Here is a 144,179-nt window from a genome sequence, read left to right on the forward strand (position 1 = left end):
TCTTACAGCCAAGTAGTATTCCATTGTGTGTATATACATGTAGGAAGGGAGGTACTGAATAAGCATCACGCTGCATCCCTCTAATTCAATAAAGGAGGAATTCATAAGATCATACATGCAAGAATGAGCAAGATATTAAGAGACAGGTGTTTACAGCTGGACTGTTCAGAATGGGTTATTGTCTAATATTAATGCAGGAAATATGATGCTTTCTTTTAGTGTCAGGTAGACAGTAGTAATTATTTCCTTTTTCAGGATCTCTTTTAAAATGGTGTCATTTTCAGAATTAATAGTGGTCAGAAGAAATTTTCAGGTTGGACTTTATTGACTCTGAAGAATTGATGGTCAGAGGTTCTTTTGATGTGGACAAATGAAATAAAAATACTGCTGTAATAATCCTAAATTTATCTTTAGTATTTAAATATTTCAAGTCTGTAGGCCTGGAACTTAACTTGATAATCCATTAGAAATATTAAAATTTCTGATTTTATATTCCTATTTTATTATTTGTTCCAGAAAATATTCTAAAGACATTTTAACATCACTTTAAAGGAAAATTGAGGAAGCAATTAACTGATGTACTTAAAGGAGTCACTTGAATAATAGGATGTTACACCACAAATCAATCACATAATCATCAGAAAATATTTTCAAGTACCTTTTCTATACCTGTCAATGTGCTTGATCCTGCAATTGATCAGGGAAATTTTTTCAAAAAAAGTCAGCCACAGATTTCAATAGAGGAGGTAGTGCTAATATTAATGAGAGAATTACTCAGGGTGCTCAAGTCAGTTATTCTGACAATAACTGAAAAAGAAAAATAGGTGGCCAAAGCAAACAAGGAATGTAAAATAAATTTGGATTGAAGAAACTTCATTGGAGCTAGGTTTTGCAAGATAATGAGATTTGAGTACTAAAACTCAGAAAGGGAAGACCAATTGATAACGTTGCAATAATTCCTGATGCAGGAGGAGAATAATTCTAGAGATTCTACACATTTTCCTTCGATCTCGAGTACCTAGTTTACTGACTGCATGAATATTAAATTATACTGAAAGTTGACTAAATAGTAGAGGATTGAATATAATCAAAGGTCAAGATTTTCAAACTAGAATTTTTCACAAAACAATTGCCACTTAAAATTTTTATTTTAATTTTAAATATAAGGTCACAGTACTTCCTTATTGTAACAAAGCAATAGAAATATGTAAGAGAAAAACAAATAAGCTCCTCCTGTTTAAAAAAAGCCCACTAACCTGCAGTTGACCATGTTAAAAATTAAAATGGAGCCCTCCATGTAGCCCTGAGATCACACAAAGATATAGAAATTTTCATACATTAACATATATATTTTTTGGTTCTGTTTCTATTATACAAGAATGCAATTATGTCATACACATTACAGAATAATGTTTATCTTTTGATAACATAATGGATATCACTAGAAGTTATAAAAATATCTCATTCTTTTTTCACTTACTTGGATGGTGAAATGCCATTTTTAATTACCATAACTATTCAATTGTCTTATTGATGAACAGCAGTCTTTTTCAGTTTTTGTTATTCTGCTGTAAAAAACAACCAATAAGCATAATGTCCATGAGTTAGAATGGGATTGGAGAGAAGATGTATCTGTTTTCTTTTTCTTACTTTAATTATTACATAACATTTCCAGAAAGTTTACAAAATTTACACTCCAAATAGCCCATTTCCCCACATATTTGCAATCATGAATGTTATAAAAAATAATTGAATTTATTAATGCCAATATGACAATGAAACATGCCATAAGTCTATTAATGAGGTCCAATTTTAGTTTTATACGTTTTTTGAAACATGAAAAAAGCCTTTATTTCAACTTCAAAAAATAATATAGCAGACAAAAGATAGCTTGACAAATTATGGAAGTATCAGTTTAAAAAATGTTGTATTTCCTTTTTTATTAATTGCTTATGAGTGGTTTCTGGGTTTTTTTTTCTATTTTCATTGATTTATTCTAACTATTTGAAAAGTTAATGATATATTAATGATATCACCCCTATGTCATTTTACTGTGATTTTTTTCTATCATAAGAAAATTTTATATAGACCTTTACCCTTTTATTCCCCTGACAGTTTAATGTTTTTCTGTCCTGCTCTTGCTTACACTTCCTATCCTACTAAAGAAAATCTCCTCCACCCTAAGTATCTACAAATACTTTTTCTATATTTCATAGGATTTATATAGTTTTGTGGCTTTATATTTGATTTTGTAATCTAACATACATACTTTTGCAGGTGGTGTCATCTAGTATGTAAATATTTTTCTGAATGAAAAACCAGTTTGCAAGCATCATTTATTTATAAAAGAATATTCACTGAATTTTAAAAATGCCATCTTTCATTTACATTGTTTGATATGTTTATTAGAACAACATTGATCTGCTTCTCCAGTCTTGTTAACTTTTGACAAGAAAACTCTCTAAAGCTTAAACGGCAAGTCCTCTTCAACAACATTTTTGAAAATTCCCATAAATTTATTCCCAAATCAAAATTCTGATTAGCATCGAATTCTATTTATATATTAATTTGGCAAATTATTGATATTTCATAATACTAAATGTTTCTATCCACTTGAATGTCATGTCTTATTATGTGTTTGTGTTTTATAATCTGCTGTTACATTTTATAGTGTCTACATATAGGTTGGCTATATTTCTTGTTTATTCCTAGGAAAAAAGCAATTGCCTTTTGAGTATTTATCTTGTATTCTAAACCTGACTAAATAATATTTATAATTGTAATTTTCTGTCATATACTGTGTATTATAGGGTTACACCATTATTTAATCTTATTATCTACAAATAAAGATAATTTTTAAAATTTTATACTTTTTCTTTTCTAAAGCAAAAAATTTTATTGTCTTTTTTTAAAGATACATAGATCACACAATATGTTACATTAAAAAATGAGTAGTGGGGTGAGGGAGGTGGCAGAACATGAGGACCTCATATTTTCTGAATGTAATATTTTAAAAAATGAATTAAAAATAAATAAATAAAATAGGAAAAATAAATAAATAAGCCAATTTAACCAAAAAATTAAAAAAGAATAAAAAATAAAAAATGTAAGAGGTTCCCGTATACCCCACTCACCACAACCCCACTCCTCCCACATCAACAAGTTCTTTCATCAGTGTAGCACATTCATTGCATTTAGTGAACACATTTTGGAGCATTGCTACATAGCATGGATTATAGTTTATGTTGTAGTTTACCCTCTCCCCCAGTCCATTCAGTGGGTTATGGCAGGATATATAATATCCTACATCTGTGCCTGCAATATCATTCAGGACAACTTCAAGTCCCCAAAATGCCTCCATTTCACACCTCTTCTTCCCTCTCCCTCCCCTCAGCAACTTTCGTGGCCACTGTCTCCACATCAATGATGCAATTTCTTCCATTGCTAGAGTTACAATAGTTCTATAGTAGAATACCAGTAAGTCCACTCTAATCCATATTTTATTCTTCCATCCTGAGAATCCTGGGATGGTGATGTCCACTCCACCTCTAAATCAAAAGGGGGCTTAGGTCCGACATGGCTGATGGATGGGAATCTCCTGCTTGCAGCTGTAGGTTCTCTCAGTTCGCTGGTGTGGTGATTGACCATGCTCACCTCCTGTTAGCTGACCTGGATAAATCCAATGAACTGGAGAGTAGGTGTTGCAACTCTGCTGAGGCTCAGGGCCAAACTGGCACATGGACAGTCCAGAGATTTAAGTCTCCTGGGCACACACCAACCCCAGTGCCAACCACAGTTTCAGTAAAAGTGGCAGAAGAGGCATGTGTAGAAAGGTCACATCTGAGTCCAACTCCATCACACTCAGGAGCACAAATCCCAAAGGAGGGCGCACTGGCAAGGCACTGAACTCCAGAGCCATCTGCCATGACTACAGGGCCTGGGTGTCTCCATAGCTCTCAGGAGAACCGCTATCTGGGGTTGTATCTACTTTGGCTGTCTCTGGGATCATGCTGAGATGTACGTAAGGTGGACACCTCTGGTGACCTCCCAACTCATTTTGGAGTCTCTTACCATATAAACTCCAAATAAAGATAGTTATGATTCTATGTTTATCATGATCAAAAGAAATTATTTTCCTATTTTACTTACAATTTATTTCAGAATGGTTGCTAAATGTTCTCATTTACATTAGCATCTTATGATATAATCATCCAAGTTTCCTAAATCTATTGCTATATTATATAAATATATTTTAAGAGTGAACAATCGTAATGCTTTTTAATGAATTATTGGCAAAAATATGCCCAGAAAATCAAATAATAGGAAGAAGTATATTTTTGCTACTCTCTATAATTGTTTAGGCATATACTGTATACTCCACCATAACTCAATTAGTAGTGTCCCAAACTTTATTGACACAAAAATAGAGTATGTTACTCTGAAGTTACTTAAATGATCAAGACAGTCTTGCAAATTTAGCTGTTTGAGAATTCATAGGGTGTAGCTGCATAATCTAAATCTGTCATGATACTAATTTAATTTTGGCAAGATCTGGTTGATGTTATGCCTAAGACAAGTAGTTTTGAAGTTAACTGAATCTACTATCTGACTAGAACTCCCAGGAGAATGCCTGAGATTCCAGGAATATCCCCATTTAGTGGGCATCTGTTTTGATTAATCTAAACTGATGAAAATGAGTCATAAGGAAACAGAGAGCTATATGAAGATACCCCTGCCTCTCTGCCTCTCTAAGAAGTTGTTTGCCATCTCCCCACCCAGTCTTGCATGACCTTCAGTTTTCCTTCTCCTCCCACAAAAGATAAAGGCCTTTAGATGTAGTCTGGACATCCACTAAATAATTGTACTTTATTAGAGACTGAACTGTGTTATAAATCAGATTCTTGAAGGGAGCAATATGCAGGATTTTACTGTTTCCAACAAGCAGCATATGATAATATTTTCCTTTTAACACTTAATGAATGGATTTAATTTTTATGAAAAATCTTGTTCATTCTTGTTTATTGTGATAACTGCAAGTTGCTTTAACTGTTTTCATTTTATTTTATTCTTTCACTTTATTTTACATAATTACAATTATATTGCTCTACTTTTACTCCTTTCTTTCAATAAAAAAGAATAATGGCTTGATCATATATTTCTTTCATGATTTTCCTGTTCTATTTTTCAAATTTTTCTACTGGAGTCTACTCATGTCTAACAATCAGAGGTACACCTTTATATTTGCTTTCTTTTGTCAAGATTAAATATCAGTATAAACCTCATCAAAGATGTTTTACTTTTTCACACCTTTACTGGTAAAAACCTGAGATTTGTGGCATTTTTCCTCCTTTTTATTTCCCTCCTGTCTTTAATGGATTTGCATAAGAGATTTAGAGTTTTCATTTTGAATTATTCCTAGTTTCCTTTTTTTTACATACCGAGGCCAGAGAGAGAACCTTGTATATGGCAAGCTGGTGCTCATCCACTGAGCTACACTGGCTTTCCTGAGTTGTTTTTTCTGTTTTGTTTTGGTTTGGTTTTAAGAGGTACTGGGGATTGAACTCAGGACCTCATACATGGGAAGCAAGCACTCAGCCACTTGAGCTATATCAATTCCCCCTGGTTTCCTTTTCAATTTTTTTTTTCAGTTGCTTCAAGAATCCTTACTTGACACTTATATAGTTCCTAGTCCAATAAGAATTTGAGTAAATATATATAAGTATTTATGAAACAAGATTCATTACATACTAAACATTTATGGACTTTGTATCCATACCATTTCTTACCCACACCATTCATCTAGAACTCAACAATGAGAACTGCAAATCCTAAAGTGCCAGTGTCCAACCAAAATAAATCAAACAAAAAAACTGGAGAATACCAGAAGCAACTATTTTTCCTCTATGCCTACTTGAGAATTTTCTCCATAAATAACCACAAGAGCAGTTACCCAGACAGCCCAGACATAGGTTAGAGTCTGACTTAAAGAAGTAGAAAATCCTCTCCCCCATTTGTCCTGCCTCCAGCATGTCCTTGCTCATTCTCAGTTTGCTATTTACTCAAACTGAGTCATGGGGATTTTGTTCTTAGTGCTGGCTTCCCCTGGAGGATCCATCTTTCAGTTACAGGGCAGAACTTGCCTGGTTCACTCATCAAGGAAGTTAGTTCACCCACAATTTATAACCCTTCCCTGAAGCCTCGGATTCCAAAGCTGCTCAGCACTCTCTCTGCCCTTCCTGTGGTTTCTGGGTTTTCCCTAACTATTGGAGGAACTCAAAATTCCCTGCATGTACCCTCCCTACTTAATAAAGAAATACATTTAAAAATCAAAATATCTAAGAAAAATCCTAGGCAATTTTAGGTCTGTTGACTATTATCTCTTCATAACAGCTTTGTATCAGCACTCTAGCTTGAATAGTGAATGACAGAGAGTTAGCAATTGTTGGAACTTTAGCTCCCACTCACCCACATACTCCTCAATCATCAGGAAAGTCAAAACTTACCATGCTATTCCTCTTCTAAAATAATAGCTAACACTGATTGAGCACTTTCCACATGAAAGTGAGTACTATACCTGTATTTCCTATAATCCCTACAACTCCATGAAATAGGACTATTATCCCCTTTTTACAAATAAGGAAACTGAGCCAGAAAGCTCTGGTGCAGTAAATACAAGTTCAGAGAGCTGGTAAGCAAGAGAGCTGGGAGTTAATATCCCTCAATATATTTCCACTGGGTTCATGTCTCAACCCTCACGTTCACCTCTAGCCCTCCTTAAGTCACCTTTCATGCCTGTCATATAACACTTTTGGCATCCTCCAGTCATGTCACCCTAACGCAAGAGTCCCAGCCTTCCCACAAATTACCCTTCCTCCTAACATATATTCTCCCTCGTGGCTGTCTCCTCCTTTCATCACCTGGCTTACATTACCTTTAGCTCCGATCAAACAGCAACATTTCTAAAATTGGTCTAATGTCCTCTCCCCACCATTCCCAGATCTTGTTTCCCTAGTTACCTCAAAAGAAGGGATTTGGCCCAATGGATAGGGCATCACGCCTACCACATGGAAGGTCCAAGGTTCAAACCCAGGGCCTCATGACCCATGTGATGAGCTGGCCCATGTGCAGTGCTGATGCGTGCAAGGAGTGCTGTGCCACTCAGGAGTGTCCCCTGCATAGGGCAGCCCCACACACAAGGAGTGCGCCCCATAAGGAGAGCCACCCAGTGTGAAAAAAGTGGAGCCTGCCCGGACATGGCAACGTACACACGGAGGAATGATGCAGCAAGATGACACAACAAAACGAGACACAGATTCTGGGTGCTTCTGACAAGAATACAAGTAGACACAGAAGATCACACAGCGAATGGACACAGAGAGCAGACAATGGGGGGAGGGGGGAGAGAAGAGAAATAAATAAAAAATAAATCTTAAAAAAAAAAAAGTCCCTCTTTGATTCTGATTAGCTATATTCCCAGATCCAGGCCAAGTGCCACATACATGCTGTATTCTTCATTAGTGATATTTTTGATTGAATAAATATGCATAATCTTTCATGTTTATGCCAAGAGTCTGATGCATAGAAATTTGGGGACTCATCTAACATCTAGACCCCATGATATTTTACTATGCAAGACTGCTTCTAACACAATTAATTGTTAAAAAACCTCATTTCCCAAAAATTATATTTGGTATATATATATATAGAGAGAGAGAGAGAGAGAAGTTGTTAGATAGAAATATATTAAAAGGCCTATTATAGAGTATTAACTATATTGGTTTAAGCTTATGAATATACAACATGCATAAAAAATGTTGAAATGTAAATTGCATTGCACTGATGAGCAGTTGCTCTGTAGCAGCCACACTCTCAGTGGTATACAACAATAAAGTTTTTTCCCCTCAAGGTCCTTTGTATTCCCTGGGGTGTCTGTGCTCTTTTAGCTTGGTGGTTGTGGACTGACCCACTGTATTTCATCTGGGGATCAAGCAAAGCTCTTCTGAGAGTAATGACCCTGGTGTAAGAGAGCAATCCCAAACTCATAAGGCCATTTCAAATCCCTACTTATTATATCAGTTCTGCTAACATCCACTGGCCAGAGCAAGTCAGGTGTTGAGGCCCAAGTAACTGGGTGAGAAAGGAAGCTTCTCCTTTATGGGAGAGTCTTCACAGCAATATGCATAGGTACCACTGGGGGATGTAGGGATGAGGAAATAGACCCAATGGGAAGTGGACTTGGCCCAATGGAAAGGACATCCTCCTACCACATGGGAGACAATGTAGACAAGATGGACAAATTCCTAGAAAAACACAAACCACTTACACTGACTCTATAAGAACTAGAACACCTCAACATACAAATCACTAGTTAAGAGGTTGAAATAGTCATCAAAAACCTCCCAAAGATGAAAAGTCCAGGACCAGATAATGTCACAGGTGAATTCTACCACCATTCAAAGCCAATCTGGTACAAATCTTGCTCAAGCTCTTCCAAAAAACTGAACAGGAAAGAACAATTACTAAACTCATTCTATGAAGTCAAGATCACCCTAAGACCCAAAACAGATAAATATACTATGAAAATATAAAATTACAGACCAATACCTCTAATGAATATAGATGCAAAAGTACTCAACAAAATACTTGCAAATCGAATCCAAAAGAACATTATCCCAGGTACACAAGGATGGTTCAACACAAGAAAATCAGTTGGTATAATAAGCATCATTGATAAATTGAAGAAGAAAATCACATGATCCTCTCGATTGATATAGAAAAGACATTTGACAAAATATACCATCCTTTCTTGATAATAACACTCTGAACAACAGGATAGAAGGAAGTTTTCTCAATATATTAAAGCACATATATGAAAACCTACAGCTCATGTTGTACTCAACAATGAAAGTCTGAAAGCTTTCCAACTGAGATCAGAAAAAACAAGCATGACCACTGTCACCACTGTTTTTCAATATTGTGATAGAAGTTCTAGCTGGAGCAATTAGGCTAGACAAAGAAATTAAAGTCACCCCAATAGGAAAGGAAGAAGTAAAACTTTCACTTGTTGCTGATGATATGATCCCATATCTAGAAATTCCCGAAAAACCCACAACAAAGTAACCAGAACTTAATAAACAAGTTCAGTAAAGTGGTGCAATATAGGATTAATATGCAAAAATTAATAGTAGTTTCTATGTAGTACTGATGTGCAATCTGAGGAGGAAATCAGAAATAAATTCCATTTATAATAGTGACTAAAAGAATCAAATATTTAGGAATAAACTTAACTAGAACACCAGGGACCTGTATTCAGAAAACTACAAAACATTGCTAAAAGAAACCAAAGAAGACTTAAATAAAAAGAAGGCTGTTCCTGTTTATGGATTGGAAGACTAAATATCATGAAGATGTTCATTCTATCCAAATGGATTTACATATTCAACACAATCTCAAGAAAAATCCCAACAGCCTTTATTGCAGAAAAAGTAAAGCTAATCCTCAAATTTATTTGGAAGGTAAGGAACTCTGAACAGCCAAAAATGTCTTTTAAAAAGAACCAAATTGGAGGACTCTCACTTCCTGACTTCGAAGCTTAGCTAAAGTGACAAAAAGAGCATGGTACTGGCACAAAGACAGACAAACTGACCAATGGAAATAAATGGGGAACTCAGAAATAGACCCTTACATCTCGAGTTAAGTGATGTTTGACAAGGCTATCAAACCCTACCACCTGTACCAAAACAGTCTTTTCAACAAATGGTGCTGACAGTACTGTATAGCCATATCCGAAAGAAAGAGGACCCATGTCTTACAATTTATACCAAAATTAACTCAAAATGGATTAAGGACCTAAAGATAAAGCAACAACCATAAAACTACTAGAAGAAAATGTAGGCAAACTTCTTCAAGAGCTTGTGGTAGGTGGTAGTTTTTTAAACCTTACAACCAAAGCATGAGCAAAAAAAGAAAAAATAGATTAGTGGGAACTCCTCAAAATTCAACACTTTTGCACCTCAAAGGACTTTGTCAAAAGGGTGAAAAGGCAGGCGACTGAATGGGAGAAAATATTTGATAATCACATATCTGATAAGGGTCTAATATCCATGATACAAAAAGAGATCATACAACTCAACAAGAAAAAGAGAAACTATCTGATTAAAAAATGGGCAAAAGACTTTTAAAGGCAATTATTCAAAGAGTTACAAATGGCAAAAAAAAAAATACACATGAAAAAGTGTTCAATATCACCAGCGATTAGGGAAATGCAAATCAAAACTACAATGAGGGAGTGAATGTAGCTCAAGTGGTTCAGCTCGTGCTCCCATATACAAGCTCCAGGGTTTGATCCCTAAAACCTCCTAAAAACGAAACAAACAAATGAAAAATGAAAAAAGAACTCTTATTGTGGAGCAGGTTCATCTCAGTGGTTGAGTACCTGCTTCTTTCATTTGAGGTCCTGGGTTCGATCACGGGCTCCTTCTAAAAAACAACAACAACAAAAAAAAACAAGCAAACAACAACAAAAAAACTACAGTGAGATATTATTTTACACCTATTAGACTGGCTGCTATTAAGTCAGAAAACATTAAGTGTTGGAGAGGATGCAGAGAGAATAGGAACACTTATTCCTATGCTGGTGGAATGTAGAACGGTATAGCCATTGTGGAGAACTGTTTGGTGGTTCCTAAGGAAGTTCACTATAGACTTACAATGTGACTTGGCAATACCATTAATAGGTATATACCCAGAAGAACTGAGATCAGTGACATGAACAGACATCTGCACACTGATGTTCATAGTGGCGTTACTCAAGATTGCCAAAAGTTGGATACAACTCAGGTGTCCATCAACTGATAAACAGATAAGCAAATTGTGGTGTATATACAAGATAAAATATTATGCAATGATAAGTAGAAATGAAGTTGTGAAGCATATGACGACAATGGATGAACCTGGAGGACATTATGTTGGGTGGAGCAAGCCAGACACAAGAGGGCAAATACTGTATGACTACTGTTATGAATTAAATGTATTGTGTAAACTCATGGAGTTAATTATTAGTGTATAGGTCACCAGAATATAGAAGGAGGGTGGAGAATGGAAAGTCAAGGGTTAATCTGTGCAGAATTGGTAAAAAGGTTGTAAATCTTTGGAATTAAATAGAAATGGTGGAAGTTGTCATAGTGTTTGTAAGTAGCAGAGCTATTTTATTAGTACGACAGTGCTTGAAAGGGTAAGTCTAAGGTGATATATATTACTAGATTGAAAGCTAAAAAATGTAACATGGAACTGAATAACATAGTGAAGCCTCATGTAAAATATGAATAAGGGTGATATTGCATATATAAGACTCTTTATACAAAATATAAACACAAATAACCAGAGAGATAGAAACAGATAGCAGCAATGTACGGCAAGGGAAGCATAGGGAGATTGAGAGATATGTTTTTGTTTGTTCATTTCTTTTTATTATTATTATTGGAATATTGAAAATTCTCTAAAAATGATTGAAGTGATGAATGCACAACCATGTGATTATACTGAATACCAGTGATTTCACACTTCGTATTGTTTCATGCTTTATTAACATTTATCAATAAAACTGAGTTTTAAAATAAATGGGAAAAAAATGAAAGAATTTAAAGATCATAAAAAAAAAAATCTGATTTCCCATCCAAGTAGTAACCAGGCCTGACCCTGCTTAGCTCCTGAGATCAGATGTGATTGAGCATGTTCAGGGTAGTATGGCTATCTGTATGGTATGAGCTATAGTTCATAGTAATATTTTGAAGATGCTCTTCCGTAGTTTTCTACATAGGTAGGGAGGTGTACGTGAGCCCTGTATGATGATATGTGTGCTTGTTTTGTAAATTCACACATTTTATTATACACTTATTGTTTATGTATGTTCATGTTTGAATGATATAATTTAATAAAATTTTATTTTTAAAAAATTCTTTGCTCAAAAGTAGAATGTCTTATCTTGTTTAAAGCATGGCTCTCTGGAAAGCTTTAAGGAGAATTGCCATTGGTCTTAGTCTGGACAGAGCTGCTATCAAAAAAGCTATGCAATGGATTGTTAAAACAAAAATTTATTGACTGCTGATTTTGAGGCTAAAATGGGTGTAAAATTGATGTGCTGGTGAGGGCGTTGTTTCTCCCTGAAGACTGTGGCATTCTGTGCCAGCTGCCAGCAATTCTTGAAGTTCCTTGGTATTCCGTTCTTTTCCAGCTCCCGCTGCTTTCCTGTTTCCCACTCTTTCCCATGGCTTTCTTCTTATGTCTACTGTTTATAACAGACCAATAATCTGAATTAAGACCCATCCTCATTCAGCTGGGCCATTCCTTAATTAAAAGTAACACCTGTAAAAGGTCCTATTTACAATGAGTTCACATCCACAGGAATACAAATGAAGATTAAGACCATGTTAAATCGGGTATATAATCCAGCCTACCGTACCACACCTGTGTAACTTAAATAACCAGTCTGCACAAACAGTTACTTTATTTAGTTAAATTGTCTCTAACAATGGAATTAAACTTTGTTCACCTCTATTCAATCAATTACAATTCCTAGAGATATTCTATCAATCAGGAATCTAGATTGTGGACTCCTGTTTTGTTTTGTTTGCTCTTTTCCAGTACCTGTGTGTCCTAGCGGGAGACTTCACGGAGGGTTATCTTATCTTACCAAACATTTTTTTAAAAAATGTTTATCTCATATCATATCTTGGAATGGAATTTTATAGAGTTACAGAGGTGGGAAAGAGTTTTCTATAATAATTGTATCTCAAATTTATATTTTTCACATTTCAGACTATTATTAAAGCTTTGACGCACTTAGATCTCATCTGCAGACAAACATACACACATACTGTGGTTTTTTTTTATACCTGATAAGGACGCTGATTGAAAAGGAAAAAGGAATAAACACATACTCTGCATCAGCCAAATAATACATAAACCTTTAAAAATGTATCATCAAGTGATCAACCTAGAGATAACTAACTGATGCCAAGAAAAATACCTAAAGAACTTGCCAAGGAGCCAGATGCTCCCACTGCTAAGATATCTCGGGTAGATTGGCAGGGACATCTTAAAACTGGCACACCTACAATTATCTCTCACACTACACCATCGAATGGTTCGGGCTACTTATTTAAAAATAGTTTGTTTCTTCTGAATCGAATGTGAATCCTATGTGTAGATTTATTCTATTCTCATAGAGAATCAGTAATTTACTGTTTTTTTTTTTTTTTTGGGTAAGGCATGAGAAAGAAAATGAGTAAAATAGATTTCTTTAACCTAAATAGATTATTAGATAAAAGTGATATGTCATTCAATAGTGCAAACTCTTTCTACAATTGCTTTTATTTCCATTTATTCAACAGCTTTCTGAAAATTGGTTTACAGAACTTCAATCAGTGGATGAAAAATTAAACTTTAATTAGCAGGTGTTAAAACATTGACATGCTATGAATTTTGCACCCCCCCCCAAAAAAATCCTGCTTTTCTTCATTTGTAATCTAAGTATTTTAGTATTATATGGACATGATGAATCGAGTATTTAATTGATTTATATGTAATTGAATATGCTGCAAAGTTTTTATTGCAACTTAAAAAGGCACCAAAATTCTTTCTAGTTTTCTTTGCCTTTCTCCAAATAGCATTTTAATGTGTCAAAGGCATGACAATATTTCCCACCAAAGCCACTGAATTTAAGAAAATTTTCTTCTCAGTGTATCAGGGCAAATTTAAACAATCATGCTACTTTTGATTCTCTATAGTGACTACACTATTATTTTTATAAATGTGCCAGCAATCTTTCAAAATATTGGTTTTAGTAATCCAAAGTTAGGAAAATTTTGAAACTCTCATTTTTTAAAAGATCATATTTCCACAGATCTTATGGAATACTGTGCCAAGTGAGAAAAAAGAATAGAAAACATTTGTTAACAGGAAAACATTTGTAAGGTTCATACAAAATAAAAGAACTGAGAAACTTTGCTATAAATATATCTTTTAAGTATATTCAAAAATATTTTATAGTGTAGGTGGCTAATATTTTAGAGAGGGTTTTCAGGAATGTAAGAATAATAGCTTGTGTTGGTGCTAAAAATTGGGATACACATAGTTTAAGAAAGTACGGAAATCTCTAAATTTTGTTCTTTCCTCTGACTACTGAATATTAAAAGTGAGGCTTACTTAATAATGCCATGTATGTTCAAAAACCTGCATACTGAAAGAACATAAATTGAGTTATTTACAGGGTACTGTCAGTACATTTGTACAATTATTATACTTAGCAAATATTTCTCATTAAGAGGTTTTAAATCAGTATTAATCAAACATATGTAAAAAGAATGAGACAGATTGCCATTTTCTTGATACACACAATATATTTCTGCAGTATCAGCATATGTCTAAGAACAATATGTGCCCTCATGTGTATATACCATATATTAACTTAAGATCTTCACATACACTATTTAACCTAAAATCAACAATGTTATAACAAAGTATATTGAGGTTATGTATGCATGTGTTGAATCCATTACAGAAACAGCAGCCACTGGAAAAGCAATGTGGGATTGAAACACATATATGTTATTATTAAAGCAATGAATACCAGATTTGAAGGGACTTTAAAGTAGAGGATTATTTTCTTTAGCCAGACGGAAGACTTCTCCCTTGGGACCTTGTTTGCCAGAATGATAACTAGGTGGGAGAATATCAGCAGCTGGCATGATAATGAGTCCTCTTCATTGTAAATGAGTTCATTATTATTCCATTCTTGCAGTCTCATAATTCACAGTTGCATGCCATTTATACAGAAGTAAAACAATTGATATTATATATAGGTAAACCCTGGCAACTTACAAGAACAACATTTACAAACACCAGGAACAAACTGGGAAGTATATGCAGATGAAACTAGATGATAAAGGAAAAATAGGGGCTTAAAAGTTTCCAAAAATAGCCATTCTTATTAAACAACAACAAAAAAATCAAAAGCAAATACTTACTAATTTGTATTCTATATAACTGGGGTTCAGTTTTGTTTTATCATTATATCAACTAGAAGTGAGAAGATTATATACCCTATCTGAAATGTAAGGTGGACAAACAACACTCATTTTGTGGACCATAAATGATTTCTCAAAAATTAATTTTTCATATAAAAGGGAATCATGCCACAATATGAAAAATAAGCTCAAATGTATGTAATTAATTAAGTTTAATAGTAACTGGAAATAACAGTTTTTAATTTCAGAGAGGTTCCTGACTTTAGCATATAATGGACAGGAATCTGAGAATACAGAATAGGAAAAAAAAAAAGGCTTGAATTAATCAATATTACAGCTTGGAAATGCACAGCTGTTTTGGAATACGAAAATGAAAAAGTAAAAAGTAAGGATCTTTCTCGTCTATTTTTTTATTATCATTATTGAAATAATGAAAATGCTATAATAATGATTGAAGTAATGAATGCACAACTATGTGATTATAGCAAATACCATTGATTGCACAGTTTGGATGAATTGTATGCTTTATTATGTGTGTCAATAAAATTGATTTGTTTTAAAAAAACATATGTGGAGTAGAAACTTTGAAAATTTAAACACATATTAATCGTTAATTCTCTAAAATTGCTTGGCTACAACATGTTAAAAATGAATATTTTAGATAATAGGGATCATCAAAATTTTGATATGAGCATAATCAAAACATAAAACTTGTCAAAGAGAATCAGTTTAGATAGTTTAATGTAAATCAGTTTAAAGTACATAAAAAATGAGAAATATAACTTGTCATCATATGCAACAAATGGCTAATATGTTTAGGTAGCAAACACACAAAAATAGAAAAAAGGTTTAATTGTAGGTTTGTGTAATGGTAAAAATATCAGTGTTAAGGTAAAATAGATATGATTTTAAAAATAGATTTATTGAGCATAAAATCACTTAGAAAATACAGAAATCAAGTAATATGATATGCATGTAAAATATTAAGGAGACCACCTACCCTACAGTATGCATGCAGTCCATTCCATGGGCCGTGTAATTTTCTCATTTTCTAGTTTTTAATAAACTCTTTACTCCCTTGCAAAAAAAATTAAAGAAAGTAATGGTGAAATACAACCCATTACTAAACTGGGGATGAGAAAAAGATAAGTGTTCAAGTAATGAGAAAAAATGAAAGATAGCCTTGATAGCTAGGAAAATATGTTTAAATGGAAAACTTTCATTTTCATTTTGTAATTTTGTAATTCAGTGAACAAAGAATATAGTCAAGATCTCCAAAACTTAAACTGGTAAATTTAGATAAATTGAGTTTATAGAAAATTCAACTCTAGTTGTTTACCTAATTATAGAAAAATTAATAATAGAGAAATTAATATTAAATGATTGGTCAAAAGTCAATTAACTTTATTATCTGTAAGTAAAAATACATCTGTTAAATATTTTGTTCTCTTTCAGTATTTAGTTTCGAAATTTCAAGTTATTTAAACAAAATAGACTAGGATATGAGAACTAAAACTACTAACAAGTTAATCCAAAGACAGAAGCTGCAATGCCCATTTTGGAGCACTCAAAGGACACAAGAACAGAATAAGAAATCTTGTTATAGGCACACAAAGGTGAAATGTAGGAAATTACAGAACTATATATATATATATATAGTGGAATTATTCAATAGTAAGAGACACTGATTTATGAAGAAATATAGAAATAAACATTCTTAAAGAGTAAACAAAGATTACTAGGTAATGTTCAATAGTATAAATAATTCAAGATTGATGGGAAGGAAGAAGAGGAATTACTAGTATAATATGGCCAAGAAAAGACACACAGATTTTAAGAAATGGATAATTATTCTGTACACAGCTGTAAAACACTTTTAAATGATGAAATTATATTTGATTTATAATGATTTAAAATTATTACTGGTACAGAATAATTAGTGCAAAGAAAACACTGGTACAAAGAAAGTATAGAGAACATTGTTTTAATCTCACAGAATAGCTTGGCATAAAAGTAAAAGCATTAGTTGTTTACTCTTAAGAACATTTTGAAGGACCACACTTAACAGGCTTCCTATTTTGGCCCCTGAATCATGATTGCAATTATCATTCGTACACTTTATATAACACCACCACCTCTGATCCTGGGTCAAGTATCTTGTTAAAAAATACCTAGAAATTACTTTTATCTAGATGACAGTAGCAACAAAAGGATCAATTGAAAATGACTAAAGCACCATAATGGAGCTTACTGAATACAAACATGCACTCACACATATACTTGCATGCATACATACATACATTACACAGACACATACCAATGTACACATAGTATACATATTCATGTATGCAAATTCGAATTCTTCTTATCTAATCTATCTACAATCAAGAATTCACACAGCTTTTGGCAAGTACTGAAACAGGGTAAGTCTTTTTGCAAGTTCTCTTCTTTCATGATTCCTCCTTATTGGAATACTCTTTCGTGAATTTTAATAGGAATTACAGAGAGTTTTAGTCTTTTAGTAAGACTTTATGAGATTTACCAATTCCCTTAGAAAGAAACTAAATTAAATTCCTCACACTGTCCACCCCAGTTATGTCTGGGACTGGAATATTTCTGTTTGCACCAACTCTTGGTGCACTTTCTTTGTCCCTCTGCAGTGGGGACAGGGAATCCTGGAACAAAGTGCAACTTTCAGAAATTGTCTGAATAGAGAAATCATTCTTTATCACAAAAAAGCACAGGTGTCCCAATGCATTTGTGTAACACTGGAAATGATCCTATCTGGCTGCACAGCCTGGTGTTCTGTAGTTGATTTCTTAACCACTATCATGGAAATTCCAATGCTCCACTAAAATTGAAATATCTCTCATTTTTAATCTGTTCATTAATGCATATACTATTAACTTTTGAACTATATACATTTACTTACTGGTAATATAAAAGACATGAATTTGGATAAACGCTGGTATTATCTGAAGTTATGACACATGAAACTCCTTGCAAACACTAGATTCACTTTATTTATCCAACTACTCCACATGTTATTCAAATACTTTGAATATCCCATGGATTTTTTGCTGCCATGAGTACTTTTCATGGTGAGAAAACCATTAAAACCAAATAAATAAACAAAAGAATGAAACTCTTAATGACTAGAGAAAAAATAAAAGCCACAGATTCCACCTGTTGGGAGTTACACTACCACTCAACAGAAATATACTGAGCTAATGTAGAGCAAGCTAAAATGGGAGATTCTCAAGGGTGCAAAATTTTGTTTCCTCCAACTCTTCTCTTGCACTCAAGAGAGTAAATATTTAGCCAATTCCTTCCTAACTGCAGAAGGATAACATTTGGTTCTTATAATTGTTTGGTTCTTCTGAAAATGCATGTATATTTAGGAAAGTGATACACAGAAGTTCTAGAAATTGTGTGTGTGTGCTTCTTTAGGCATGCAAGCTAAAATGACAGTACCCTTATCATTCTCTGAGTTTGTGTCCCATTACCCTTATCTTGATAGCAATCTCCAGATGCCTTTCAGTTATTAGCCTATACCTTCAGGCCTCAGTTTTCCTCCACAATTATTGTAAAACTCAATTTCTATCTATGATCCCCCTAGTAAGTACTCAGTCTTCCCTAGATAACTTTAATTACCCAAAAATAGCCTCACGTGTGCTCAGGAACAAGCACGTTAGCTTCAGCCTTTCCTTAGAAACCCATTAGGCGGAAGCCACTGAAGAGAGGAACAGACCATTGCTACTGCCCCGGCTTGCAGCCGGAGCTTCTCCCTGTGAGTCTGCGCCTCCTTTTGTCCTGTTGGCCTCTCAGCAGTCCGGCTCCTGCTTGGAGTGTCACCAACTTCCTCAGAAAGTGGTCCTCACCACTTTTGCCTGCAGTCACCCGGGCAGGCCAAGTCACAGACTCCCTCCCAACATCCATGCGCCCTGTCTGCCATCACTTCGCCAGGTGCTTCTGCACATACTGATCTCAGAGGCCTCACCGGAATAAGAGTAAACAAGCAAACATTCCCATTTAACAGTTCATGCGGGTTGGTGCAGAGATCTTCTTGCCAGCTCCAGTGTCTCAGTCTTAGTGAAGGCCACCATTAGGGCGAGGTCCAAATGCATACACAAGAGAGGGACAGACTTTAACTGCAGTGCAGAAGGAATCACGTGGTGGGCACACTAAAACGTGGCGCCGTTTATTCCGTGTTCAGAGCATTTGGATTTGCTTCCTTCGGGTAGGCATATTTGGGAGGCTTTTTTTTTTTTTAACTATTAAGATATAAACCACAATTAAATTGTGAATTGGAGTTGGAGAGTAAAATGATTAACAGTACAGTAATCTGATTGAAGTGACACTTTTGAGAAAGTTCAAGAAAGTTTGCTTCACATTCAGCTGAAACTGAGATTGAGAGCAAAGGCCAAAAATTAACACCTAACTTTAAAAAACAAATTGTTTAAATATAAAGAAATTTAATTAAAAAGATACTAAGAATCTACTCAAAAAGCATAACTACATATTATAGAGTAAGAAATATAAATAAATATAAATTTTTTCTGAAAGATAAAATATTTTTTTTATATTTTATAAAGCTTCAGCTTAAAGTGTAAATTCACATTAAATATAAATGCATTTTATGTCACATTAGCAAATATGCCCATTGTCACAGAAGGGAGAAAATTTTCTAAATGCACAGAACCTGTGGGCAGACTGATTGAGTAAAGCAAGCTCCTTTTCTCTATAAAGTTATTAATATGATTTTTCTCTCTATGAATGGAAATATATATATGTATATATATATATCACTTTCTCTGTTTTGTTCACAGGTTTTCAGTAACTTTTGATAATAGGCAACTTCAACTGTAGGACTATAGCAAATGGAAGGGGTCATAGGAAAACTGACATAATGTCATGAAGTTTCTGAAGAATGGACAGTGATCAGGAAAATAATATTCACACACATAAATAGAAACTAAATTCAGTTAGGGAAGTGACTTACTAATCTATTCAATAGTTAGAAACCTATAATTGAAGTGCCTTAAATCTAAAATCAAAAAGCAAAATCCAAGTATAAAGAATAAGCAGGAAAACACATTGACAATAGCCAAAGCAAGTGATTAATTGTATTGACAATGGGAAAACAGAAAAAAAAAATCAATAAGAAAAATGGTTCCTTGCAGTTGTTAACCCCCAAATAATCTCAAGCAATTCCTTCCTGTCTTCTATTATTTTTAATGATTTTTAATTGAAGAAGTTATGGGTTTACAGAAAAATCATGGATAAAATAGAGTTCCATATATTAACATCTTACATTAGTGTGGCATATTTGTTACAATTGACAACAGAACATGTTTACAATTGTACAATGAAGTACCATCCATGGTTTACATTAGGAGTCACTGTTTCTGTTGTACAGTTCAATGTTGTTGTTAATTTTTATTCTAGCAAATTATATACATCCTAAAGTTTCTTCTTTTAATCACATTCAAATATATAATTCAGTGTTGATAATTATGTTCACTGTGTTATGCAACCATCACCACCACCCATGACCACTTGTCAATAGGATATGACCAGGAATTGGTATCTTTTTCTTAAATGTTATTAATATCTAATTAGCAATTAAAATTTCAGGATTCCTGGTCTTTCTACAGTTCATGTGTGTGTTCAATATATTATTCAATCAATACACTTAATGAATACCTAATTGCACTTGGCCTGAGCTGTGCATGGCCTGTTGAGGGTTTGGGTGTGTGGCTAAAATCGAGAAGACTGCTGTCCAATTTTCTTGTCGGCAGAGCAGCCAGTGCTCATCCCCGGGCCAGTCCTAGAGCTTGAAAAGGAGGAGTAGGACTCCCAGAGCAAGGACAAGATCCAGCTGAGCTGGAATGGAGCCAGGGTGGAGGGCCCTGAGCCAACCCTCCAGCCATGATCTCATGAAGACAGGCAGGGCATCTGAAAGCTTCATTCTGGCTGGTATGAGGCATCTGGGTGATACAGAAAAGAAAGCCACAGGGAGACTGGGATGGGGCAGGAGTTGTTTTTTAATGACTTGGAAATGGGCTCTGCAGTTTTTCTGCATCCTTTCCTCTTCCTGCAACTTCTGCTGCCGGAGCCGCCATGTCTGAAATCCAGCGTCCGTTCTTGTGACAGTAGTAAAACTTGTCTTGCAAACGCCTCCCTTCAGGCTTTCCTTGGAAGCTGGCCTTTCACTGGGGAAGCAGGGCAGCAATCCAAGTTAGACCAGACTGGGGGTTCCATAAAAGGTCCACAGCCAGAGGGCTTGGCAGGCTGGCCCCGCTAGAGCCTCCATGGGCTGCTGGCCAGTGCCACAGCCCAGCAGTGCAGCCCCAAACCCTTGAAAGCAGCCCTGCTGAGCTCAAGGATATTTTTATAACATTTGTTCAATGACTTTTTCATCATTTTTCCGCATATCTGTACCATGACAGTCACAAGCATTGCTCCCTTCAATTGATTCTCTATTTGCATACGGATAATTTTTGCCATTTGCAAATCTGATCATTCCTCAGCCAGGCTAGAAATCTTCCACTGACTTTCTCATTGCACTCAATACAAAATTTTATCTTCCTCGTGGCATAAAAGGCATATTTCCCAATGTGTTCTTTTGCTCCAGTGTCACCAAAGATCTGCAAAGTGCCACCTCACTCCTCTGCTCCTTTGCACTTGCTGTTCTTCCCGTAAAACTTGACCTTGAGCCCGGATTTCTGTTCCTTGCTCTTTAAACTCAGCTCTGGTCTTGCCACCTCCTGAAATCTAAGCTCTGTCTCCTCAGTTTTGTTATGGTCATTCCACTGTTGGCACCAACTGTTTTTGTCTATTTTAGCACTTTAGAGTGTACCTCAATTGTTGGTTTTGTTATTAGATTTTATTCTCCTTGAAGACTAAAACTACAGAAGACCATTTTTTTCTATATCCTTGCCTCTCTATTTTTCTCATTGTAACTTTAAAAAGGGAGGCAGTTTCTCTGGTGTCATACATTGTAAGATTTCATCCAGGGGTAGGTATTAGCTGTAACCCTTTTGGTCTGTACTGGAAAAGAATAAAACCAGCAGGTAAAGGGCAACAGACAGAAGGGGGAGCGGGGGTGTTGGGCATATAATAATCCTTGGCTCATGCTTTTTTAAAGTCAGTTGCCTCCTTCTTGTATCTGTCTATTGGTATATTCATCGATAAGTTTTCCTTATTGCTTAAGCTAGTTCCAGTTAAGTTTCTATCCCTTACAACCAAAAGGGTCCTGAAGCTTCTCTAGGTACTCAGTATATAGTTTATTGATTGCATGAATAAGTAATGAGCATGGAATAAATGAATATTTGATTATATAGGTAGTAGATGGTTTTAAAACAATTTATGGTAGCTTCAGAATTTGCATATTGACCATTCAAATAAATTTTTGAGAAGAGACTCTAGAGATATCAGATAAGAACTATTTTAATACCCACAATACTGCTGTGATCCATATAGCATATTTAGCCATCCAATCTTACTTGGTTTGGAAGAGAAGTCATTCTTATTTGATCTGTCATAGTTAACTATGCCCAAAGGTGAGTAAGAAGACTTAGATTTACTATTCAGTCTTTCTGTGCATGTGAAACTAGAAACATTTTCCTAAAGCAAGAAGACTGTATCAGAGAGAATGAAAAACCTGCTCAGTTAAAAAGAGAGAGAATGGTCCAAGAAGGGTCCTAAAGTCAATGATAAGTGTGAGTATTTTACTAGGTCAATCATGGGAAAGAAACAGGCTTTGCAGAAGAATATGATGGACAGGGATTCTTAGGAAGGTTAATCTTTTGGCATGGTGGGTACAGAATTGACTGGAGTAGTTATAGAAAAATAGGAATACAATTAGACGCAACACAATGGGAGAAACAGGGAAGACGTTAAAGAGCTAGCAGTGATATTAAAAATATTTTTAAAATAATTTTCACCAATTATGCTTGTTTCACAGGGGAGTGCATATGTAGGACTGTTCCAGATGTAGAACTCCTGGACATATTTTAAATGTGTCTTATTTCACATATTTTTTTTTATTTTATTTTTTTGTATCAATGACTATGTTTTCAGATGCTTAGGTGGAGTCCCAGAGACTAGAGATTCATTTTGGGTGGTTTTAAATAGAAATGATATTGGTGCCATTGAACCAAATTACCTCATAGATTTAGTTCATGAAGGGAAAAAAAGGTTAGACCTGGATATCCCCCACAACTAGTGGTAGAAGAATATCTTGCACATGATAGGTTGTAACTACTCCTGTAGTTGTCAAGTTAGTCATTTAAAAAATTGGAATATAAAATTGCACTATTTTGCGTGTCATAAGGAAGAGGATTGTGCTTGATACTAGATCTGGCTCATTACTGACAACAGACTCTAAAGTAATGGCATCATATAATATGTGTAATATTCAATATAAAACTCTGCCTTAACAACAAATATAGATAGGAATTTCTGTTCTGAAAGATGTAAAGATTTTATCTTCTGAAATGTGTGGTTAATAGTAGAAATAAAGTTCAGTTGGAGAGGCAGCAGATGGCCAACTATGGAGTTTGGATGATTTAAAAAAATAGTAAAATATATCCATTTTAAAGCAATGATGGGGTAAAAACGTAATAGAACATATCTCTCTAGATAAGGAATGGAGTTTCAGGTCACATGCTTCATAAAGCCTTCTGCTTTTATGTAGATACTTTCTCAGTGAATACAGCTAAATTTTGACAATCCTTCAAACGCTATTTTGCTCTCAAAGCTTTAAATGACATACATGTACTTTATATCTACTTAAGCACAGAATCTAAGACCTAGCCAGACTGCTTCTAGAGTCCATAAATTATATTTGTGAGCTATAATGCCTTCATATTGGCTTTCTAGTAGCATGGTAAATTATGAAAATGCAACATTTATAAAATGTTAGGTCAAATTAATTAAATTGTTTTCCCTATTATAGTGAGCAAAGAAAGAATTTCATGATATGCCATCATGCTTGGATTTAGGTGAAAAGTGCCTATTACATATTATGAATCTATATTTCTTGCTTGTTGTATCAAAAATTCTACTCCTAACATTGATCTCTTCATATAGACCACATCCTGATATAAGCACTTTACAACTATTATTTATTAATACCAACCCTAGGAAGTTCTGCTACTATTATTCCCATTGCACATATCAGGAAACTGAGTCAAAGAGGTTAAATAACCTACCCAGCGTAAAAGCTGCTAAGAGGTAAACTTGTCAGTATTGCAGTTGCATTTTTTCCCCACTTAATCATATAGGCACAAAGAAAGTGGTAAAATTCACAAAAACTTAGAATATGTAGTTGTCAGTAAAATATAATAAAGCAAATTTTAAAAGCCACAGAACTTAACATGTGTCATGTTAGACATAGTTCTATAATTACATTTCATTTTGTATAAGAATGCCTTTCATGTTATTGTATTGATTGTTCTTTCTCCTCGTGTTAAAGTTGTAGAAGAGGGAAAGAGGTGTAACCTTATCCAACCTACTTATTTGCACTGTATGTAGCTATGTTATTATCATTATATTGTCCATTTTTACCTAAACGTTAAAGACAAGTGTTCATCCTTTTCAGTCTCTCAGGAATTCTGCATTTTGATGCACTAATATAGTTTGCTAATTTTCCGGTTGATGGAAGCATTACTTCATGCAGGTACCACTGTTATCAGTAAATGGCAAACAAATTTTTGTGTGTATAAGACAATGTAACTCAATATGGTTATTTTTTCTCCATATCAATTATGTATATTTATTCAAAAGAGAGGTTACATTAGTGAAATTTGCCATTCTTCCATTTTGTTGGCAACACTTGTATCAGAAATTTTGCATCAACAGAATATTTGATTAAGTAATTACATTACATGATTTGTATTTACATGAATTTTAAGCATTGCTTCATTTAAAATACAGAGAATTTTCATAGGACGGTGAACATGATCTGATTTTTGAAACTAGAGGAAGAAATATATCTACCTGTTGATAATCATGCAACCAAATTGAAGATAGTGTCTCAAGTTATTCTCATTTTCATTTCATCTTGTCCTTGTGCTTGTGCTAATTATCAATAAACCCCTATATTTTATTCTTAAAAGTTAAACTTATATTTGTTTGAACCACTTACACACTTCTAGTTAAGTGACAGGAAGAAAATAAAAAAAATTACAAGCCTATAAATCTGAACAATATTCCGCTGAAAAAAATCACTACACACATATGTCACATGTCCTTTCATATTCACATTATTTAAAAATAGTTCTTCCTTTTCTGCATTCAGCTTCTTTTTATGAGTTTTATTTGCTTGACCCGTTTCTAACATTCAGATCAGAAAAGCTTTTCAAATTCTCTTCTTAAAATCATTTCTTTTGGGACTTAGCAACACAATCATTGAAACCAAAGAAGGAAGAAACCTCTTAGATTACGAAGTCATTCCCACTGGAATGACTGTATGATTTTTCTCTGAAGCAAGTGTTCCATGGTCATATACTATCATTCAAGTTACTTTCCAAAAAGTTCTCTATTTAAATACTTCTGATTATATTGAGAAATGAGCAGTTGTGTATGGCCAAAATGCATAGCTGAAATTTGTCATAAATTGGTAACTGGTATTTCATTAAATTCAATCATTATTAGTAATAAAGAATTCAGACTAGAAGATTACTATTAAAATAACCACTTTGTGTAAAATAAAAACTTTCCTTACATGGCAGGATTACTCATTACCTTAAGCATATATTAATTTACCTTTTTTTTTAAATTTGAAGTTATTGGACCTGAAAATGTTATTCTCAGTTGAGGCATTACTATAAAAATAATCACTATCTCAGTATTATCCCTGAACTCATAAGATTCATGTCTGCATCAAATAAACCTCTTTCACGTACTAATAAATATCTAATAAAACAAGCTACTGCTAGAAGCTCAATGGGATTGAGACCACATCAGTTTTATTCACCACTATAAATAGAGTTCATGGAAGACTAGAATACAGTAGAGGCCTTTTTTCTTTTTAATTAAGGGACCAAAATATTATGAAAGGTAGGAAAACATAAGAGCCTACTCTCTGTGAGAAGTTCCAGCCTAATGACGGACGCAAGGCCCATGCTTAAGTAAATAGAATAGGAGTTAGTTTATGATAAGATACTCATGTGTGGCTGAGGCACTGAGGTTTACAAGAGTTCAGAAAAGGAGAGACCATTCTGGAACAATATTATCTTGTAATCCTTCATGGAAAATATAAGATTTGAGCTTGACCATGAAAAATGAATTATATTTAGGTAACTGTGAAAAAGGAATAAGTAAATAATACTTTGGTAAATGAACAAAAAAGGGATGATTTAAAGGTTCATGACTGATAGTTGGATTAAAAATGGATGGTCAGAGTGGTGGAGAGGGCTACTAACAAAGCAATACTTGGGAAAATGGCTGTGAGGTACTTTCTGGCCAGATTATTGAGGACTTTGAATGGTAAGTAAAAGAGTTCAGATGCCATTATTCACGATTAAAGGACCCTGAACAGTCTCACTGAGGAATGGCATAATGAAAAGTATAGTTTAGAAAGTTTTATCTAATAAATATATATTCCATGAATTAGAAGAGCAAGAACTTTGATTCCATACTGTGGCATGAGCTAAAAAAGAAGTGCCTAAATGAGTGTTTTTGTAAAAATGCAAAGTAAATTGTGAATCATATGACTGAAACTCTGAGGAAAACAGGAATTGTAACTGATGAAGTACAAACACAGAGAGGAGAAGATGAGGAAGGAATTGAAACAGTGCCCAGGTTCCACCACAAATTAGCTCCTAAAAATTCATATTTTAACTATGAAAAGTATTATATAAATGATTCTGTATAGAAGTGAGATAATGGGTTAAGCACTTATTTATAAAATATACCTATATAAGTTTATTATTGTGTATACACATAATTCAATGCATTACTTTGTCTAAAGAAAATTTATTTTCCATGAGAAGAGAGATAGGAAACTATACTTTGTTCTAAACCTGCACAAGGCACATTTTTATTGCCTCATTTCAGAGGTTTAAGCCTTGGTATTTTCCAAGTAATTGCAGTATTTGAATACATTATGTAATAACTCAATGTACAACCAAACATTTTTTTGTATCAAAATTCCTTACGAAGTCACCAGAATCTTCAGTTTAATTATCCTAGTGGGTGAAATTCCCTTAGTTTCGGTAGCTATTTTCTCCTTAAAACTTGCCTGTGTATCAAAGTAGTTAGAGAATATCTATCCCTGCTGTTTGCAATAAATGTCATTATCCCAGCTGTCCTGAAAAGGGAAATGGGAACTACATCCAGCTCCCAAGGTGAATGTGTCATGTTCAAATTGTAACCATTTTTAATTTGAGCAAAAAGTACTAGTGATGACCAAGATATTATATAGTTACTGGGATGAAAGGGAAATAGAAAGCTCCTAAAATTCAAAAAAATATATGATATCAAAAGGTCTGACTTTAACTGTACATCTTAAATTGGACATTTCCTTAATTTTAAAGATTTCTTCAAAGAAAATCCACCTCAGACCCTCAGTAACACACCCATTCTGATTAAGCTTTCACTTTCATTGTACTGCAGTTGGAGGTCTGAAAGAGAACTTTTTTCCCACCTAATGAGCCAATCCAATGGAGGGATAGAATTATATTATTTATAGTAATAGCCAAAATCAAAAGAGATGTAGTTCAGTGAGGATCATTTGTATGTTAATATAGAAAATTGGGGTACATGAAAAATACATGTCTCGTTTCCTATTATTTAATAGCACATTTGATTTTAGGACATGTGAGGCAAACTACTAGCAAACTGCTTGATGCGGACCCATTCTGATGAGCTGCAAGATGGAAAGCATCATGCTGAGGTAATAAAGGTGAAACTCCCAGCAAGTGAGACAGCCAATTATTCACAAATGCCATCAGGTCACCTTGCTCATAACTCTCAAGCATGTCTCAGGTGCATAAATTACCAATTCACAGCTCATGTTCAATCTCACCCAATCTATGCTGAATAAAATGTTGGCTTTTACAAACAGTCATCTAAGTGATTTTCAGAGACACAGCCATGAATAATGGAGCTAGGTAGACAAGCAGCACAAGTAACATCTCATTGCCCATCTTCCCTCTCATTGGGACTACACCCCTTCCGTCATCACATCCATGACCTTCATTTCCATTTTCCATGTTTAACTCTGAAAAGAAAATATGCCTTAGGCAATACCATAGTGGAACCATTTGGAATGTTATAGTTGACGAATTCTAAAGCATGATTTGAAATCCAAAATGCAGTTTATAACAGATTTTCCATTTTACGAATACTCACGTGTTTTAAAATTTCCTGATATTTGATAAAAGTTAACTCAAAATACTTTAACCCTAAATTTCTCTGCCCAAAATGTAAACACACTTGAAACTATATAGGGGGTAGGTAGGAGTGGCTTGAATTAACAAAAGATCAACAACAGGTTTGGATTAATAATAATAATTCTTGGCTCATGATGCATTTCATCATTAATTCACCTATGACCCTTTCATTTATTCTTTTATTAAATTTGTTATTTTCTGCCAACGCCCAAAAAGGCAGGGCCTTCATTAACCCACATCAAACCATATGCCACTCCAATTCCTCTTCCTGCCCCGCCAAGCTAGAGTTAAGCATTCTCCTGAGTCCTAAGATCATCACTTCCTTATTACCATTTTATAGGGCTTTATTTCATCTATGTGTATTATTAAAATAAATTTTGTATTTCACTTGTTTTTCATATTTACAAAGTGTTTCATGTAAGATATAAACTTTTCCAACCTTTTAAAATTAATTTTATTTTGCTAAAATTCATCCATATAATTGTTTATAGCTGTGGTCCCTTCATATTGTCTGCTATATAATTTTCCCTTATATTTACATACCATACTCCATTAATTGTCTTCCCCATTTATGGATATTTAACATGTTTCCAGTTTTTTTCCTAATGTGTACAATGCTGCTATGAACATCATTTTACAAATTAGGCATTGGCAAAAGATGTTTCATTCAATATTACATATTGCTTTTATATAAACATTGCTTTTCTTCAAACAAAAGATATCATACAGAAATACAACTATGTAAATAGTTAAACTTAACAGTGGAAAGAGGTGTCATCTTATTTGCTTCTAGAAAAGATGGAGAATTTAATTTGAAGAATATATACTCTATATCTTCAATATTGCAAGTTTTAAGAGTTGATGTATAATTCAGACTTTTGAGGGGTTAGAAACCAAAACTAACTTGGCCTAGCTAAAATAAAAAAGTGATCCATAAATTATAAGAATATGAGAATATTTCATGGAAAATATGGATGAAAATAGAGTTGGAGTCAGAAATGAGGCAACAATTGTCAAGAATTTTTTGCCTCTCTACACTACTTTTTTTTCATCCTTATAAATTTTATTGCTTTGTTCACATTATTTTATTTACTTTTCTTGCTTGTAGTAGTCTTATGTTTACAGAAAGAAGAAAAATGGCCACCAAAAGTAGCTCTTTAATTACATGCCCTCAGAACACTTTACTACATAGTATCTCTGGGGAAGTAATGGGTTTATCCCATGTCAGCTGCCAACTTTTAAAGCTATCACATATGTCCAAGACATTGCATCTATTATTTTGTCCTTAATAGTTCATGGTAACTATAAGATTGGATTTGGTCATTTCAAGTATGAATAGAAATGGGCTGCTTCCTGTAAAAGATATGGAGGTGTCAGCAACCTTTATAAGGACTGTGCTTAAACATTACCTGAGATTCCCTGTTAGTTGTTTGTATTGGAGGAACCAAATATATATATTTGATCTTCACCAGCACAAACATGATCACAATTGAAATTCATATTTGAAAATTATTTCTCCTCAGAGTTGGTGGTGCCAGAGATGCCAGCATCATCAAATAGTGACATATGTTATAACTTGGAATATTTTGTGGCTTAAATTCTAATGTCTTATCTTATCAGACAGGTTATATTTTGAATAAGAAACAGTGATTTGGGGATAAAGCTTAAGAAATTCTCTAATGAAATGCTAATTATATTCTCTTAATTTGAAGTTTTCATGTCATCTTTCCATTATGGTAGTACTGCTAAGAAGAATTTATAAGATGTTTTCTTCAAATTAATTTTTAATACTTAAAGTATTTTAATATTATTACATTTTAAAATAACATTTAAGTGTAGTACTCAATATCAATCATTTATAAAACATAAATATAAATTACCTCACTCTATATGAAATAGTCCTTCTAGTTAAAGTTGGTAAAGATTTCCCAAACAAGATTAAATAATAAATTTTTGTTTGTATAAATAAAGAAGGATAAGTATCTCTGACATTTCTGCCATTCTAAAATCAGAATCAATTTAAGGGCATCCAACTTCCAATCAATCAAGATAGAGGCATAAGATTCTCTTCAAATCTTTGAACAATTAGCTAAAATTGGCAGAGCCATTTTCTGCAAAATACTGGAAAACAGTCAAAAGTTTAAAGTAATTGGGAATGTGCCAATCAAGGAAACACAGCTTTAAAAACAGTAGGAAAAGTTCATGGCATCCTTCTGGTACAGTGGGGAGCCAGCCTATGCTCCCATTGTAGGTGCCTGACGTTGTTCCAGAGAGAATAGAGTACCCTTATGCACATAGTGGAATGCCTATATGCCAGTTTTAATCTACAGAGTGGCAGCCTAAAAGAATGAACCAAGATAGGAAACTCCTCACTGGATCATGTTCACAACACTCACCCTGCAGGCAAAAGCAGCTTGCAGACAGCTAAAACAGCATAAGAAAGAATTTCATCAAATTGACTAAGGAAAAGGATTACAGTTTTTAAGATACACAATAGAGCACAGTGGGCAAGAAGGGGGCATTCTATTTCCTAGGGAGTAAATGAGACTTTTGGATTCTTATAAATGTGGGAAATCTAAGGCCATGAGTAAGCATAATCCCAAGACAAGACACAGGTTCAGAAAAGTCAGAGTGGACCCCACCCTTAACATTTGCTTTGGAATTATCTTCCTGATAGAAGGGCTAAACTCTAAAGGAGAATCCACAAGCCAATGACAACAATGCAGAACCAGTTTGCAAAATATGTAAAAGGTGGTTTTGTGTGTGTGTGTTTGTTGGTTGGTTTGCTTTCTTAGATCCTGGCATTCAAGGAAAGCACTGTCATATTATCTGAAAAACAGACTTAAGGAATGGACAGCTCAAGAACAAAATCCCAGGGTTAAAACTTCAAAATATTAAAATGTACAAAGTATTAAAAAAATTACAAGACAAGCAAAGAATACAGGAAATCATGGGTTATCCAAAGGAACAAGATAAAAATTCAAAACCATCCATGAAGAACACCAGACTTTGGACAAACAGAAAAAATACTTTAAAAAAAAAAAGATCTTCAATGTGCACAGAAGATAAAGGAAAACATGAAGAAAGAATTAAAGGCTATATGAGAATCTCAATAAAGAGATAGCACTTTTTAAAGAACTTATCAGAAACAGTGGACTGGACAATCACTAGAATGGAAATGAAAAATCCCCTAGAGGGTTTCAACAGCAGATTGGAGTTGACAGAAGAAATAATTAGTAAACTCAAATGCAAGCAAATTAAAGTTATTCAGGACAAGAATCTGAAAGAAAAATGAATTTTTAAAAAAATTAAAAAAAAAAAAACAAGAAAGGGACATAAGGGACCTGTAAGGCTCCATTAAACATAATATTATATACATTGTGGGAGTCCCCAAAGGAGAAGAAAGAAAGGAGCAGAAGGAACATTCAAAGAAATAATGGCAGAATACTTCCCATATTTAACAAAAGATACATATATACATATTCAAGAGACCAAGGGAAACTAAAAGAGGATAACCTAGAAGGAAACCAAACCCAGACACAGATTTCAAGGACAAGGAATGTCAAGGACAAGGAAGAGTCCTGAAAGTTGTAATAGAAAAGGAAAATTATATATATAAGAGGGAGTCCCTGTAAGATTACGTACAGAATTTTCATCAGAAACCATGGGTGTAGGAAGGAAGTGGGATGAAATATTTAAAGTGCTGGAAGAAAGCAATTACCAACCAAGAGTTTTATATCCACCGAGACTACTTTCAAAAATGAGGGAGAGGGAAACGGACTTTGGCCCAGTGGTTAGGGTGTCCGTCTACCACATGGGAGGTCAGCGGTTTAAGCCCCGGGCCTCCTTGACCTGTGTGGAGCTGGCCCATGCGCAGTGCTGATGCGTGCAAGGAGTACCATGCCATACAGGGGCGTCCCCCGCGTAGGGGAACCCCACGCGCAAGGAGTGCACCCTTAAGGAGAGCTGCCCAGTGCGAAGGAGGGAGCAGCCTGCTGAGGAATGGCGCAGCCCACACTTCCCGTGCCACTGACAACAACAGAAGTGGACAAAGAAACAAGACGCAGCAAAAAGACACAGAAAACAGACAACCGGGGGAGGGGAGGGGAATTAAATAAATAAATAATAAATCTTTAAAAAAAAAAAATGAGGGAGAAATTAAGATATTCCCAGATCAACAAAAGCTGAAGGAGTTTGTTACCACTAGACCTTCCCTATAAGCAATGCTAAAGGGAGTTCTTCAGTCAGACAGTAATGGACACTAGATAGTGGATCAAAGTGGCAAAAAGAAATAAAGACCTCCAATAAAGACAACTCTGTGGGTACTTATAAATGCCAATATTAATACATTGTATTTTTGGTTTATAAATAGATTTTTTACCTCTTACAGGTTCTAAAATGCAAGTGCATCGAGTAATAATAAATCTATAGTTTCGGATATACAACATATAAACATTTAACTTGTAACAATTGCAAAAAAGGTCAAGGTATAGGAACAGTATTTCTGTATGCTATTGAACTTAAATTGGAATCAAATTAAATGTGATTTTTACAAATTAGAATATTTAACTTAATCCCATGGTAACCATGAAGAAAATATCCAAAAATTATATACTGAAGGAAATGAGAAGGGACTCACTCAAAGTTTACATTAATAAATAAAATAAGTATGGAAGTAGGCATTAATGGAAGAATTGAGGGACTAAAAAGGCATTAGACTTAGAGTGACCAAATAATGAAATGGCAGAAGACAGTCCTGAATTATCGATAACAATTTTAAAGGTAAATGGATTAAATTCTCCAGTCAAAAGGCAGGGATTTATAGAATGAATGAAAAGACATGACACAAGTAATATGTAGTTTACAAGAGACTCGTCTTAAATTCTAAGAGACAAGAAGGTTTTAAGTGGAATGATGGGAAAAACAAACCATGCAAACAGTAACCAAAAGTGAGCTTGGGTATCTATACAAATATAAAATAAAATAGAATTTAAGTCTAAAAATTTTATAGCAGATAAACTTATTATATACTGACAAATGATTTATCAATTTAACAAGACATATAAAATTATATGTGCAACTAACAGCAGAACCCCTAAATATATGAAGCACATATTGAGAGATCTAAAGGGAGAAATAGATGGTCCTACAGATAATAGGAGACTTCAGTGCACCAATTTCAATAATGGATAGAACATATAGGCAGAAGATCAATAAAGAAAAAATGACTTGAATGATATTATAAATATACATAGAACACATCACCAACAGCATAATGATATACTTTCTTCTCTAGTGCACGTGGATCATTCTCCAGGATAGACAATAGTTAGATCAGGAAACGATCTCAGTACATTTGAAGGTATAAAAAGTCTTACAATGTATCTTATCTAACCACAATGGAATGAATCTGGAAATCAATAACAGAGGGAGAATTGGAAAATTCTCAAATATGTGGAAATTGAATAACACACTCTTAAATAACCAATATATCAAAGAATTCACAAGAGAAATTAGGAAATATTGTCAGGCTAATAAAAACAAAAACACAATATTTCAATACAGGCATAATGCAGCAAAGGAATTGCTACTACCTACACTAGCTGAAGAGAAATAGAAGATCTCAACATAATAATAACACATAAAGAGATTGAAGCAAAAACCTTGCAGAAGAAAAGTCAAATGACTTTGCTGGGGAATTTCAACAAACGTCTCAAGAATTAACACCAATCCTGTTTAATCTCTTCCAAAAAAATTGAATGGGGAACAGTTCCTAATTCATTCTATGAGGCCAAAATCACCATAATAACAAGGAAAAATAAAGATAATATAAGAAAAGAAAGTTATGACAATAAATGTAAATATCCTCAACAAAATACTACCACACTGAATCCAACAGCACATTGAAAAAATTATACACTGTGACCAAGTAGCATTTATTCCAGCTAGTCAAGGGTGATTCAACATAAGGAAATGAATCATTGTAATACAATACTCTAATTAAAAACAAAACAAAACATACAACACATGATCACCTCAATTGTCATGGAAAAGATATTTGACAAAATCCAACATCACTGGTGGTTAAAAAAAAAGTAGAAACAGAGGGTGCATTCCTCAGCATGATAAAGGGCATATATGAATAACCTAGAGCTAACACTATGCTTAATGATGAAAAAATGAAAGCTTTCTCTCTAAGATCAGGAACATAACAATGATTCCCATTGTCACCAATGATATTCTACACTGTACTGGAAGTTCCAGTCAGAGCACCTTAGCAAAATAATAATAATAATAATAAAATAAAAAGAAATAAAACAATAAAACACATCCAAATTGGAAAGGAAGAAGAAAAATTTTCTGCATTTGTAGATGGCATGATATTTTATACAAACAACACATGATCATCCCAATTGTTGCAGAAAAGGTATCAGAAAAAAATCCAGCATCACTCCTTTATAAAATCATGAAGAGAAATAAGAACAGAAGGGATCTTCCTCAGCATGATAATAGGTATATATGAAAAACCCACCGCTAACATTGTACCAATGGTGAAAAACTGAAAGCATTTCCTTTAAGATCAGGAATGAGAAGGATTCCCAATATCTACACTGTTCTAGTCAGAAGAGTGTAGACAAAACATCCTAGTTGAAGCAATCAAAAAAATTTTTCCTTATTTGCAGATGACATGATTTTATACACAGAACATCCTGAAAAATCCACAGCAAAGCCCATAGAGCTAATAAATGAATTCAGCAAACTAGCACTATACAAGATCAATAACCAAAAATCATTAGTGTTTCTAAAATTAATAATCACAATCAGAAATTGAGATCAAGAAATAATTCCATCTGTATAAGCAACTAAAAGAATCAAATATGAAGGAATAAATTTAAGCAAGAATGTGAAGGACTTGTACATGGAAAATTGCAAAACACCAATAAAAGACAAAATAAATAGTGGAACACATCATGGATTGGATGTCTAAACATTGTCAACAAGTTAATTCTATCCAAACCAATCCATAGATTCAATGCAATACCAATCAAATTTCCAAAAGTCTTCTTTGCTGAAATGGAAAATTCAATCATCAAATTTCTTTTTAAAGATTTATTTATTTATTTAATTTCCCCCTCCCCCGGGTTGTCTGTTCTCTGTGTCTATTTGCTGCGTCTTGTTTCTTTGTCCGCTTCTGTTGTCGTCAGTGACACAGGAAGTGTGGGCAGTGCCATTCCTGGGCAGGCTGCACTTTCTTTCACGCTGGGCGGCTCTCCTTACGGGGCACGCTCCTTGAGCGTGGGGCTCCCCTATGCGGGAGACACCCCTGCGGGGCAGGGCACTCCTTGCGCGCATCAGCACTGCGCATGGACCAGCTCCACGTGGGTCAAGGAGGCCCAGGGTTTGAACCACAGACCTCCCATGTGGTAGACGGACGCCCTAACCACTGGGCCAAGTCCGTTTCCCTCAATCATCAAATTATATGGAAGGGTAAAGGTCCCTGAATACCTAAAAATATCTTGAAAAGAAGAATTTGGAGGACTCAGACTTCATGATTTTAAAAATTGTTATAAAGCAACAGCAATCAAAATATCATGATACTGGCACAAGGACAAACACATAGAGTAACTGAATCAAATTAAGAGTCAAGAAATAAACCCTCATATCTATGGCCAACTGACATTTTATAAGGGTATGGAGTCCATTCAATGAGGAAAGAGTCATCTCCTCAACAAACAGTGCTAGGAAAACTGTTATGTCCATTAAAAAAATGAAAGAAAGTGAACCCCAACCTCATAATATTTGCAAAAATTAGCTCATATTGTGTCACAGACTTACATATCAGAACCAAAACTATAAAACTACTGGGGGTGGGGACTCACAGAGAAATCAAACCACAGAAAAGAAAGGTTAGAGTTTTGATCCTGGAGCCCAGGAAGTAAACACACAGAGGAGCAGAGCAGCTGAGCCTGGAGAGAAGTGAGCCCCGGGGAGAGAGACAGAGCTGGTCGCTTGATATCTACAACTGTCCTTGTGGAGGGAGCAAGGCAGCTGAGCCCAGAGAGAAATAAACCCTAGGAACAGAGGAACTCAGGAAGCCTGAACCCTCACAGATGTCAGCAGCCATCTTGCTCCAACACACGGAAATAGACTTTGGTGAGGGAAGTAACTTATGCATTATGACCTGATACAAGTGAGCTTCTACCCAAAATAAATACTCTTTATAAAAGCTAACAGATTTCTGGTATTTTGTGTCAGCACCTCTTTGGCTGACTAATATAATACATAAAAAGTGGGATTTTTGAGTCATATGGTAATTCTATACTTAACTTCCTGAGGAATTGCCAAACGTTTTCAGAGCATCTGCATCATTTTACATTCCCACAAACAATGACTGAGTGTTCCTATTTCCCTACATCCCCTCCAATACTTGCTACTTTCCCTTTATAAATAGTAGCCATGCTAGTGGGTTTAAAATGCTATGTCTTAGTGGTTTTGATTTCCATTTCCCTAGTGGCTAATTGTGTTGAACATCTTTTCATGTGCTTATTTGCCATTTGTATACCTTCTTTGAAGAAATGTATATTTAAGTATTTTGCCCAGTTTTAAATTGGAATGTTTGTATTTTTGTTGCTGAGTTGTAGAAGCATTTTTTATACATTCCGGATATTAAACTCTTATCAAATACGTGATTTCCAAATAGTACTCTCATTCTGGGAATGAAGTCCTTTGATGCACAGAAGTTTTAATTTTGGTATTGTACCTTTATATCTTTTTTATTTTGTTGCTCATGTTTTTGTTGTCAAGTCTAAGAAAATATTGACTAACAAAACATCTTGAAGATGCTTCTCTAGGTTTTCTTCCAATGTCCTACTGATGTGGCCCAATCAAAGCCTTATTTATTATTTAATCAAATAAAAGTAATGCCTTTGAATCCAATACACTTTAATACACCCAGAGGAAAAAACCAGTTTACAAACATAATCCAATATTTCCTTTTGAAATTCATCAATAATATCAAACTGCTACAGGTATATACCCAAAAGCATTAAAAGCAGGGATTGGACAATATATTTGCACACTGATGTTCATAATGGCATTATTCCTTATTACCAAGAGATGGAACCAACCAATGTGTCCATCAGGAGATGAATGCATGAACCAAATGTACTATATATGTACAATGAAATATCATTCAACCATGAAAAGGAATAAAGTTCTGATGAATATAACAACATGGATGAACCTTGAAGACATCATTTTGAGTAAAATAAGCCAGGCTCAAAAGAACAAATATTGTATGATCTCATTGATAGGAAATAATTGGAATAGGCAAAGTCATAGAGTCAGAAACTAGATTACAGGCTACCAGGGGCTAATTGTGGGGGTAGAGAATCAAGAAAAACTATAGGTCTGTACTACACAAAAAGTGAATTCATATAAACTATCAACTATGGCTGATAGTACATTATAATAATAGTCTCTCAACAATTTTAAGCAAAGTATCACACAGATACAAAAGGTTTAAAATAGGGGTATGTTTTTGGAGATTCTATATTTTGTGCATGATATTTCTATAAACCTACAACTTCTATAATAAAAAATAAATTAAAAAAGAAGAAACCAAGGTGTTAGTAGACATGACAATTTGTTTTTAAGTTGGAGGGAACATGCCGAAAACTGTAGACCAGTAAACATAATGTAAAACAATTGGGTAAACTACTTTCAAGTGAATGATTATCAAACACTTAATGAAGAAATTTTCACTAAAATGCAAAATGAATTTAATTAGGTTGAGTTATTGAAGATGAACATCATTTGAAATTATAATATGATTAGTATTCTGATACTCCAACAGAATATAATAAGTTTTGTATATCTACACTTCAGAAGTTTTAAAAATTTTCTTTTTATCTGATGTGAAATGAGTTAGATGCCTAGTTTAAGAAATTTGAAAAACAAAAAGGATTCTAAAGAAGAAAAATACTCAAGTTGAGAACCAAGATAAAATTACTTTTAATATCTAAATGCCCTTCAAATATTTTTCCCTCTGTATATGTTGGCTAATTTATCATATAAACTATATAAACTATTTTAAATATAAATTAGTTGCTGGTATTTGTTTGTTGTTAATCTTTTTTTTGTCATGTAACATTATTTCATAAGCATTTTCCCATATCATTAAATTTTTCAAATCACAATTTTTATGTCCCTGCAAAACATTTCATCTTTGACTGTACCATAATATATTCATCCATATTCCTATGATTACACATTGAGTTTACCTCCCCTATTTTGCTTTTATAAATAATATTATTATGAATATAGTTGTCAATTTCTCTGGTTATTTCCTTAGAACATATTTATAGAAGTAGAATGTATGCAGTATGAATAATTAAGATCTTTGATTCATGTTGCCAAATTACTTTCCAAAAAGTTTTAAGCCATGTTCACTTACACCAGTAATGTATGAAAGTGCTTTTCTTGCTGCACTCACATCACCCTTTAGAATGATATATTTCTAAGCCAGTAATGCACTTGGCAGGTTTTCATAATCCCCTTATAGAATGTGGGCTGGATGGTAACATAAAGAGGAACATTCATAATTGTTAGTCATGTCACTTTTGAGGGCCTTGCTAGTTATGATCTCAAATCCCAAAAATCCATGGTCAAATCCTGCAGCTTCCTGAGGAATACTTAGCAAACAGAGTATATTCCTTCCAAATGTATCTCCTTTACACTGGATAATATGTTGGTTGAAAACCTCCAGGTAAATAAGTTTACAACCTGATCTATGTCTCCCTGGAATACAACATGGTACCCAAACCCTGGATTTCTATGGGTGACTTTGTCTGTTCCCAAAATCATGATAGGTGGTGATTCTATTCTGTGAGTGCATTAAGTGGCTCAGTACCAGGCACATGGGTTTGTATGACCCCCAAAGATTACTTTTCCAAGAGACAGAGAAATATCTCAAAATAATCATTTGAAATTCTACAAATAAAGTGCTTACTATTGTTTGTTTCTACTTAAGTGATTTACATACATTTACTTATTTAATATACACTGTATATTATTACACATACTATTATTCTTTCCATTTTTTCAGATGAGGAAACTCAGAGTGAGATAATGAATAACATGTTTTGAATTCCAAAGCTTGGAATCATGGAGCCAAGAATTGAATTCAGAGAGTTTGATTCTACTTCCTGTAGAATAGTACCTGTGTGTACATACTCCTGTACATACTTACAAACACAATCACACACTCACACACACATACATCCACACTATATGGCATCACTTTTTTGAGGATATTTTTTAACATCTTTATTCCTCTCATCAAAAATTCTGTCCATTTCACTTGCATGTTCTTGGTGGTCTCCATTATGTCTTGATGATCCTGCCCATGGTATAGCTACACAAGAATAGATTTAGGTGGGGTAGAGATGAGGGATGAAGAAAGAGAAGTCTAGTGTCCTGTGATGTCAAACCAGCAACTGCAGCAACTAGGCTGTCAAAACACACGACAGCAAAGCCCTTCAACAAGAGGGCTTTCTGAAGTCCTGAACTAGGTAGGAGGAGAATAGAGCTAGATCTAGAGCTGTAACTAAAGCTAGAGATGAGATAGATAGATGGAGATAGAGTGGAGATGGATATATATATATATATGGATGGGGTGGGGGAAGGTTGAGAGAGATTAACAGCACACCATCCTGGAGACAGATATATAGAACAGGAGTTGCTAGACAGGAGTTTTGATTAATGCCAAGGTGGACCGAAGTCCAGGGCCTTGACCTGGGGTGGATGAGGGATCAGATGGGTAGGGTGGGTTGCCTTCCATGCACCTTACATGCTGTGACAGAATGAGTGCAGGGAAGCTGCTGGTTTCCATCCTGACAGGTGTTCAAAAATGTGGCCATATTTCATTTTGCTGTGAGTGACTTAATGTTTCTAAGTCTATTTCTCCATAGTTCCTCTAGACCTTAGAGAGCTTAGAGCAGGGTTTCTTAACAAGAAGTCTGTGAGCTTGAACTGAAATTCAAAAAAACATTATCTTGTAGGGACATGGCAGTGCAAGTGTTATATATTAATTAAATTATGCATAGTGTAATGTGGACTTAGTAAGGGGTCCATGGTTTTCACCTGACTCGCAAAGGAGTCACGGAACAACTGTCTTAGAGTGTGTTTCAATGTTTCAAAGCCAAATTATACAACCAAATAAAAGCTTCTGTTCAGATGTGGTGTGTACCACAAGTACTCGCTTTACATTGGCCAAAGCATAGCACACACCAAACCCAAAGTCAAATGGTGGCCTAAGTGTATCTGCCTACAGTTAAGTCAAAATTTTAACATTTGCATGGAGGCTAGTTCCTCTTCCTGTTTCTTTCCTATTTTTCCTCCTTCTCAACAGATCTAATCTGCTTGACTAGAGCACAAGTATCACCTTTAGCAGCTTCCCCTGGGCATCATCAATCAAAACTACTTGTTGCTGTTTATAAATGTTATGTTAATCCCCATGCCCCGAAACCTATTTCTGGCTTCATCATTCCAAAGTTTCAGTATATAGTGAAGGAATATAAAAGTGCATAATGGCAGTCTTGTAAATTCAGAACCAAATCAAACTCCATAATAAAAAAAAATCTCCGGTTATCAATATATATTCCTAAAGTCAGCACAATCTTCATCCACTTTAACCTTGCCTTGTCATTTCAGTCAATTCGGTCATGGACTCCAATTCTTACTCCACATTTCTCCATAACTGAGACCTTATATCTCAGAAGATGCTGATTTTTTTCCACATTAATCATAACTGGAAAATCTTCCTCAAAGTTATCTAACAGGCCGAATGGAGACTTGCCAAACTAGAGATTGTAGGAAAACTTCCCTTCTACAGGATAATCTCTTCAATGGTATTGTGTAATGTTTCCTAGCCAAAAAAGAAAATAAGTAACATTTTAAAACTTCTTTCATGTAATTCTAGTAAAAATTGGTTCTCTTTACTTCTAGAGTTCTATTATGTAACGATAAGGATTTTCTGAAACAAGTCTGAGGCACACTGTGCAAGGCATAAGATGGCTGAATCTGTCCCTCCTCTCTCTCTCTTTCCTTCCTCACACCATACAGAGATACACATGTACACAAACACACTTCATTCAGTGGGAGAAATGGAATCCAAAGTCCAGTTTATTCTCTGCATCATAAAAAATCTGATTCCTACAATTTTGTTATTTCTGATTTTGTAGAGTTTTAGTAGCCATATTTTTATTATTTGGATTTGGAATAATTTCATTAATATTTTCATTCATCTCTTAATTTTCATCAAGATATTCCAGAAAAGTGAAAGTTCTACAATTTTACTGTATTTGCAAGCTGACAAGTTAGCCTTTCACAATCTTAACTAATAATGCTAGAAGATATGAAACTCCTGAATCAGAGACAAAGGACTTTATTATCCATGGCACTGCAGGCAGTATCAACATCATCATAATCATTTCCTCTTGCTCTGAAGTCCCACATAGCAACACAGATGGTCTCAGATGGATGCCTGTACCCTGTAGTAGTTAGAATCACTGGAAGGATTTCAGAGCTTAGGGAACCCAGCTCTTTTAGAACGGAAAATAAACATGCCTACAGTTTGTTCTGGATATACTATTTCTACCTTCTAAGACTGTAAGCAAACAAGCCCTTCATTCTAGAAAAAGACACTATTTCTACATTCCAAGGTGATTTTCTCTACTAATATTCTTGAAAAGATAGTCTAGAACAAAGCACAGTGAGGGCCTCACTTGCAAGACTTGCAGAAATATAAGAATTAACCCAGGAAGAATTGTCTCCCAATTGTTTTTTCTAACCTGTAAGTCTTCTTGGGTTCAGTAGTCATTCTTACTAATCACTGTCTGACTTGTCAGTTGTCGCTTAGGATACACATTAGCTACCAATAAATACTGACTCCAGACTAAGCCATGTTATATCCTCATAGAGAAAGGTATATGAGAAATGGCAGCAAATAGTTCAATGATGAATTTGTTCCTACAGGTGCTCTGGGTTTTCCCTCATATGTTATACAATATGAATTTTATTTTCACCACATAGTATTTTTTTTCATACCGACTCAGCACAACCATATCACCCAAATTGTGTTTATCCCCTCCTATTCACTGTTCTGCAATAGAAAACTAAATGTCTAATGCATAACATAATGCCTGCTGCATTTGGCATTAGTGATTATTTGTTAAAGGAGTGAATAAAAGGAAAGGAAAGATAAAAGAAATAGAGGAAATGAAGGAAGATATGAGGGAGGAGGGGTAAGAGAGAGTAAGTAAGAAAGATGAAAAGAGGGATGCAATGGTTTGAAACTGTATATACACCAGAAAATCATGTTCTTAAAATTAATCCATTCTTGTAGGTTTAAACCAATTGTAAGGACATTTTCATGAGTTAAGGTGTGGCTTAGGGTGGGTTTTAATCTTCTTACTGGATTCCTTTATAAATGGGATGAATACAGAGAGAAAAAAGCCATGGGAGGAAGAAGCTGAAAAGCAATGAAACCCAGAAGAGAAAGGAGAGTCTAGCAGATGCCACCATATGCCTTGCCATGCAACAAAGGAGTCCAGGATCACTGGCAGCCCATCTTTAGGAAGAAAGCATTGTCTTAATGATGCCTTGGACATTTTTCTTAGTCTCAAAACTGTGAGCTTGTAAGCCTCAAAACTGTGTAAATTTTCATTGTAAAAGCCAACCCATTTTATAGTACTGCTTTAAGCAGCTTAACAAATTAAAACAGAGAACAGAAAATATCTGACTATCAAAAACTCACAATGATTACTAAGTAACATTTTTATGTTTGTTTAAGAGATAAATAATCTTTAAAAGTTGTTAACTAATCAAACATACTAAGGAAAAATAAACAATTTTCCATACTGAAAATATTCCATCAAATTAAATTAATTATATTGTTTGGTTTTAAGAGGAGATATCTATTCAAAAACAATTTTGTACATCAGCAGTTCAATCCAGAATTAAATGGTTAGAGATTTTTATTTTAAATCTGTGTATAGAACTCTTGAAAACAATAATAAGGTCTGACATTTAAGCTTACTGAAGAGGAATTAAAATGTCCAATTATCTTTTGCAAATGTGTATTTTTGTTTACAGATTCTTGAATAAAATTAGAGTCAATTCCAAGGCTGCAACATGGAGAGTGAAAATTTTTGTAGGTCTTATTTTCTGGTGTATGTAATTGATTCAAAATACCAAAGCAAGATGATATGAATTACAAAGAAATGAGATCAGAATGCACAGGGGGAAAAAATAATGAGAAATAATGCAAAATGGAGGACAAAGTAAAGAGCTCCAGCTTACGGATTTTTTTTCCTACAGGAATGCCTAAAGCAAATTCTGGTAACTTGGAACACTGAGTTCAAATGAATGGATTTATTTCACTCAGAAATATGTAAAAAGGATAGATAAGATGTACCTTCTAAAATAAAATTGTATTTTAAAAATTTTAATACTTCATTAATTTAATTCAGGGAGGAAAATACATTCAGAAACAGAGTAAGTCACCTATAGGATGATAAATATTACATAATGCTGCAAGCACTCTTCACTGAGTCAACTTATATATAGGCACTCTGATAAATTCTAAACCTTCTTTAATATTTTTTAGTTCTTAGTATACATTTTTATTCATTTCTTGGAATGCCCTTATAACATGTACTTTAAAGATTTCATCTGATCAATCCAGAATCTGGTACATCGTGTTCTTTATTTGCTTGTCTAGAAATTTTTGGAAGAAAACTGGACATTATTGATAATAACTTTTTTTGTCCCTAAGTCCTCTTGTATTCCTGTAAAGAGTGATGCTTTCTTATTCTAGTAAAAATTGAATCACCTGAAAACAATCTGAAAGATTTGTGCCCCCATCCACTATCAAATACCTCTTCTTTCTTCTAATGGCTTTCAACTTCTTATTTTCAATCTGGACTCTGTAATTTTGTGCCAGCCAAAATTTTGAGCAGAGATTATACTCGAGATTTGGAGTATCACCTTCTCTTTGGTTTCTTTGTTTCTAAGAGTTTATTATTAATTCTCAGCTGCTTTACTGGCCTTGAACTCTATCCTGTGGCAATTAAAGCATGCAAGACTTCAGCTTTCTGCTAAGCTAGAGATTAGTGAGCAGAAAACCCACAAATATTGCTTGATGCAGTTCTGTCATTCAAGAATAGATTATAATTCAGTTCCTACCTACTTTTTCAACAGATGCCCCTTCGTATTTACCACACGTGCCTAGTTTATCTCTCAGCCAGTTGTATGAACAGAGTTTTATATTTATACTATATGTTTTACTCTTTCTGTAGTCCTTTTGCTGCCAGGATCTTCCCTTTCAATTTATAGATTATCAGATTTTAAACTCTGTTTTTCCTTTGGTACATTGAACAAGTATGGCTAAGATTTCTGCTTCAGTTTTCAACTTCCAAAGTCATGAGTATTGGCTACAAAGCCAATACTCTGGCTTAGGCCAGAAATGAAAACTTCAGGATTTTTAATATTTACAATTACAGTTTTTGAAAGATAACTTTCCACTTTCTTACTGCTGATTTTGGATGATTTCCACAATATTTAGGGAATTTTCATAATTATTATCTGTAGAATTGCTCCAAAGATCATTTCTCTCTACCAACATTACTAAAAGTCTCTCCAAACTTCACTTTTAATTCAATTATATAGATCATTAAATCTGAATTTCACAGTAGGCTATTGGGTTCTTGCTTGAAATTCTTATATTTTTTTCTATTTTAAGAATATTTAAACATTATATATATGCTATATGTATGTATATGCGTAAGTATCACATAGATATCAAATTCAGGTTAGTATTAATTTTCAGTTCTTCATTATATAATCAGATTAAGTCTATCATAATTAAAATATTAATCAAAGTTATCTGACATTTAAAGTAGTTTTTTCCCACTATATATATAAAGTATAGCAAAAGATTCAGATAATATTCCTTTCTGTTTTTCTGAGAGATTTAATTTTTCATACATGTATTCAGAAAAATTGGTATTTATGATTATTCTTTCTGGCAGGATAATTTGTTCCATTCCTTTATCCATAATAATAATGTACTCCCTAATTCTCATCCCTCAAAAGAAGAAACATGGTACACATTCTATTAATTTGGGGACATCTGGGTTATTAGTTTCATTTTTATCAAAATGTCTAGTATTTATGCCAATCCAAACTGTGTTGTGATTTAAAGATTTAAAACCATATGAAATGCCTGCTCAAGTATCAAAGTATCCAGGTATGCCAGCCTCTTGATACTTATATCTCTGTGCAACTGCCTCCCCTTGAGTGTGAACTGGACCTAGTGACTTATTTCAAACAGAATATGGCAGAGAGGATGGGGTGTAATTTCTAATATCAGGTTACAAAAGAATGTGACTTCCATCTCACTCATGCACACTCTCTGTTACTTCTCGCTTACTTTATTTGATGCAGCAAGTTGCCATGTTGTGAGCACCCGTGGAGAGACCTGCATGGCAAGGAACTGAGGGCAGCTTCTGGGCAACAGGCATTGAAGAACTGAAGTCCTGAATCCAAGAAACTGAATCCTGTCAACAACCACATGACTTTGGAGGCAGATCCTTGTGTTGTCAAGGCTTAAGTTTATTGCGACCCTGGAAGCAGTTTGACTGCAGTACTGTAAGACGCCCTGAGGACACCATTGACCTGTGGCCAGATTCCTGACCCACAGAAATGTTAAGGTAATTAGTAGTGGTGTTTGAAGCCACAAAGTTCTGGGGTAACTTTTTACATAGCAGTAGAAAACTAATTCAATAAGTATGGGAATCTAAATAAATTTGGCAAAGACAAAGAAACTGCTTTAATGTTAAGGTGTCTGCCATGAATGACATTAGAAATAACAAGAAAATCTCTATTGAGCTTATTGAAAGTATATTAATCTTAAAGTAGACTATTTATCCATTAACTATTTTGTGGCTTACGGATGTAACATGATGATTCATTCATATCTTTGTTCACTTAAAATATTTAAAAATCTCATATGTTAAAATAAATTTTAAAAAATTCTGAAGATGCCCTTTATTTAAATTAAACATGCAAAAAAGTGAGTTTTTATTTATAGTGTTACATGCTCTTGCCTTGTGATTTCTTAACTTTATCTCCCATTATAAGTATGCTTTCAAAGAAACAAAAATTGATATTATCATTTGTGATGGGGATATATAAGACCCAGAGTTATTTGCATATGTGTTCAAGTTACTACAAATGCTCTCTTTTAACAGATAGTAAAATTCAATTTCTAAAGCCTTCTGAATATCAGGTCAGTGCTCTTCAAATACAGGCTATCCCAAAAACAATAGCAAAAAAATTCACAACTTGGAATTCCTTCAGAGATAATATTAAATCTAATAATACACAATTTTAAATGAAAAAAAAAAATATCCAGCATCCTGTGGAACTGAAATGGTGCCATTATTGTTTTCCCCTTAACTTGGACTATCAATTGTGTTTCCTTTCTTTCATTCGATCATTTTGAGATATTCATTGTGGGAACAGAAATATATGCCAAAAGTTTTTTCAGATTTATTTTAAAACATGGAAGAATATTAGACAATGTGGCAGAGCTCCCCAGGATGGAAATTTGATATTCCTTCAGTTATTGTGTGAATCTCCACTCACTGTGACAATGACCCTTGAACATTTGAACACATTTACATGTCTTATATATATGCCCAGATGAGCTTCCCCCCATGTGTCCCCCATCCCTGACATCCTGCCCAGGTGAGTCTCCCCCGCCAACAGTTGTAACCTTTCTGTGATCCAAAACTTCTTCAAAAATGAAGCAATCAACTAGCCAAATACAATTAATGAGAAAATGAAATAATGAGTTTTAAAATAAGAAATAAAATACAAGCAATTTTTTAAATAAAAGTAAAAAAAATTGGGATAATGAAAACTAATGAAAAATGATTAAAAAGGTTTTTTTTGACATTTTGCCTTTCATTACTCTAAGTTCTATTGTCTTATATGTTCAGTCATATTGTATAATGCAGGGGCATTTTCAAGGACTTGGGAATTGTCCTGAATGACACTGCAACAACAGATACAGGCCATTATACATCTTGTCATAACCTACAGAGTTGGATGGGAAAGAGTGGAAACTACAATGTAAACTTTAGTGGCAATGCTTCAAAATGTGTTCATCAATTGCAATGAATATCGCAATGAAGGATGTTGTTAATGTGGGAAAGTGTGGGAGGGGTAGGGAGTGAGGTATATGGGAATCCCCTACATTTGTTATGTAACATTTACAGAATCTAAGTATCTTTTAAAAAAATAATAAAAAACTTAAAAATTTAAAAAAATTGAAAGCATGGAAGAAGAGGCCCCTCTGATCACAGTCTTTGTATATATAATCCAGTACAACCTAAACACTACATACAAAACATCTAAGCATACGGCTTCACCCCCTCAAAAAATGCTACATTAGAAGTCATAGGCAATGACCAAAACAGTTCTACAATATTAATAAATACAAACATCTTTATTCCACTCATAGCCCTTTTATCCTGGATTATGACTATCTTCACCATTGGAGGAATGTTATTTATTATGAGAAACCTTTGACATCCTTCTTTCCCTTTAATCTTTTCACTGAAGTAAAGACTTCTGATGTTTAAGAGGGTTTCCGCCAAACCCTGTGGGAAGAAAGAAACTTTCTGAAAAGCAGAAAATTCAAAAGTAGGATCTTACTGCTTCTTAAACTGTGGAAAGAAAAACACTATTTAATAGAAAAATCTGGAGCTTATATAAACTCCTTTTTCCCACACTGTGCTTATCAGCTCAGAAAGGGAACAATAAAGAAAAACGAAAGTGAAGGGAGGTAGTAGTTTTGATATTTTAAAGTTGTGTCAAAATCTTGACCATGGGAAATTAAAGCTAATTCAGAAGCCTAAAAACCAAACCACAAAGGTGGAAAGATAACACAAGTAAATTTAGAAATGAAAATTGAGCATCATATAATTTGACTTTAGGCTCTATTCTTCAATCTTTCCATCAGAAGACATTTGTTAATATGAAAAATGTCTGTTACAGTGGATTTTAAACAATAATAGTTTACTTTTTTTAGCTCTAGATCATTTTATTTTAACAAAAACATACTCAATAGTCCAGTATTTAACACAAAGTAAATTGACATTTGTTTTGAAATTTCTTATAGTAAAAAAAACATTGAATTTCCACATCCAAAAGTATGCATAAAATGATATTTTTATGATATCATTAAACTTTCATAAAGGAAGGGAAATCTCCAGAGGGCCAAAAATGAAGAGAAGTGAAGGGGAGAGAAGGGAAGGAGGAGAGGGGAGGGGAGAGGGAGGAGGAGAGGAGGGAGGAGGAGAGGCATGAGGGGAGGGGAGGGGAGGCCAGAGCACAAAAGAGTAGGACAGGGAAAGAGGAGAGGAGAGGGACTTTCCTTTCTAGAGGAAATTATTCTCAACTTAGGCTCTTAGGCTTTCAAAACAAATATCAAAAAACATTTTCACAATCAAAGAAACCTGAATTAATAAATACAGAATTTAAAGTCAATATAACAAAATATTTGAAGGAATAAACGATGTGATCAAAAAAAAAGTGAGATTTTTTAAAGGCATATTAAAAAACAAAAATTTTAAATGGAAAAATATATATGAGAGCCGAAAAAAATAAAAAGTTTGAGGAGGAGTCAAAGGCTAAATATAACTCACTTGGTGGGGTTATCACTGGCCAAAAATAGTTCAATGTGAACAACTAAGAGGAAAATGATAGTGGGAAGGTGTGGGTTAACAGCACCTCTATCACTTACTTTCTACCCACAGGCATATTAAGGAGAATGAAGAACTTTAACTAGTGCTCCCTGTAAGTTTACTAGTGATCAGAGTTCCTTGTGCTAATGATTTATTAGCAAAATAGAGAGTCCTTACTTACAGCATAATTTTATCAATGTATATTTGGTCTTTAAAGATTGCTTATTTTAAATAAACATAGAATTTATGGATATATATATATACAAATAGCTGGATATAGAAGAGGGGTTGCCTTGTATGTGCTATACTTAAAAGCATAAAACAGAGATGTTCCAAAAGTGAAGCACTCCCTTCGCAAAGAGTGTACCACATGCATTCCAACAATAACTCATGTTTTAATAGACAAGAGAGAGGACAGTTTTGTTAGGTGGCTCTAATAATTTCTGCCTCCTCCAGAAAAATATGCTTTCTTTGTTCCTGATTATCTCCTTGTATCTTTTGAATGATTACCAAAACTAAATGTGCTTCAGCTCTATAATTTGTGTGAATCTCATTTAACTACTTAACCTTTTAGTAACACCTATGTTGTACAAAAAAGAAGAATCTATGAGGCCAAAAAATACTTTAAAAATTGGAAATTTGCTCTGCAATATTATTAGTTGTGTATATTATCTTATAGTAACAGTATCTTAGTATTAATTAACTAGTACTATGTAACAATTTACTCCAAAATTTTGTGGCTTGAAACAACACATTTACTATTTCCTATTTGTTTTTGTCAGGAATCCAGACGTGTTAGCTACAATCTCTCTCAAGCCTGCTTGCTCAGGTTCAACTGAGGCAAGAATTGCTGCCAAAGCCAAGTGGTAGCTGCAAGAATTCAGTTGCTCATGAGCTGTTGGGGCTGAGGCCTTTAGTTTCTCACTATCTTTTGGCTGAGAGCCATCCTCAGTGCCTTACCATGTGGCACTTTTAAACACGGAGGATTGCTACATAAAAGCATATGAGCCAAAAAGGCAAGAGAGAGAGTCTACTAGGAAGATGGCATACAAAAGCTTTTGTAACCTAAATATGGAAGTGGCATCTCCTCAATATTGACAAATTCTGCTAGTAAGAAGCAAATTATTGAAGGGGAGGTGATTACCAATGACTGTGAATACCAGGAGGCAGGGGGGAACTTGGGATGCTATCTAAAAGGCTGCCGACCAGTTTTTACCCTCTGACTCTCAATTATTCACAGCTATTTCACTATCAAATTACATTCATTTCCCGTCCCACCCCCCACACCCCCATCCCGTCCAAGTATTCCAGAGTCTCATTCAATGCACCATAAGCTCAAAATCCAGAATATTGTGATCAAAATCAGGTCCAGGCATGCTTGAGGCTCTTTGGTTATAGCTTCTTAAATACAGCTGCTTGAGAGGCATTTGTCATATGTGGGACCTGTAAAACCAAAGGAGGCCTTGGGCCTCCACAAGCCCAAGGTACAATGATGGAACAGGAATGGGGTAATGATACCAGCGGCAGTTAATATTAATAGAAGGGGAGAAAACTGGAGGCACAGTAGCATCACTGGTCCATAGCAATTCTGAACTCTAGTTGTGCAAAAGTTGGAAATCTCTTGATAAGATTTCAGGGCCTCAGAATAATTCTCCATAGCTTTTGGCTTTTCCTTATGGGATCCTAGTTTTCTTTTCCAATTCATCCCTTCTTTTTTCATAAAATGTGCATACTTAAAACCTATTGCCTAAAAATAGAACTTTTGAAGTCCAACAGTCTCTTTTCAAAATGATAACGTTTTTGTTGATATATAGTTTTCACAAAAAACTTTTTGGACCTTATGTGAATTTTGCTGGATTTCATGCCATTATTGATAAAAGCCAAACCCAGAAATCTCTTCATGATAGCTCTTCTCTATCTTGATTCTTGCTGAGAGTGTTGAGGGACAATGCCCTTAGCTTCCCAGAGGATCTTTCTTTTCTGAAATACTTGTGTCTAGAATATTAAATTCCCAATTTATTTTGAGTCCTTTAACTTTCTATTCCTCAAAGTAAGTCATATGGATAAGCCCAAGATCCGTGGGTCAGAGAAGTAAACGCTACAAAAGGGGAAATATAATAGAACTTTACTGCTCAAAAATCTAATCTATCATAAAATATTATATTCATGCTGACACCGTATTTATAAATCTACAAAAAAGCACAACTAAACAATAACTTTCCTAAAGATATACAAACATGTGAAGATACAGTTTTTTAAAGGTTTTGAAAAATCAAAAGAACGAAAAACACTAAATTCATAATAGCAATTAACTCTCTGTAGGGGGGATGGATTGATAAAGAAGGGCTTACAGTAAGAAACAGTTATTAATAATATTCTAGTTTTAGTTTGGGTGATGGGTTCAAGGGTATTAATTTATTAACATGCATCACATTTTTCAAATATTTCACATGCTTTTTGTTTATGTAATAAGTATTATAACATTATTAGAAAATAAATGCAAAGAGCATAAACTTTGGAAATATATAAAATGTGAGTCCTGGTTCTATTTACTATGTGACTTTGAGCAAGCCACTAACCTGTGTGTCCAGGTTTTGTTGTTGATTTCTCTTTAAGCTCTTTATATATTAGAGGTAATATCACCAATACAAAAGATGCTGTTATCATTAACTGAGGTAACATGTATAAATTGTTCAGCACACCATATATACTCAAGAAATGATAACGCTTCTATGTTGGAAATTAATTCTACACATATTCTTCACTTTCTCCCATTGTTAGTGTTGATAATTTCACCCCAGCCAACAAATAGCCTATATTTAGTTCCAAGAGGATTACACTACCACCAACAATCTTCTCTGGGAGACTTTAATCTGATACACAGCACACAAATCTGACAAACTTAAAACAATTCTACAGGTAGCCAAAAAATGAACAGAGTATAAATAAAATTCAAAATCTGAAAGTAAGAAATTAGATGTTTATGAATCTCTGGTGTGTTGAAATGCATCAGTGGAGCAGCAAATGGGAGAAATTGAAGTCAGACAGACATGATATAAAGGACAGAATAATGGATTTAGGGTGGGGGAGCCTGCGTATGAAATCCAGCTCTGCCATTCACTAGCTAAGTGTGAACTTAGTTTCAACTTGTCTAAAACTACCTCCATATATATAAAATAAAGCAAATAATAGTAATTTTCTCATAGGACATCTGTGAGTAATATATAATGAGATAGATAAAAGCAGTTAAAACATGATTCTTTAATGCCTCTTATCAATATTAGAAAGAAGCAACTTGACACTCTCTAGGCAGATACTGGGCCAATGGAAATTCTGGACATTTTCACATATAATCCGAACACAACTTCTAAAGAGCACAACCTCAGAGAGTCAATTTAATTGCTAAATTTCACTTTAAAAATTTCTAGAGCTTAATGATACTATTAAATAATTGAAGCTATTATATCAAGTTATTCACTATAAAAGTAAAAGAAAAACAATATTGGAAATGCAAATGTACTCTTCCTCCAGTGTGTATCAAAATCTACATCTTTTCAGCAAACACTTTCAAATGTCCAGCACACACATGGAAATGTGCTAAATATCTGATTATTTCAGACTTTCGATCTAATTACTCAACAAGTTGGACAGACCAATATCTAGCTTGATATCTGCCATAAAGTAAGCACATGGAATATTTGTGAAAATCTAAATGACCTAAAACAAGGTAATATCCTGAAGTCCTTGTTGAGAGATGCATTATTTTTTTTTTTTAATTCTATGTGTCAAAACATTTTGTTAGTGATAGCAAGAGGACATGCTTGGTAAAGATAAATTGATAAAGGATAAGTATGTGAACATGTCATAGTAGTAACTGTCAGGGCAAACATTTAACCTACATATTCTGACTCTAAAGCAAGTCTCCACAGGTACTGTGCCATGCTTCCATTTGGGTAAGAACTTACCTTGTGAAGGCTTTTCACACCTCTATACTAGTCCAAGAGAATGATATTTAGAGGGGTCACAAAACTCTTTGGAGATCAAGTTTGGATCAGAATCCAGACTTTCTAATTCAAGTTCCTATAGCGTAGGGTAGGAACAGTTGTAGTTTCTAAAATGTATTTTGCCACTCTACATCAGCTATAAATTTAGGAAAGAATAATTCTTTAGGTTGGACAGACCTATATTTTCCTGGGGATTTTCTAATTTGTGAAAGCATGGAGGCATCTTTCCTATAAGACGTGGATAGAAACTCTTATCATCTCCCCTCTCCCAAACTTACATTGTGAGGCCATACAGAACAGAGAGTATAGACTCTGAATAATGATCTCTACTTCCTCTTTGACTATTTTTTGTATAATTCCTAAGAACATAATTGCATACACACTTGCATTTCTAAATCCCCAAATTTGACAGGAACGGCAGCTCCACAAATCCTGAAGCAGGTACCATATCAATATTCTCGATTGGTTCCAGAAATGCACACTAATTGTAGACACTGTTGGAGGACACTTAAGAGGAGATGGTAAAGAAGAAGAAGAGAGCATACAGGAGGAAAAAGAGTGTGAAAATCTGATTCAAAGCACTCTAATGCTATGTTTATGAGACTTTCCAATGATTTAGGCCTGTACTAACTGAAAAACTTATCATAGTGTTGCCCTTGAAATGTAAAGCAAATAATTTTGCCAGCATATATTTTTTTCTTACATCAAACATTTCAAGGATTAGGATGCTGTTGGCAACTTAAAAACCTCTGTCAATCTTAACAGAAACTCCTTCTGTTTTTCCTTCACATTTGCTCAGGCAAATGATGTAGACCCTTGATAACTGTCTTAATCTGATTCCAGTTTGTCTCATCATTGACTCTTTTCTTTATAGGAGAGTAGATAAGTTTGATGAAGAGCTTAAAAGTCCTGTACAAAAAGTATTCCATTACTTTCCATTTTTGATCAGCATTACACAAAACATTGCTAGATTCACTGTGGAGGGAGGTCTTAATGTGTATTTCCTAGGGCCTTTCCTTGCAGGACATTCTGTGTGAGCACAGCATTCCACAGATTGGGTGAAATCGGTAAAAGGAAAGTGTTAATTAAGGTTAAGTTCTGAGGAGATCACAGAAACAGGAACCTGGAGAGAGCTAAGCAAACCTATTTAAGGAAGTGATACACTGTAGAATAAAGATTACACCTTTGGTATAAAATAAGTTTCCATTCAATTCCCAACTCAGTCACTTCTTAGCTCTGTGAACTTGGACCAATTACTCATTCTTGTGAAAATCAATTTTCTCATTTTTAAAATGTGTTTAGTAATGTCAACCACTTAGGATTTTATAAGGATTAAATGAGAAATTCCATGTAAATCCCTTAGCTCAGTGCTGGACACACAGTAGGTATATAAATTAGTGCAAAGGTTAAGCAGTTATGACTAAGATATTAAAAAATACAGTGGCTCAAAGAGATAGAAAAGTATTTCTATTTCATAATACAGCCTGGTGAGCCTAGGGAGAAGAGGCAACTTGCTCAGGAGGTAATTCAAGGATCAACCTAGGTTCCCTTTTGTTTGTAGCTTTGTCACTGTGTCAGATCATTCTAATCTGATGTTCAAATTTGGCTCTCATGGTATACCACTTAGGGTCCTAGCAAGAAACACAGAACACAATCTAGTTGCATATTTGAAATGAGTTTAATAAAGGAACAATTTATAGCACAATTTAAGGGAAACCCAAAAGATTTGATGAAACTTATAAGAACAGGCTACAGCAGGGAGCCTATAGCAACTTGTCTGAAGAGGTAAGAAGAAGGTACATGTACCAGAATCTGCAGGAGAGGGCCATGTAATGGGAGCTGTGATTTTTGATTAGGAGAGCAGCCAAAGCATAGCATTCCTGGAATGAAAGGAACCAGGAAAATAAATACTTCAACCTCATTCTCCTCCCACTCTCTGATCTCCTGAGAGTGCCTTTTACTTGGGGAGCCAAGAAAATCCCAAGGAAAAGGGCCCATGTGGATGTTGCTCATGAAGACAAGTCCGCTAGAGCACAGAATATATCAAAGGGGCAAGGAGAAAAGCATCATGATCATTTCATCACTTATCTCCATCAGGAGACATTTTTGTCATTTGTTCTGAAGAAAAAAAAAAAATCATCCACAACACTGGCAACATACCAAGTCTTAACAGCTAGTGTGCTGTCACAAAGTAATACCAATTTTGTCGCATTCCAATTCTGGCCAATAATTTCAGCTACCATTAACACTTTTCATATGAGGGAACAGGGAAAAAGAAGGGAAAATCAACAATGAAATGACATGGATCATAGCTGTGACGAGCCCTTCTCCTGTAACCAGACATGAAGCCTAGGTTAACAATCACGGCTTCTAAACCACCTCTCCCCTTTCCATGCTCTCCTTACCCACTGCTAGTAACTTGGCTGGACCAGTTTCTTTACATGATGGTTGACCCAAAACTTCATTATTTTAGTATCTATTGGTTAGGTCTATTGGACAAGAAAATAATAAGAGCTGCCCTTTTGAGTATCCTTTGTTCCACCTACTTCTCCTTACCACTATTGTTTTGCAGCAACCCACTCTCCCTTCAGTAATTGGAATCAAGGAAATCAAAAGGACTCCAATTTAACTGAAATCTTTCTTCCTTAGGCATTGGAATGTCAAAGAACTAAGGTCTTACTGATAGAAAGCAAAAATTCTTCCAGTAATTTATTTGAAGTAATAGTGAGGGTGCACATGCCAACACCTACTCAACTTGGTTGTGTGAAAAAAGTCATCTTTGCAAAGTGTTGTCTCCAAGATGATTCTGCAACTGCCTTCAGTAGGCAAGTCTACCATTTTATTAAGGCAGTTGTTTCTGTGTGACAGGATATGAGGAAAAGTCATTGATACAATGGGGGTAACCTCAGTAACCCTCTTCCTTTGCAGTAAAATGAATTACTTGGTTAGAAGACATATTTGTAGGGGACTTTATGGCAAAGTTAAGATATTTAGTAAGTCAATGAATATGAATTATCTCTCACTTCTGGATTTTACATGGCATCTATGCCACTTCTTACCACTTGCTTATCAAATAAAATGAGAACAAGATTATCATTAGAGCAGACCAGCATGGAATACTATATCTGTCATATGAAGGTCAGCTCTTTCTTATTTTTAGTGATCTGAACAGGAACAAAATAACTCTAGGCTATACTGATTTTCACTGATGATGAAAATCTAACCAGGACCGCAGCAACAATCAGCATCCCTAATAGATTAAATCTGCTATAATCTCTTGCTTTTCAAAATATAATTGGCAATTAGTCAATGTAACTTTTGACTCTCCCGGGATCATGTTAGAAATGCACAAACTGAGACTTCATCCTAGACCTACTCAAACAGAATATACATTGTGCAGGTTGCAGTTTGGGAAGTATGGCTAAATCCTGTAGTTATGTTTCAGGACTCATTTGGGCTAGCCAAACAATTAGTTAAATGAGGGTGTCAGGGGAATCAACATTCCTGCATTTTTCATCACTCCGAGGGTGTGTATGATCTCTGCAATTCCCATAGGGAGTCAATATTGCTGTTGGTTTATAATATTAGTATGAGTATGAAAGTCTGTTCTACAGCTGTCTATGCCTTTCATTTTGTCTTTCCTACCATGATAGACATCATTTCACCATTAAGAATCAAATATCACCTTAAATATGTGAAACACCTCACCAACCTTCCTATTTCATTTCTAAGAACATTTGGATTAATCAGCTACTACCAAGTCCTTGCTGTTGAAAACACTAAACATCATGCCACCTCTATTGCTAATTATTACCACTCAAACCCTGAATCCCATCTAGTCACTGTTTTAAGTGTCGTTAGAAGTTCTCTACCTTCCATGATCTCATTATTCTTATTTAGCCTAAAATAAAAAACAGAACAAATAAAAAAAACACTATTGCAGTGTTCCCCAGTTTTCTTTCTTGCCTACAGAGGAAAGCCACTCTGAGCTTATCAGATTCTGAGACCCCCCCTACCACAAAGCCATGATTTACTGCCGGAGTGAAGAGAATGCCCTCCTGGTACTTAACATTCAGTATGGTCCAGGCTGACTTAGAATCCTATACATAATAGATTCACTTCAATATTCTCATGCTTGAGAATTCCTCTAGGGTGTGCCAGAGAAGTTCTGACATTTCACCCTCACTGATTTATGCCTTGATCAAGAGCAAGCTCCAAGTCACCTCCCTCACAGAGTATAAACGCCATTCCCACAGTCTCAAGCCAACACTTGAAATCCAGAACCCCAAGAAAGTTCACCCATACCAAAAAATTCAGGCTGATAAAATCTTATATTCCATAAGCTTTTTTTACTACCTTCAGAATAATCTCATTTATGATTTCTGGGTTTCTGTTCAGAAAAATTGATAATGTCCTATACAACCCTTTCAGCATATAAGTTATATTTTCTGCCAAACCTTGAGTTTCTGTTTTGGAACTAGCTAAGATCTAATGCTTATGAGCTTGGAGGAGAATGAGGGGAGGTTGGTGCAAGTTCTGGGGAGAATCCCCTTACTCGGCAACTACTTGAGGTACTTTAATTCAAAGACTTATCAAGTAAGGAACATCTTTTTTCTTCTGATAGAGGGACGATAGGCTGTTTCCACCAGAGAGGTAGACTCTATTATTTTTGAGGTTTCAAATTTCTCTGCTTCAAATGTTTCATTATTAGAGTTCCAGACTTTCTCCATCACTTCCTTTACCTAGCAAAAGAGACCTGGTGGTTCTGAGAATTTAATTGGTGCTACAGTTTTGCAATTCATGAAATTAGACTCCAGGCTTGAATAAGCTCATTCAGGCTTATCTTCACCACTGAAGTTTTCTGATTTTGTATCCATAGTTGGAATTAGCCTTCCAACATGTTCATTCTTGTATTTTACTTCTATAGCATTTTCAGGGCTAGCAGAAGCAAGAGCTTATCCCACAATTTTATATTTATTCTGATTTCCTGAGGAACTAAGAGACCCTAGATCACTAGATGCATTGTTTTCCACCTGCATTTTCATCCTGTGCTATCATGTGAGGTAATTTGACCAATTGTGATGACATTAGTTGCATCATAGTATCTGTGTCATTTTTCCTTCCCACAAGGATCACCTCAGATATATGAGCAAACTTATCCTATAAACCTACTTAAACATCTTTCTCCTGGTGCAATTCCTGGTTCTATTTACTCTATCAACCAGGGACTGAGAAGGGAAAAAAAATGGTGCATTCAAGCTAAAAGATGTGAAGAATTTAATAAAGGTGCTATTGACCATAGTTTAGATAAGGTTAAATGAAAGCATCAATAAAGAAGTCATTATCACTAATAACCCTGAAAAAGAAAGAGAGGAGAAAATCTGTTGGAACCTGGAAATGATGGCCACAGCTGAAGAGGCAGAATGTTTCACAAGACATATGGTCAATAACCAAAATCACAGCCCACCAGTACAACACATGGACACAGAGGGAGACATGTATCATAATCCTTCTTTCACCTATCAAAACCAAAATCCCCTTGGCTGAGCCTAATTGGAAGCCAAAGAGCATGGCCTGTTTCCCAAGGCACAGACAAGGGAATGGTGGAGAATGGGTTTACACAAGCAAAAAAATATTAAAGACAGGATCTAGCCCAAGAGAAATAGAGATGGAGTAGTAAGGAATAACAATTGGCTTTAAGAATGCAGAATGTGAACACATTGATTCGCCTCTGCATCTCCAGTAATAAGTATTATTAGTAGTGTCGGTGATGATGACAAAGTCAGGTTACATTAAATGAATGAGGCGGACTTGGTCCAGTGGTTAGGGCATCTGTCTACCACATGGGAGGTCCACGGTTCAAATCCCAGGCCTCCTTGACCAGTGTGGAGCTGGCCCATGCACAGCGCTGGTGCACGCAAGGAGTGCTGTGCCACGCAGGGTGTCCCCCATGTAGGGGAGCCCCACGCACAAGGAGTGCGCCCCATAAGGAGAGCCGCCCAGTGCGAAAGAAAGTGCAGCCTGCCCAAGAATGATGACACCCACACGGAGAGCTGACACAACAAGATGACTCAACGAAAAGAAACACAGATTCCCGTGCCACTGACAACAACAGAAGTGGACAAAGAAGATGTAGCAAATAGACACAGAGAAGACACAACCAGGGTGGGTGGGGCAGGGGAGAGAAATAAATGAATAAATCTTTAAAAAAAATTTTTTTATTTACTGTCTCTGTTAAGGATTTTACATTTGACAAGGGGTCATGGAAAAATCTTATGTACATTTCTTACTTTTCTGGAGTTGGTTGACTTTCTACTCCAGCTAGCTCTCTGCCAATCTTATAGATGACCTCTTTGGGATCTAAGAAGAGATAAAGATAAACTATCAAGATATATTTTAATGTCAGTAAAAAAGAAAATGGCAGCTAGGTAGCGCAAAGATAGAATTCTACAGAATTTGAATTTGATTCATTCAACTAATATTTTTAGCATCCACTATGTGTCAACCCTGAGAGTTTATTAGTTAATAAAGCAGAGATCCCACCTTCTTGGGATTTTGTTGCTGTCTGGATTTATAGAAAAAACACATATATTTCAGGGAGATTGTGTTAGAAATGTTATTTTAGGTAAGTTTTGTCTGAAAAGGCAAGGATCTTAGGAGAGATCTGAATTCAGGGATGAATCAATACACAAATATCTGTGAGAAGAATATTCAAGGTTAAAGGAGTAATACCTCTTCACACATTGAGAGAGGAGCAACTTCCTTGTAGATAAAAACATGGATCCCAGAAATGGAAATAGTGAAGTGATGTCAATAGAAAATAAGTTCTGAAAAACCAATGGTCCTGATCACCCAGGGTCTTTTCCATTGGAAGACTTTGGGTTTAACTATGAGCATATTAGAACACATCTTTTAATGAGAAAAGCGACATTATTTCATTTTAAATGGGTCATTCTTGCTTCTGTGAGAGATGGTGTGATTTTAATGTGATTGTTCATGATGGTGGTGAGACGTGGTTGGATTCCTGGCGTATTTGAATGTGTGGTTGGTAAAATCGACTACTTTGTTAATATAGAATGTGTGAGCGAAAAAGGAGTTAGGATGACTCCTATTGAGCTAAGCAACTGAATAAGTAACGGTGGGGGGTGAGTGGATGTGGGGAGAGGGGAGAAGAAACAATTTAGACTTCTCTAGTACAGATATTTAACTGCAAGTAGATACCTGAGTCTGAAATTCAAAGAACAGAAAGACAGGAGACAAAAATTGGGGAATTTTCTACATATGAGAAGGTACTTAAACTACAGAATTGGATCATTCATGTTTGAATAGTGAGCACAGATAGAGAAGAGAATCATCTTGAAACTAACCGTTTTGAGAATTGCAATTTAAAGTACAGGAAGCTGGGGAGCAGGTGTAGCTCCGTGGTTGAGCACCGGTTTCCCATGTACAAGGTCACAGGTTCAATCCCCAATACCTGCTAAAAAATAAATAAATAAAAGGAACCTTCTCTCTTTCTCTCTCTCTCTCCTCTCATACACACACATACACACACACACATATAGTAATAAAAAATAAAGTACAGGAAGCTCTGTTTTCTGAAGAGCACACACACAGATGTGAGAAAGAGATGACTACTCTTTCTGGTATTTCCTGTCCTCATGATCCTGTTCCCAATTGAGGATCATTTTGTTTAGAAACTATCTTAGCATATTAGTGTGTATGTGTGCTCAAAATTAGGCAATGCTAAGAAACTAAGTAAAGATTTCTGAAGAAACTAGGAAAAGAAAGACACACATATTCAAAATTGTATATTATTTAATACCATTCATTCCACTGTAACTTCAGCTAATTAAACATGAACTTGTGATAGCAAATATCCCTAAAATGCAAACACCCCTGAGGGAATTAGAGATATTTTTTAAAAATGTATATTAGTGTTAATTCTTTCCATAAGTTTATTTTTACTTTTTTTGCAAATCCTTTTAAATATGGCTTGCACTGAAGAAAAATGAATTTTACTTAATTGCAATTGTGAGAAGAACCAAATAGATAACTATAAATTATGGAGAACACTTTGCCATTGAGAAGCTCTGAATGGTTTAAGCCACTGTGAGTCATAGAATAGCACAATGGATCTAGAAAATTGGTAAACTCAGCTTTGAGAACTACCAGCACAGATAAAATGGTTAAAATCATGGGCATGGCTGAAAGGGAGTATGTGCAGACAGAGAAATTCAGAGATCCTTGGATAGAGTCCTAGATATACCAGCAATATCTTCTTTTCTACCCCAGTCATTCTACTCACCTATTGCCAAGATAGAAAATCCCAGATTCATATTGTTAATAAGATAGTTTTTAAAATTTTTGTTTCATTTTTAAAAAAGTATTATTCAGCAGGCCTTTGTAGAATAGCTTGGAAATCTACTTTCTATTTCTAGGGAAATGCCTTCCATAATCTCACAATAAGATTATGGACTTTCAGATAACAACCTATTTGTGAACCTCAAAGGGACCTGTGCATTCCTTTTACATTCCTATAGTATATAAGAATATGAACTTGTGCGTAAATGCTTTTTCCTAACTACAAATATCAGGGTTTATAAACTTGAGTCAGTACCTCAATTCTGAGAAGTTAGCAAAACAGAATAGGGTAAAGTACACAAGATTAATGATATTATCTTATGCTTTATTAAAGAAGATCATGAACATATATTCTGATATCAGCCTAGAAGATGAAATGTTAGTTTCAAAATAGAAAAAATAATACAATAGACCAATATAGAAATAAATTTTAATTTAAGCAGCATGGTAATTCAAGATTTAAGTAGTATGGCATAAATAATTTATATGAGAAATATTAGAAAGAATATTTCAACACATTTGTGTTCCATGATGGAAAAAAGAAATGGTAGTTTTTCACAGGGAAAAGAAGATATAATACTGTCAACCACTGCCCTTATTTCATTTACGCTGTTTTAAACTATTCAAGTTGTAATGAAGATTCTCTTGACAAATACTATTTGCTGAGTCATAATTAAGTTTCAGTGAGGTGAAAGGGCTCAAGAGAGATCACTGTGGTGAGCTCACATCTTCCCTTGTTCTATTTTAGTTTACTTTTTTCTAAAAGTGATAATATACTCCACATGTTTGACTAAAGGCATATAATTTGGCTGATTTGGTTAACAGAACTGACATAAGCTTAAATTCCTTGGCACTCAGTGATTTTTATGTCCCATATTTTGGTTTTACAATATGTAGAATTAATTCAATTTGTAAGGTACTGTAATGGAACAAAGGTAATTATGAAGGCTGTGTCAGCCTCTGTTAAAATATTGCTGCTTTAATGTGCCTCTTGAAAAATATTTCTTACTATAATTGTGGTGAAGGAAAATATATTTTTTATAAATCTCTTTTGGGAGGTGAAACATATCTAAAGTGCATATTGCTACATAAGAATATGCAAATAAAAAATAAAAACTTGCAAACTAAGACCCTAGCTTGCCTTCTAAGTGCAATGAAAGGCAGTAGGCATGGCTATAGATTAGTCTCAAAGAAAATAGAGGACAGGTATGAAAAAATATATATGTATTCTTGTTCATATGTGTTAGAAGATATAGCTAAGAGTAGAAGTATATGGAGAAATAATTTTTAGCTCAAGTCCTTCCAAAAGCAAGGAAAACAGTCAAAGGAGAAATTTCAACATGAACTATTAACTCGAAATTTTACTTTCAAACATGTGGTCCTTTTAAAGAATTTATCTTCAAATATGTTACCACAAATACACACAAACTGACTCAATTCTAACTTCCATATCAAGTGTGTGGTATTTGATTAAACAAAAGAAAGAAAAAGGAAAATATAATCAAATCTATTGTTAGTGGGTTATATTTCAGACTATGAAAATAAAATGCTGGGTAATTACTTCTAATACAATAAACATTCCTCTGTGATTCTGTTAATTTTGGTTTTGTTTTCTAGTTTTACTATCCTAGCACAATTCCTATAAATCGTGAGTTTTCATGGGAGTATCTTTTATTGGTTTCCATGAATTTGAAAGTGACCTGTGGAATTATCCTCCTCTATCTCCTACTTTACTGAGTACTGGGAGTGAGTGACACTGGATATACGTATCTGATGCGCTGACTCAAACTTTTCCTTGGCTATCCCAAGGTCTAGACTCTGGGGCCTTTGTGTAGTTAAGAACTATTTGTTCACAGACCCAAGCCACATTCTTCCATGCAGCTTTACTTAGAATAAAGTTCTTCTTTTGATCTCAAACCATTCTCATTCTAGGTATTTATTACTATGTAACAAATCAACTGAAAACTTATTATCTCCAACCAACAACAATAACTTATTTTGACTCTGAATCAACAATTTGTGCAGGACTCAGTGCAGATGACTCAACTCTGCTCCACATGGTGTCAGCTAGAGCAGCTCAATGGGAGTTGGAAGAGTCACTACCAATATAGCTTACTCATACCTTTGGCAATTTGGTGCCAGCCGTTGGGAACTCAACTAGGATTGTTGGCCAGGAGCCTCACTTCCTCGCCATGAGCACCTCTATGGCATTTCTCGCAGTGTGGTGCCTGGGATTCCTCACAGCTTGGTGGCTTGGTTCCCAGAGCAAGTGCTCCAAGAGACAGGAAGCAGAAGCTATGTGCTTCTCAAGGTCTGAACTCAGGAACTGATAGAGGATACCCTCCACCATACTCCGTAGGTCAAGTAGCCTTAGACGCCTACCCAGATACCAAGGAAGGGGGCATTTCACCCACTATCGACAGCAGGGCACATTTTCTGTCATTTAATCCAGCACTGTCCTCAACTCAAGAGGGTATAACTGCAGTGTTCTTGATCAGCTCCCTGGCGATATCATCACACAGTAATCATGGAGTTCTTGTCATATAAATTGATCAATAAAGAATTTTTTAGTGTTTTGTTTTCCTCTTTTCTTTACAAATGATAAAACTGGGAAAAATGACTAATTTACTTTTCTTAGTTCTCCCAATGAATCCAGGACAAACAAAAACAACAACCACAACAACAAAAAAAGAGTTAACATATTAGGTTGTGTTCTAGAATATTTCAGAAGTGAATTAAAAATATGTTTACACAATTGAATTAAAATATGTATTGATACCTTATCATGGGTTTCATGAAATTCACAGCCAAATAAGTCTTCTGACCTTAGACAGCTGACAATAGAGGGGCATGACACATAAAAATAGCCATAATGCAAGCCAGAATAAAATAAGCACTAAATTTGGCTGCATTGATGTGCTCTGGAATGGCATATGTTCATGATTTCAAAAGAAACTCCTGCTAGAATTTCTATTGTTCCAAAAAGGGGAGGACTATATCATATTTTAACATCGCATCCCCAGTGGCTGACACAGAGTTGGTGCTCAGTATACTTTGCTGGAAGAAGGAATTGTCTCTGGTTCTGTCTTTATTTTGGAAACACTTTTGGTGAATTCATAAAAGCAAATGGAGTTTTGAAATGCATAAAGCAAGACGCATGAGGATATATTTTCTTAAATTTGATCACTTATAGAGATGAACAAGACTGCAGTAGGAATTGCTAAGTACAAAAAATGATTTTGTGGAATGAATTACATCTTGTAGATATTGGGATGGTTTTAGGATTCCTTAGAGAAGAACAAGATTTTTCCCAAAGGAAGCACTAAATTTAGGGTATCTCCGAATTCACATCACAAAAGTAGTCAGGAGATTTTATAGTTCAGTCACCAACAGAGAGAAATGGCAAAATAGCACAAAAGACTCTTTCTCACACAGTGTAAATCATGTAGCAAGAATAAGAGTTTCTGTTTTCTATATTATCAATATTGCTGAATATTTCCTCTGGGACAGTTAACACAGAACTAGACAGGCCATTCAGATGCTGTCTTCAACTTTAAATACTGATGAGCCAGGTACTATGATTGCCCCCTTTTTTCTATTTATCAAGTTTCAGATAACCTCATAATGCTTTTTGTCTCTTCCTTTCAGGGAACTGTTTCTCTAGTCTTTAGACAAAATTTCTTCACTCCTAAATTCCTTTGAAAAGTGGACTTCTATCAACCCTATTTCACCTGTACCGAGCTACAATGAGTTCTAATGATACCTCTTGTTGAGGAATAATTTTCAATTTACTTTTCTGTTCTCTCCAATAAATTATCAGCTTCTTAAGGATGGGCACTGTGTTTATTTATCCTTGTGTCTCTAGTGCTTAGTGCAGTCCCTGACATACCGGAGAGAACTGACACATGGCTGCTTAACAAAGTAAAGGATTGTGATGTCCGGATAAATACCAGGTGAAAACAGAGAATGCTGCTCTGAAGGGAAAAAAAAATAGGGTGTAATGGGAAATGCCAACATAAAAGAAAAACAATAAGGAGAATACAAAGTTAAAAAGCTCACATTAGTTTGCAAGCTACCATTTACTTTTCTACTCCAGTTTTAAGAAAATTAGATCATCAGATATATTTTCAGTTCATTTAGAGTAGTACTTTTCAAACATTTTAACCACCATTATCATTAAGAAATGTATTATACATTTTTACATAAAGACCCAAAATTCGAATACACACAAAGAATATTCACAAATACTTATGATTACTTCATGTGATGAATTCCAATATTTTTCCTCTATTATATTCTATTCTACTTCTATTTTTTTAAACTGATTTCACAAATCATTAGTGGCTTATGACCTGCTGTTTGAAAATGTAGTAGACGAGAAGTGCACTGGGTACACATAATCAAGGCAGTGTTGCATTGGGCAGGGCATCAATAAAAACAATTTGCAGCAGTACTTAATCATACAATGAGCTCTCCATCAGCTGTCAGTGGTGAAGCAAACAGCTACAAAGATGACATGATGAATCTAAGGTCTTTTAAATTCTCTGGGCCCAGGCCTTTATGGAATCTCTGTCCATGGCCAACCCATGTAAAGGGACTTCTTAAATTCTTTAATCATTTATGTAAAAGTTTCAGGAAAAGCATTTAAGCAAATGATTTTGAATCATTATGACTTAAAGGAGTACAAAATACATTAGCAGGGGAAAAAGTGTATTTGTAGGGAACAAAGAAATCAAAAGAACAAAAAATGGAATGCCTGCTTTAAAGTTATAATTACACTAAATAATCATTTGGAGAAAATGCTATTTTCATTTAGAGATTACTGAACAAGAACCTTTGTATATGTAAACATAGACTTTTAAACTATCTCTAATTTTTTCTGTTTCTAATGTTGATTTGCATGGGATACAGTTCTCCTGTTCCCCCAAATCCTCATCTTGGTTACTCATCTACTAATTACCAAAGTATATATACTTCACCAAGATTCATTTTTCCTTTCCCAATGATAATTCCTAATTGGTTTTATTTCAAATATGTCTGAACTCACACTCTGTCTAGTCTCTCCTGAACTGCCTCATTTGTATATTCACCACCCTACACTTTGCTTATGGTAACAGTCTTATAACCGTTATCCTTATTTTCACACAAAACATCTTTTCATGACCACGATGGCATTCCCATCCTTTAAATGAGACTGCTCCAATTATGTAGGTTATTACATAAGGTCTCTCACAATTTGACTCCAATTTCTTTCTCCAGTTATTCCTTTCCCTCTTCTGTGTTCTCAAACAACTGTAAATGTCTCAATTGTCACCAGAGTAGTATTACCCTTTCACAATTCTTTATCTCTGCAAACTATTCTTTTATTTGTCTCAAATGCATGACTTTCTAAACAGAAGCATCAAGAGCTGAAGTATTTGACACAAGCTCCCTTTTCACATTTCTGTCTTCATGGCTCAAGAGAGCAGTCCATGTAGAGAAGAAACATTCCTGTACAGGATGCCCAAGACTCCCTCATCTGGAATCAAGTACAAGACTTCAAACTCTGCCTACCTCTGGAAAGACCACCACTCTTACCTCCCCTTTACTGCCATGGACTCTCCTCTAGTATCTTTCAGCGGCCTTCCGGATTTGGCTTATCTTTCTTTTAATTCACTCCTATTCATGTTAGTCACCACAGGATTCCAGTGAAATTTCTCATGGTCCTGGTCCTAGAAATGTACTAAATATCATATTTGACCCTCATTGCTCTTTTCAGATCATCCCTCCTCCCTGTGCCTACACATCCCTCTGCATTGGACCTCATGTTATCAAACAATAGTAAATACTACCTCCTGCAACATACACACTTGCACATGCACATACACATGCACATGCACACATACATGCACATGCACACACACATGCTCACACTCGTGCACACATGTCACTTGTTGCAGTCATCTACCATTATTCAGTCACGCCTCTCATTCATTGAAGATTTTAGCTTATGAACCCTGTGACTTTCTTCAGTATTACTCCTGTCTTAATTTTAACTGATTTCAATGTTTCACAGATGAACTCCTATCCCCACCCCCCACCCCCCACCCCCCAGGACTTTGGCCTTTTACTTCATTTACCAGCTAATTTCAAATAAAATGTTCCTTCACTCTACCTTAGCCATGGACCTCCATGGCCCACAGTCCAAGTCTAATCTTTTTCATAACTAGAGATTTTTTGGCCTTTTTTTGGTAATACAGACATGTTCATTGGTTTACGTGTTACAAAAAAGTAGTTGTGACAAAGACTAGAAGGTCCAAAAGCCTAAAATATTTACTGCCTGCACTTTGCAGAAAATGTTGGCCATCTCCTGCTCTAAATCTTTACATCACCAGTGATTACAAATCCTCAAATGTCTGACTACCTCATGGCTACCTTCTCTTGTCCACCTGCACATTGATAGTGACTAGAGGAAAACATGCAGGCACATAGCCTCACTCTCAATTCATGACTGATTACCTCATGCAGGTTTTAATGATGACACACAAGTAGTATACATAGCCATTCCCTTTACTCTCCCAGTATCCAAATTTTGCAAATTTTCCTCTCTCCTGACTTTTCCCCTTCCTGTGTCATTTTCAGCAATGATCTTGCTTTCAATTAAATGACAAGATTACAAACATAAGAGGAAAACTGCTTGTCCACCACTTTTGCACTTGTGCCCTCTTTCCTGTTGTTATTGAGCAATAGAGAACACTTCTACCCCATTCCATCTCTTAACCTGCTCAAGAAAACAGCTCTTCAGCAGTTTGAAATTATTTCTTGAATCCCAAAAAGAGAAATATTGTGTTTGTAGACTGGTCTGCTCCTGTGGGTGTGAAACTTTTTTATAGGACTATCTCAGTGAGGCATGACTCAGGTTGAGTCTCCATCTTCTTGCTAGGTCCAATAATAATGGAGGCACACCAGAAAAAAGAGCTCTGCCAGTTTTGGTCCTGCCATGAAACAGAAAGGAGAGGCTCAGCTTTTTTAATATTTCAATAATTTCAGCCATTTTTGCTGATGCATAATATTTAATAGGTATTGTTGGCTGCCTACTCATTAGCATTTCACCTTTTCACCCTTCTAAATAAGACAGCATTTTTTGTCTAGGTAGCTGCCATATAGCTACTCCTCTCTACAACCTATGTGCTTCAGGAAGGCTGGAACCACCCACCACCAAGATGAGCCTACGTAGTGAAACTCTCATCCCATCCTCCTGCCCTAATCCAAACTCCATTCAGCATGCTGCTGTCCACAGGATTTAGTCCAGGACCATGCATGTGACATATTTCAGGCCAATGACCTATCAAGGGGGAGATATGAGAGATTAGGGAGGAGAGACTTTATTTTAAAATAAGAGTCACCAGAAGGGCATTGCTACCTCCTTTGATAGTCATAGTTGTGGATTTGAAACCTGAGTTGCTACAGCTATTTCTGGACCATGAGGGAACCAAACTAAGGGAGGAACCAACACACAGAGGCAGGCAGAATTTAAAAGAGCTAGACCTATGGATTAGAACATCTGCCTTTGCATTCTGTAAAGGAATACACATCTTTATCTTTATCCTTACATTGGGTCAGGTTTTTTGTTACCACAACCTGAAATCATTCTAACGGATACATTTGCATATTTTAATTTCAATGTAAATCAATCGATGTAGAAAACAAGAGAAAATGCCAATCACTTTGTCTAGCTAGCTAGTCTTAGAGATAAGTACAATACTCATGTTTTAACAGTCAAGATCTATTTTGGTTGCCTGATTTATCAGGATTAAACAAAATTTTTGCCATGTAGTATTCTTCATAATATAAAAAAACCCAGAGAAGTATTTTTATTTCCCAATCAAAAGAGTCTTTTTTAAACCAAATTCTTTTGACACCAATAAAATCTGCTTTACTGACTTTCAGAAACTTACTTTACACCATGAAAAAAGATTTTGTCCATTTACAATATAACATAATGTTTGAAAGAAAAGCACTAAAATGAGTAGACATTTTCTTTATTTAAGATAACACTTCTAATGGAAGAAAAAAATTAAATTCTTTAAAGAATTTTTGTTTTTCCATTTTTATGAGTCTTTTTTTCCTATCTTATCCTAAATTAAATTTACAGTTTTTAAGATAAAAGTGTAAAGATCTTTAAAGAAACCAAGACACTTAGAAATTAACAAAAGTTTTTATTTTGTTTTTGGGTTTTGTTTTTTTTTAAGATTTAATTAAATGTTCACAAGTGTTTTAGTTTGCCAAAGGGCTGCCAATGCAAAGTACCAGAAATCTATTGGCTTTTCTAATGGGAATTTATTTGGGGTAAAAGCTTACTGTTGGCCATGAAATGTCTAAAGAGAGGCATCAGCAGAGATGCTTTCTCATGAAAGTCGACTACTGTTGATCCCAGTGTGTTGTTGCTGGTGAAGGAAGATGACCGCCAATCTCTGTGAGGTTTTAGCCTTGTCAGGGCTCACCTCTCCTCTTGAGCTGCTCCATGGTCCCAGCTTCTTGGGGTGTGGTGCTTAAGCAATCCTGTGGTCTTTTCTCTCCTGGCATGAAGTTTGTCTTTTATGGTTTCTGTCCTTGCAGCTCAGCTGTGGGCAAAACTGGAGTCTTTCTCTCACATCGCACTTCCCTTTTTTCCTCCTCAGTCTGTCTATGTGAGTTAGACCCAGCAAAGAAGCCAGGACTCAACCTGAGTCACGCCTCACTGATGTAGTCCAATAAGAAACCCTACAGCAACATTAACAGGCAATCTAATCGAAAGCTCTTCAACTGAACTTAATGCAGTCAAGAGATAACAATCCCAGAAGAATAGATTGGTTCACAGCCATAATCTTTCTCTTTTTGGAGTTTATAAAATAACCTTCAACTGCCACAATGAGTTTACAGTAAAAAATATACTGTGCCCTGAGTAAAAGAGGGAACAATATAATTGCTCAAGATGCAGCCGGTGACAGTGGGTTTTAGACACAGCATTCAGAAACACCAACTGAGGTGGTCGAATTTGAAATAAACAATGCCTTGAAATGCTATTTTTGTTTTCAATTCAAATCTAGAATGCAAGAGCAAATTCAGAACTCAGATATTAAAATGTCATTTCAATATGGCTCACTATGTCAGATTATGCTTTTGAAAGTACACGCATTTTAGATACATTTTACAGAGGAATGTAATACAATATAAGCTTCATTATACAAGAAATTGCTGTACAGCTGTGCACTGATCTAGAAGTAGAAGTGGAAGTTTTGGGACAAGTCAAGGACACACTCAGCTGCCATGTCCCAGCCCTCACCTATCCCTCTCCATCCCACTCTTGCTTATTTGTGTGTCGGTGTTTGTTATGTTTCCATTTGGGCCTGTTTACATGCAGGTGTTTGGTATGTGTATAAAATTATACCAGTGCAAATTACAGGGAAACTAAGTTACCAATATTTATATTTTAATAAGATTTGATCATTGTGCAAATAAATTAAGGACAATCAATTATTAAAATAATATTTGACTTTAAACTTAAGATATTTTCTATTTTCTCATTAAATGTACCTATAACAATATCCCACAGTAAGCATAAAAACATTATCACAAACCAGGAGGGCTAAATCATCAGAAATTTATTCCTTCACAGTTACAGAGTCTAGAAGTCCGAAATCAAGATGTAGATGTCAGCAGAGCTGTGCTCCCTCTGAAATTGGAGGGGAGAATCTTTCCTTGTTTCTTCCTAGCTTTTGGCAGTTATCAACAATCCTTGGTTTGTGGCAGCATAACGCCAATCTCTGCCTCCATGTTTGCAAGGCCTTCTCCACTCCACAGTATCTATCTAAAATTCCTCTACTTAGAAGAACTCTAATCATATTGTATTAGTGTCCAATATGAGACTAACCCAGTTTGGCCTCATCCTAGGTAGTCACATCATCTAAGACTATGTTTCTACATAAGGTAACATTCATGGTACCAGTAGTTAGGAGTTGAATATATTTTTTTGAGTAACATAATTTAACCCATAAGAGTGACACAACAGGTTTTGTTACAATTTTTGCAATGTGTCTTTATTATACATATATAGTCTTAAAATATTACAAGAATTAATGGATACTTAGCAGTTTATTTCATGTCTTGGAACAGCAACAACAAAATTCAGGATAGGTCTGAATTATGTTTATAGAGTTAATGCTTTCAGTAATTTCAGAAGCAATCCTAAAGGAACGAAAGAGCCAGGGGTTCCCACAAGCCAAATAAAGAAAATCAAAATAATAATTATAGTCAAGGGAAATAAGTTGTGTTTGTGAAATCACAAATTCAAAATGCAAAATGCAGTTGAAATAGAAAAGAAGAGTGACTGTAATCAGGCATGATTGTTTTTACTTTTGTGTTGGCTTATAAAGCATAGCTATGCATTATGCTCTTTGCAAAAAGAGAAAAAAAGAGGATACCGAAAACTATAATTAAACCAAATTGTTCCGAAAAAGAAGACAGAACAATACCAGTGGTCCTGAATAATAGCCACATTGAAACTTTTCAACAATTAATAACTTCATGTGGATAGTCACAAAGATAACTGACCTCTCATCTCTCAGGAGACGAAATCAGATGTGAGCACAATTATGTATAGAGAAGATAATGGGTTATGTTGGCAGACTGAGACTCTACTCCTCCTTTTCTTAGGTTCTTTAAGCAGACCATAACACTGAAAATGTACCTGAGTAAATATTTCTCTAGCCATAGGAAACTAAATAAACTTGCTAGTATTCTACTGTAGACTACCTTCGATTTTAACAATGGAAGAAATACCATTGTTGTGGAGGCAACATCCCATAGAAGTTCTGGGGTTAGGGATAGGGAAAACACGTGTAAAAGGGGGGCATTTTTGGGACATGGGAATCATCTGAATGACATTACAATGGTAGATACAGGGCATTACATGTCTGGCCATAGCCTACAGAGTCGAATGGGAGAGAGTATAAACTACACATGTAAACTATAATCCATGCTTAGTGGCAATGCTCCAAAATGTATATATCAATTGCAATGAATATACCACACTGATGAAAGAAGTTACTAATGTGGGAAAATGTGGGAGGTATGCGGAGCAGGGCATATGGGAATCCCCTATATATTCTCTGTAATATTTATATAATTTAAATATCTTTTAAAAAATAAAAGTGGAAAAAAACTGGGAAGTTAAATCCATGAGTGTATAAAATAATAACAGTAGTAGTAGAAATGCATAGCAGTAATTTGAAGAAATTCAGGTATAAATAGATAAATGATAAATTTGAGATATTAATATTTTTACAGTCTAAGTTTTTGCTTTGTAACCATTGCAATTTTTTGGCATTTGTAGACTGTTTTTATGTGCATCTGATGTAAATTTATAACTTTAGTAAAAGTAAAGGTTTACAAAAATAAATTAAGTAAATTAAATACCATTAAGAAAACACATTAACTAATTTAACCAAAGTGTATACATCTGGGAAACTTAAATATTAACTCTAACATTTTCGTTTTATTCCTTAAGTAACTTGTTTTTAAATTTTTAATTTTTAGAGAAACACTGTTCAAATAGTTTTGTGAAGTTAATCAATTGAGCATCAAATTATAATTTGATGAAGGACTGTCTCCCTTCATGCACAAAAATACATTGGAATAAAAAATGTCAGTGAAACTAGACCTGTGGTTTTGAATCTGTGCTCTGCAGAACTCTGAAAGTGTTGGAATGGAAATCTGGGAGTCCCCTCATGATGAGTACCCACAGTACTTAGATCCTCTATAATGAAGTTGGTCAAAAGATTTCTGAAGCTTGCAAAGAGTACAAATTGGCAAAAATAACTGGATTCAGTGCTATCCAAGGTTTCTTCCAGCTCAGTCTATGCAATGTATTCTCAGTTCAGTCATTTCATAACATTAAGCCGCTTCAACCTGAATTTGATTCACTGTATCATGCTTAAGGGCATGGTGTTCTATTCATTTTTTCAGTGAAAGAGTTCTAGCAAGGTCTTCAAAAGCACACCTCCTGTGACTTACTACATAATAGATATTCATAGGAGAATTGAATACATTTGACAGTGTCCATTTTTTTTATTTTAACTTTATAGAAAGGGGTATCTTCCTCCATATGTCCTATAATTATCCTCATAAGGAAACATGTTACAACATATGTCACTTCAATTCACCACTTCTGTTAGGCTTCAAAATTCTGCCAGATTAGCTTTGTTTGGGAATGATGAATATTTGCACTTAAAATACCCTATTGGGAAAGCAATCTAAAATGTGAGGACAATTTAAACTTTCTTTACAGCTGACTAAATATAAAATTCTAATCTAAAGACATTTGTCTATCCAAAGCAGAGTATCAGAACCTAGAAAAATTAAATAATATTCATATTTCTTATTATGTGAAGTTCCTGAAATCTTTCACTATTGTGTTTAACATATAATATGTATCCTTTCAAGATTACAGTTTGAACTGTGGTGACATGTGTATCTTTTGAATACCTTAGCATCATTAGTTACACATTCAGCTATAGAAACTTATTGGTTTATCTAAAAAAATTATAAATTAAAAAGAAGATGGTGGCAGACTTGGCCCAGTGGTTAGGGCGTCCGTCTACCACATGGGAGGTCCGCGGTTCAAACCCTGGGCCTCCTTGACCCATGTGCAGCTGGCCCATGTGCAGTGCTGATGTGTGCAAGGAGTGCCGTGCCATGCAGGGGCGTCCCCCATGTAGGGGAACCTCACGTGCAAGGAGTGTGCCCAGTAAGGAGAGCTGCCCAGGGAAAAGGAAAGTGCAGCCTGCCCAGGAATGGTGCCGCACACACGGAGAGCTGACACAACAAGATGACGCAATAAAAAGAAACACAGATTCCTGTGCCGCTGACAACAACAGAAGCAGACAAAGAAGATGCAGCAAACAGACACAGAGAACAGACAACCGGGGTAGGGGGGGAGGGGAGAGTAATTAATTAATTAATTAATTAATTAAAAGAAGATGAAAACCTATAGAGTGAGCAAGGAAATACTCTTTGAAATTAATGTGGGTAGTTTAATGATTTAGGGAAAAAAATAAAATTCAGCGTCTGAAAATTTGAGTGTCTCTGGTAAATGAATGTGAATCCCTGGAAACAAATTTCCCACTCATCAACTCTCATTCAGATAGCCCTTGTCATTTCAACCTTTGCGTAGTCAGAAGAAAGGCTAATGAATATTTGGAGAGGGAAATAGTTCATATTGTATAAATTGTTCCCTATATGCATACGAACATCATAATTACTGTAAATGTATATGTGTGTACATATATATATTATAGAGTGACAGAGCTTGCATATTTGAATTGATTTGTGAATTGTATTTGTATTGGTTGGTTAAATGTGAGCAATCACCATCTGATCTGGCAATTTGTTTTTGGCTCTCTCCTCAGGGCTCTGGTTCACCTCTGAGTTTCCCGAAAGCCAGGATGGATAGTTCCTATTCATCTTTTTTTTTTTTTTTGTCATCTTTATTTATTTTTTTAATGTTACATTAAAAAAATATGAGGTCCCTATATACCTCCCTCCCCCCATCCCACTCCTCCCCCCATAACAAAAACCTCCTCCATCATCATGAGACATTCATTGCACTTGGTGAATACATCTCTGAGCACTGCTGCACCTCATGGTCAGTGGTCCACATCATAGCCCACACTCTCCCACACTCCACCCAGTGGGCCATGGGAGGGCATACAATGTCCGGTAACTGTCCCTGCAGCACCAACAGGACAACTCCAAGTCTTTCCACCTCCAGGGCTTGCATCTTTACCCAGGGTTCTCGCTGGCACTCTAGGAGATATGCGGTCTTTCTTCAAGGTCCCATCCCAGAAGAACCTGGGACTTAACACTCTGCAGGGGCAGTCCTCAACCAATTAAGGGCAGCATTTCCTGGGACATCTTAAGGCATTCTTGCCTCCTCAGTGGGTCCCAGTGGGAATGAGATTCAGGTGCCCACAGAGGGAAGCTTCTCATTAATACCCCCTTTTTGGCTTTTCTCTTACCCCTTCTCACTCTCCCCACTGCCTCACTTAAAGTTTCTTGGGGTGAAGTCCCTAATATACTTACCAATGTCACTTTATATTTGTGTAATTGGCCATTGCCTTATGAGAATATTGTTTTAAGTGGAATCTAAGGACTTTACTTGTCTTAATTTTATAGGAATGCAAGAAGAACCTATATCTAGAAACACATGAACAATTATTAAATACAATTCATTTTCTGTGTGAAGAAACAGAGAACCAGAAAATAGAAATTTACATGGTACTCAGGGGCAAATACTAATTAGTAATTGAACAAGAATGTACAATTTTCCTTTCCAAAAGAAATTTCTCCATGTCCTCAAATCTCTTTTAACTGTAGATATCAAGCAAATATAACATATAGACATAAGTGTTTAGTCTCCAAAGGAAAATCACTCAACATCTTAATTTCTTTTACTCTTTGTTCCATAATGCTATCCATAGTTTTAAGTTGTCCTTTTCAGAAATCATTATTTACTTTTTTGAAAGCGCTGATAGATTCAGGTTAAAGATTCCAGGTAAGTTCACATTGTAATAAACCCATCTAAAGAGAATGACAGCAGTCACCTATTTCTCAAAGTGGTTTTAGAAATGACTTCTTTTTATTAATTGACTACCACTTTTAACTGTTTTTCCTCTTTTCTATTATTTCTCAGCATCATGAATAGCAGTCTTTCAACATTTCAGAATCTATCCTTGATAAACCCAACCAGTCCCCTTAGCATACACATTTTATGGCAACTTCAGCAAACATTTTCCAATGACCTCTGTAGAAAGAATAACTTGAAGACCTAGTCTCAAAACCTGTATGTGGATATAATAATAAACATTACTGAATCAAGGATTGCCTACTAATAATATTTACCATTTATATAATTCCACTGAAGTACCAATAGGCAAGATCCAATAACGAGAAAACTGGTGACTCCAGAATTTTGAAGTAAAAATTGAGCTAATGAAAAGAACAGAGAAACACACCCGAAAAAAGCCATTTGTGTTTTTGTCTTTATGAATAAATCTGTTATGAACATTTGCACAAAATGAATATACAACATTTTTTTCCTACAAGTGGGATTCCGAGTTCAGGGTAACTGATACAGTATAACTGTATCTTTAGATTCATAAAAAAAGTCTATTGTTTTGTTTTGCTCAAGTAGTTGTGCCATTTTACAATCCCTTTTTATAACATCCATTGGGAGTTCTAGTTACTCCCCATCCTTAAATGTTGGCGATTTTTAAAATTTTAGCAATTCTGTTGGGCAGTTTTACCTCATTGTGGTTTTAATTTGAACTTTACTCATAAATATCAATATGAAGCATGTTTTGGTCATATGTATAGCCTTCTTTATGAAGTATCCAAGTCTTCTATTTTTTATTCAGTTGTCTGTCTTTTTACTATTGAATTAAAAGTACTCTTTCTATTTCTTGAAACAGTCTTTTGTCAAATATGTAGTTTATGAAAATTTTCTCACAGACTGTGGTTTATTCATTTTCCTCACCATGTTTTCTAATGAATATATTCTACATTTTTGATGAAGTTAAATTACCTCCTCTTGGGAGGTAATTGTCCATAGATCTGACATTTTAACTCTTCTTATCAGTAAAGGGTATTAGTAGCTTTGTTCAAGCATATTTGCAAAGCTGCTGGCTCTGGTGCAGGGAATAGATCTGTTTACATTCTAGACTAATAAAAAAGCTGAAGCCCAACCAAAGTTATTTCAGGGTGAAAAGGATACTGACTCCTTAAGAGGGCATGTTTGTTTCTTGATTTGGATAATGAAGATAATGTCTTTCCCAGAGAGGAGGATGATAAGTTTGCCAGCATCTTATTGTAAGATTGGGAGTTTGCTAAGTTTGGTGGTCCTCAGCTATGGCAAGGATTCACCGGCACCCACCTCTACAACACTAAGTAACTTGGAAGTAAGGAGAATCAATAAAAAACAAGAGAGGGCATATCACCACTGATTCCACAGAAGTAAGAGGAAACTTTGAAAAATTGTATGCCAACAAGATGGATAACTTAGATGAAATGGACAAGTTGCTAGAAACACACAAGCAACCTACATTGACAAAAGAAGAAATTGATGAACCGAACATACCAATCACAAACAATGAGATTGAATTCGTCATCAAAACCTTTCCAGCTAAGAAATGCCCAGGTCCAGATAGCTTCACAGGTGAATTCTACCAGTCATTCTAGAAAGAACTAACACCAATCCTGATTAAACTCTGCCAAAAATTAGAAGTGACAGAAACATTGCCTAACTTACTCTATGATGCCAACATCACCCTCATACCAAAGCCACTTGAAGATGCCACAAGTAAAGAAAACTACCAACCAATCTCTTTAAAGAATCTGGATGCTAAGGTGCTCAACAAAATACTTGCTAACTGTGTTCAACAACATAGCAAACAAATTATACATCATGATCAAATGGGTTTCATCTTTGATATGCAAAGATGGCTCAACATAAGAAAATCAATCAATTTAATATGCCACATTAACAGATCAAAAGAAGAAAAATCACATGGTCACCTCTATTGATGCAGAAAAAGCATTTAACAAAATCCTTTAACAACATCCTTTCCTATCAAAAGATAAGAATATGGAGCAGATATAGCTCAGTAGTTGAGTGCCTGCTTCTGTGTATGAGGTCCCAGGTTCAATCCCCAGTACCTCCTAAAACAATAACAACAACAACAAGTAACAACAGAAAAAGAAAAAACAAAACAAAAAGGAATAGAAGAAAATTTCATCAACATGATAAAGAGTATATATGAAAACCACACAGCTAACATATTCAGTGGTGAAATGGAAAGGCTTTCTCACTAATATCTGGAAAAAAACAAGGATGCCCACTCTCACCACTCTTATTTACCACTCTGTTAGAAGAACTTGCTCAAGCAATTAGGCAAGAAAAAAAAAAAAGAAGTAAAAATTTCACTTTTTGCAGATGATATGATCCTATATGGAGAAAGCCTTGAAAAACTATGACAAAGATTCTAGAGCTGATAAATGAGCTTGGTAAAGTGGCAGGATATAAGATCAACATGCAAAAATCAGTAGCATTTCTGTACCTAATAATAAGCAATTGAGGAGGAAATCAAGAAAAAATAAGAAGGAATGCAACTAAGGACTAAAGCAGACTTATTATTATTCAAGGAATGTAAGAACTTGTAACATTGTTATTATATAAAGATAGTGGTCACCAGAGTTTCTGAGGGGTGGGAAAGGGAAGAATTGGTATAACATGGAGCATTTTGGGGATATTGGCATTGTCCTCCATGACATTGCAATAATGAATACAAGCAGTTATATATTTTGACAAAACCTATAAAATTGTGAGGTGAAAGTGTAAACCATAATGTAAGATATAGACCATGGTTGTAGCAATGCTTTGAGAGGTGTTCATCAATTTTAACAAATGGAACACATTAATGAAAGATGTTGTTAATGGGGAAAGTGTGAGAGGGGAGGAGGAGATATATGGGAATCCCCTGTTTTCAATGTAACATATATGTAATCTAAAGCTTCTTTAGAAGAAAAAAATTAAATTAAAAAAAAGAATTGAATTTTTATGAAATATTTGTTGAAAAGATCTTTCTTTCACCCATTGAATTCCCTTGATGCCTTCCCTGAATTCCCTTAGTTTTTATCTGTGAATGACATTATTTTGCCTTCCCATCACAAGAGAGCTAGAGCCTGAAGTTGAATTCAACCAAGTTAACACTTACTAAAATTGGAAAAGAAATCAATATACTTCAGAAAAATATAACAGATTCTGGAATCTTCCCAGTGTATCACACAATATACAAGATACATTTCAAAATTACTAGACGTGTAGTAAAAAGGAAAATGTGAACTATACTCAGGACAAAATGCAACCAATGAAGACTAACAATGAGATGAATTAATATGGAATTAGCAGAAAAGAATTTTAAAGCAGCTGTCATGTATGTTAAGGGATAGGAAAGAAAATATGCTCATAAGTAAGTATTGAATAGAAAATAGAAAAAAAATTTTAGGTTTTATAAATTTAAGAATAATTAGGGAAGTGGATGTGTCTCAAGCAATTAAGTTCCTGGCTACCACATGGGAGGCCTCTGGTTTGATTCCCAGTGCTTCCTAAAGAAGACAGTGAGCTGGTGCCTTGGGCAGGTATGGAAAGCTGACACAGCAATAGATACAAGAAAAAATCATGAGAGACGCAACAAAGTAGGGAGTGGAGGTTCCCAGTGCCTCCTAAACAGGACAACCAAGACAGCAAGCTGGCATGACAGGGGGCATGGCAAACTGACCCAACAATATGATGCAACAAGTGACACAAGAAGAAAAATACAATGAGAAATACAACAAAGGAGGGAACAGAAATGGCTCAAGTGATTAGGTGCCTCTGTCCCACATTGGAGGTCCCAGGTTCGGTTCCTGGTGCCTCATAAAGAAACAGGGAAGACAAAAAACATAGTAAGTGCAAACAACAAGGGAGAAAAATAAATAAAATAAATCTTTTAAAAAAGAATACTTAAAACATGCAAGCTATGAAATGCCAACTTATACCTTATAAGATATGCTATAAATAATAATAAAATTCAAGAAAGAATTGAATGACTTTGTAGTTTATAAAAAAAAAAACTAAAGAAATAAAACTCTATCTCTGAAAACTGTGATTAACATAATTTCTTATGCTTTCTAAACCATTTCCTTGAACATGTCATATAGCAGGGTGAAACTTGATCATACACGCAAAAAACAAAACTATTACAAATTTTTATAATTTAATTGCTACAAAAGTCAACAAGATTTACTCTAGGCAAAATGGGAAGACAAGTCTGCCTAGGTCACTTACCCAGGAAATTATGTATGAGAAATTCAATCATACAAAAAAGCAGCAGTGAGTGAGCACTAGAGAGAGAGTAAGCAGAGTCAAAGCTCTGAAGACCTCTCATGGCTCAGAATTTTATAAGAGACTTTTAAAAATGCTTGAGTGTGGGACAACCGACAAGATGGTGGCAGAGTAAGGCACTCCTAGAGTTGGCTCCTACCGCAGGGAAGTTGGTGGACACCCAGAGCTGTGTGGAGCTAGCTGGGCACCAATTTGTGGGTTCCTGGAGGCCAGAAAAGAATCCTGCAACATTCCTGAAGGAATGGAAGGAGGAGGCTGCCCATTTGGAGAAGCTGTGTGCCCATCCTCCACTGGAGGCACAAGCCACCTTGGGAGCTGTTCCGCAAATGAAATTGAAAGCTCCACTTCCTAAAAATGGGGAAGGAAGAAATGGTTGGACACCAATCTTAGCTACTGATGAGTAAATTCAGCAGGCTAAAGTATAATCCTGAAAGCAGCTTAAGTTTGAGACTGGCCAAACCAGAGGGAGGCTGGTGGCTGCCATCTTAACTCCATGACTACAGGAGGGGAAGCAGGGTGAACTGAAAATCGCAGTGCTGGTGGAGACCTGCTTTGTTCCAGCCAGATCAGATTGCACTTCTAGCCTGGGCCCCAGCCCCATTCTCCAGCAAAGAGGAGACTGCAAGGCCCTCTGCCAGCCTCTCCAAGAAATTACCAGCTGGGCTGCAGAGAATAGTGATCATTCTACTCTGATGGCTTGAGCTGCCCTAGGAGCTATTCTATGGCTAGAATTGGAAGCTCCATTTCCCAAAAACAGGGAAGGGGTAAATGGTTGGCTACTGAGTTTGGCTAATGATTGGTAAACTCACCTGGCTAAGGAATGACCTGGGGACAGCTCGGATATAGGTCAGCTCAGGTTGAAGGGAGGCTGGTGGCTGCCATTTTGATTCTGCACTCAGCATGAGGGAAAGTCAGGCCAACCAAAAATTACAGTGATGATAGGAAACAGCTTCTTTCACCCATATTGGGTTGTAGCCCTAGACTAGGTTTCAGCCCCACCTCTGACAGGGAGGAGGCTGGCAAGCCCTGCACCAGCCTATCCAGATAACTGCAGGTACCTTTGGCTGTCACAGACTGAAAATCGGAAGTCTACCGGGGCAACTGTGGTTAACTTGGACCTGCACTGCATATTGCTGCCCACACCTGCAGCTCCATCCCTGCCCCAAGCAAGGGAGAAAGGGAAGTGAAGCGTCATTAGTCTTTCTGGGCAACTACAGTCTAGGCCTGCACGATTTGGATTATTCCACACAACTGCGACTCTACCCCTACCCTTGGAAAAGGAGAAAGTTGGGAGAAGCTTCATGGGCCCCTGGCACAATGAGGGCAGCTTGAGCTTCCACAGCTTATAGCACCAATTACATCCTTGGCTCCTACTGCAAACCAGCAATGGAGAAAGGGCAGGAAGCTCTAAACTAAAGAAAAATACTGCACCCACAATAAATAATCTAGTAATCCAGATGTCAAGACACCAACAAAAAATTACAATCCACACCAAGAAACAGGAAGCTATGACCCAGTTAAAGGAACAAGATAAGCCTCCAGAGGACATAAAGGAGTTGAAACAACTAATCACAGATGTTCAAACAAATCTCCTTAATAAATTCAATGAGATGGCTAAAGAGATTAAGGATATTAAGAAGACACTGGATGAACACAAAGAAGAATTTGAAAGCTTACATAGAAAAATAGCAGATCTTATGGGAATGAAAGGTGCAATGAAAGAAATTTAAAAATATTAATCATATATTAGCAGATTTGAGGGGGCAGAAGAAAGGATTGGTGAGCTTGAAAATATAGCCTTTGAAAGTGAACATACAAAAGAACAGATGAAGAAAAGAATGGAAAAAATTGAACAAGGTCTCAGGAAATAAATGACAGCAAAAGGCATGCAATCATATATGTCATGGGTGTCCCAGAAGGAGAAAGGAAGGGAAAAAGCACAGAAGGAATATTTGGAGAAATAATGGTAGAAAATTTCCCAACCCAACTGAAGGACAAAGATACCATATCCAAGAAGCACAATGTACTCCCATCTGAAAAATCCAAATAGACCAACTCTGAGACACATACTCATCAGAATGTCAAATGCCAGAGACAAAGAGAGAATTCTGAGAACAGCAGGAGAAAAGCAATACATAACATATAAGGGATACCCAATAAGATTAAGTGCTGTTTTCTCACCAGAAACCATGGAGGAAAGAAGACAGTGGTGTGATATATTTGAGAAACTACAAGAGAAAAACTTCAAGCCAAGAATTTTATATCCAGCAAGACAGGTTGTCAAAAATGAGGGTGAGATAAGAAAATTCACAGATACACAGAAACTGAGAGACTTTCTAAGCAAGAGATCATATTTTCAGGAAATACTAAAGGGTGTGCTAGAGCCTGAAAAGCAAAGACATGAGAGAGAGGCCTGGAAGAGAATCTAGAAATGAATATTATATTACTAAAAGTAACCAAAAGTGTCAAAAGATTGGGGAAAATAAAATATGACAGATGAAATTCAATTGGTCAGGAATAAAGTTAACCAATGATGTAAAGCAGTTGCATTCAGAAAACTGCAACTCAGTGCTAAAAGAAGTTTAGAAAGGCCTAAATAACTGGAAAGAACAGTCTATGCTCATGGTGTGGAAGACTAAATATCATTAAGATGTCAATGCAATCCCAATAAAAATTCCAGCAGCATTAAAAAAAAATTGAAAACATGATCATCAAATTTATTTGGAAGGGTAAGGGGTCCTGAATAGCCAGAAACATCATAAAAAGGTAAAGCAAACCCTCATCTCCAGACTTTAAATCATAATACCTAACTAAGTGATAAAAACAGCATGGTGTTGACCTAAAGATAGACACATAGACCAATGGGACCAAATGTATGGTTCAGAAATAGACCCTCATATGTATGGTCAAGTGATTTTTTATTAACCTCTCAAACACACACAGCTCAGGCAGAAGAATGCATTCAACAAATGATGGTGAAAGAACTGGATATCCATAGGTGACAGAAGGTAAGAGAACACCTATCTCACACCTTATCCAAAAATTAACTCAAAATTGATCAAAAACCTAAAAATAAAAGCAAGAACCATAAATCTTCTAGTAAAAATTGTAGTAAAACATCTTCAAGATCTGGTGATAGGTGGTGGATGCTTAAAGAAGATAAGAGGGGGACTGAGATGGACTACTGATGTTTAATGTATGTAGAAGTTTTAATTAGCTTTAATGCAAAAGTGTGGAAATGTGTAGAGTCTATGGTAACCAATAGTGAGTAACAGCCTGGTTTATAAATGGGGATGTGGCTGAAAATGGTAGTATAGGTATTTAAATCCCAATTGACAAAATGCTGGAGAATAATCTAGGAACTGAATTGCATGGTAAACCAAAAGGTGGATGAGAATTGGGGTTGATATTACAGATGCAAGAGTGTAGTTTGTGAGCTAGAGCAAATGTACATCACTACTGCAGGGTGTTGGGAATGTGAAGAAGCATGGGAAAAACACAGCTGTAGTGACCTATGGGCTGTGATTAGTAGTAATAATGTAATAATCTTGCATCTATGTGAAAGATGTACTGTGTTGATAATGAGACAGTATGGAAAATTTGTGCCAAATATACACTATGGATATGGTAACAATCAGATGATATTATCTTGTCTGTAGCAAATGTTCCACCACAGTGTCTTGTGGAGGTGTGTTGTTTGGGAATTCTGCACATGTGCATGATTGTTTTATAAGTTTACAACTTCCGTCATAAAAAATATATTTAAGAAATAATAATAGGGTGGGTTGGGGGAAAAGCACACCAAATGTAAGGTAAGGACTATGATTAGTAGTAAGATTTTGACAATATCCTTTCCTAATTTGTAACAAATGTCTCACGATAATGCAAAGTGTTGGTGGAGGGTTGATATATGGGACCCCTGTATGATGTTATGCATGTTTACTTTGTAAGTTCACAACTTTTCTATACACTTAATTGTTTATGTATGTTCATATGTAAGTGATATAAAAATAATAATAGGGTTGGTCGGAGGAATATACTTTTATTAGTAGTAATATTTTGACAATGATCTTTAATCATTAGTTAAAAAGGTTAAGCAACAATGTAAGGTGTTGGTGGTAGGGTGAGTTATGAGAGTCCTGAATGATGTTATATATGACTCTTTTGTAAATTCACAACTATTATTATACACTTATCGTTTATGTATGTTTAGGTATGAATGATGTACTTAAATAAATTAATTTTTTAAAAACTGCCTGAGTGTCTGGATTAGCAGAAGGGAAGAATGATGGGAGGGTATTAGGAATGAATAACAGAAATTCATTTCAAGGGTGGGTGGGAGCCAGAGAATCACAGCATTTGTAGGCTAACAAAGAATTTAGATTTTATTCTAAATTCTAATTATTATGATAAGCCTTTGAATGGTTTGAACTTGAAGATTGATACAATATGATTTCCGATTTTAGAGACACAGTTTGCTTTGTGTAAGGAGAATGAACAGGAGAAAAGTCCCAATTAAAGTGGGGGAATGGGCAAGTTAATTCTTGCAGTTTCAGATTTGTGCTACTTTGCCATCAGATAGGTCCATCCACATGGCCCGTGCCTCGGAGAGTCATGCTTATTCCCCCAAATCCTTAGCCACCTGGTCGAAATTTGTTAAATTAAGTTTTTATCTCAGAGGATTTGGTAACCACAGTAACACTGCATACAAAGTATCACTTACCTATTCTGCTCTCTAAATGCCTAATTTATTAGAATTAAGCCTGGATAAAACTGTTCACAGAGAATCAGAAATCATGGTCTCCAATAGACTATCCTTTAAAATGTGCTTTTTTTTTTTTTTTTAAGAATGAATTTCAAACAGGACTGACTGGAGAATTGCATTTACTTTTAAATATATGTAATAGTTACCAGTGCTTTACAAGTAAAATGTATTACATAAATAATGTAACCCAGGCTCTGGCTTGACTTGTCTTATCTTTCCCACCCAGTGATGATAAACAATTTAGGGCTTTCCCACTCCATCTCTGAGTTCCTTTCATAGCCCTAAAGTCTGCTCCTGAGTGTTGTTGTTAAGGAAAAGGAATTTTTTATTCTGACAACTCTGATATCCTTTGCATTTTCTACAAATGAGTGAAAGAAAGATACTGTGTGAAGGGATTTGATTTGTAATAGAAGAGCTGCTCTTTCTCAGCTAAAGTAGAGAGCATGGAACAAATTTACATTAAGTGTGTGCTCTTATGAAGGAAGAAATAAGCATTTGGATTTGAAATATGTCAAACAACTATTTTTATGAAGAGAAAGTCGTTTTGTTCGGCAGTGATTTTTGTTCTAACTAACAAAGGCTCACTTCGAGCTTTCACTTTCTACTTTTGGATGTCTTGTTGGTTAAGCTTTAAATCTTGTACATTGTCCCTTTCTTCCCTTAGAGGTAGATTTCAGACAATGTTGGCTGCGCTGTTAAATTTTACAGCTCAGTGGCAATAAAATATCAAGGAAGCTATTTCATGGCCTTTTAGCAATGTAGATAGATGGATTCAGAACAGAGAAATGTGTCTGGTCATGCAACTCATCTAACATATGCCCTCATTTAATTGATGACAAATCTATTAACTCCACAATACAGGCTTCAAAATGGGTTTTATGCATCCATTCCAGTTAAATTTTTTCTTCTGTCAATGTAATATTTGAAAGATACAAAAGGTTAAACCACTGGTGGCCATGGCTAATAGGAAACATTTGAATAGCAGATGGTGGAATAAACCACAAATGCACAGCTTGAGTAGCTTCTTGGGCCCCAGGAGACAGAATAATAGACTGAAGCATAGCTGTGTCTCATTTACTAAAACACATGTTACCTTTCTTGCTTGCAGAAAAAGATTCTGGTGGCATGACTATGTCAACAGCAATAAAAGACCAATATAAATATGAAGATGGTACCAGGATCTTAATCAAAGGGCCAGGCACTAAGAATTACCTTTCTACTTGTTTTGTTGATTGTCAATGACCTTGTGCTTTTATACGGTGCCTGTGTTCAGACCAGGCAATATGGCTAGCAATGTCGTTTGCAGCAATAAAATAAACTATTTGATGTGGAGGCCAACTGGCAGGTCACTCTGATTACATGGCAACATACGCTGATAATTCCCTCACACTGTGGACAAATCAGGTTGTGTTTAGCAGTAGGAAACTGACATTCTAACTCAAATTGTTGGTTTTTTTTAATGAAGGAAATCACATATCGGTTCCTATAAATGGAAGTCTGCTGGTAGAGGTGTCTTTGCGGTTGACTTAATTGATGCAGGTTTCAGGCTCTATTATTCCATTAAATCACATTTTTCTCCTCTCAGCACTCATGGTATCTAGCCTTAACCTCAGATCAGTATCAAGAAAGTTGCAGGAATTCTAGGTTGCACATCTGGATTGCAAAGACTGTCTCTTGCCATTACTCTCAATTGCCAGCGTGGAAATATTTCAGAAATCTAGCAGAACATTTGCATTTCATTGGTCCATCTTAAATCATATGTTAATTCTAGAACAAGGCTCTGTTACCAGGGGAACTCCACAGACAGACTGGCTTATGCCTGATTCCTGAACAAACCAGTGGTAAAGATTAGGATATTTCCATAATCTACTTTAAATAATTAAGGCTCATCCTTGAATGGGTATTGGAAAATCTAAAACAACGTCAACACACTCTCACTCCTGTCCTAAATAGTTGGGTTTCTGATGTATATAGAGAAGAGACAATAATTAGAATGAAGAGTCTTCAGTGAGGCTTGGAGGAGGAAGGAAAAAATATGATACTCTCCTATTAATTTGGTCTATTTACTCCACATGGGTTTCCTTCTGCTTTGGAGAGCCCTTCCATCCAGAATGACCCGCATATTGTAAGAACATGTAAATATGCCATCTTTCATCTAGATATGGGGGATAAAATCTATTGTCAGTTCCCTTCCTTGATTTTTTCAACAGACATAATAGTAAGATCTGGAGGAACAAAAAGAGGCTACATTCTAAAAGACAGTTGCTGAAAAAAGATAATCTATATGTGACAAAGGAAAAGTTGCATTTTACAAACAATCCATCCAATAAAAACATAATGTGAGCCACAAATACAAACCACACATGTGATCTTAAACTTTCAGGGAGCTCCATCAAAAAAAGAAAATTTTTAAAGCTGTGATTAATTTTAATATTATAACATGTTTTATTTAACCCACTATATATTTCAACATGTGATTAGAATTAAAAATTACTAATGAGATAGTTCACATTATTTTTTTTTAAAGATTTATGTATTTCTCTCCCCTTCCTACCCCTTCCCTCTGCCCCAGTTGTCTGTTCTCTGTGTGTCCATTTGCTGTGTGTTCTTTTGTCCGCTTCTGTTGTTGTCAGCAGCACGGGAATCTGTGTTTCTTTTTGTTGCGTCATCTTGTTGTATCAGCTCTCCGTGTGTGCGGCGCCATTCCTGGGCAGGCTGCACTTTCTTTCACGCTGGGTGGCTCTCCTTAGGGGGCGCACTCCTTGCACGTGGGGCTCCCCTAAGCGGGGGACATTCCTGTGTGGCAGGGCACTCCTTGCGCGCATCAGCACTGCGCATGGCCAGCTCCACACGGGTCAAGGAGGCCCCGGGTTTGAACCACAGACCTCCCATGTGGTAGACGGACGCCCTAACCACTGGGCCAAGTCCGCACATTATTTTTTGTACTTAGTATTTAAATTCCAGCACTTATACTTACAGCACACCTCAATTCAGACACATTCATCACATTAGCCACTAAACAGACGCTAGTGGCTACCATAGTGGATAACAACAGCTCTGAGTTAAAGTATTCCTAAGTTTATGGCACCACTGAGAAGTAGAGAAGATACTGGGGTGGAGATGGGGAGAACAGGGAGGAAAGGGAGTCTTTTCCTGTGGTGCATCTTCAGAACCTAATTACTCAACTGGCATGTGAGTTCAAGTTTATCATACCCCTGCTTAAATTTTCCTGTTTGCTCTTGGAAGAGAGGAATTTTCTTTGAGGTTTTTTTTTTTAAAATATTAAGACCTTTTAAATATATCTGTAACTGTAGAATATACAGAATGGTTAAAAGAATTAAGCAGAAACATATGCTCTCTTAAAAAGTGCTAATGAGAAATTAAAAAGGAATTGTTTTACCTGGGAAATAGTACTATCCTCTTTGGCCTACTTATCTTCTTTAGTGTTTTTAAAGTAGAAACAGAGAAATTATCTTAATTGGGAAATATTTTAATTAAGGAGAAATAGATCATTTGGGAAAAATTAGCTGACTGGTTTGTGATTTAACTTTTCAGTCACAGTTTTTTCTTTATTCCTGATTCCTGAGTCTACTAGTAATTTCCTTTCTTTTGTTTACGAAAAAGGTTGAGATAAAACTGGACTAACGTCTAAATTTTGTTGCACATTATGTTGCTCATGTGCTAATCCAGGTCCATAAACTCATTCACAAGTGTTTAGAATATATGATCAGGGTTGAACTTTCTCTACCTTACTAATAACGAAGGTGATAATAAATCTGAGAGAATGAGTTACAAAGGAACTCTAAATGACTGACAACATAGCTTTCCTTGTATATATCCCTATTACTCTGTAAATAGGCATGCAGAGATTTTTTTGTCTTATATATATTATATATTATAGTTGAGAAAATTGAGAAGAATATTTAAGTTTCAAAAACATAAAAATATAAAATTATTTAAGGTCATACAATTTATATTATTTCAATGCTTAGGTCTCCTGGTTCCCAGTCCAGGGTTTCTTCACTGTACAATGCTGAACACTCATATCATTAAAATTCAATTATCTGTCAGTGTTGGCATATTGACAGCAGACTCACTTCCTAAGGCCCATTGGCATGAATATGCAAATTAGCTGTATTATGCCCGCCACCATTTCCTATGCTATCTATATTCACTTATTCCCCACTCTATATTAATTGCTGGACAAATGACTTCTGCTTATAGGTTCATGAAATCTTAAGAGATGAGGGCAATTGAATGAAACTGATTTTCCCTTTAAGAAATAGATATTACCATGTATCTAAGCTACTTAATGTTTATTTTAGTCTTAACCAGCATATGTTCAAGAAGAAAAAGAAGATAAGGAAAGCAGGGGAGGAGAAGCAGCAGCAAGAGAAGGAGGAGGAAGAAAAGGAGGGCAAGGAAGGTAAGGGAAAAGAAGGGAGGAGGGAAAAAGAGTTTGAAAGGGAAGAGTAAAAGAAAGGAAGAGGAGGAGGAGAAAGAGAAGCAATTTATTTGGAAATAAATTATAAGTGTAATACCCTTTGACATACTAAAGCTACCGTGTTATTTTTTCCATGTGTAAATAGCAAACACTGAAATGATGTTATCATTGTCATGTTAAGTAGATTCTAATCAGACTTAGTTAAAATGACTAAGGAGCGACCTTTCAGAATATAAAGATATAACTCATGCCAGATACCCAATTATTATTATGAATGGTGTGGTGTATGAAAAAGTCTAAAATGATTTAAGTTAAACAACAATGCAAATGTAAAAATCTGACTCCTTTCTGAAGGAGAAATTGGCTACTTCCAATTTGCTTCCCAAATACAGATCTTTGCAAAAATGTCTGTCCTTCCTCTATTATTGTGCAATAGCAACAACAAATATACTTATTCATTAGAAAAATGCCTTGCAGTTTTACTTTTGAGGAACTGGCAAAAAAAAAAAAAAAAGGTGTCCTGTTTATAGAGTTGTATTCAAGTGAGTAAGAGAAAATAACCAAGGAGATCTCTTTGAACCAGCAATTGAAGTTAAACTGACCTCTCTCTTCATTGCACATGGATGAGGCATTGTGTGCAACGTTGAATGGGATAGCAACACATAAGAATGAAAGTAAAGGCCTTATTCATTTTTCAAAAAGACTACTGTTTTAGTTTGCCAAAGGGTTGCTGATGCAAAGTATCAGAAGTAGGCTGACTTTTATAAAGGGGATTTATTTGTGGTAAAGCTTACAGTTCCAAGGCCATGAAAATTCCAAACTGAGACATTATCAGAGGTGCTTTCTCACAAAGCCAGCTACTGTTGATTCTGTTGTGTGGGCAATAGGTAAAGCAAGATGGCTGCCAGTCGCTGCCAAGGTCTGAGCCTTCCCCTCTGGGCTCACTGTCTTTCCTTGAGGTGCTTTGTGGGTCCAGCCGCTTTGTGCTTAAGCAATCCTCTAGTCCTCTTTCACATGGCAAGATCAAATATGGTGGCTTTTTTTTTCTACCTGTCTCTTTGTCTCTCTGTGCCTCCATTTTTATTAGACCCAGCAGAAGGGTGGAGACTCAATTTGAGTCATGTCTCAGTAATGTACTCCAGTCAAAAGGATCTCACACCCATAGGAATGGATTAGTTTTCTCTTTGGGATTCATAAAAGAATTTCAAACTGCCACAACTATATATCTATCATTTCTTAAAATGCTCTCTTATTTAAATAGATAAATTCACCAATAAATATTTTTTAGCATTTCTTTGAGCAGAAAATGTGCCAGTTTCTGTGGCAGGTGCTGAGATTACAAAAATGAATATGACATGCTCTAAATATTGGCAGAGCTTAATCCTTATACAAGACAAATGATTGCTCGGGCCATCTCTTCTAGATTGGACATCTGTATATACACAGTGAGCCAAGGATTTGTGAAGTCCAAGTTATGCTCAAATAACTTCCTTAATGAAATTTTCACCACTGACACCATCCTTTTGAACACTGTCATCATTTCCAAGATGCTGCCATTTCTAGGAAGGATTTAAAGCAACATGTCTGTGAGCCTTTTACCAGGATTCTCCCTGAGAAGACAGAAGCAGGAGACCTGGTCTAATTTTCTGGGAAACAATAATGACAGACTTCACAGAAAATAAACTCAGTGGATTTTGCTAACCAGAGATCTTTACCTATGGAATGCTTTTAGTCTGGTTCTTTAGGATTGCTTATAGTAAGCAAATCACTAATCTACAGACTTTGGGACCTGGATCCCAGGAAATGATCACATCAGCCATGTAACTAAGTATAAAATGGAGATGTTTAAGGAACAAAATGGCTTTTTTGTGTGAGGTAATCACATAACAAACTAGAAACTGTATCTATTACCTTGAGCCAAAGCTTATCTGATGCTCAGAAAGAGGATGTGAGGAATCCTACTAGAAATACTGGAAATCTCCCTGCTTAGCTTTTTCTCTTAGTTACTTGAAAATATTGATAATGCATGATATCAGATAGAACTAAGTTTCCAGTAAACATGATTTGATAATTTGATTCTTTGTGTTATCACAAACTCTTGAAATTAGGGGATATAATATATTCAGCAGAACACTGTCTTGAAAAAAAATATATATATATATAACATTTTTCTCTATGTATTTTTTACACTTTTTTTATTAAAGTTAATAGATCACAAATAATGCTACATTAGAAAACATTAAAAAATATAAAAAACATAAAAGGTTCCCATATACCCTGCTCCCCATCCCCCACCCCATCATTTTTGTAAATTGTATTTTTTGAAGATGCATACATCACACAAAAAAATGTTACATTAAAAAAATATAAGAGGTTCCTGTATATCCCCCACCCTCACCCCACTCCTCCCACATCAACAATCTCCTCCCTCATTGTAGCACACTCATCGCACTCAGTGAACACATTTTGGAGCACTGCTATACCACACAGATAATAGTTTACCCTGCAGTTCACACTCTTCCCCCAGTACATTCAATAGGTTAAGGCAGGATATATAAAGTCCAGCATCTGACACTGCAGTATCATTTAAGACAACTCAAAATCCCAAAAATGCCCCCACATTACATCTCTTTTTCCTTCTTGCTGCCCTCCACAACTACTGTGGTCACTTTCTCCACCTCAATGCTACAATTTCTTCTATTAGTAGTCACAATAGTATCATAGTAGTATATCAGTAGGTCCACTCTAATCAGTATTTTATTCCTCCATTCTGTGGACCCTGGGATGGTGATGTCCACTCCACCTCTAGATCAAGAGGGGGCTTAGATTCCACATGGATGATGGATGCAATTCCTCTGCTTGCAGTTGTTGGCACTCTTGATTCCCTGGTGTGGTGTTTGAACATCTTCAGCTCACAACCCTGTTAGCTGACCTTGGTAATTCCAATGAACCAGAGAGTAGGCATCGCAACTCTGCTGAGGTTCAGGGCCCAGCTGGTACATGGGCAGTTCAGAGATTCAAGTCCCCTGAGTATGCATTATCCCTAGTGCAAAGTGACAAGAGACATGTGTAGGAAGGTGTCATCTGAGTCCAGCTCCATCACACTCAGGAACACAAATTCCAAAGTAGGGCCCTTTGACATGGCACAGAACTCCAAATTCATCTGCCATAACCATATACCCTGTGGATCTCCATAGCCTTCAGGGAAGCTAGCACCAAGGGTTGTATCTACTTTGGTTGTCTCTGGGAACCTGATGAGGTGTGCATAAGTGTGACCCCTCTGATGACCTCCTGACTATTTTTGGAAGACTCAGCCAAATAAACTCATTTGATTTTACCTATTCCCCCTTTGATTCAAAGTCAAAAAGCAGTTTTTAACACTTGATCCAATATGTAGGCTGAAATATTCTGCTGGTCTGAGTTGACCCTTTTATTCAAGGTCTCTTTCTAGCTGCATCACCAGTTAGTGACTGGTAGTAATCCCTCGGCACAAGGAGACTCATCCCCAGGAGTCATGTCCTAGGCTGGGGGGAAGGTAATGGATTTACATGCTGAGTTTGACTTAGAGAGTGGCCACATTTGAGCAATATGTAGGCTCTCAGGAGGTAACTCTTAGGCACCCTGCATATCTAGGCCTAGTTCATATTTCAGGTACACAGGCTCATAAACATAGTCATCAGTATCAAGGGCTCATTATCGGACCATCCTTCCGTGTTGGTCTTTGCCGTTGCACTTTGGAGATTATTGTTGTTCCATTGGGGAATGTGACAGAGCTCCCCAGGGTAGGAACTCAGTACTCCCTCAGTTGACGTTTGTAACTGTAACTACTATAAAAATACCCAACATATAGCAGAACATTTTTATGTCCCCTATATACATGCCCTGGAGAACTCCCACTCACTCACGTGCCCCCCATCAATAACATCCCACACCAGTGTTCCTCCCCTGCCATAGTTGAACCTCTCTGTGATCCAAAACTTCTTCAACAATGAAGCCTATTATATTACCAAATTCAATTAGTAGGAAATTGCAATATAACAATGGGTTTAAAGTTTAAAAATAGAATACACAATAATTTAGAAATACTAAAAGTAAAAATAAATTGGTGTATTAATAAAATGAAAAATGTTATAAAGCTTTGTTTCAAACATTTTGCCTTTCATCACTGTAATAGGTGTTGCCCTGTATGTACAGTGGTAAGTCATTTTCATTTCTTCCTCTGTGTCTATATCCTTTCTCTTTTTTTTTTAATTTTTAATTTTGTCTTCAAAAAATTTTTAGATTACAGTAATTCACATATACAATATAGGGGACTCCCATAAATCCAACATCAAACCCTTTTCTCCTTTCCCCAGCAATGATCTTTTTACATGTTCATGTTATATTGGGTGCAGCTGATGTATAGATTTTGAAACATAGCTATCATACATGGTTCCATTTTGGTTTACATTATGGTTTACATTTTAAACTGTACAAATTTCTAAATTTTTAGCTTCCTTATGTTTTACATTATGGTTTACATTTTAGCTTATAGACTTTTAAACACTTTAGGTATAAGTTAACATGTCCTATATCCATCATTGCATGATCTTGTGGAGCACTTCCATTGCCCCCCCAGTTGCTCTGCTTCTATCTATTATATTCCTCTCTTCCCCTCCCCTCAGGGTCCACTGTGACACTCAATCTTCACTACTTGAGGGACCAGATTTATAGATACTGCAACAATGCTGACAATGCTGAGGGTTTGACATACTAGACTGCCCTAACTAATTGGGAGCCACCAATTCTCTTGAGAGACACAATTCCCTCTATCTGGGAACATCAGGTTTCCCTGGGATGTGGATACACCTTCATGCTCATTGTATGGATCTCCACCCAATGATATAACACACTATGACAAAAGGAGCACTCACACACTCCCTAGAAGCTTGCCCCTGTACCAAATGCCCCACCCATTAAGCTCAGTAAACACATAATCCTTCCTTATTATATTTTCTAGAGAGTTTTCTCAACATTATAGCTTCAAACATATATTTGACATTCTCCCATATTCAACTGTTCCCCCCAGCCCTCCCCCCAATTCCTTGGGCCATCTGACTCATCCTCCCAACCCTGGCCCCCCTCAAGCCCACAAAGCCCCATGCAAAGTTATCCCTATGTCTCCATCTTATCCCTTCTCTCTACAAATACTAACCTCCAGCTTATCATAGACTTCACTTATGTAGGCATTAGCTTGAAACATTCCTCTCCCCCCAAATTCCTTCAAGCTTATCCTCCAGTCTCTAGCTCTCTGAGACAGCTCAGTTTGCTTGTTTCATATCAGAGAGGTCATGTAGTATTTGTCCTCCAATGCCTGGCTTGCTTCACTCAAAATAAGATCCTCAGGATTCATCCATGTTATCACATGTACTTGTACTGTATTCCTTCTTATAGCTAAGTAGTATTCCATTGTATGTATATTCCACATTTTATTTATCCATTCATCTGTTGATGGGCATTTGAATTGATTCCAACTTTCAGCAACAGTGAATAATGTTGCTATGAACATTGGTGTGCATATATCGGTTTGTGTCCTTATCTTCAGTTCTTCTGGATATATACCGAGCAGTTGAATTGCTGGGTCATATGGCAAATCTACAGCTAACTTTTTGAGGAACCACCAAACTGTCCTCCAGAATGGCTGGATCCTTCTGCATTCCCACCAGCAGTGGATGAGTGTTCCCACTCCTCCACATCCTCTCCAGCACTTGTAGTCTTCTGGTTTTTTTTTTGATAGCTGCCAATCTTCTGGGAGTAAGATGGTATCTCATTGTAGTTTTGATTTGCATTTCCCTGTAGCTAGTGATTATGAGCATTTTTTCATGTACTTTTTAGCCATTTTTATTTCTTCTTTGGAGAAGTGTCTGTTCAAATATTTTTCCCATTTTTTAAATGGGTTGTTTAGCTTTTTATTTTTCAAGATATAGGAGTTCTTTATATATGCAGGATATAAGTCTCCTATCAGATAAATGGTTACCAAATATTTTCTCCCATTGTATAGGCTCTTTTTTCGCTTTCTTGACAAACTCCTTTGAGGTGCAAAAGGCTTTAATTTTAAGGAAGTCCCATTTATCTATTTGTTCTTTTGCTACTTGTGCTTTAAGTGTGAATTTCATGAAGCCTTCCTATTACAAGGTCTTGTAGATGCTTTCCTACATTATTTTCCAAGGTCCTTATGGTCTTGCCTCTTACATTTAGGTGTTTGATCCATCTTGAATTGATTTTTGTATGAGGTGTGAGATGGTAATCCTCTTTCCTTCTTTTGCATATGGATATCCAATTCTCTAGACACCCTTTGTTGAAGAGGCCACTCTCTCCCAGTTGAGTGGGCTAGGTGGTCTTGTTGAATATCAGATGGCTGTATATATGAGGATCTATATCAGAACACTTAATTCAGTTCCATTGGTCAGTGTGTCTATCCTTGTACCAGTACCATGCTGTTTCACTACTGTAGCTTTGTAGTATGTTTTGAAGTCTGGTAGTGTGATTCCTCCAGTTTCATTTTTCTTTTTCAGTATGTCTTTGGCTATTTGGGGTCTCTTTCCTTTCCAAATAAATTTCATAGTTTTTCTAGTTTACTTAAAAAGGCTGTGTTGATTTCCCTTGGGATTGCATTAAATTTGTTGATCAGTTTTGATAGGATAGACATCTTAATAATATTTAATCTTCCTATCCATGAACTGCAAATATTCTTCCATTTATTTAGGTCTTCTTTGATTTCCTTGAACAGTGTTGTGTAGTTTTCTGTGAATAAGTCTTTTACATCTTTAGTTCAATTTATTCCTAGGTATTTGATTTTTTTATTTATTATTATAAATGGTATTTGATTCTTGATTTCCTCCTCAGATTGTTCATCATCATTGCACAGAAATGCTACTGATTTTTGGGCATTGATCTTATACCTGTGACTTTACTGAACTCATTTATTTATAAGTTCTAGAAGCTTTGTTGAAGACTTCTCAGGGCATTCTATGTATAGTATTGTGTCATATGCAAATAATGAAATTTTGACATCTTCCTTTCCTATTTAGATCCGTTTTATATCTGGGTCTTATCTCAGTGCTCAAGCAAGTACTTCTAACACAATGTTAAATAGAAGGGGTGATAGTGGACATCCTTGTCTTGTTCCTGATCTTAGAGGAAAAGATTTTAGGATTTCACCATTGTAAACGATGTTAGCGGTGGGTTTTTCATATATACCCTTTATCATATTCAGAATGTTTCCTTCTATTCCTATCTTTTGCAGTGTTTTTAACCAGAAACGGTGCTGTATTTTGTCAAATGCTTTTTCTGCATCTATAGATATGATCATATGATTTTTTCCTTCAATCTATTTATGTGGTGTATTACATTAATTGATTTTCTTATGTTGAAACATCCTTGCATACCAGGAATGAAACCCACTTAGTCGTGGTGTCTAATTCATTTAATGTGTTGTTGAATATGATTAGCAAGTATTTTGTTGAGGATTTTCACACTAGATTCATTAAGGAGATTGTTCTGTAATTTTCTTTTCTTATGGTGTCTTTGTTTGGCTTTGGTATAAGGGTAATGTTGGCATCATAAAATGAGTTAGGCAACGTTCCTTCTATTTCAATTTTTTGGAAGAGTTTAAGCAAGATTGGTGTCAGTTCTTTCTGGAATGTTTGGTAGAATTCACCTGTGAAGCCATCTGGCCCAGGGTTTGTTTTAGTTGGGAGATAGAATAATGACTTATTTTATCTCTTTAATTGTGAATGGTTTGTTGATGTCATCGATTTCTTCTTTGTCATTGTAGGCTGCTTATGTGTTTCTAGAAATTTGTCCATTTCCTCTGAATTGTCCTTCTTGTTGGAATATAGTTTTTCAAAGTATCCTCTTATAATAATCTTTATTTCAGTAGAGTCAGGGGTGATTTCCCCTTTCTCATTTCATATTTTGTGTATTTGCATCTTTGCTCTCTTTTCCTTTGTTAGTCTAGCTAAGGGTTTGTCAATTTTATTGATCTTCTCAAAGAACCAGATTTTTGTTTTATTTTATTTTTTTGAGTGCTTTCTTATTTTCTATTTCATTTAGTTCTGCTCTGACCTTTGTTATTTCTTCTTTCTTCTTTCTTTGGGGTTAGTTTGTTGATTTTTACAAATACTTCCAACTGTGCAGTTAGTGCTTCAACTTTAGCTCTTTCTGCTTTTTTGGTGTATGAATTTATGGCTATGGATTTCCCTCCCAGTAGAGTTTTTGCTGCATCTTATAAGTTTTGATATGTTATGTTATCATTTTCATTAGATTCAAGGTAGTTATTGATTTCTGTTGAGATTTCCTCCTTGACCCACTGTTAGTCTAAGAGTGTGTTGTTTAGCTTCCATATCTTTGTGCCAAATCTGGGTCTCTGTTCCTTGCAGATTTCCAGCTTCATTCCACTGTGGTCAGAGAAATTATTTGATATGATTTCAATCTTTCTGAATTCATTGAGACTTTCTTTGTGACCTAGCATGTGGTCTATCTTGGAGAATGATCCTTGTACACTTGAGAAGAATGTATATCCTGCTGTATTTGGGTGTAATGTTCTGTATATGTCTATTAGGTCCAGATCCCCTAACATGTTGTTCAAAGTCTTTGTTTCTTTATTGAGTCTCTTTTGAGATGTTCTGTCCAATAGTGATAGTGGTGTGTTAATGTCCCCCACTATAATTGTAGAGGCATCTGTTCCTTCACTTAGTTTCTCCAGTGTTTGTCTCACATGTTTGGAAGCACCCTTGTTAAGGGCATAAATGTTTATAAATGTTCTTTCTTCTTGAAATATTATCCCTTTCAATAATATGTAATGCCCACCTTTGTTTCTCATATAGCCTTGCATTTAAAGTCTATTTTGTCAGATATTATTATAGCTATACCTGCCCTTTTTATTTGGTTATTGTTTGCCTGTAAGATTGTTTTCTACCCATTCACTTTCAATGTCTTTAAATTCCTGGGTCTAAGATGTGTTTCTTATAAACAACATATAGATGGGTCATATTTCCTTATCCAATCTTCCAATCTGTGTCTCTTAATAGGTGAGTTTAATCCATTGACATTCAGTGTTATTACTTTCAAGGAATTACTTATAGTAGCCATATTTTCTTTGGATTTGTGTTTGTCATATGTTGTTTGATATTTTTTTCTCTTTTTGCCATTTTAGTTAATCTTACACTTTCCTCCAATGCTGGCTCTCCTGGTTTTTTCTTTCCTCCTGCAGAACTCCCTTTAGTATTTCCTGCAGGGCATGCTTCTTATTGGCATACTCTCTTGGTTCTGTTTATCTGTGAATAATTTGAACTCTCCATCATTTTTGAAGGCTAGCTTTGCTGGAGAGAGTATTCTTGGTTGGAAATTCTTTTCTTTTAGCACCTTGACTATGTCATACCACTGCCTTCTTGCCTCCATGGTTTCAGATGAGAAATCAGCACTTAATCTTATGGAGCCTCCCTTGTATGTGATAGTTCTCTTTTCTCTTGCTGTGCTTAGTATTTTCTCTTTGTCTTGCACATTGGATAATTCGAAAAGTATATGTCTTGGTGTAGGTCTGTTGGGATTTATGCTGTTTGGGGTGTGTTTTGCTTCCTGGACATGTACATGCATCTCACTCAATAGATATGGGAAGTGTCCAGCCATTATTTCCTCCAACACCCCTTCTGTCCCCGTTCCCTTCTCTTCTCCTTCTGGGATAGCTATAATGCATATGTTTGTGCATTTTGCATTGTCATTCAGGTCCCTATTTCCCTGCTGGATTTTTTCTATCTTTTTGTCGATCAATTGTACTATCTGTTTGATTTCTGATGTACTGTCTTCCACATCACTAATTCTTTCCTCTGCCTCTTCAAATAGGCTCTTATTTGCTGAGAGGGTATTTTTTATTTCTTGGATTGTGCTGTTGATCCCCATCATATCTGTTATCTTTTTGTGTGTGATTACAATTTATTCTTATGTTCTCCAAGTGTTTTCTTAATATGCTTAATCTCTTCCTTCACTTCATTAAATTGGTCCATGATACATGTTTTGAGTGCTTTAATTATTTGTTCTGTTTTCCACTTCTCTTCCTGGTTTTTAGTTTGTTCATTGGATTTGACTGCATTTTCCTGATTATTGGTATGGTCTATAGTTTTTGTTGCTGTCTGGTCATCATTTTATCTTGTTGGGTTTATTCATTTGATTGGTTTCCTCTCAGGGTTTAATTAGTTGTTGTTTTTGCATGCATGTTAAATCTTCTCTTTGTCACTTTGTTCTTCTTATTCTATTTCTTGTTGTTGGCTAAGTTCCCTTGAAGGAAATGATTAGGACCAGAGAAAGCAAAAGGGGTAAAAAAAGAAAAATGTAATAGTAATATTGATAGTGAATGTTGGCAAAAGAACCATGTGAGATCTAGGAGAATGTATATTGAACTCATGTAAGCTGTGTAGAGTTATAACAGTAAAAAAGTGGAGTACCTATAATGAGATAGTAAACTGAATATGGGGAGGAATATAGTATGAATTAAAAGACCAGTGTGGTCAGGAGAGAAGGAAAGAGCAAAGAAAGGACAGTAATATAAAGAGTGAATATAAAATAGAAAACAGATTAGAGGTATTAAAGATAAAACATCAGAAAAATTGGGGGCTAACAAAGAGAGGTGGAATGTAAGAGAAACAATAAATTATAGAGGATAGAATGCTGTAAAGGAAAGGGGATAGTGTTGGTAGCCAAAATCAGTACACACAGAAAAGAGGAAATTGGGGATGAGGAAGCACAGCAAATAAGAAATGTTGCCTGCAGCACCTAATATAAAAAGAAAAAAGAAGAAAAGAAAAAAAAGGAAAAATTAAAAATAAAATTTTAAAAAGCAAGCAAAAAAAAAAAAAAAGAGAGAGAGAAAGGAAAAAAAAGGGGAGGGGGGGCTTGAGGAGGATAGAGGAGAAAGAAAAACAAGAAAACAAACCAGCAAAAAGGCCAAATAAGGCCTAAGGCAAGGAATCCTCTTTGCAATCAAATAAACTGCTTAGGAGTCTGACATTCCCCCTTTCTCCCTTCCTCCCTTCCCTCTCTCCCAGGGCAGCAGGAAGGCTGTGTGAGGGCTCCCATAGGAGATTCAAATGGGTCCCTGGTCAGCCAAATCACCTCACAAAATAATGTCTCTTAATTTCTTGAGAGAGAGCTCCCGCCCCTTGCCAGAAACCCTAAATATGCTATTTGAAGCCTGCAAAGCATTCCTACTGTCCCTCTCCCTTAGGTGTGTTACAGGGGGCTATTTAATTTTCAAATGCCCCCCTCTCCCAGACCAAGTTTTCTATCCTGGGGCATTTAGGTAAATTGGGCTCTCTCAGCAGATTCACTTCTCTTCTCTTCCTAGGCTCTCCCCATGTCAGCTGATATGCTCCTCCAAACTCAAAAAAAAGGGGGAACCAGAAAATTGAACCTATTCTCCTGGGACCCTCTGCTCTTCCCACCTAAACTCTCCCATTCCTGGAGTTAATCCACTACTGGAGGGGTAGGGCAATGCTGGGTTTCTGGAAGTTCTGGGCTCAGGAAACAGAGCCCCAGAGAATGTGGACTCGGGGTATGTAGGTCTGCGAAATGTGGGTTGTGGGAGTTGAGGGAACATGAACTTGAGGTTCATGCATTTGGGGAGCACCGGGATTGGGAACACTGCCATATGACTGGCAGCTCTCCGGAGTGCTACACCCTCAGCCCTAAGGGGAAGAAATTTACCTTCCCGTGGCTTCCAAGTTCAGTGTTAGAAACCTACCATTCTACCTTGAGCAAGGACTAATTCTGCTGCAGTCTCTCCAGATCAACGTCCAGAAGCCTTTTGCCCAGTAGGTTCCTGAAATAGCCTGCTCTGGCAGAATTCCATTACCACACAGCCGGTCTTTTTGGGGGAGATTAAGACTTGGATGCCATCTTGCCCTGCCATCTCCTCCATGTATTTTTACCTTCTCTACCTGCCCAACATTGTACCAGCTCACATGTCAGTGTACTGGGCATATATTTTATGTAATTCTTTGACTTAAATATTTTGGTAGGATATAAAGGAGAAGATTCCTAGAGGAACATTTCTTTTTGAACAAATAATTTTTCTATTTATCCTGGAGGAAAAGGGACTGCCTTTAAGAAACAAAAAGTCACCACAGATTCTAGAATGAAGAGAAATTATTGTGGGTATCAAGAAACATAGGACCACTTGGTGTTCCAGAAAAGAGCTCTGATGAGGGAACCATGTGGAAATCCAGGCAAGTTGGTCTTTAGGCATAGTGGTTCTTGGCTTTGGCAAAATTTCTAGTATTCCATTAGTTGAAAGGAAAAAAGACTGTTTATAGATTTCAAGGGACTATTGCAATCTTGTAAATAAAGCACTGAACACTGCTGATCATAACCCCTTTCTATATTTTCTATGTATTATCCAAATTATCTCAGATAATAGTGAAATTCTGATAGTGGAAGATGATCCCAGTGCTGACTGAAATGGAATTTCTCATCAACCTAATTATAATAGCAAAAGAAAACACCAACTTTAATGCAAATTTAAGGAAAGTAAAGAGGATATTTATTCTATTCTGATTTTTAGACTAGCATGCACAATTACCTATGTGCAGTTTACTACTGTCATTTTATAAAGAAATAAATTGAAAGAAAATGCAGAGGTAATAAGCAAGATGATGTTACACATTATGTTTTAAAACATGAGAAAGGGAAATTAAGAGAATGGGAAAGAGAAGAAGACAGAAAGGGATCAACCTATTTCAAGAAAAGTGATTTTTTTCATATTTGTTCTATGGACTCATATTCTGTGGAGGAGCCAAGGGGCTGTATATTGTGGTGTATAAGTAAAGAAGGCACTGAATCTACAGTACTGGCTTCATTCCAAGGAGTTCTATTAATACTTCCCTTGAATTTACATATCAAATGTATGCCATTATGGTGATTATGTGTGTGTGTGTGTGTATATATAAATATGTGAATGACACCTCAAAAGAATAGTACCAACTAATATTAAACTCAGATAAGTAAAATCAATGTTATAAAAGTTTACAAAATCTTTTGAAAGTATAACAAAGGAAGTAAATAAATTTCAATCTATTAAAAGAAAAATAAATTTAAAATACTCAATCAGTCCAAAAGAAATGAAGTAGGAAGAAAAAAGAAATGGACAATTTGCACAAATAGGAAGCACTTTTAAAAGAGTAGATTTAAGTGTAAATGTACTGAAAGCTCAAATAGAAGACAAAGATTGCAAGACTATATTAAATGCCCCAACTCTTTGCTATTTACAAGGGAAATCTCTAAAATAAGGAAATGGCCATAATAACTGTATGTCTAATGTTTGCCATGCAAACACTAATATTAATGCCAAAATATTAACAGCAAACAAAATAGACTTCAAGGCAAAAAGCATTACCCATGATTGATGGACACTTCAAAATGCTAAAACATTTAATTAATTAGGAAACCATAAAGTTTCATAAATATATAATAAACTGACATAAATAATGGAAAAATAAAGAAATCAATAATTATAGTTTGATTATTTTATCCCAACTCCTCTTAGTAACTCAAAGAAAAAGCACACCAAAATCAGTAAGAAAAAAGGTTTGAGCACTATTATTAACAAATGACTGAATGGTCAAACTATCGCATTTCAAAAACGCAAAATACATGTTTTTTTCAAGCACACATTGAACATTTAAAAAATTGACCATATGTTTTGCCATAAAACAAGGCTCAATGAATTTTCAATTTAAATGACTTGTTTCTAAATAACTTATTGGTCAAAGAAGAGATAATAATTTTAAAAATAAAAATATTTTAATTACCTGAATGACAATGAAAATATAACATGTGATATTTTATTTCCCCAATTGAATGGTAGTTATATGAATGTTTTCTTTGTGACAAACCATTACACTATACATATTTGCTGTGTGTAATTTTCTGTATCTGCATTATGTTTTTACAATAAAATGCTTAAAGAAAAGAAAGAACTATGTTAAGCTGGCTACAGAAAGTAAATAAAAAGGAACCAGGACATCCATGAGGCAAACTGATGATATTGGATGATGAAGAAAGAGTAACCGTGAAAATTATACGTTTCTTTGTGTTTATGTTTTTTAAAGATTTGCCTAGACTGAAAGGAAATTTAACCTTTATGTATTTCTTCCCCTCCTTCTATTTTAAAGTTATGGAAACCAGTCTGTTTAAAGTTATGGAAACCAGTATGTCTAACAGAGGCACATAGCTAACAGATAGATAGTGATAAAAACCATGGACTCTGGAAGCTGGTTTCACATTCCAGGTTCACCAATCATTACCTCTGTGACAATAGGGTAATAAGCATAATCTCTCTGTGTCTCCATTTCCTCATTTGTAAAATGTAATGGTATAATAATAGTAATTGCCTCATAGGATTCTTGTGTTAATCAAGTTAATACATACAGAATTTGAACACTTCCTGGCCCATAGCAGTTGTTCAATACATGTCAGCTTTGTTTTCTTCTATATATTTCTTTTTCTCAAAGCAATTTTTATATAAAAACATTTCTTTACAGATCAGAAGAATTTTACCTGACCATACAATTTTCCTGCAAAAGATCTGATATTATTAATTAAATAAAAACTATATGGTTAGTTTATTTGTGTCTAAATTTCCAATGTTAGACATTAGAATATAAACAACTTTTCTCTTGAAAGTCTAAGAATTAAACAGCTATGATATTCTTCACATGACATAGTAATCTTCATGGAAAACATATTACCATTGTCAGGATTATCATTTAATTGAAAATATTTTGTTCAAGGGAAAGACTCTAGGTCTTTAGTGAGATTTTAGGGGCACACTTTACTCCTAGCACTATCTCATTTACATTTAAACTCTACCAAGTTTTTTTCTTAGATGATACATATAGTTTTCAGTTACTAAACATATTACCACAAGTTTAGCAATTTCGAGTCCTTGATTATGAGTCTTTTCTTGTGAAATTGAAAATTAGCCTAGTATTATATACTGCCTAAGTGTTATACCTCCTGAAAGCCTCCTTGTTGCTCAAATGTAACCTCACTCTAAGTCAAACTCAGCATATAAATGCATTACCTTCCTCCTGGTATGGGACATGAGTCTGAGGGATGAGCCTCCCTGGCACCGAGGGATTATTACCAAGTGCCAACTAACAATGCATTTGGAAAAAGACCTTGACCAAAAAGGGGAAATGGTAAATACAAATGAGATTTTATGGCTAAGAGATTTCAAAGAGAGTCAGGAGGCCATTCCAGAGGTTACACTTATGGAAGTTTCAGCAGGATCTCATTGACTGTTACAGTAAAAAGTGCCTCAAATAGCAGGGCTCCTGAGGGCTATAGAGACATCCAGAAACTATAAGCAGGGCAGACAGCTCACGAATTTAGCACCCTGTCAGTGGGCCTTACTTTGGAATTTATGCTCCCCGGTATAAGAGAGTTAGGCTCATTTATAGGTTCTTTACAAATGACTCTTCTGCCCTTTTCATTTGAACCTATAATTAGCACTACTTGATAAATATATGTCCCAGGAACTTAAATCTTGGATCCATCTATATGTCAGTGGAGCCCTGAACTTCAGCAGAGTTACAACTCCTACTCTTCAGTTCACTGGACTTACCCAGGACAACTGACAAGGATATGATGATGGACATTGTCCATCCCAAGGAACTGAGAGTTCTGAAACTGCAAGCAAAATAGTTGCATCCATCTGTCTCATGGGATCTAAGCTCCCTCTCAATTAGTGGCAGAGTGGGCATCACCATCCCCAAATCCGTAAGTTCAGGGAATGAACAATGGACTAGAGTAGACTTATTATTATTCTACTATAGGCTTATTATTATTCTAGCAATGGAAGAACCTATATTATTGATATAGAAGCAGTGGCTATCAGAGGGTCTGGGGGAAGGTAATATGTAGGCATTTTTGGGACATTCGTGTTCTCCTGCATGACAGTGCAGTGAAAGATACAGGCCATTGTATATTTTGGGCAGAGTGTAAACTATAATGTAAACTGTAATCCATGGTTGGTAGCAAAGCTTCAATGTGGGTTCCTCAATTGTGACAAAAGTACCACATTAATGAGGTACGTTTTTGATGTGAGAGAGTATGGGAAGGGGAGGGGGTGGGGCATATGCGAATCCCTTATATTTTTTATGTAACATTTATGTAATCTAAAGCTGCTTTTTTAAAAACAAATCAATTTTACTGATAAGTATTAATAAAGCATACAATTCATCCAAAGTGTACAATCAATGGTATTTGGTATAACCACATAGTTGTGTTTTCACTGCTTCAATCATAATTAGAACATTTTCATAATTTCAATAATAATAAACAAAAAACAGACAAACAAATTTCCTCACCTCTTAGTCTCTCTATGCTTCCCCCACTGCACAGAGCTGTTATTTCTGGCTATTCTATCCAAAGTGTATAATCAATGGCTTTTAGTATAATCACAATGTTAAGCATTCATCATCTCAAAAATTTTAATACAATTACATTACTCCAAAAAGAAAGACTCCACAACCCTTAGCATTCCTTCCTCAGACCTACATAAGCATTAATCTCATTTTATCTTTATAATTGATTTATGTTTACATATTATACAAATGAAATCATACAATAAGTAGTACTCTGTGTCTGGTCTCCTTCACTTAGTATAATGTTTTTGTTTTTTATGTCTGATATTAATATTAAGTATTAATAGTATTAACTTACATTTGTTCAGCTTCAAAGGAAAACGGTCTTATATATCCAATTCTACCCGTATTCATATTTCACATGCTATATTTAGTTTATAATAAGGCAATCATATAATATTTGTCCTTTTTTGTCTGTCTTGCTTCACTCAACATAATGTCCTCCACGTTCATCCATGTTGTCATGTGTTTCATGACTTCATTTCTTTAACACAAAAAAATTAATTAAAAAAAAGACAAAAATAAAAAATAAATAAAATAAAAATATCAGCTCACAGTTTGTAGGTCAGCAATCTGGCACGGTATGGTGTGGTTCTCTGCTTATAGAATCACAAGCCTGGGGTGAATTCTCATTTGGAGTTCGTAGGGACAAATCTGCTTCCAAGTTCATTCAGACTATTGAGAGAGGTTAGTCCCTTGCACTTTTAAAACTGAGGTATCCTTTTCACTGCTGGCTGTACAGCTGAGGTTGTGCTCTGCTCTTAGAAGTCCCCATATATTCCATCTCACATTTTGAAACCCTCACGTTCATCATCTGCCACCAGACTCAGAAAGCTCAGTCCAGCTCATGGGATTAGGTCAGGCCCAGTAGACCTCTTAGAGTTAACTGGGCTATATAACATAGGCTAGTCACCAGACAGACATATCTTCATATTAATATTTCTGTTGATTAGGGCATGTGCTCTTTGGATGGGGAGGGACATGACTTTTCAAATCTACCTTCCAGAGAAGATGCCATAGTCGCCTAAAATGGACCCTTTGTGAATCTTTATATACTCAAAATCATGATTGCAGACTTAATTTCTAAATTCTAGAGACACATTCTTTAGGGTCTTTAGATGTTTTTAACTGCATATAGGTAGGAGATAGGAATGCACATGCCAGGTATCCAATAATGGAATGAGTTCCTTTTTGGTTTAAAAATCTTGTTATTGTAAGATATATCTGACCTATAGAAAATGAAGCCCTGGAAAGAATGTTAATGTGAGTATCTGGCCTGGAAAGAAGGGATAGAGAAACTGATCTTTAAGTTTGCCTTTATTCTTGTCTGAGTCCATGACTTTGAGAATGACTTACTACACAGCCTCCTAAATATGAATTTTATGCTTCTAGGATTAATCTAGAATTAGTTTAATATAGAATTTAATAAAACAGAAATACTAAGAGGAAAAAGGCATACATATTATTTAAATGTCTTATATTTTATATATGTGAAAACCAATGTCCAGAGAATTCAAATGACTTTTCCAATTTCATACAATAAAATATTTTGAACTCTACACATTATAGTGCTGATCATATGATGCTCTGAATGTGTTTGGCTTCTTCTTGGCCAAATACCACAATAGAGAAAAATGTCAGCATGAATAACACTTGAATTTGATGGTGTACTTTTCTATCCTCCTTGCGATCTTTATAGATGAAAACTTACTTAAAAAGAAAAAAAAAACTTGATAAGGACAGCAGATTCACCTTTATTCCGATTGCACAGAGAGGATCAGCAAATTTCTGAGGTCAAGAGGGACTTACAATGAAAGTCCAATTAGGGAATTCCTCACTAAATGGATACATAAATAATTGGAAAGGAGGCATTTTACAAGAGAAATTCCTGGAAGAAAGCCTAAATCCTATGAAACATGTGACAAGATTTTGTAATTGAAAAAAAAATGATGGAATTGTCTGAGAAGAAAAGATGTGTATTCCTTTCTTTATTCTGAATCCAAGTGTTATGGTTAAGTTCATGTGTCCACTTGACTTGGTTATGATGTCCAGTTGTTTGGTAAAGCAAGCACTGGCCTGATTGTTACTGTAAGGGTACTAGTACTTGAATTATTAATTGATTGAATATGAGGCTGATTACATCTAAAATCAACATAAGACATTACCTTGAGTATGGGAGAAGTCACATCCAATCAGATGAAGACCTTAAAGAAGAATTTCTATTTCTACTTCTGCCACCCAGCTACTCCTGGGGAATTCATCAAAACCTGCATCAGAGTTCTCAACTTGCAACCTGCCCTATGGAATCCAGACTTGCCAGTCTTTGCAGTTCTGTGAGCTAATTCCAATAATGAATCCCTTAATATTTACATATATCCCATTGGCTCTGTTTTTTTTTAAGAACTCTGACTAATACACCAAGTTAGAATATGAACTTTCACTGAGACACTGATATGCACCAAAAAATTTAATTTATACTGATTGATATACACATCATATGTAACTACCTTCAGATAATAAACAACTCTTCCCTAATATTGGAACAAAAATATAGATTAGTATAATATGGATTTTAAACTTCTGTCCTTCTTTACTTATACGTCAAAATTTGGTGCTTTAAGTTGCCTAATGAGAATACAAGCAGACACAGAAGAACACACAGTGAATGGACACAGAAAGCAGACAATGGGGGGAAGTAGGAAGGGGGTGTGGAGAAATAAATAAAATAAATCTTTAAAAATAAATAAATAAAAAGTTCATGAAAATACGAACGGGTGACATTTTAGTAGTTTACATTATTGTGGCTATACTGGACATACTAAGGGCTCAATATATTTAGGACTAGTTCTTAATTATGTTCTCTAGAAAAGTAATAAGAAAAATCTTTTTTTCTTATTAGTCATATGCTTTTAACAATACTCACTTATTTTAGAATACATCTTTATTTTATTCATTTAAGCCTTATATATATATAGCCAAAAAAACTAATGACTATATATATATATAAAACCTGTATCTTCACAAGTCTAACTCTTCATATAAATCAGAATAATAGGAACATTTATTCTGAATCAAGTATTTCATTAGATGATTGACACTGTCTTATTAGCTTCTCATAACCACGCAGAGAGATAAATATAATTTCATCATTTAATAGATGAGAAAATTGGTTCAAAGTGACTAAAATCTTCTCACAGGTTTCTGTTTGTATGGGGGAGTATCATGATTCAAAACCAAATCTATCTGATCATTGTCTCTCCACTATTCAGAATCCCTTTATTTTTCCCCAATAGACTCCTTTTTGATTGCGGTTGGAAAGGTATCCATTGAAAATAAGTCCCAAATACTCACTTGTAACCATGGGCTGCCATGTGACCTAGTTATAGATAAATAAATGTAAATTGAAGTCTAGGCACTGATTTTTTTGTATGAATTTGTATAATTTTAAAAAATGAACTGATATATATGCAGACTTATGTGTTAGGGTACCCTGATTATTGTTGTGACTGTTATTTTTATTGTCACTATCTCAATGCAATTTTTAACAATTAGGAAATACTAAAAATTTCAATTTGAATAAAAATGGTGTGGTTTCAGATATTCATGAAGCATTAAAAAAGTCATTTACTATCCTGTTATTCAAAACGACCACTGATAAATATTTGTTCGAGTTTTTATATATACGTGTGGGCTTATATTTCTATATAATCCTCCTAATATACATATTATTTGTCACTGTCTTTACTTATCCGTGTGACTTCAGCATTGTGTTGAGGATTAAGGATGATGCTTAGTCAAGTACATAGTCTCTGGCAGAGAGTTGGCTTTTAAATTCCTATTCTTGCTCCTGATGCTCCGTACCCTTTTACTGCTATTTTTACGTAACCAGATGTGTTTCCCTGATAATTTTAAGTTGTTCAGATGCTCAGAAATAAGGGTTGTTCAATTGTAGTTAACTAATTCATTCCAACTACCTAGCACATAACCTCTCCATTACTATTTTATAGCATTTGCAGTCATGTATATTACTTTTGACTGCATTTAATAGAAGCCTGAATAAAGTGGCTCATATCTCAGTTCTTTTTTTTTATGGTATTTTTAAAATTTTATTTTTTAATTATCTTTTTTAAAAGTTAGTAGAGCACACAAAATGTTACATTAAAAAGCATAAGAGGCGGCCCAGGCTTTGTGTGTATGTGCGAGGGTCCTGTGAGTGAGCGAGCGAGAGTGGCCGCGGCGGGCGTTCCCGCAGCCTCTCTCTCCCCGCCAGCACCACGTTGGCCAGGTCGGTTCCACCGAGACCAGGAGCCGGGACAAAGGTGACATCAAGAGGGTCACCGCAGGTATCGAGACAGTGCGCGAATGGGTTCTGGCTCTCACTCTGAGCGAAACACCGCCACTGGAGCGTGGGGAGAGGAAGTGACGTGACACTGCGGGGCGAGGAGGCGGCCTGGCGGCTGTAGCAACAATCTGGAGAATGACGAGGGTTTGGACCAGGGAGAAGAAGTGGGTAACTTGGGAGACACGTCCCTGCGAATCTACAAGGGGGACCCCGTGACAGAGCCAAAAGTCGGCGATGAAAATAAGAACAAGGAAAAGGGCAAAGACGAGAAATGCGGCTCCGAGGTGACCGCACAGGAGAACAGCTCCTCCCGGGAATGATGGACGTGCGCGACGACAGCGCAGACGCCTCCCGCGTCAAGCTGGAGAAGGGCCGCAACTGCAGCCCCGCCAGAGCCCAGCTCTGACACCGAGGCCCAGGCGACGAGGCCCAGGGCAACCGGAAGGAACACCCTGGGGCCGAGGACGCTTCCGACAGCAGCGCTCACAGTCTTCGATGGAAAACTCGAACCGTTCAGAGAAGGGAGAAAGGCAGTCGTCCGGAGAGGCGGGTCGGGCCGCAGAGACGACAGTCTCTCAGGTGCCTCGATCAAGGCCTCAGGGGGACAGCCACCCCGGCCGGGAGCCCGCTGGGTTGTCGGGGGATTTCGAAGAAGGAGTGCCGCCCTCTAAAAAGATGAAGCTGGAGACTTCTCAACAAAACTCCGAAGAGATGTAGACACTAAATTAAAATTCTGGATCCCTGTTCATGGCGGTACACCAGCAGGTTTCATTCTAGAACGACCTGACCCAAGCAATGCCTCTTGGGCACGAACTGAACTACTAACTTGACACGTTTACCAAGTGCAAATCCAAGAAGACCTGGAGCGGCGTAACTTCTCAGACACTGAAGACCTTTCTGCTGTGAAGCGAAACACTGGGACTTTCAAGTGGGGTCCTGGGCAAGGTGCGCGGACCGCCCAGGAGTGTCTGCACACGGTCTCTGAAGCCAAGACCACCTGTGTGTTGCTGCTGTACCTTCCCCCAGCTTCTCCACTGGACCGTGTACGCTCTGGGAGGGTGGCTACACCCATCAGGAATCCGCTCTTCCTCGGGGCTTTCCACTGTGGGCCGTTTCCTTCCACTTTCCTTTTTGGTGCCTTGTGCTCTCGAGGTGACCTCCGCCATGCTTTCCAGGTTGTCCCTCTCAGTTTTGTTCAGGCAGAACCTCCCCCCCATCTCTCCCCTCCCTGCCGCAGGACTTCAAGCGAGCAGGGCAGACGGGAGGAGAAGGGCAGCCTGGTTGCGGGTGGGGGGCCGTGGGGGCCTCGGCCTCCCCTGAGCCCGGGTGGCGGGGAGAGAGTCCGCCAGGGCCGGCCTCGGGCCGGGCTGGCCCCTCCGCGTGCGCCCCCTTCCGGGGCCAGCTCTTCGCGTAAAGCCCTGACGCTTTCTCTGGCGCCCCCCACCCCCGTGTCACCCCAGGTCCTTCACCGCTCTCTCCCAGACGTCCGCGACGGCTCCTGTGACCGACCTACCGCAAAGCTGTCTCCTCCCAAGGGCAGGGGCGACCTTGGGCAGCTGCCTCCCCCGTCCCGCCCCGGAGCCGAGACCACCGGCGACCGGAACCGGGCGCTTCGCGTTCTCCACTCTCGGATCTAGCGCATGGCTCGGGCCGCCTTCCCGGGACGCGCCGCGGCCCCCGCCGGCGAGCGGGCCTCGGGGACGGGCCTTAAGCCTGGCACGAGGCGCCGAGGGACCCGCCGGGGAAGCAGGCCCCCACCGCCGCCCCCGCCGCCCCCCTGCCCGCGGGCGGTTTCCTCTCAGCGACGGGGAGACGACGCCCTGGGTGACCCCTGGCTGAGGTTCTGAGGCCTGGTTTGCTCTCGATGAACAGACAGACTCCTCAGACCTTCAGGCTTTTCCGAAGCATTGCTTACTGCGCTGGAGTTCTGACCCCTCTCGGCTGTGTGTTATTGGGGGCTGGGAGTGTTGCCGGTTGTGTTTTTTGGGTTTTTCTAGGTTTTGTTTTTGTTTCCCGTTTTGGCTAATTGGTGCATTATTCAGGTACCGTCTGAGCATGTGGCTTTCTCCTCACCATCAAGGCAAGTGTCTGCCAGATTCCATTTTCTAAGAGTTTCTGAGGGTGAGGCTCTTACTTTTTTAAAAAAGGAGCCTGCAATTCAAGAAGAATCAAAATGTTCCTGACTTTCAAATACCTCCTGCAAAACGTCTCCTGAAATATGGGCAAGAAAAAACAAACAAACAATAAAACTTTGAAAATCTTACTGTCGAAATGCCAAAAGGTCTTAAACAAAAAAATCCTTGTGCTTATCAATGTTCCCCTCAGGCAGGCAGTTCTGTCGGGAACTGCGCCCAGCGTCTCCAGGCGGGGAAAAAAACACCCGGATGCGTTCCCGCCCGACGTCTCCAGGCGGCTGTACGTCCAGATCCTGTAGAACGAGAGTAACGTTTTTTTCTTTGCAGCATAACTCCATTTTGATGAGAGCTGAATTTGGCTATTTATTTCCTTTTATTTTTGGGAAACCAGGAGTTGCAACTTAGCTGAAGGAGAATCCAACACACACGTGCACAGAAAGCGTCACCGCGGGTCACCTGGCGGTGGCCTCTGCGGACGGGCAAGGGGAGGGGACACGGTTGAGGATGACGACGGCGCCCACGGTGCCGAGGCTGCCATTAGTTTTTCTCTGAAGTGCCTGAAGGTAGACCCGACAGTGGCCAGGCCCCTCTGGACCCTGCCATGGCCATGCTGGGGAAAGCGTCCGCGGCCCCGCGCTCCGCGCCCGAGAAGGCCTTCCACGCCGAGCGGCTAGACTGCAAAAAGCCACGCGTGCTTCCTTCCCCCGCGCGTCCGCTCTTGGAGCCGCTGTTTCCCCGCCTGCCCTGCACCCCTTGCCCCAATCCCCACCACAGAATCTAAGACCGTCCAGCCAGCCGGCGAGCCAGGGGCAGGGGACCTCAGCGGATGCCTTCTGTGGACACGGGCCCCACCGCCTCGAGGGCTCCCGGGGCAGACTTACTCCCCACATGCCTCGCCATTGGGAAAGCTGCGGCTACCACGTTCCAGAAAGTGCTGGCGCTTCGGTCTGGAATGTTCATTATTGCGAAGGCGAAGGACCTGGTAGACGCATAAAGACCTTTCCTCATCATTATCGATTTTTTTTCCTCTTATGATTTTTTTGGTGTGTTGTACAGTTGTATAATTTTTCACTTATTTATTCCCTCAGTAGATATGGTTTGTACAATGTACAAAGGTTCCATTTCAGAAAATTTAAAAATCAAATCATGAAAAATAAATAAGAGGTTCCCATATACCCCATTCCCCACCCCTATCATTTTTAATTGTTTTTGAAGATACATAGATCACAAAAAGTTTTACATTAAAAAATATAAGAAGTTCCCATATTACCCCCACCCACTCCTTCCATATCAACAACTGTCTTTCTTCATTGTAGCACATTCATTGCATTTGGTGAATGTATTTTGGAGCACTGCCGTGCCACAAGGATAGTTTACCCTGTAGTTCACACTCTCCCCCAGTCCATTCAGTGGATTATGGCAGGATATATAATGTCCAGCACCTGTCCCTGCAATATCATTTAGGACAACTCCAAGTCCCAAAAATGCCCCCTCATCACATCTCTTCTTCCCTCTCCCTGCCCTCAGCAACTACAGTGGCCACTTTCTCCACATCAGTGCTACAGTTTCTTCCATTACTAGTCGCGATAGTGCTACAGTAAAACATCAGTAAATCCACTCTAATCCATACTCTATTCCTCCAGCCTGTGGACCCTACTTTGGAATTTGTGCTCCTGAGTGTAATGGAGTTGGACTCAGATGTGACCTTTCTACACATGTCTCTTCTGTCACTTCCACTGAACTTGTGGTTTGCGCTGGGATTGGTGTATACTCAGGAGACTTGAATCTCTGGACTGTCCAAGTGCCAGCTGGGCCCTGGGCCTCAGCAGAGTTGCAACTCCTACTCTCTAGGTTCGTGGAACTTACTCAGTTCTATTCTTAAAGGCATACAAATTCCTAGTTGTAATTATTTAATCAAAGTGAATTAAGTGGTCATTGTCTATTCATTACATGCTCTACCAATTCTTAAATGTTATTGAAACCGGGATGTTGCCTTAGTCATTTCGGCTCCTTTGGGGTAACAGATCTTGTATAGGAAGTTGGAGTTACACATGTCTTCAGAATCTGGGGGAGTTTATTGGCCAGCATCACAGACAGAAGCAATAAATTTCTAGGCAAAGTCTGCCTTTATAGAAGTTTATGCTATCCAGACCTGTTCCCAATCCACTAACAGACAGTCAAAAACTCTCAGAAATGACGAAACAAGGTTTTTCCCATAATGGAATTTATTGTGAAACTTTATTTTCCCTCTCTACCCTGCCCTGTGGTAGTAGTTATAGTATAATCACAATTTTTGATAACCTTAAGTTTGAAAGGCTTACATACAGTAATTAAGAAATCATCTTTTAAGGTCCTTTTATAAGTATTTTTGGTTTTACTTTTTATCCTTTAATATAGGTTTATATGTTCAGAAATCTGAACTTTTTATGTAGGTTATTTTTACATTTTTTATTTATTACATTGATTTTATACTTAAAAAATATCCTCCCTAACATGATATTATTTATATTTTCAGCAATACTGTTTCATTCTCTAGGAACCTAGGAGTAGAATAATATAGGTTCTTAGGCAAGTATATAATAAAAACAGAAATGCAAAATTATTGTTTTAATTTTAAAGTAATTAACAATTGTTGATTGAATATAATATTCCAGGCATATTTCTGGAAGCTGTATATACATTATTTCATTTTGTCCTCTTGGTTATCTAGAGAGACCTTTCTTTTTGAGTTTTAAAGAATTATCTGAAGACCAGGATCAGAGAATATATGTAACATTAAAATTTTACAGTAGCAAATAGAAGAGATTAAATCCAAAGGTCTGTTTTGTTTTTTCCTCATCCTATGTTAACTTTCTCAGGATAAATGCACCGAAGAAACCTATCAAGAGTTGGCTCTTGGAGCTGTGCTAGGGAATTTCACGTACATCATTATCATTTAGCACTCATAAGCTTTAAAGTATTTTAATCTGCATTTTTTGCTGATAATTCAAGAGAGTTTAAAATTCAGATAAAACTAAAATCGAAAAAAATTCACAATAGAGATTTGACCACACATCACATTTGCAGTGTGGCAGTTTATCCAGAATGACCATTCTGGGACAATATATCATCTAACTCTAGTAACACTTTTAGGAAAATATTTATGACCTATTTTCATCATTTGTCTCAGCACATTTACACTTCACATCACAGAAGAATTTTTATCAAATAGAATTCCCTTAATAATGAATTCCTTCCTGAAACAGTGCATTCAACAACAGAATTGCTGAAGAAAGTTGAGGCAAAAGCATTCTTCAGGTTCACAAATTTCTAAGCCTCCCACGCTTGTTCAAATTAACTAAAAGAAACAGTGTTTAGAAAAATATGTAGAACACAGGAAAATACTGAACTCTGGTATGTGTTCCTCACAGAGCCTATTTTCGTTTCTGCCAGTTTATGTACAACTGATAATCCACTTCCCAAGTTCATTCAAGCTACAGTAATTTAGCAAGGCATTGTGTCTGTAACTTTTAATTATCTGTTTAATCAGGCTGTGAATAAACCAAAGTAGGTTAATTTTTAAAATCCTATTTGGAGCAAATGTTTTCACTAAATTTGAAACGTAGCCAACACCTGGTGATATTATAGAAATGAAGCAAAACAGACGAGCTAACCAAAATTATGTGTGTCATTATCTGTAATTTGGCTTTGTTTTGATAAATCGACAGTTTTCTAATCACAATCTTTATAATTAATTTAAGCTGGGTCATTAAACTGAATGATGTGTTCTTTAAATGGGATTATTTGATAACAATATGCTTTTTATATTTTGCCAGTTTCAATAACAGACACTTGGAATTGTTAGTTGAAAAAATGTTATGATGTACAGGCATAGCACTGTACACTTTACAGAGTTAAAGTTTTCGTGTCTGTCTATATTCTGGCCCAACTAAGTTTGTGGGTGTAACAGATTCCTTAGTATATTTCAACTGCTCAAGGGCTGTATATATTTGTATAGCATTAAGGAATAATCATACAAGGAGTCCCAAATGTATATAATCTAAATGCTCATTACTGCAACCCTTCAGGGATAGCAGTAGAGAGTACAGTGTAATTGCTAATTAATTTCTAAATTCACTATTTTGCTAATAGCCCTTTCTTAAAATTATTTTGCCAAAACTATTATGTGGGAAAAAGAAAGCAAATTTTTCAAATACGAATTAGGAAAGGAAATTCAAGTTCACTGAACATTCCACTCATCACTGAAGAAAATATTCAACATTTATGCAACAAGGGATAATACTGAAGTTCTGTCTTTGAAGGTAATACACTGTTTCCCAGCAGAAGCAATACCAGCTATTCAAGTATGATGACGGAAGGGATTTTCTTGTTTTGGTGCTTGATCAATGTACCTGCAGTCGGAAATTTATTGATCAAAACTCAAGATACAGATTTTTATAGCAACTGTTTCACTTAAAAACTGGAGGCTGGATCCTCCAGTCCCATTATTCTCTTTGCTGTGGAAGTCATAGGCTGACTGCAAAGAGCAATGGCATAAAGAGAATAGTAAATTCCTCACTGAGGCTAAAGTAAATTTTGTCAAGAATAGACAGAATATCTGTGATAGTTAATTTTATTTGCCAGCTTTACCAGGCTCTGGTGCCTAGTTGTTGGGACAGGCACTGCCTAGCAGTTACTGTGGGGCTATTTCATTGATGGGTTAGCATCTAGGATCAACTGCCCTTAAGTAAAGGAGGTTCCTCTACCTCATGTGGGTGGCCTCATCCACCCTGTTGTAGGTCTTCACAGCAAGAACTAAGGGTTTGAGAAGTCAGAGAATTTCTGCCTCAAGAAATCAACATCCACTCTTCCAAGAATTTCTAGCCTGCCAGCTTCCCCTGGGATTTTGAATCAGGACCTCAAGATCACCTTTATGAGTTTCCAGTCTGCAGCTTGCCCTATGGAGTTAGAATCGTAAGCCCCAATGGTTGCATAAATATACCATCTATCTATCTATTATCTATCTATCATCTATCTATCTATCTATCTATCTATCTATCTATCTATCTATCCTTTGCATTTCTTTTGTCATAAAGGGCTTATACAAGCATTTTGCCCATTTTTCATAAGACTGTCTTTGTTTGTATTTTCATACTGACAAGGATAACTGTATATTAGATATCAATTCTTTTTTCAGTTACATATATTACAAATATTTCCTTCCACTCTATATTAGCATGTTCCTTTTTATCATTTCATAAATTTAATGTGCTCAAATTTATCAATAATTTCTTTACATTTAATATGTTTTTTTTTTACTTAAGTAATTCTTTCCTACTCTGAGGCCTATCTTACTTTTTTAAAAAAAGTTTTATTTATTTATTTATCTCCCCTTACCCCGCCTTACCCCCTTACCCCCTTCCTCACCACCCCGCCACCCCAGTTGTCTGTTCTCTGTGTCTATTTGCTGTGTCTTCGTCTTCTTTGTCCGCTTCTGTTGTCAGTGGCACGGGAATCTGTGTTTCTTTTTGTTGCATAATCTTGTTGCGTCTGCTCTCCGTGTGTGCAGTGCCATTCCTGGGCAGGCTGCACGTTATTTTTCGCTGGGCAGCTCTCCTTAGGGGTACACTCCTTGTGCATGGGGCTCCCCTCTGCAGGGGACACCCCTGCGTGGCAGGGCACTCCTTGAGCACATCAGCACTGTGCATGGGCCAGCTCCACATGGGTCAAGGAGGCCCGGGGTTTGAACCGCGGACCTCCCCTGTGGTAGACAGACGCCTTAACCACTGGACCAAGTCCACTTCCCCTATCTTACTTATTGAAAACATTATAGTTTAGACTTCTTGTTTAGTTCTTTAATGTATCTGGAGTGGATTTTGTGTACAGTATATGATCAGTGTCCAATTTTTTTGGCAGGCAGGAGTTTTTAGATACACATTTTTTTTTAAGTACTCTATTTTCATTTACCTCTATGCATTTAATCTCAAGGACCTATATGTAAATAAATTTCTAGACTTTTCTTTTTTATTCAATTTTGTTTAGTTGTTTCTATTTTCCATGAGCACTTATCACAATGGTTTAAAAAAATTCTTATTTTCTGGTAGACAAAAAGCATTCTACAATGTGCTTGTATTTCAAGGGGGCTTATCTATTATTAACCTTTTTAAAAAAATATATACATTATATAATCAGCTTGTCAAGTTCCACCAAGTGCACGAACAAACCTAAAAGAACTTTTGTTTGTACAAAATTAATAAATCATGTTGTGGTAAGTGGACAGATCTTGACTCTTCATCCATGACATGTTTCTCGACTTGTTCACCTTTGTAAATGTGTTTCAAAAAAAGCTCTGTTTTCCTCATAAAATTCATTCCATCTTTTAAAATACTTCAATAGTTATGATACTTCATTTCTAGTTTAAATGAAATTTTATCCATTTGTTGGATATTGTCGCGTTTTCAGACAAATCTGTCCAGACTGTTTTTGTAAATAAAGTCTTACTGGAATACAGCCAACCTCTTTTGTTTATGTTTTGGCCATAAATTATTGTCTATGGCTGCTTTTGCTGTTGAGTGGCTAATTTGAGTAGTTTTAAGAGTGAACTTACAGCCTGAGAAAATGAAAATTTTATTCTCTGGCCCTTTACAGAAAATATTTGCCAACCTCTGTTATATAAGGAAATGTTGATGATGATTTTTTGCATCTAGCAACCCTGCTAAAATTTCTTTTTAATTTCATAATTAAAGCTCTCTAGTACAATGTAGAAGAGATAGGAAGGCTATCAAAGGGACAGTCATGCTTTTGTTATGTCCCTGTACATTTCTCTTAATTAATTAAGAATATCTATGTATATTGCTAATGTGATATTTTATTTTAAATTTGACTTTTTCCAAAATGCTTCCTTATTTTGTATCAGCTATGTGGTTTAGTAGATTTTTATCACTTTACCTATTAATGTGACAGGATGTATTAATAAATTATTTGCATTTCTGAAATAAATATATCTCTAATTCAAGAACATATGTAAAAATAGGGGAGCGCATGTGGCTTGAGCAGTTGAGTGCCTGCTTCCCACATGGATGGTCCTGGATTCAGTTCCCAGTGCCTCCAAAAAAAAAAACCCAAAAACAAACAACAAATGAAAATAATCAACTCAGTGGAGCCAAAGTGGCTCAGTGGTTGGGCACCAGCTTCCCATATATGAGGCCTGGGTTCAATCCTCAACCCCCAGTACTTCCAAAAAAATATATATATATAATCCAAGTATATTTTCTTTATTGTCCCTTTTAATTTGTTCTAGTTCATCACTGTTTTCTCAAAATTTTGCTACTCTGAAGAATTTTATTAGTTCTATTCCATAGGTTAAGCTAATCAGAATATGCTAGTGTCTATTACTGGAAATGAGATTTTTTTGTGTGATTTTAAGATATTGTAATTTTCAAAACAGTGACTTCTATGCAATGTCATTTTTTTTTTAGGAAGGGGAGACATAATAAAAATGAATAACTTGTTCTAATTAAGAGTTCAGTAATGAATTCCTTCAGTTTGTGAGCTCAAAATTCAGTCTGGGGGGGAAGCAGATGTGGCTAAAGCTATTGGGTTCCCATCTACCCTGTGGGAAGTACCAGGTTCAGTTCCTGGGGCCTCCTGGTAAAAGCAAGATGGCCCTGTGGAGAGCTGATGTAACAAGATGATGCAACAAAAAAGAAACACAGAGGAAAGGCAATGAGGTACACAACAAAACCAGGAGCTGAGGTAGCTCAAGTGATGGAGCACCACTCTCTCACATCAGAAGGCACCGATCAGTTCCCAGTGCCTCCTGAAGAGAAGATAAGTAGACACAAAAGAACAAGCAGCAAATGGACACAAAGAGCAGACAGCAAGCACAAGTGGTAAGGGGGGAGCAGGTATAAATAAATACATCATTTTTAAAAAGTTTAGTTTAGGAAAATTGAATTCATTTCTTATATTAACCTAAATGTGAAACCATTTCAAATTATATTTTCCATTTATCTGTTTCAACATAAACATAAACTAAACATGGTTTATGATAAAAAACACTTGATAATGGTAATTTTGTTTTTAAAATAAAATTCTAAGATTAGCCTCTTCCTAAACTGTAGTGATCTCTGAGTTTTACCCTTATTTTGAATGAAATTTCTCTAAGAATCCTTGTCCTCACAAAATTATTTCTTAGCTGGAGAGAAGGGCTTTGTGGAAGAGTTAAGGTAAGATTTTTACCATCTACTTTCCAATTTGTTCTGTAACTTTTGTTTTGTTTTCAGCAGACTAGTTTTGTTTTTCAGTTCAACTACAATAAATTAAACCAAACTGGATGAGAAAAATGAGAAGATATTAGCAAATTCATTTTGCTGGAAATCTAAGGTGAGGAATACAATCTATGGAGCAATCACAATGAAAAACAAAACAAAAACTTGGCTTTCTTCTCTTCTTTACAGTTTATTATGTGAATTGAAATTTCTTATATTAATATGAAATATAATTTGGGGGATGACTTTAAAATAATTTTTTAACATCATAATATTGGACAACTAATGCATTATATCAGGATGATCTTTTTACTTTAAGCCTAAGAAATGTCCTGTTTCATTTTCATTGGGAGATTTCTTGGTAATGCCAATAAGCTAAAATAAATTAAAACTGTACTAATTATAATTTACTCTTTCCTTTTTATATACCTAGTCCATTATAGGAATGTATTCATATTAAGAAAGAATATTTAAAAATAAAGACTTCTATGAAATGTTTTAGATCCTAAAAAGGACAGATCATTTATCTTTTGCTTGATCCACTATTCGGAAGACTGAGAATAGGAATGATCTGTCAAAAAGAGAATTCAGAAACAGATTGCCATTAGCTGCTCTTTTCCTCTCTGAATGCTCATCCCTTTTTAGAGAGGTTAAGGCTTTGGAGATGCAGATAGGATAAAAATACCAGGAAAATTAAATTTAACCTAAAATTAATTCCCTCAATCATTAAATTGTAAAAGTCTAGTTAGAATAATCTTAAGCAATAACTTTGTTTTCCTCCCCCCCCCTTTTTTAAATAGCTTTTATGAGCACAAATTAATGCAGAAAAATATTTTTTTACTAAGATTAAGTTAATCAAACTGAAATTTTAGGAAACTTCTAACAACTGACAGCTTTTTTTGTTTTTGTGTTTATTTCTTTAGGAGGTACTGGAGACTGAACCTGGGACCTCATACATGCAAAACAAGTGCTCAACCTCTGAATTACACCTGCTCCCCGGGCAGATATTTTTTCAACTAAACTGGTATAAAGTATCTGTGTAACTCTATTTCATAAAAAGCTATTTAATACCTATTAAAGAGGTATTTCAAAATCATTTATATTATAGTTTTACACTAAAGGGCAATTGTAATTATGTGCTTCTGTTGAAAGCAGTTTTATTGAGTCACACTCACATACCACACAGTCCATCTAAAGTGTACATTCAATGGATTTTGGTATAATCACAGAGTTGTGCATTAGTAACCACAACCAATATTAGCACATTTTCATTATTCCAAAAAGAAAACCCCCCACCCCTTATCAGTTACCTCTCAATCCTTCTATCCTTCCCCTGCCACTCTTCTAATTCCATCTCTATAAATTAATTTATATTTGCATGTTTTATAAATGGCGTCTAACAATATGTAATACTTTGTGTCTGGTTTCTTTCATTTGGCATAATTTTCTCTTTTTACAATTGATGATAGAAATACTAAAATATTACTATATGCTAAAATCCATATCCCCAATCTATTATTAACATCTTGTAATATTAGCATACTTTTTTCTGGTTCATGGAAGAAGAGTCTTATAATTGTACTATTAACCACACTCGTCATCCACAACAAGGTTCACTATGCTCTACAGTCCCAGGTTTCATCCTTTAGCTTTCCTTTTAGTGGCTACACAACCCTAAACTTTTCCTTTCAACCACAATCATACCCATATATTGCATCTGCTAATTATATTCACTCTACTATATCACCTCTATCCAATTCCAAACATTTATAATCAACCTTATCACAAATTCTCTACTATTATTAGCTCCCCATTCTCTACCCTCATTCTATCTTCTGGTGATCAATCCTCTAGTTATTAACTCCATGAGTTTGCTCATTATATTTAGTTCATATTAGTGAGAACATAAAATATTTGTCTTTTTGTGTTTAGATTGTTTCATTCAACATAATGTCTGTAATGTGCTTTTAAGGACAAGAAAATTAAATATATATTGAAAAAAGTTTTAAACAAGCTATTTTTAAATTGATATTTATCAAAGTCTCTTTAACATATAAGTAGTAAAAAATATAGATGGATATTATTCATTTAATAGAATATTAAATATTTTCTGTTACTATCACTTCTGCCATATTCTCATGATAAACCACCAGGATACAATTTTGATTAAAGTCCTCGTTATTTTGAATAGACAAATCCAAAATAACTGGATTTAGACAGTTAATAGAGAAATATCTCAAGTATCAAATGTATGTATTTGTAAATTAGTAGTTATGATTCTAACTTGAAACTTAACCCTATGTTTTTTATAAGGATATAACACCCTTACATAACACCTGTTATACAGCATCTTGTATCACAATGTATTAGAAGACCTCATTTTGGCTTTCATGACTATTTTGAACTTGTTCTGTGCATATACATGCACACAGAAATGCCCAAAATTAGATGATAAAACATTGGAAATTGGAAAATACTGCAATCGCCTCCATTTTCCTCTTTTCATTGAAGGTTCAGATGATGTTTCAACGGCTTCTCCAAAATCGTTTATATATTAAGCAAATGCTTTCTCTTCAGATAAATAACCAAGTAAGCATACTTACTACCTTCTTTAAAACATTTCCAAATGAGTATGTGTGTATGTATATTTATTATATATATGTAAAAACATACACACACATATAATATGATTTTTTAAAACAACTAACGTAACAAACTTCTAACATAGAGTTCAAGTTTTTAGCATGGAATATTCTTCTTTGTCTCTATTTCCTCACTATTTCTCCCAACCCAGAGCAAGCAATCTTGCCTCCTTTCTTTCTGCTATCAAATTCCAAAGGTTCCAGTATCTTACAGGTGCAAAATTCAAGGAATTCTATCACTCATTTTCTTACATGAATTAATTGTACTATATGAACATATGTGTAAAATGTTAGCTAGTTGATGACATTAGTTTATTATTTCTTTCCTTAGTTATTTACAGTTTTGCTATAAATTATTCCTTTATATGTTTACCTGATTTTCAATTGAGATGTTTATCTTCTGCATGCTGTTTTTTTAACAAATCAATTTTATTGACACATACTAATAGAGGATAAATTCATCCAAAGTGTACAATCAGTGGTATTTGGTGTAATCACATACTTGTGCATTCATCACATCAATCATTCATAGATCACTTTCATTATTCCAATGATAATAAACAAAAACCAAACAAACAAAAGTCATCACCTCTCAATCTCTGTTTCCCCTGTCGTATATAGCTGCTATTCTTTTTCCTTCTCTTTAGTATATTTGTATTTATATTTTGTAAAAATGGTCTTATATATGCAATGCCATCATATTCGTGTTTTACTATCTTATACTCCCATGTTACAGTTTTAAATTTCTTTCTTGTAATATACTGATCTTAGACTTTCCCTAACGATTGCCATACATATATAATAGCTCTGCTAGTTACAAATACCATGATGCATTCACCATTTCTATTCATTTCCAAGGATGTACAAACAACCTTTTTACTAATTCTGCACAGATTAACCCTCAGCTTTCCATTCTCTACCCTCCTTCTATTCTCTGGTGACCTATATTCTAATTATTAACTCCATCTACATGCTATTTTGAAATAGCTGTTTGAAATGTAGGAATCTAAACCCATTTCTCTGATGATATATTTTAAATTAATTCTCCCGACTCTTTTTTACACTTCGATATGGTTTAAGGTGATTCTAAATGCAGCCAAGATTTTTAAAAATTTCTTAGTTTAGAGAAGTTGTGGGTTTAGAGAACAATCATGCGTAAAATACAGAATTCCCATATCCCAACCTATTATCAACACCTTATATCAGTGTGAAACATTTTTTACCACTAAGGAAAGTACATTTTTATAATTGTACTCCTAACAATAATCCATGGTTTAATATAAGAGTTCACTGTCTTTGTAGGTCACTTTCAGGGATTTTTTATTTAATTTTATCCTATTACTATATAACATCCTAAATTTCCCCTTTTAACTACATTCATATATATATTTCAGTGCTGTTAATTATGTTCACAGTATTATGCTACCATCACCACCTTGAAATTACCAAAACATTTCCATCATTTCAAATACTAACCTTACATTTTAAACCTGAATTCCCTATTCCCTATTCCGAATTCTTTCATTTCTTTTGAGAATATACCTAAAAGTGAGATTACTAGGTTTTATGGTAATTCTATAGCTAACTTTCTAAGGAACTGCCAAACTGCCTTTCACGGTGGCTGTAATACTTTATATTGACACAAGCAATTAATGAGAATTCTTATTTCCCCACATCTTCTCCAACACTTGCTATTTTCTGTTGTTGTTTTTTTTAATAGCAACCATTCTAGTAGGTGTGAAATGGTATCATTGTGGTTTTGATTTGCATTTCCCTGATGGCTCATGATGTTGAGCATCTTTTGATATGATTTTGGCCATTTCTACTTTGGAGAAATATCTATTCAAGGTTTTTGCCCATTTTTAATTGAATTGCTTGACTTTTTGTTGTTAAGTTGAAGGATTTCTTTATATATTTGGGATATTAAACTTGTATCAGATATGTGATTTCCAAATATTTCTGCCCAATATGTAGGTTGTTGTTTTACTTTAATGATAAAGTCCTCTGAGTTGCAAAAGTTTTTAATTTTGTTGAAGTCCCATTTTTTTTTCTTTTCTTGATTGTACTTTGGGTTTAAAGTCTAAGAAACCATTGCCTAACACCAGGTACTGAAGATACTTCCCTACATTCTCTTACAGGAGTTTAGATTCTTGTATTTAGCTCTTTGATACATTTTGAGTTGATTTTTTTACATGGTGAGAGGTAGGGGTCATTCTTCATCCTTTTGCAAATGCAGATCCAGTTTTCCCAATGCCATTTGTTAAGAGATTCTTCTTTCCCAATTGAGTGGTCATGTCCCCTTGTCAAAAAATGGCTGGCCATAAAAGTGAGGGTTGATTTCTGAGCTCTCAATTCTATTTCATTGATCTGTATGCCCCTCATTGGACAAATACCGTGCTCTTTTTATTACTGTGGTTTTGTAATAAGTTTTAAGATTGGGAAGTGGGAGTCTAACTTCAGTCATTTTTTTGAAAATGGCTTTGTTTATTTAGGACTCCTTACCCTTCCATAAATTTGATGATTGACTTTTCCATTTCTGCAAAGTAGGTTCTTGGAATTTTTATTATGTTTGCTATGAATCTGTAAATCACTTTGCATGAAACTGATATCTGAGCAATATTTAGTGTTCTACTCCATGAATATAGAATGTCCTTTCATTTAAGTCTTCTTTGATTAATTTTAGCAATGTTTTGTAGTTTTCTTTGTACATTAACATCTTTGGTTAGGTTTATCCTGATATTTGAACATTTTCATTGCTATTTTGAAAGAAACTTTTACAATTTCTTACTTTGATTGCACATTGTAAATATATAGACACACTATTGATTTGGGATATTGATCTTGTATCTTGCTACCTTGCTGAATTTATTCATTAGCTTTAGGAGTTTTGTTGTATATTTTTCAGGATTTTCTGTATATAGGATTAGGTCATCACAAATATGGAAAGTTTTACTTCTTCCTTTCCAATTTGTATGCTTTTATTTATTTTTTCTTATTTTTTTGCCCAATAGCTTTGACAAGAACTTCTAGTACAATGTTGAGTAGCAGCAGTGACAGTGAGCATTATTCTCTTGTTCCTAATCTTAGAGAAAAATCTTTCAGTCTTTTGTCTTTAAGTAAGATGTTAGCAGAGGGGTTTTCATATATGCTCTTTATCATATTGAGGAAATGTCCTTCTAACCCCAGTTTTCTAATTAAGAGGTGGTGCTGGATTTTGTCAAATGTCTTTTCTACATCAATTGAAGTGAATGTTGTGGGGTTTTTTTTCCCCTTCATTTTGTAAATGTAATGCATTACATTAATTGAAAATCTTATGCTAAAATACACTTCAATATCAGGGATAATTCCCACTTGCTGGTGCTGTATAATTCTTTTAATGTGCTGATGGGTTCATTTAGTTTGTTTTTTTTAAAGGATGTTTGCATCTATATTAATAAGGGATATTTGTCTATACTTTTATTTTCTAGTGGTATCTTTATTTGGCATTGCTATGAGGCCAAATAGAATGAATTAGGGAGTATTCTTTCCTTTGAAATTTTCTGGAAAAATTTGAGTAGAATTGGTGTTAATTCATCTTGGAATGTTTGGTTCCTATTTAGTTTTGAAAATATTGAAACCTACTATTCTTTCCCTAAATGATTTATGTTTCCAATATCATATTCAAAATGCCTTCTATACTACAAGATTGCAAATCAATCTATATTTTTCTCAGTTGCAGTTACATTTTCTTTTTCCTTTCTAAAATTTTAGTTTTAAATGTTTATGCGGTAAAATTCACCCTTTGTGCTGTCCAAGTCTCCATGTTTGATAAATACATAGTCATATGACCACCACCACAATCAAGATACACAATTCTAATGCTTATCACCACAAGTTCCCTTGTACTGTCATTTATATTCAAGTGCAACTCTCACTCTTAACTTCTGGTAACAAAAGATCTGTTTCTTTTGCTTATCTAATTGTCTTTTCTAGAAAGTAAAGAAATGGCATTATATAATGTGTATGCTTTTGAATCTGGCTTTTATACTTCATATAATGTATCTTTGATATTCATCCATGTTATTGAATATATCAATAGTTCCTTCTTTTTTATTGCTAATCAGTGTTCTATAGCATGGAAGCACCACAGCTTGTTTTTCCACTACTCAGTGGAAGGACACTTGTATTGTTTTCAGTTTGTGACAATTTAAAATAAAGCTATTATAAATACAGTGTACAAGCTTTATGTTATTGTAAGTATTCAGTTTACTTGGATTAATATCTAGGAGTACAGATGTTGGGTTTTTTGGTAAATCTATGGCTGTAACATTTTACATTCTCACTGCAATGCTTGAGAGTTCTACTTGCTCTGTGGCATCCACATCTTGTTTTTATATTTGTTTTGTTTAATATATGTAAAGTTTAAAATTCTTAATTATTTATTTGAAGAAAGTTAAAATACTTCTTAAAATATATAAAATAATATTTTACTAAATTGGAAAAATAAAAAAGTCAGTACTGCTAAGATAGATTATAAACTCAATAATTGTATCATAATAAATGTTCAGTACTTTTTGTACCAAACTTTATTTTAGAGAAGTTTCAGGTTACAAAACACACCCAAAAAAACCTGATGAGACACAGGGTTTAAACAATTAATCAATGATAATCACACAAATCTCCTAAATCAATTCATAGAATTGAAGTAAAATATGAATAAAGAGATTAAAAAGACACTGTATGACGATTAAGAACAATTTCAAAGCCTGCAAAAAAAAAGTCTCAGACTTTGTGGGAATAAAAGACACAATAGATGAGATTCAAAATACATTGGAAGCATATAAAAGCAGAGTTGAATTGATGGAAGACTGAAGTAGTGACTTGGAGGACTGAGCATCTGAACTTGAAAGACAGGAGAACAGAAAGAGAAAAGAATGGATAAAATGAACAGGATCTCAGCAAATTGAAGGACAAAACATACGTGTGATGGGTGTCCCAGGAGGAGAAGAGAACTGTAAAGGGACAAAAAGAATATTTGGGAAAATAATGACCAAAATCTTCCCAATCCTTATGAAAGACATAAATATCAATATCCAAGAAGGACAATGCACCCAAACAAAATACGTCTGAATAAACCTACTCCAGGGCATCTACTATTCACAATGACAAATACCAGAGATAAAGAGAGACTTATGGAAGCAGTAGGAGAAATGCATCACATACAAGGGGATCTCAATAAGACTAAGTGCCTATTTCTCATCAGAAACCATGGAGGTGAAAAGAAAATGGTATGATGTATTTAAGGTACTGAAAGAGAAAAACTGCCAGCTAAGAATTCTTTTTTTTCCCAAGCTATACTCTATCCAGATTTTATTAAAGATACTTTTTATAAACAGTCATGGCATTTTAGGCTGGACATGGGCAGACAATTGTTAACAATATATAACAACTTTCAAATTCCATTCTTCAATCAGAAAGCCAAAATCAGAAAGCCACTATAAAACCCAATGAAGTCTTCATTTGATGCTTTGAACAGGAAAGTTTGGAGTGAGGTCTGACATTCCACATTTGGCATGTTGTTTAATTACTTTTCATGAACCAACCCTGACTTTCAGCAGAATTATCCACAATCTAAAATATGAATCACTGCTCTTTTGAGGGATGCCATTTCTATGGCATCACTGGAAAGACCAGATTACCTGACATCCTGGTAACCAAATTTTTGGGGGGTCAAGCCCTGACAGTTTTCTGGGTTTGAAGGAGTCAAGTATAAGCTGAAGGCAGAGAGAGAGAAGAGGTCATGAGGACATAAAAAAAAAATTTAGTTTTTCTACACCAGAAGGTATCTGTGCCAAGTGAATAATGTTTATCAACTTCAGGGTTCCCTTCTCCTGGGAGTAAAGAGGATGTCTTTCAAAAAACTAGAGGGGAAAGGTATTTACTCCCATATCAGTCTAGCTTCAGAGGTACTCTATTAGTGACATTTACTTCTTCCCGAAAAAACAATGAAGTTTTCTGTGTACTAACATAGCTTAAAAAAAAAAAAAACTAAAACAAAATTCTACGTTTTTATAAAACTTGATAAAAAATAGTATTTCAAACTGTACAGCCCCTAGAAGTACACAGTTATCAAAAATGCACACTTCATTTGGCATCTCCAGCATCTTCAGCTTTCCATGCCTCATCTGTTTTTGCCATCTCCATTTTCTTCAGGGTTATTCTCAGACTTGCCAGTGTCAGCATTCCCTGATTTCCCTTTGGGTACCTATCTTCTCTCCTTTCTTTGCAGGGGTCTTTGTAGACTTAGGTTGTGGCTTTGGAGGAGCAGGTTTAGCAGATCACCTTGCAGATATTCTCTATGGTTTGTCCTTTACCTTGGCTTTATCTCTTTTAATGTCTCCTTCAGCCTTTCTCTTGGGCATGGTGGTGGCAGGGGGAGGTGGGCACTGGATGAAGGGATGCAGTGGTGTAAACACTTTGGTTGGTCCAGGGGTCATTCTTGCCTCTTCTTCCCACTGCTCCCCAACAATTCTTTATCCAGGAAAACTGACCTTCAAATATGAGGGCAAATTTAAAGTCTTCATAGACAAACAAAAACTGAGAAAGCATGTCTCCAAAATACCAGATTTACAAAAGGCACTAAAGGGTGTGCTACAGCCTGAAAGGAAAAAAACAAGGGCGAGTGACTTTGAGAAGAGTATAGAAATGAAGATTAATAGTAAATGTAACTTAAAAGAGTGAAAAGAGAGAAATTAATAACATATAACAATGGAAAGGCGAAGGACAAAATGAACAAAGTACTAATGCCTTTAGGTAATAACACTGAATGTTAAAGGATTGAATTTCCCAATCAAAAGACACAGACTGACAGAATGGATTAAAAAATTATGAGCCACCTACAGGCTGTCTATAAGAGACTCACCTCAGACATAAGGACACAATCAGATTGAAAGTGAAATGTTGGAAAATAGTAACCAAAAATGATATAGGGCAGCAATATTAATATTGGACAAAATAGATTTTAAATGAAAAACTGCTAGATGAAGAACATCATTCTATATTAATAAAATGGGCAATTCAACAAGAAGAAATAACTGTAATAAATATTTATGCACCTAACCTGGTTTCCCTAAGATACAGGAAGCACACACTGCAAAACTGAAGGGAAAAATGGATATTTCTATAATAACAGTCAGAGATGTCAATACACAGCTATCAACATTGGATAGAAAATCTGGACAGAGGATAAATAAGAAAACAGAGAGCTTGAATAATATGGTAAAGTACTAGAACCTAACAGACGTTTATAGAGCATTGTACCTCAGAAGAGCAGGATATACATTCTTTTCAACCGTGTTTCCCAGGAAAGATCATATGTTGGGTCAAAAGAGAGGTTTCAATAAATTTAAAAAGATTGAAATTATACAAGCACTTTCTCCAATCAAGCTGGAATGAAGCTGGAAATCAATAATAGATAGAAATAGGGAAAATTCCCAAATATATGGAGATTGAACAACACATTCTTAAATAATCAGCAGGTCAAAGATGAAATTGCAAGAGAAATCAGTAAGTATCTTGAGACTAATGAAAATGAGAACACAACATATCAAAACTAATGGGATACTGCAAAGGCTTGGATGAAAGGGAAATTTATACCCAATCAATATATACATTCAATGTAATCCCAATAAAAATCTCAACAGCATTTTTTTGCAGAAATGGAAAAGCTAATTATTAAATTTATTTGGAAGGGCAAAGGGCCTCAAATAGCTAGAAATATCTTGAATAAACAAATTTGGAGGACTCTCACTTCCTGAGTTTAAAGCATATTACTTAGCTACAGCAATGAAAACAGCATGTTATTGACATAAAGATAGACTTATTGACAAATGGAACTAAATCAAGAACTTAGAAATATACCCTTCACATGTAGTGTCAAGTGATTTTTGACAAGGCTGTCAAGTCCACCCATCTGGGTCAGACGGTTTTTTTCAACAACTGGTGCTAAAAGAACAGGATCTCCATATCCTAAAGAAAGAAAAAGAACTACTACTATCTCACACCTTATACAAAAATTAACTCATAAAATGGATCAAGTACCTAACTATAAAAACTATAACCTCATAATGTATAAAATGTATAATATAGTGATTTGAGTGGTGGATAATATTTGCAGTTAATAGTATACATGTAAGAATGCTCTTCTTTTACAAAGTGTTAAGAATATGGTGATACATGGGAAAATTACTAATGTAACTTATGGAATAGCATTGTAATATCTTTGCAGCAATGACAAAGAAGTTATATCAATTCTAAAGGACAATAAGAGGGTATAAAGACATGCGATTTTAACTTTTGGAGTAAAGAAAATGCTCTAAAATTGAATGAGGTGATGACAGCACAACTCTCTGTTGAAATTGAGAGCCAATGAATGCACATGTTTAATTTATTGTACAAGCAAGAGACTGTATTATACAGGGATTCCAGTGATGGAAGATGAACTGTTATAAACAGAAAAAATATAAGAATGTTCTCTCACAAACTATAACAAATATATAATACTAACATGGGGCGTTAATAATCTGGTGGGTTGGGGGAAATACACCAAACTTAAGATGTGGACTATAGCTAGTAACATGTTGGCGATGCTCTTTCATAGCTTTTAACAAATTTTCACAACAATGCTAGGTGTTGGTGGTAAGGTGATATATGAGAGCCCTATATGATGATATGCATATTTGTTTTATAAGTTCACAAATTTTTTCTATATACTTGTTATTTATGTATGTTCATGTATGAATGATATACTTCAATAAAATATATTTTAAAAAGAATTAATGATACAGAAAAAACTATATTAACATACAAATCTTAGAGACTATTTTACTCCTATCTTTCCTGATAATAAAATGGAGAATGAGCTTCAGCAAACCAAGAAAAATTTTATTTACCCTTTGAACCAAGAGTTGTTGATTACAGCTGTAATTTCTGGGTTGGAATGGATCTTTAAAATTTTAATTTATTTGGACATCTCTGTATTATTCCATCGAAATTGGAAAATATTTCACCACTCAATATTTAAGATGTATCTCCTACAAAAAAAAAAAAAAACATTTCCTAAAGGGCAGTAATACAATTATCACAGATAAGGAGTTAACACTACTTCCCTTATATTACCTAACATCTAGGCAATATTCAATTTTCTTCCCATTGTCTTCAAAACAACATTTGTAATTTCTTTTTTTTTTTTTTAATCTGGATCTGACCTGAATTTTTCAGATGGTCACAGGACTGGATTTCTGCCAAGGATCATTAAAAAAGGTTTAAAATCTTACAGACATTATTATTTGTAATAAATTTTTTTCATTTTGTGAAAAAATAATACAGGAATACTTTTATGGTTTCTGAATATGAAATTTAGAATTATTGAATGACTTATTACCATTGAGCAAATAACTGCAATTCTACTATGTAGGTAAGGTGGTTTATAGGGAATTAATTTGAAAATGAAGATGGTACCACGTATGTTATCTGACATGCATTACATGCTCTGGATTGCCTTCTAATCTGTCATACAGAAAGATACTACTAGATGTTTCTCTAAATCTTTAAGCTAGAAGAGTTCTCTGGCATTTCTTTTCCCTTCATGACATTAATCGTTCATAAGATAAAATTGGTTGTTAGTACAATGTACTCATTCTAGATTTGTCTTACTGTTTTATGATTTTATTTAACATATTCTTCTTTCCCATCTGCTGAAAATTGGGAGTGGTGACTAGAAAACTGATTAGATGAAGGTTACATATGTTTGGAATAATCACTTCCCAGGTGATGCTGTGCACATCCTAGGTCATATCATCAGCAACCATATAATGTCAAGTTGTCCCACTATCTGTGATGCTAAGGTTTAGTCTGTGGTTTACAAGGGATACAAGATCTCTGCAAAAGGATATGCTTTTCTCATTGCAATTTGTAAGCAGTCTGCAGTGTGAAACAGATACTATTGGAATATCTTGTTCTCCAGAAACTTTTCACCTAATTCTTTAGATCCCATTGATGATCCTTTCCTTTAAAAAATTATTTCACTGGATGCTGAAAATGCTGACTTTCTAATTACACCATTGTTTCTCTATTAACAGGCTTTGTTCATTTTGTAAAGAGCTCTTGCCCCTCCACGTATGTGAGTGTCTAAATGTTATGTTTATGAGTTCATGGATTTTTCTCTATTTGATATTTCAAAATTGATGAGAGTACTCATTCTTTTTGATATTCAAAGTGCCCAGAATTTGACCATTGGAAGAGAGTGATAAAGCTGATATGTCAAATTAGTAACAATTATTGAATCCAAGTGGAAAGTATATGGTGTTCATTTTACTATTATTTGCATTTTTATGTTTTTAAATTTTAAATTAGAGAAAGAGGGAAGTTAATCTGCACTGTAACTACAAATGATGCATTAAATCAAGAGCAAGAGAACTGAAAATTACTAGATATGTCTTAGTAGTAGAGAAAGATGGAAAAGAAATGGATAAAATTCCACAGGTACCATTTAATGAGAAACTAGATTGTGATAAGTTAGGTGATTTGCATGTATCATTATTTTCTCTATAACTAGTAAATTATTTTTGCCACTCTTATTGATAAAGAAATGAAGTGTATTACACAAAGCCATATCAGTATTAAGTGGCAGGCACAGGGATTTACCCTGCCTTCAAAAACTAAGTTCTTTTCTGTGTGCAATACAATTGACGAGAACAGTTTTTGAAAATAAACTGCAGGGAAGTGTTTAATTTGCATATGAAAATGAACCAATGTGAAGAATACAAATGCAGTCCAGGATATCTAATACATGTCACAGAGCATGCTTAGTATTCTGGTTTTCAAAATTGATTCACTGCATACTACCTTCGCTATAGAACGGAATTATGGTTCTTTGATGAATGGGAAAAATGTATTCAATCATACCAAGTTTAAACTCAGAACACCATAAAATTACTTGATATCTTTCTTCAAATGCAAAATAATTTATCATAAATAGTCGTGCCACTAGACTTTAAGCTTGTCATTTACTGGTCTTTGGCAAAAATCCAGTTCTGTGGCTTATTACAATTTTGCCTGTACAACTTTGGCAGAAATACAAAACAAAACATTTTATACAAATGCCCCTTCAATCATTAGAGAGAAATGTAGTGTTTTAAGTACCCTGCTACCCCAGAGTAAATCATGTCATATTTTCATAATGTTTCACAAAGAACACTGAGCTTTTAATTTTAATAGATGTGGGTCATGTTATAGCCATGAACTACAAGATATGGTGCTAGTTCTCCTAGAGATGCATTATTTCCTAGGAACATGCCATGGCATATACATGGTTTATTTCTCTTAAATGCCTTGTAATTTTAAAAAATTATTTAATGTTTTTGATTTCCAGAGATAAAAATAAAAATTATTTAAGTGTGAGAGCAGTTCTTTATGTTTAAATTTATGGATAAGAATGTTGAATGCCTGGACTAATGAATTTGAAAAATTAAATGCATTTAACGTGGTTTCTTTAAAATTATGGTTTGTAATTGAAAGCATTTTTATATATTCTAAATACATATTTGTTGATTTGTACTATTGATGAACATATGCTTTAAAAATTCTATTGTAGTATTGATGTCCAGTATTCAATAGTCAATATCTACTAATACTGATTACACATACATTAAATTAACTAATAAAGAATAATTTTTCATATAAGCAAATCTTTAGAAAATAGTAGGAATTCAGTATGTTTTATATTATTCACTACTTAATTTGTAAAAAGAAAGAAATAAGGCAGGTGGCTACATTTATGTAAGAGAAGTGACTCTATTTATGCCCAGTGATCAACTTAATCAAGTTAGCCAAAGAATATGATGGAATATAAATCTCAATATTCAGAGCACTAGAAAAAGGAATACAATGAAAAGAGACATAATCTTTTATTTAAAGTTTGTCTTGTAATCTAAAGTAAGAGTGATGAAAAACAAAACATAACAAAAAATTAGATAATGACACAATTACACCGTTTAGCAGAGTCTCAAGAAGCTTGGAAACTTTTATGGTGTAGACTCACTGGGATTTTCACAGCAGACAATCCTGGATGCTTTTTGGCCCTAGCCAAACTGATCCTCTCCCTTTACCTTTTATTTAGGTCTTCAAGTCAGAATCCCTTGACCAATGAGAAAGTTACTGCTCCTCAATGTTTACATTTGTAAAATTCAAATAACAATGCTACTGAGTACATGAGATTCTGGCAAAGTATAGATATTCAGAAGAGACAGATTCCCTCACTTTATGTGTGTTTATGAGATTGTATCTATATAAGTACATATTTATACATATATATACCACAATAACTAATATATAATGCTTTTTCATTTTTGAGGTTTATAAGTCATGAAAGATTCATATTGTACTTGGTGAATTTTTATTAATTCAAATAGACTAGTATGGAAAAGTGAAGAAGCAAAATTTTGAAGGAGTGAAAGGTTTTGTATAGAACTTAATGCTTTGCTAAACCCTTGCACAAGCATTAGCTCACTTCGTTAAAGAAAATAGGCTTTAGGTTTACTACAATCCAAAATGTTGGATGAGATTATGGAAATTTAGGAATATTGAAAGTGTTGACTAAAATCATATAGCCAGCAACTTAATTGCACAGCCACTCTGACAATGAATTTCCACTGATTTCCACATTCCACTTCACTGTACACACTGGCATGGGATGGCACAGGTAAGGATGGTAACATTATCTTTTTTTTTTTCTTTGAGAAAAGAAAAATAGTTTTATTGCAAGGTTGACCAGCAAGGTGTCAGGAGACAAGGTTCAAATCTGTCTCTTTGATCTGAGAGTTAAGTGAGATTTTATGCGAATGGGAAGTGAGAGTTACAGACAAAGGTGGGAAAGCTTGATTTGGCACAGCCTAGTTCATTAATTATAGCATTGCCCATATGTGGTAGAATGGATTTTAGGCCATATCTTCTTTATTTTCTTATATTAATGTTACAAATCATTCTGATAACACAAGATAATAACTACAATTATGATAAATCTGTTCGTCTGTGTTTACAATTCCCCCCCTCACTTTTGTTCATTCCTCAGTCTTGCGTGATTTGGGGTGATGTCCACTCCAATTGTTTCAGGATGAGAAGGGACATAGATAATATGGGGCAAAGGGAAAGAATTGTTTTGCTTCAGTTGAAGATACTCCTTGTTTTGGGAATGGGACTTTTCCATCATCATCCTTTTGTTAGTTATCTAGGACTAGCCCAGAGATCTGGACAGTAATAGTTGGCGACAACTCTGCTGGATTTCAGAGTTCAACGTACAAATGAACATCTGAAGATGTAAGTTTCTGATAATTATACTTAACAGTTACATTGAAAATTATAGGTTCAAATAAAAGGAGTAAAAGAGTCATGATTAGGGGAATTAAATATGTTATTTTGGGAAATAGCTTTCCAAATATCCAAAACAGAGCCTGCTGAGAGGGTGCTGATTTCATGTGGCTGTGCTGTGTGGCTTGCCTCTGGTGTCCAGACATCCTGAAGGCCCCTGGGAACACCTCTGTTTAAAAGACTTTGTTTATGGTGGCAGTTTGTGAAATCTGCCTGAGCCCTGCATCAGCATAACCACCATAATGATCTCCTGACTTTCTCTGAAATTTCCTGGCCATAAAAACTCTATTTTATTTAATGTTCCTACTTTGGTCTAGGTATTTTTCCAAATGCACTATTGATTAATGCTTAGTAGTAATCCCTCAGTGCCAGGGAAGCTCATCCCCAAGAGTTATGGCCCAAGACATGAGGGAAGGTAGTGAGTTTATTTGCAGAGTTTGGTTCAAAGAGAAGTCACAGTTGAGTAATAAGGAGGTTTTCAGGGGGTAATTCTCAGGCATTGATTATGATTACATTTAATTTCTTTATTAGAGTAAAAAGGTTCATAAGTGAAAGCATTAAGATCAAGGGTTTGCTTTATTGGTCAATTTTCTTCTATTAGGCAAGGCTTATATATACCAGAGATTTTTGCCATCTTACTTGAGAAATAGCAGGACTTCCCCAGGAGGGAAATTTGATATTTTGTTAGCTACTATGTAGGCCTCTATCTGTCCAGAAAACATACCAATGGCAACAAGGATATATTTATATCCCACAGAAGTACACTTTAGGGGCATTTTCCCCCCATATACCACCCCACTATCAACACCTGTACTAGTGATGTACTTTTGTTATAGATCCTGAAAGAACATTCTTACATTTGTATTTTAACCACAAACCTTGGCCACCACAGAATTCACTGTGTTTATACAATCCCATGTTTTGTCATCTAGATTTACTTCTAGCAACATATTCATTAATGTTTTCGCTTACTTGAAAGTCTGGAGTTACAAATAAGTATATCCAGATGGGATAGAAAAAGAGACAGTCAATAAGAGAGGATAAAAATGTTAAATGTCCATGTACAGAAAACATAGTAGAAAGCTTTAAAAACTGAAGATAGGGAACAAGGCACAATAAAAAAGGGATAAGGAAATGCTAAATATCATGATATAGATTACCAAATAAGGTTCAGAACCAGGAAAGGAGAGAAAGCAGAGTTAAGGGATGCCTCATGGAAAACAGAAAGAAATGGTTGCAGCAATCTGGGTAGATATTGATATGCTTCTGACTTCAGGATTTGAAGAAAGGGAGAAGGAAGAAGATTTGTTGCAGGAAATTTTAATGAGAATAACCTGGCTCACTATTTTACTATCCATCTAACTCTCTCCTTCCTTCCTTCCTCCACCCCTCCTCCTTTCCTTCTTTCCTTCTTTCTCCCTCTCTCCTTTTCTCCCTCCCTCCCTTCTTTCCTTCCTTGCTTCCTTCCATCTTCTATCTATTTATCATCCATTTATTTTAATCTGCCAGATTCCCAGGCCCCAGCAATGTGCAGATTAGCAAGTGCCACAAGTGAGTCTAATGCAGGGGGGTATACTTTGATAGACTCTGCTTTAGGTGGCAGTAAGTTGGTGACAGTAAAAATGAAATTTTGGATAATTTTGTTAAACGAAGTTAACATAAGGAATATTCTAGATTTTACAAAAGCTAAAATATATATATTTTTTTCTATAGAAGGTATAGTTTAAGATTGCCCTTTGACTTTATTGACTCTTTTGACTACAGTGCCATGTGTACCTAGCAGTCAAGGAATTGTGGTAGAGAAGTTTTCAAGATTTGAGTATCTAATCTAATGACAAGGATGAGGGCAGTTTCTTTGGCAAGGTGAGAACACAAGACTGCATGGCAAGTGGCCATGCAGGGAACAGTAGTTCTCTCAAACAATAGTACGCCATGCTTTCAATAATTTCTATGTGAAGGTTTTTCACTATTACTACTCTGTTTTTAAAGTTAGTTTACTCAAGGAAGTGTTTCCAGAAGATTGTGTCTTTTCACTTTCACACTCAATTTCCAGCCCTAACACCCCAATCTTCAGACTACTCAGAAAGTAAGGATTTTGATTTACATTCTTTACAAAGTAAATGCTTTCTCTCTCTCTCTCTCTATATATATATATATACACACACATATATATATAAATATGTATATATATATGTGAAGATAATTTAAATTTTTACAAATTTCTAAAATCGGCAATTCAAAACTATCATGATAATAAGTCTTATCCCTCTGGATCTGATTTCCCTGAACTACAGGATAGAGTTTTAAGTAAGGTTAAAATTATAGGCTCTGGAGTTCGATTGCCTGGATGTAAGCTAGGAGCTGTTGACTTAAGGCTCCTAACTTAGCCTCTGTGCCTAATTCCTCATCTATAAAATGGAATAATAACAGTCTCACACATCAGAAGTTTACTCTTAATATTAAATAATCTTGTAAGTGCCAAGGGTTTAGACCAAAGCCTGGTTCAAAGTAAGTGTGTAATGTATTTTTGATACTTTTTAAAATTCTTAGATGTCCTCTGAATTCTGTTTCAAATCTAATTTTCTACAGCATTTAGATTCTCAAAATATATATATATATGTAGACACTCAAAACAGTAAAACAAAAATATCAGTTAACCATCCATCGTCTTGTTGAATCTCCCGATACTTCCTGCAGCTTAGCAGTCACTGGGAGCCAGGAAGATATACATTGATGATTCAATTCAATCTTAACCATACTTAGTGGATGCTAATTAGGTATAAGATTGACCCTGTGGAAAATGCAAAGATGAATAAATTGCTATTTCAGATCTTGATCTCATATACTGATAGGAAATATCTACAGGTCATGAAATAGCCAATATAAGGTGGGAATATAAATGAGGAGCCCCAATGAGGGAAAAGTGGGTTCATGCTCAGTTTAGGATTTTACCCAAGCACAGGTAGAAGATAAGACAAAGTTAAGCTTCTTAACAGTAAGATAAAATGGAAGGCGGTAGTCAAATGAGAGGGAAAACGATGAATTAAACATTTGTAAAATGCAACCAAGAAAGTTCCAGAACAAAATACCTTTTCAAATGAAAGGAGGCAGCTGTTTCCCACATAGAGTTCCTTTCTAGTGTTACCAAGTGTCACTTATGGGAACAAATTGATATCTCTGCAAAGATTGCTTTCTTTGCATAGAGCATACAGAGAAGCAAAAATAAACTATAAACATTTCTCTGTATTCATGCAGCACAAATATATCTCGGTGACAATTTATCATATTTTTAACTTTTGTTAAAAAAAAGTTACAATACTTCAAAGTAAAGTTTATGTTCTTCTACAGCCTGAGTAAGGATAACTAGGAACTGTGTTGACTTTGATAGTTTTCTGGTGATTTGTACTAAAACAAATATTGCTCCATATCTGAAATGGATATATACAGAGGAAGAAAGCCAAGATGAAAGAAACAAGACTTCATGCCTGATTCTATTCCACTAAGCAGGAGAGAGGTATTAAAAAGTGTTTTGCGAGTGTGGTAAAGATGAATGAACAAATCCTTGAGATTGAAGGAGAGGGCCCTTTTAAAGCTAGCTGAGCCACTGTCAAGTATAAGCATAGGGCAGCAAATGACAAAGGCTCTGAAATGGGAGATGAAAAATATTTGAACTTAGCTCCTTTAAAAAATTCAGTGTAATGTACTGCCAATTTTTTTTGCATGGCACTTTTGCAATTGGAACGATTCCAAAGCAAATGACTAACCTGAAAAATCTCATCTCCAGGGGAAAGCTGACAGCTTGCTTCACACAAAATCATTCTGCTAATGTTGATAAATAACTAATCTCTATCAAAGAGTCATTGTGAGCTAAGAACTGAAAATCTTTAAAGAAGAAACTCTCAGCAGATGTTAACCTAAGATGCTTTTTTGTTAATATAAAAACTTGAAATTCACCTCCAATAATACCATTATAATGAGAGAGCAGGGAAGATTATCTTCAAAATTTTTGCTTCCTTCAATTTAATCAATTAAGAAGCAATTACTGAATACCTATGTCATCATGCTAGATACTGGCATTGTATATATACATATATAAAAGGAAAGGACTAGTTCATTCTAATTGTGTCCTGGCATAATTCAGAATAAAAGCTTCCTTACTTTTTTTTCTAACTTAATGTCTTAAATCATGAGAGATGAAAGTCCGATTATCATGTGAATTTTGATACAGGAATTTTTCTTGTTCCAGCAGTGGACACTGCAGTTACCTTTGGGCAACAGCCGTAAACTTTTCTTCAAAGAAATCATAAGATAGCCACCTTTACATTGGAATTTGATTATAGATCTCTGATTTTCTGTGTTTGTATAAAGTTGAGAGAGTGTTGGCTTTTATTTTCCAGGGTGTGGCTTTCATTTTTTTGCACTCTGCAGAAAAGCAGTTTGCTTTGGGACGTAAGGGTGTTTTGTTTCTATTGTGCTGATGCTCTCACTGTTTGAATGTCTGAGTTACAAGCTAGGGGAGCAAGCCGTTGGTCATGACATTTTCTTTTTCAGCAGCGTTGCTTCATGTAACAATGTAAGCTTAGAATGTTAAGATGAGGACCGTTGCACTGCTCCAGCCCAGAATGAGCAATGGTCCTGTAGCACTTTTTAGATAGACACTGGGATATGGTCTAGGGTACCTTCAACAGCGGTGGCAGGAGGGGTCCTCTGAGTAGGTTTGTGTAGAGTTGGAAATTCAGGGCAGGTGAGACCGTATTGGGTGCATCTGGGTACTAGAGGATGCTCTGGCTTGTGAGAGGTATGGGAAAAGCATGTCTTTGAGTAACTTGAGAAACAATTTCAAGAATTCTTTTCATGGAAAATGGGTAAGGTATAACAATGCTTAACCTTTTCAATTTTCTCTATCAGAAAACAAAAGTAATCCCTCATTTATCACCTAGTCTTATCTCTTCTTTCTTTTACCCACTCGATCCCATCCTCCTTGGCTTTTTTTGCTCTAACATGCCATATATATCTCTACTTAGGGACTTTTGCTCTTACTGCTTTTTCCACTTGGAATATTCTTTCCCCAGACCTTCACATTGCTTTATCCATAACCTCATTTGTTTCTACTTAAATGCTGCTTTGTCAAAGTGAAAGATTTCCTAATACCACTCTAAATTGAATATTTCTCTTTTCATGTCTCTTTCCTAGAAACTTATTTATTTTTCTTCATATTCCTTATCAATACTTAGCATTATATATGTATTTACTTATTTCCTGGCTCCTCCCACTGGAGAGTAATCACCATGAGGACAGAGTTGTAACAATCGAGTCCCACAGTAGGTATTCAAAATTATATTTTTTTAGTGAATGACTAAATTTATCTAATTCTCTAATTAGTGAATTCACTAATTACCTTTTTTAGATTTGTCTATTCGACTGTTCAATTTTTTTCTGGTTGATTTTATTTGATTTTTGTATATCATTTGTAGAATTGCTATTTGATTCCTTTTCAAAGATGCCTTTTTTCATACTGCCTTGATTTGCATTGTTGTTTGCATTTCTTTGCCAACTCTGCACATTTTAGACACTTCGTTTTATATTCTTCTTTAGTTTATCTTATAATTTCCACTGTTTATTATACAAGTCTTACAAGTCTTTCACTTAATATATTTGCTGACCTTCCTATTGCATAATTATCAGTACTACTTATGAGGTCATCTTCAGTAGTTTAGGTTTTTGTGGATCCTGATGTTCCAGGTCATCAAAGCATCTCAAAGAGAAAATAGAATTTGACTTCAGTTGCTTTGTCAGGGTTGCCAATTCACATAGTTTACTTGCCAGTTTTTGTCTTCATGGACCCTGCATGGAGTCATGGACCCTGGAGTCATGGACATGAGAATCTGCTGCCCAGTGGTTTAGAATTCTCAAATTTTCCCTCATCCACAGCACAGCCTTAGCTCATGGCAGGCTGTAACCAGGGCTGGTGGGGGATGATTCCCAAGCTCCAAGGCACAAACTCTGAACCTTTCATCTTCCTTCAATTAACTAATTCTTAATGCCTTTTGTGCACCGTAATTTGATTCTGGAAGGAGTTTCATATGTGGATACAGAAACCCAAACATTTATCTCTTAAAACTTACCTCCAGGTGAAATGATCTGGACCCAACTTCTACTCACCACATCTTGGTTCTTTCTATGTGTTCTAAGCTTACCAGTGTAACTAATGCTTATTTTCACATTTATGTATATGATTTAAAGGTGGTAATGGAGCCACATTCTTGAGATAGACTTTGTAAAACAGTTGGGAAAATTAAAAAGGGACAGAAACTATTGAAAGACAAGGCAGAAAGGAGAAAACAGGCTGTGAAAGCTGAAGCCGAGACAGAATTCTTTCATTCTGGAAAGAGCCTTAGTTGGCCTCTGAGCTTAGAGCAAAAAGGGCTGGCATACTTGACTGGCTATGCATTAGTAGTCATGGTAATTGGGATTGCATTCCAAAGGGTGGGACTGAACTATTATCTATCTCCTTAGAGCCCCAAGCCCCAGAATGAAGGCATAGATCTCTTATCTCAATAATTTTAATAATCTACATGGCAATAACTAGAGATCCCTTTGAATGTAAGGTTATGTTATGCTGGTATTAAGAGAAAAAAGGCAGAATTGGGTCTGAAATTGCTGAACTTAATTTCCACTTGCATATATGTAGATTCTTTCCCCTCCTCTCGTTTAGGTAGGACAGTTGCTGAACTTTATACAAAGATGGAGGAAAGACAGCCATCATCTATCCCATCCAACTTAATAGTTCATTCATGTGTATAAATGGACAACCAAGAATCCTCAGACAGCTAATGACAACCAATGACTCAAAAGAGAAAACTCTAAATTTTAAAAAACTGAACCAAATAGGAGCAGAAATAAAGGCAATTAATATCCTCAGGTATTAATCAATATTTTATTAATATTTATTTATTGGTGTTCAATAAGCTTAGTGGTGAAATAAGGTATCACTAGATATGGATAAAACTTGAAAAAAAGAGAGAAGATACAATTGATAGAGGGAATTGCAAAGGAGAGTGAAGGGATGGAATTAAAAGCACAGACGTCGTGGAATGATTTTCTTTGTGCCAGAGGAGAATCACCTATCCATTGTGACAGAGATGAAGACTCAAGGAATGAACTTTAAAA

The 144,179-nt window shown here is 35.6% G+C and overlaps 1 pseudogene; it reads left to right on the forward strand.

Moving 5' to 3' along the window:
- Positions 1–3,576: 3,576 nt before the first annotated feature.
- LOC101431632 (B-cell CLL/lymphoma 7 protein family member A-like) lies at positions 3,577–111,367 on the forward strand (annotated as a pseudogene).
- Positions 111,368–144,179: the final 32,812 nt, after the last annotated feature.

This window comes from Dasypus novemcinctus, chromosome 16 (genome assembly GCF_030445035.2).
Source record: "Dasypus novemcinctus isolate mDasNov1 chromosome 16, mDasNov1.1.hap2, whole genome shotgun sequence".
NCBI classification, from domain to species: domain Eukaryota; kingdom Metazoa; phylum Chordata; class Mammalia; order Cingulata; family Dasypodidae; genus Dasypus; species Dasypus novemcinctus.